Genomic DNA, 144,179 nt, shown 5'->3' with positions numbered 1-144,179 from the left:
CTCTATCCATTATTGCACGGTTGGTTCATGCTAGTTAGGAAGTATTGCTAATTCTTATAATAGTGTTGGTCTGTGCTTCTATTTTTACTATCATATAGCCAATAAGTGGTTTCATTTCCCATACTCACAAACCTAGCACACTATCAGGTTATACATAGTATCATCTTTGTGTAGTAAGGCACTGTAATTTTTCTTTGTTTTTATAAATGTAGCCATGTTTGGCTTGGCTACCAGTCTGCCCTCCCTGACATTCAAGCCCTGGTAAGAGCAGGCAGTGTCAGGACCAATTATGGGTTTCCCCCACACAGGCAGCTCCTTAGAGTGACAAGGGAGGAGGTGGGACTAGGTCTGTGTTCTGCCCAATCCTGGGTTCAGACCTGGTACCTTCCCCTTACTGTACTTAAGGAGTTGCACCACCCAAATTTAGTAGCGTCTCTACCGTTGAGAGAGACAGGTAACACACAGGATTGCTGTGCACTGGCATACCCTGTCCTCTCCCCTTAGGGGGAGAGTTAGTGATTACCTTTCTCCTGGCCCTGCTAGAGGGTCAGGGAAGAGAAGGGACTGCTGTGGGGGACCTTGACCCGTAGTGTATGTCCAGGGACCATCCGGATGTTGGTGAGCTGGGGCAGGGGCCCACGTGTTACTGTGTGAGCAGAAGGACAATAAACCGGCTCCAGTTGAATATACCTCCGGCCTAGAGTGTAATCTTTCTGGGGCGAGAGGTAACCGTTTCTACCATAGGAGGACACCTCCATACATCTGGAACCTGCAGTAGTGTACCCTGAGATAAGCAATTATAATGTGCCCCAGAAACCAGTCCTATTATCCCCAACAACATCGGCGGAGACTCAGATCTACTGTGAGCCAGCAGGTATGCACCAACCTACACCGTGTAATGGCGACATCTCCCAAGGGGTGGGGGAAGCAGCGTTACATATATATCAATGTAGGGCACCCCGGAAGCACAGTGTGGTACTTGGTTACAATTATGGGTGCAGACTGTCTTAATACAATAAATAGTCGTATATGCAACAGAAGAAGCAGGCACTCCATATCCTAATGGTGCAGATTTAGCCAACGTTTCGGATTCCAACTGAGCCTTTTTCAAGAACAAGGAACTAACACTACAATGCAGCTCATATACAAACACCCCCCAGCAGGGGCACAATCAGAATCTCTGCCGTAGCATCGTCGTGATGTCACTGTGTCACATGGCAGCAGATTGACTCGGCAATGTGTCGCTGTAACAGGGGACTTGCCCTGTTCAGAAAACTTGCCTCTAATCCAGCAGTGTGCTGATTAATTGACCAGCACCTGTGGGATTAGATGTGTTAGAAAAAGCCTGCCTTTGAGATAGGAAGTAAGACTCCTTAGCTCACATCTGAGCTGAACTAGGAGACAGAGCAGAGATTCCTGAGTCGCACAATTGGGGAGACTGACCAGAGGAACTGCTGTCTTGAGCTGCAGAAGGACTGGACTGTATGCTGATAGCAAGAGAAGGGGACCAGACCTCAAAACTTGGACAGGCATTGCTATAGCACACAAAGGTGCTTACCCAGGAGAGCAGAGAGGACTTCCCCTACAGCTTCAGGAGAACAGATAAGACTTTCTTTTGGAACTGTAATATATCTGTATATACAGTATGTTTATATTTTGGGGCTGGTAAATAGTTTAGCTAACCAACCCAGTCAGAGAGGGCTGAGCTACATGTGTAGATAGTCTCCAAAGCAATGATAGGTTTTTTTGTTTGGCTTATTTTCATATATTTTTGCTGTGTTTAAACCGACAGGCACAATAAAGCCTTGTTTTAATTTCACCTTAAAACAGTCTCCATTGTGTACCTCTGCACATGTCCTCTTACAGTCGCCATGTGACATAACTGCGTCATGTGATGGCAGGGGTCTCTTTAAGCGCAATCTCACTTCCCCCCCCACCCCCCGCCACTCCCTGGGTGCACTACTGCCTCATACCCTTTTTGAAATGGGTGGGAAGCAGGGGCGTGAGAGGAGGGCGAGTGCCATCGCTTGCAAGGGAAACAAAATAGTTTAAATATCCCGCTTTACGCGGGCGAATAGGAAGCCGCAACTTCATCCATCGCAAAGTCCATTTATTCCGTGTGACTCAGGGAATTTAAATATGCTTAAGTACCAGCCGCACATTTCCTTGTGTGTCTCCAGAACCAGAGGGTCCCCAGGGCTGAAATTAAAGCGGTTCACCTCCAGGGACCGCTTGCTTACCACCCACACAAAGAAAAGGGGGGGCAGGATACAGCCCACTGATTTAAGTCTATGTGAGTGCTGTGAAGAAGAGACCTATGAGGTTTGGAAATCTCTGGACACATAATTGCAGAATATGAAGAGCTCTCATGTTTGTTCAATAAAATGTATCACAACCTACAAGTCTCCCCTTCTCCAGACCTAAACCCAGCCTTAAAACAAATGTTACATATGTTTGTGAGAGAGGATGTTCCACAAGTAATTCACTGTGTATAACACGTACATCTCAGTGATTAAATCATCAGCTATTTCTCGGGTTGTCTGAAAAACCCAATGTCTGAAGAAATTGCTGCTCTTTGTAATTGTCCTATAGACTGTAAATATATTTCGGGACTGCACGCGCTTATTTTAGTGATACGTAACATACAATGCGTGTATGTAGAGGGGGATCCATTTGACTTTACTTGTAACCTCATTGTTAGATGTCTTCGTCAGCCAGCATTGTGTTCGGATTTTGTTCTTCATGCGGCTTTCTGGCTTCTCGAGGTCCGTCTGTCTTTTTCCCCCTCCCCCGGTCCTCTTTGCACTTCTGTTTCCAGCAGCACATTCAAAGACAGCATCAAATATCTGCGGATCACATGCGTCGATGTGTTTGACTTTAATATGTGCGGCGAGCCGTGATGCCCTGACTTGGGCATATGTCATGTCCTTTTACCATCACTGGTTATTGGCCTGATTCATCTGAGCCTTTAAAGAGCTTGCTCTGAAAGAGTCGCTACCTTGTAGCTCTTAAGCTTACAATAAATGAAGCTATTCTTCATCCTTTTCTTTGTTATTGCTAAGTTATTAAACAGTTTTATCACAGCAGTTTAAGGAATTTAGACAGATATTTAAAAAAAAAAAAAATCTCTACTTACAGGTTAGCTTATGTTTGTGGTTACTTTTCACTTCCTATGCAAATACGCACGCACACACAGACATGCACACACAGACACGCACACACAGACACGCACACACTGGCCGGCATACAATATGTTGTATCGAGACAGGCCTGCAGGGGGGCTTGTTGGAGAGTCGGAGACCACAGAAGGGCCTCAAACCATTAGGCCAAGTGTTTTGTAACCTTTTGTGGATAAGGAACTCTATAATTATATTGTGAAATTCTGAGGAACCCCAACCCTCTCTAATAGCGCGTCTGAGATCAGATACATTGTAAGGAACTCAAACCCTCTCTAATAGCGCGTCTCAGATCAGATACATTGTAAGGAACTCCAACCCTCTCTAATAGTTCGTCTGAGATCAGATGCATTGTAAGGAACCCAAACCCTCTCTAATAGCGCGTCTGAGATCAGATACATTGTAAGGAACTCCAACCCTCTCTAATTGCAGGTCTGAGATCAGATGCATTGTAAGGAACCCCAACCCTCTCTAATAGCGCGTCTGAGATCAGATACATTGCAAGGAACATTTGTTTCCCCAGTGAAAAGATTGGCATTACTACGGCTTATATTAAACAAATCTGTATCTTCTGTTCACTAAGCTCTGATCATCTCTGACAATGGAGTTTTATTTATACTTATATTTAAACAAGTGTCTACATGTGACACAGATCCTCCCCCAACACAAGTGACATCTCGTTATAATATGCACATCTGGTGACTTCTCAAACACCGCCACACGTGGAAGGAAAGAGGAAGGAAAGAGGCGAAAATGACATTGACGCTTAGAGACACGTTTGGAAGGCCACGCCTAAAACGTGAGTTTTACTGCAAAAACGTTTCATGGTGCCTCTTTACACATAGCCGTCTACATGAATATTAACTGTTCACAATTTCCAATAATGGTCCAAAATGTTTTCTTGACAAAGGAGTTTAGTGAATAAGCTGAACTGTGATTTGCAAAAGTTTCTTACAGTGTGAGTAAATCATAAGTAAAACGTTATAAATATACTAATAACATTTGTCTGCCGCACACTCCTGGAGCGCTAACCTCGCTGTGACTTATTGAATTAGGCTGCAGAAAAGGCGCTGAGATAGCTCGGAAGAATGACACATAAGTACAGATATTCAGAGGAAAATAATATACCTGCTGCAACTTTTCTTCCAGCTGTGAAAATGTCCTAAATCTCAGAAAATCATGTCAGCCTTTAGAGTGTGTGAATTTGGGTCTAATTTGGTGGCGTTTACAGAATCAAACCAATTCAGAAAAACAACAGCACAGAAGCAGAGGAAACAAGAATAGGGATTAATCTGTGCATCACGGACTCAGCCGAGGAGAGTCATATTTCAATATTTTGCTTTAAATAACATCATGTATATGGACAAGTTGCAGCCTAAAACCTTTTAAGGATAATATTCAAAGAGACCAATTTGGAGACAATGGAGACAATTTTTTTTAAAATAATGATACTTGATGTTTTTTAAATCCTTAAATGATTAAATCTTTGCCCCTCGTTCACCTTGGTGCAAAGAGAGAAAAGTGAATGCGTTTGTCTGTGAAGGGTTGATCACAATTCCCAACCCACTACACAATTACTTTATACGTATTAATGCTGCCATCTTTACGTATAAAGCAGGGTCGGCCTTAGGCTTTGGGGGGCCCAAGGTGGCACGCTGGCAGCGGGGCCCCCACTATAAAAAAGTTAAAGGGATTCACCTTGACAAGCAGCCCTCCTCTCTTTCCTCCTGGTGGCTTCGGGGCCCATCTTCCAACTGGAGGGGGGAGCTGGAGATGGGGGGACCCAGTGCTCCCTCTTCCAGCACCACCCTTCGGTCAGTGACAGTTGGATCTCGTCACCGTGAGGAGAGAGAAGAGGAAGCTTGGGGCCTGAGGCGGCCAACTTGCCCTATGGCCTGCCATGTTTACGTATATATGCAGCCATCCTTGTGTATTAATGCTGCCATCCTTGTGTATTAATGCTGCCATCCTTGTGTATCAATGCTGCCATCCTTGTGTATTAATGCTGCCATCCTTGTGTATCAATGCTGCCATCCTTGTGTATCAATGCTGCCATCCTTGTGTATCAATGCTGCCATCCTTGTGTATTAATGCTGCCATCCTTGTGTATTAATGCTGCCATCCTTGTGTATTAATGCTGCCATCCTTGTGTATTAATGCTGCCATCCTTCTGTATCAATGCTGCCATCCTTGTGTATCAATGCTGCCATCCTTGTGTATTAATGCTGCCATCCTTGTGTATTAATGCTGCCATCCTTGTGTATTAATGCTGCCATCCTTGTGTATTAATGCTGCCATCCTTGTGTATCAATGCTGCCATCCTTGTGTATTAATGCTGCCATCCTTGTGTATTAATGCTGCCATCCTTGTGTATTAATGCTGCCATCCTTAAGACAGCAATGCTATATATTTCCTCCAGGACTAAATAAATTCAAGTCTTAAATATTCTATTATCTAGAGCTATCATAACCTAAACTGTCATAAAGAACTACATAGAAATAGCATAGTACCTAATGCAAGTTAGGAAAATGTAGTCCCTCTCGATGCAATGGGTTAAGTTACAACAAAGATTGATATAATTAGCTAACTAACCTCTGTTTATCTAATTGGGCTTGTGCTTTTACTCATTTTTAAGTGAAAACATAAAAAAAAACAGTATAAAATCTGAATAAAGATACAATATGAGATTGTTGGTAACCAGACACTTAGATAAATGGACAGTGAAAGACAATTGGGCTATAATTCACTTTCTATATTCTAAGAGGATCAGGTGTTTGCCCATAAGATCTGCACTCAAAGCTACTGGTATTATTTGTTTCCAGAATATGCCCGTAAACTGTCTATGTGTCTGTTTAAATAAGCATTACGTTCATAGTCTCCTGCAGCAAAATGAGACAGATGAGTATATGAGTACACTGAGGAATAACTCATCCTTTTCTCCTTCATGACTGGATGGACGAAGTTTTGGATTTAGCCAGAATTTCCAAGGTTAAAGAAAGTTCTGTTTAGGAGACAGCCAGGACTATCCAGAGCCTTAATATACAGTATATGGGTATGAAAAACTAAAATTAAGCAAATAGCGCGTATGCTTTTTTGTTAACAAAACGAAGACTGGCTTGGGTGTCACAAAAAGAGACATTTATAAATGCCCAAACCATAATTTAATGCCATCTTTGTATGGTTTCTAACCTCTCTAAGGGGCCTATTCACTAAACCTCGATAAGTTCAGTGCATTACTGAGCAGGTTTGCATGTTCTTACCGCACTATAAGAAAAGTTGTGTGAAAACGGTATTCACTAAGAAAAATCGCAAGTTTTTTATAGTGCGTTAAAAAAATGCAACATCGCACTGCTTTATGTTTGCTTAAAGAGTGATTTTGCTCCAGCAGCTGGGAAGAGCTGCACGAAGAGAACTACATCTCCCTGTACAGCTCTTACAGGCGATCACGCAGTTTTCATTTAAATTTTAATAACACAGTATTGAATCCGGGGGTCTACGGAGCTGAACAGCATTAATTTCAGGCATATGGACCCCATGCTTTCCGAGTTACACGCCCCGGTATTGGGTGCCGGTACCTCCCTGCATTGATTAAATCTCCAGCGTCACGTGACAGCGACATTTTAACTTTGCGGAGGTACCGGCACCCCATAGTAGGGCCTGTATCTGAGGAAGCAGGGGGTTCCCGGTGCTGAAAATAATGCGGTTCAGCTCGAGACCCCCGGTTTCAATACTGTGTGGTTAAAATCAAATCAAAACAGCTTCATCACCTTAATGGCTAGCCTCTAAGGTAATGAATGGTTATCTCCTACTGTAACCCTCCCAGGAGACCTAAACACCCACATTGGGGCAACTACAACCTTCACCCACCTCCTCTACCAACAACAAAGCAATGCCTGAAATGTAACCCTTTCATTATCTTAGCGGTTAGCCGCTAAGGTAATGAAACTGGCTGGTATTTTCTTTTTACTACCTAGGATTGAATCTGGGAGTCTCCGGAGCTGAAATGAATGCGGGTCAGCACCAGAGACCCCCGGAGACCCCCGGACTCAATCCTATGCAGTGAAAATAAAAGAAACTCCATGATATGCATATCGCGAGTCCGATCTCGCCACCCTTTAGATTACGAGAAAAGAATGCAAGATTTTATAGTACAATATGCATGTAGGAATTTAGTGAATAGCAGCTCCTAGCAAAAACTGCGAGTTTTTCTGTTACCACAGAGTGTTATAGGTCGATAAAAAACCATTTTAGTGTGATAATGCCCTGTTATCGAAGCTTTGTGAATAGCTACACATGCAATATCGCTTTAAAATGGCACTTAACCAGCATTATTGCACTTATCGAAGTTTAGTGAAGTCTCTTAAGAACTTTTATTTGGTTGTCTTAAATTAAAATGACCAACACATGTAGAAGAACATTGTGGTCTTAGATTCCTCTGCGGCTTGTGGGAAGGAATTGAGTGACCAAGACATACACGAAAACTCTACAAGAGTGAACAGATACAATACAGAGTATACAGGTTCCGATACAGAGTATACAGGTACAGGTTCCGATACAGAGTATACAGGTACAGGTTCCGATACAGAGTATACAGGTACAGGTCCGATACAGAGTATACAGGTACAGGTTCCGATACAGAGTATACAGGTACAGGTTCCAATACACAGTATACAGGTACAGATACAAATACAGAGTATACAAGTACAGATTCCGATACAGAGTATACAGGTACAGATACAAATACAGAGTATACAGGTACAGATACAGAGTATACAGGTACAGGTTCTGATACAGAGTATACAGGTACAGATACAAATACAGAGTGTACAGGTTCCGATACAGAGTATACAGGTACAGGTTCCGATACAGAGTATACAGGTACAGGTTCTGATACAGAGTATACAGGTACAGATACAGAGTATACAGGTACAGGTTCTGATACAGAGTATACAGGTACAGATACAAATACAGAGTATACAGGTACAGATACAGAGTATACAGGTACAGATACAAATACAGAGTATACAGGTACAGATACAGCGTATACAGGTACAGGTTCTGATACAGAGTATACAGGTACAGATACAAATACAGAGTGTACAGGTTCCGATATAGAGTATACAGGTACAGGTTCCGATACAGAGTATACAGGTACAGGTTCCGATACAGAGTATACAGGTACAGGTTCCAATACAGAGTATACAGGTACAGATACAAATACAGAGTATACAGGTACAGATACAAATACAGAGTATACAAGTACAGGTTCCGATACAGAGTATACAGGTACAGGTTCCGATACAGAGTATACAGGTACAGGTTCCGATACAGAGTATACAGGTACAGATACAAATACAGAGTATATAGGTACAGGTTCCGATACAGAGTATACAGGTACAAATACAGAGTATACAGGTACAGATACAAATACAGAGTATATAGGTACAGGTTCCGATACAGAGTATACAGGTACAAATACAGAGTATACAGGTACAGATACAAATACAGAGAATACAGGTACAGATACAATACAGAGTATACAGGTACAGGTTCCGATACAGAGTATACAGGTACAGGTTCCGATACAGAGTATACAGGTACAGATACAAATACAGAGTATACAGGTACAGATACAAATACAGAGTATACAGGTACAGATACAAATACAGAGTATACAGGTACAGATACAAATAAAGAGTATACAGGTACAGATACAAATACAAAGTATACAGGTACAGATACAATACAGAGTATACAGGTACAGATACAAATACAGAGTATACAGGTACAGATACAAATAAAGAGTATACAGGTACAGATACAAATACAGAGTACACAGGTACAGATACAATACAGAGTATACAGGTACAGATACAAATACAAAGTATACAAGTACAGGTTCCGATACAGAGTATACAAGTACAGGTTCCGATACAGAGTATACAGGTACAGGTTCCGATACAGAGTATACAGGTACAGATACAAATACATAGTATACAGGTACAGATACAGAGTATACAGGTACAGGTTCTGATACAGAGTATACAGGTACAGGTTCCGATACAGAGTATACAGGTACAGGTTCCGATACAGAGTATACAGGTACAGATACAAATACAGAGTATACAGGTACAGATACAGGGTATACAGGTACAGGTTCTGATACAGAGTATACAGGTACAGATACAAATACAGAGTATACAGGTACAGATACAGAGTATACAGGTACAGGTTCTGATACAGAGTATACAGGTACAGATACAAATACAGAGTATACAGGTACAGATACAGAGTATACAGGTACAGGTTCTGATACAGAGTATACAGGTACAGATACAAATACAGAGTATACAGGTACAGATACAGAGTATACAGGTACAGATACAAATACAGAGTATACAGGTACAGATACAGAGTATACAGGTACAGGTTCTGATACAGAGTATACAGGTACAGATACAAATACAGAGTATACAGGTACAGATACAGAGTATACAGGTACAGGTTCTGATACAGAGTATACAGGTACAGATACAAATACAGAGTATACAGGTACAGATACAAATACAGAGTATACAGGTACAGGTTCCGATACAGAGTATACAGGTACAGGTTCTGATACAGAGTATACAGGTACAGATACAAATACAGAGTATACAGGTACAGATACAGAGTATACAGGTACAGGTTCCGATACAGAGTACACCAGTGGGATTCTGAACATGTTGGATTTTGTGTAGAATAGGTTGTAACATATTCAGGTAAGCGCACAAACTACCCGATTTGAATTCTGAAGAACATACTGTAGGTGAAAGTAAGTAGTTCTGCATTTGATTGAAGTAGACAAAGATTGTTCAGCACCAAGACACAAACCAAGTTACACAAAATACATGGGAAAAATGAGACTGAAGAAGGGGACCTGTCTCACTGATCAAAATAGACTTTCATATAAAAGTGAAACTTCATAGCCGTGGCCAACTCCAGTTCTCAAGAGCCACCAACAGGTCAGGTTTTAAGGATATCCCTGCTTCAGCACAGGTGGTACAGTCAATGACTGAGCCATTGATTGGGCGACGTGTGCTGAAGCGGGGATATCCTTAAAAGCTGACCTATTGGTGGCTCACGAGGACTGGAATTGGCCGCCCCTGATATAGACTTTAGGACACTTGTCCGCCCAACCTTGCGCAGGAGAAAATATCTGCATGTTCCGTACCTGTGCAAGGCTACAATAAAATGTAACAATTTGCTGACTGCGGAACCTAATCAGGAAGCAAAGTTCGAGAGTCACTGAAATGTAACTTATGTGACCATCGCCTAATATTTTCTTTTGTAGGATTTTACTGGTGTGTGACATTTACTTGGGCCCAGTAATTCCTTTTGGCGAGACTCCAGTTGAACGCCTTTTCCAGGGTTTTTCGTCATTCTCTTGACATATTTTTATACACCAAAATCCACATTGAGATGTTGTAACACTAATCCTTTTCTCTATATACACTGGCGACACACTTTATTCGAGCTTGGCTAGTCCCACGAATTCGGGTATACTCGGGTGTATTGAGGTTTGTGACTGTTTTCTGCCCGAGTACATTGAGTTATTTTCCAAGCAGGGATTGAAGCATTTTATTCCCGCTGGCTGCAACACTGCACAGTATATATATATATATACTGCATTACAATTCATGAATTTATGCCATCTGGTAGACACGCGAAGCATTGCAGCCTATTAAATCCTAATCATTATCATTTAACAGATCAGCCGCCCATCAGCCAGGCATGAACTCAGGCTGGGAAGGCAAATGCAACGGGGCTTGTCAGAGGTGAGGAGTGGCGCATTCCAGGTATCTGCCAGGTACATACCGGGTATTTGCTCGAATAAAGTGTGTCGGTGCAGTACTGTACTGTAGTGGAATGACCCCAAAATATTTTAGGGCTGGGCTGGATTCCAGTACTGGAGATGGGAAAAGTGTGGGCATGGAATCAAAGCATTACACATCCGCAGAATCTGAGGAGCAGATATATTCCAAACGTTGGTGAAAACAGCCAAACAACTCCTCTCATTCAGCAGTTTATATAGAAGATCTATCTATTGTTTGAACTTTTCACATTATGCCTGGATCTCCTCTTTGACACATTTGCTTCTTGTGCCAGACGTGCTAGTTCTGGCCTAAATGTTCCTTCCCTTCACTAAGTTTTCTCGTATTTTCTGCTGAGAACGTGTTGATGAGTTGCAATTCCTGGCATTTTATTGAGCGTAGCACACACCTGTTTCTGGTCATTGTTCTCACCGCGACCCACCTGTTATCACCATACAAGGGAAGCTTTCCCAGATAACATAAAGCTTGGGAGCAGAGCCAAATAGATACACTAGCAAGTCCCCACCCATGAACACCCAGTGTTCAGGAACCAAAGCAAGTGACAAGCTGTATTTGCTTTGTTAGAGGCTCCCCTCTTCCATCATCCCATATTACAATGAATGTATTAGTCCCATAACCGTTTCATTGCTAGGGGTGAATGGATTCGACCAATTTTTGGAATGATCATTTGATATATTAAGCCTTGCAGTATGTACCATGAGTGCCTGCAGAACGCCAATGTTGGCATGCCACACGTAGACCTTTGTATATTTCATATGTACTTCAAACTGTCGCCACTGTTGCTAACTGCAGCTACAACATTGTATTCTCTATATCTAGCACAGCAATATATTTCAGCCATTGAGGCTCTATGCAGAACCTCATGTTGTTCTTCATCACAGACGTATTGCCACGTATGTTTTCACTAGTCATATTAACGCGTGGGTTTTATGTTGTGTAATATTTTTATTTATTAGGGATTGAAATCACATTTCAGTTTGATTTTCCCACGTCCTAATGATACAGTCCCACCTAGAAACATATGTAACAGTTGCAGCAAAGCGAAAGCACTATATACTGTATATCGATTTTAACATCTGCTAAGACTATTTCAATGCAGGAAGCCACATCTAGACATTTCAATATGAAAAGATGACGTCCCTCTCATTTCCATTCTCCGCAAAATGTCACCAAATTAGAACAAATTGTGAACCAGTTTTAGAGAAATACATTCGCACATAGATACTAGCAATAAAAATAGTAATATTATTAATAAATCAAGATATCAATCCTATCTTTTAAAGCATGTCATGTCAGATAAGTCTAAATAAGATATTGTATCAGACACCTTATAATAAACATTTAATGCAGACCTATACACTGTACAGTCCAATGCGACTACATTTCTACGGTCTTCAACTCATGCATATTACACTTTGAAGAAGTGATTAATAAGCTATTGTCAAAGGGGATTCACAGATATGGATTTGATTTATGAAAAGGGCCCATGCTTCTAAGTGAACACAAGCACTATGAAATCCAGTGTCAGAATAACACGAGTATATCTTAGTGGTAAATTAAGTAAAATGGTAAAATGATAAGTAACGATGGCGAACTCACATTAGATTTGTTTTTTTTGTCCTTTTTTTTTTTTTTACAGAAAATGTAGTGAAAAATGAAATGAAGAACCCAGCAGGAAAAACATGTTCAGGATTCAAAGTAAAGTGTCCAAAGTACATACAAAGCCCTCAAAATACATATTTGCAAAAACAGCAACATCACACGGAGAACGAAGAGAATGAACACACATATATTTGGTTATGATAGGTGTTCTCGAGCCAGTTTCCAACCCCCCCCAAACAGGATGTCCCTGCTTCAGCACAGGTGGCTCAATCAGAGGCTCAGTCTTCGACTGCACCACCTGTGCTGAAGCAGGGACATCCTGATATCCTGACCTGTGTGACGGGTCTTGAGAACTGGAGTTGAGAACCCCTTGGTTATGGTACCGGTGCTGTGACCTCGACACTCATAAACCATAATAGTCAAAGTTAAACAAGGAAACCACAACAAGGCAATATCGGCTCATGTCAATAGTATACAATCTCTCTGTAGCCCCCTGTGCGTGTGTGTGTGTGTGTGTGTGTGTGTGTGAGAGAGAGAGAGCTCACACACTGTCACACTGCCCCCTGTGTGTGTATGTGCATGTGTGTGTATGTGTGTGTATGTGCATGTGTGTGTATGTGTGTGTGTGTATGTTCAGTATGTGTGTGTGCGCCCGTGCGTGTGTGAGCTCACACACTGTCACACTGCTCCTTGTGTGTGTGTGTGTGTGTGTGTGTGTGTATGTGTGTGTGTGTGTATGTGTGTGTGTGAGCTCACACATTGTCACACTGCCCGTGTGTGTATGTATGTGTGTGTGTGTGTGTGTGTGTGTCTGTTTGTGAGCTCACACACTGTCACTCTGCCCCCTGTGTGTGTGCGTGTGCGCTCATGCGTGTGTATGTGTGTTTGTGTCTGTGTGTGTATGTGTGTCTGTGTGTGTGTGTGTGCATGTGCGCTCATGCGTGTGTATGTGTGTGTGTGTGTGTGTGAGCTCACACACTGTCACACTGCCCCGTGTGTGTGCGTGTGTGTATGTGTGTGTGCGCCCGTGCATGCATGTGAGCTCACATACTGTCAGTCTGCCCCCTGTGTGTGTGCTCATGCGTGCATATGTGTGTGTGTGCGTGTGCGCTCGTGCGTGCGTAAGTGTGTGTGTGTGTGAGCTCACATACTGTCACTTTGCCCCCTGTGTGCGTGTGCGCTCGTGCGTGCGTATGTGTGTGTGTGTGTGTGTGCGTGTGAGCTCACACACTGTCACACTGCTCCGTGTGTGAGACCCACACTGTATCTGTATTATTCCTGCCATCTGGCCGAAGGCCGCGTATTGCCCAGTAAGTGACCAGGGACTCAGGCCCCCGTCTCAGCGATAGTTGTAAGTCTGAGAGCTAAAAGCAGAGGAGTTACGTTTCCTTCTGTGAAGACTTTTCTGTCTCAACTTGAAACTAGTTTTCCTGCCTTATAAGTGCAGCTATTCACTGTAAAGATAGCCAGATAGCTAAATGTATATTAATTAGAAATCTTGAGGCTGGCATCAGCTAGATACAATTATCCCAAACTGATGCCATTACAGGCTTTGATAGCTTCATTTAAATTCCTGAATAAAACATGAAATACCTTTAATGAGAAATGAATGCGGATGCCAGTGGGGAGTAGTTGGGACAGTGATACTAGTTGAGGTATCAGACATGGAGACATTATACGAGACTCACTTCTATTTTATACGAAAATGATGGATTTTAGATAATACAAATCCTCTTCAGAGACTTCATTCAGCGTGTATGTAAAGAGAAACGTAGAATAAGATGGTGTCTACCTGCACAGTGTTCTGGCTGCTCAGAAAACCTTTTATGCTCTCCCTGAAAGAGCTAGCGCAGGACGGCGTGATATTGGTTATTCAGTTGAGAGGCAGATATTCCCGGCTAATAGCCGTTGTGCTGTAGTGTGTGACCGCCAAAATGTAATACAAGTTACAATTAATGTTTAGGGTCCCCACTCGAATATTATAACATTGCAATAAAAAAAAACAACACTGAGTATAACAACTACTTCCAACCTTGTCTTTAATTTAGAGAAACCCATTACTGACGCCTGCCAAAATACAGTATAAGCGTCTGAGCTCCCCCTCCTCAAACACGCCAAATCTGTGTCCTTCAGGTCAGATCTTATTCTTAGCCCCAGAGTAATATTGGTGTTGCTTTAACATCTGATCCTCATTGTTGAGCTGTCTGGCCAAATCTGGTCGTGTAGCTTATAGTGTTTGTAACTTAACAAGGCCACACTCGCCAAGAAAATAATTATTTCAATGACATACTGTATATGTGTATACTGATATTACCTCTCTGGGTGTATATGTGTATACCAGTATTACCTCTCTGGGTGTATATGTGTATACCGATATTACCTCTCTGGGCGTGTATGTGTATACCGGTATTACCTCTCTGGCCGTATATGTGTATACCGATATTACCTCTCTGGGTGTATATGTGTATACCGATATTACCTCTCTGGGTGTGTATGTGTATACCAGTATTACCTCTCTGGGCGTGTATGTGTATACCGGTATTAACTCTCTGGGTGTATATGTGTATACCGATATTACCTCTCTGGGCGTGTATGTGTATACCGGTATTACCTCTCTGGCCGTATATGTGTATACCGATATTACCTCTCTGGGTGTATATATGTATACCGATATTACCTCGCTGGGTGTGTATGTGTATACCAGTATTACCTCTCTGGGCGTGTATGTGTATACCGGTATTACCTCTCTGGGTGTATATGTGTATACTGATATTACCTCTCTGGGCGTGTATGTGTATACCGGTATTACCTCTCTGGGCGTGTATGTATATACCGATATTACCTCTCTGGCTGTATATGTGTAAACCGATATTACCTCTCTGGGTGTATATGTGTATACCGATATTACCTCTCTGGGTGTATATGTGTATACCGATATTACCTCTCTGGGTGTATATGTGTATACCGATATTACCTCTCTGGGTGTATATGTGTATACCGATATTACCTCTCTGGGTGTATATGTGTATACCGATATTACCTCTCTGGGTGTGTATGTGTATACCGATATTACCTCTCTGGGTGTATATGTGTATACAGGTATTACCTCTCTGGGCGTGTATGTGTATACCGGTATTACCTCTCTGGGCGTGTATGTGTATACCGGTATTACCTCTCTGGGCGTGTATGTGTATACCGATATTACCTCTCTGGGTGTATATGTGTATACCGATATTACCTCTCTGGGTGTGTATGTGTATACCGGTATTACCTCTCTGGGTGTATATGTGTATACAGGTATTACCTCTCTGGGCGTGTATGTGTATACCGGTATTACCTCTCTGGGTGTATATGTGTATACCGGTATTACCTCTCTGGGCGTGTATGTGTATACCGGTATTACCTCTCTGGGCGTGTATGTGTATACCGGTATTACCTCTCTGGGCGTGTATGTGTATACTGGTATTACCTCTCTGGGCGTGCATGTGTTCGGTATTACCTCTCTGGGCCTGTATGTGTATAGCGGTGTTACCTCTCTGGGCGTGTATGTGTATACCGGTATTACCTCTCTGGGCGTGTATGTGTATACTGGTATTACCTCTCTGGGCGTGTATGTGTATACCGGTATTACCTCTCTGGACGTGTATGTGTATACCGGTATTACCTCTCTGGGCGTGTATGTGTATACCGGTATTAACTCTCTGGGCGTGTATGTGTATACCGGTATTACCTCTCTGGGCGTGTATGTGTATACCGGTATTACCTCTCTGGGCGTGTATGTGTATACCGGTATTACCTCTCTGGACATAGTGACCAGACCGGCTTGGGGGACAGCGGGATTTTCCCCCACCCCCTGCACGCGCCTTCATTACCTTCCCTCCCAGCCGAAAACACCCTCCGCGCCGGCGCGTCTTGTCCACAAGGTAAGGGAGGAGGAAGAAGGGGGGGAGGAGCCTATGCCTCCATCACTTAACGCTCCATGCTTCTTTTAAGGGACTGGCCCGCAGGTGGGGGTTTGTAAAGGAGACATTTTAGTGGCGTGAGCAGACCTTAAAATCTGATTGCAGAGCGCCTGGAGGTTATCTAAAAGTGGCTGTAAATACTATGCAGCGCAGCTCGGCCTGTAATATAGAGCGCGCTGCTGCACTACGGTGCGTGTCAATTACAATTGACTGTGGGAGGTTGACGTTGCTACAGTAGAGACGCGCACGGTCGTGAGCGGTGGCGCGGCAGACCAGAGAAAGTACTGGAGAATTGTATTTCCGTGCTGTCGCCGCGCCACGTGACGCTATGAATCAATCGCAGCGCGGACCAGCGCTGTGACATTATAGCCATGCCCCCTAGCCACGCACGTCACCGCTTACCCTCTTCAAATGAAACGCCCGCACCACGTGCACGCGCAACGCCATGCGCCCGCCCGCCCACGCACCAGCGCGCACTATATTACGAGCCTAAGACACCTAACAGCAGTCACTTCAAAGGCTAGCACTTTGCCGCTTAATTGATATCTATGTCCAGAACTATTATTTTTATATGCTTTAAAGTACAAATGATAAATATTCCTATTTACCTTTCCACAAATTCCTTACAGAACAGTTGATCTTTTCTCTTCTTTTCCTTTATAATGATAATTAGATTACATTATCTCTCACCCATTATTCAATTACTTCACATCAATCACCATCTCTTTGGCAGCTGCGGTGCCGGCTGCATTGCCTCCTAGAATTGGTTGCTAAGCTATAAACATTTTGTAATTAATACCTTCCCAAACAAAGTGTGATGTTAAAAAATAAATAGTTTCAACACTTCTACATCTTATCTTTATACAATTACATTTAACTGCAACTTGATATCCTCATGAACCAAATAAAAAATATATTTCTAAATGTTACATATCCTGCTTCCATCCTATTTCCACTAGAGTCTAATATATATATATATATATAGAGCTATCAGTACCGTGTTATTTGAGTGCGGTAGCCACCGAACGGTATCATCTATTTATTTTTTGATATGTATATATATATATATACGATATTTGGGGGATGTATTAATGCAGAAATCCCCACGAAAATCAGATATTTGATTTACTGTATATGAACCCCCATCCAACTCCATGCTGTTTCCTCCTCTCCTTGGCCCCACTCCCAGGCAACCTGAACCTCCTCCTGATTGGCTCTATTACCCAGCAACAGCCAATCAGGATGGAGGAAGCCGCCCAAAATCGTAGCAATAGCCTACTCTCTCCCTGCTCGGGGAAATCATGCAGCCCCCCAAGCCGGTCAGCTCACTATGTCTAGAGAGGTAATACCGGTATACACACACACACACACACACACACACACACACACACACACACCAAGAGAGTAATACCGGTATACACATACACGTCAAGAGAGGTAATACCGGTATACACATACACGCCCAGAGAGGTAATACCGGATACATACACGCCCAGAGAGGTAATACCGGTATACACATACACGCCCGGAGAGGTAATACCGGTATATACATACACGCCCAGAGAGGTAATACCGCTATACACATACACGCCCAGAGAGGTAATACCGGTATACACATACACGCCCAGAGAGGTAATACCTGATACATACACGCCCAGAGAGGTAATACCGGTATACACATACACGCCCGGAGAGGTAATACCGGTATACACATACACGCCCAGAGAGGTAATACCGGTATACACATACACGCCCAGAGAGGTAATACCGGTATACACATAGACGCCCACAGAAGTAATACTGGTATACACATATACGCCCACAGAGGTAATACCGGTATACACGCCCACAGAGGTAATACCGGTATACAAATACACGCCCAGAGAGGTAATACCGGTATACACATATACGCCCACAGAGGTAATACCGGTATACACGCCCACAGGGGTAATACCGGTATACACATACACGCCCAGAAAGGTAATACCGGTATACACATACACGCCCAGAGAGGTAATACCGGTATACACATACACGCCCAGAGAGGTAATACTGGTATACACATACACGCCCAGGGAGGTAATACCGGTATACACAAACACGCCCAGAGAGATAATACCGGTATACACTTACACGCCCAGAGAGGTAATACCGGTATACACATACACGTCCAGAGAGGTAATACCGGTATACACTTACACGCCCAGAGAGGTAATACCGGTATACAAATACACGCCCAGAGAGGTAATACCGGTATACACATAAATGCCCAGAGAGGTAATACCGGTATACAAATACACGCCCAGAGAGGTAATACCGGTATACACATACACGCCCAGAGAGGTAATACTGGTATACACATACACGTCCAGAGAGGTAATACCGGTATACACATACACGCCCAGAGAGGTAATACCGGTATACACATACACACCCAGAGAGAGGTAATACCGGTATACACATACACGCCCAGAGAGGTAATACCGGTATACACATACACGCCCCGAGAGGTAATACCGGTATACACATACACGCCCAGAGAGGTAATACCGGTATACAAATACACGCCCAGTATTACCTCTAATTTGTTACTGGACAGAGTGTCCAAATACAGGTCTGTTCGGTTCAATACTGGACACCTGCCACCCTAGCAGTGGCTACATACTTTTATATAAAAAGAAAGAAATAGTCAAATAGAAATTCAAAAAGGAGGACTTTTGTCTTTTCCTGCAACATTGCAACTGGTTTTGCGTGTGTAAATGTAACTTCATTAATTAGTGACGGGCGAATGTGTCAAAGTTCATCCTGTGACCTTTCGGATACACCTTTATATTTGTTCGCGAACCCGAGAAAGTTCGTTCAAACCTTTCGTTCTGCAAGAATTATCACGACAGCGCGCAGTTCCGCTGAAGTCCCGATTTCACTGATTTTTCACATCGGTTTCTTGGTTTTGTTTTTAAGCTCCCTTAACTTTTTAGCAACTTAACTACATTTGTGAAATAATTTATGAAATTAAAAAATAATATACAGAGGCAGCTTTTTTTGGATGAATTCGCTGAAAAAAAGTCAAATTGGCGGAAGAAAAAATCCATTTTCGAAACGGATTTGAACTTTGGCAAAAAGTGTGCCCACCTCTATCAACAACCGAAGCAGAGACCTCGAAGACGTCCCTCAGCTCAGCACAGATGTCGGCACTACTATATTCTGCGGTGGGTTTTCAGGCGCTGTATAACGTTACCTGTCATGTCCTGCAGAACTGAAAGAAGAAATGTTGCAGAGACTGGGTGTCAGCCGTTCAGGACGATGTTGAGTGATACGACCCGGACGCTAATGGTGTCCCAACACCAGCTTCCAAAACAGGGAACAGGAGCCACTCTCCATCAATGTCCCTCCATCCGGAGAAGGGATTTCTGCAAAGAAAAAGCTTCCCTGAAAAAGAACACTTTCACACACACTTCTCAGAAACAGAAATGTGGGGTGGTTTTTAGTGACCTAATTGTTGACACACAAGCAGCCACTTGTCGCAATGCAGCTAACCTGTATACACTACAGTCCTCAAGACCCCCCAACAGGTTTTAAGGATATCCCAGCTTCAGCACAGGAGGCTCAATCAGTGGCTCAGTTGATGACCCCCTGCGTTAACCTTTCCTTAATACTGTGGGGTTTAGAAATAAAAGTCTTAGGCCCAGATACACAGAGATCCGTTATGGACTGAACTTAAGCTGGGGAACCTGGGAGATATGCTAATTTAACTCATTTAAATATACTTTGCATATCCATATTAGCATATCTCCCAGGTATCTCCGGTATGCCCCATGTGCAGTCTAAAGGTGTGTATTGGGGGGATATACATAGCACTTACGACTCTAGTAAAATGCTAATGAGATCCTTAACGACATGTGTTTGTGCATATAACTAGCTTTGTGGGCTTGCATGAACCTCAGGGAACAGAACATCCGGTACTGGTTTTGATAACAATACGCTTTGAGACCTGAGTTATCGAGACTTTGGGGACCGTGTCCTTAGGGGGCTATTTCTTAACTCTTTGAATGATGGAGGGGCCGCAGCATAAGAGCGCCATGGCCCATCCAGCACATCGTGATCCCGTGACTGCTCCTCTCAGGGATCAAATGATCATGGGCCTCTTCCGTTTCCCTGCATGCCAGATCGCGTTCAGCGCAGGACGTGAGAAGGCGCGGCTCAGTGAGTAACGACAGGGGAGCCTGGTTCAATTCCCGGTGTCGGCTCCTTGTGACCTTGGGCAAGTCACTTTATCTCCCTGTGTCTCAGGGCACCAAAAACATAGATTGTAAGCTCCACGGGGCAGGGACCTGTGCCTGCAAAATGTCTCTGTAAAGCGCTACGTACAATTAGCAGCGCTATACAAGAACACGCTATTATTATTATCCCACAGAAAACTCGCTTAAAAAGTCCATGGTTTGGTCACTACATCGTGGGGTCCCTGGAGTGTCTGACCCCGTGTGTTAGTGGCTATGTTATGGGGTCCCTGGAGGGTCAGACCCCGTGTGTTAGTGGCTATGTTACGGGGTCCCTGGAGGTTCAGACCCCGTGTGTTAGTGGCTATGTTATGGGGTCCCTGGAGGGTCAGACCCCGTGTGTTAGTGGCTATGTTATGGGGTCCCTGGAGGTTCAGACCCCGTGTGTTAGTGGCTATGTTATGGGGTCCCTGGAGGGTCAGACCCCGTGTGTTAGTGGCTATGTTACGGGGTCCCTGGAGGGCCAGACCCCGTGTGTTAGTGGCTATGTTATGGGGTCCCTGGAGGGTCAGACCCCGTGTGTTAGTGGCTAAGTTATGGGTCCCTGGAGGTTCAGACCCCGTGTGTTAGTGGCTATGTTATGGGGTCCCTGGAGGGTCAGACCCCGTGTGTTAGTGGCTATGTTATGGGGTCCCTGGAGGGTCAGACCCCGTGTGTTAGTGGCTATGTTATGGGGTCCCTGGAGGGTCAGACCCCGTGTGTTAGTGGCTATGTTATGGGGTCCCTGGAGGTTCAGACCCCGTGTGTTAGTGGCTATGTTATGGGGTCCCTGGAGGATCAGACCCCGTGTGTTAGTGGCTATGTTATGGGGTCCCTGGAGGTTCAGACCCCGTGTGTTAGTGGCTAAGTTACGGGGTCCCTGGAGGATCAGACCCCGTGTGTTAGTGGCTATGTTATGGGGTCCCTGGAGGGTCAGACCCCGTGTGTTAGTGGCTATGTTATGGGGTCCCTGGAGGGTCAGACCCCGTGTGTTAGTGGCTATGTTATGGGGTCCCTGGAGTGTCTGACCCCGTGTGTTAGTGGCTATGTTATGGGGTCCCTGGAGTGTCTGACCCCGTGTGTTAGTGGCTATGTTATGGGGTCCCTGGAGGTTCAGACCCCGTGTGTTAGTGGCTATGTTATGGGGTCCCTGGAGGTTCAGACCCCGTGTGTTAGTGGCTAAGTTACGGGGTCCCTGGAGGTTCAGACCCCGTGTGTTAGTGGCTAAGTTACGGGGTACTCAAAGAGTATAACGGCTATAATGTAGATCTGGGCACTATTCCACAGAAACTCCCATTGAAGTCAGTGGGGGATTGTGCATTGATCGGCACTATTGCCGTTTAATGAATATTGCAAACAACAGTACCAGATTTATCAAAGAGAAAGTCCTACTGCTGTAAACTGAAATTAATTTTTTTTTACAAATCTTTTGCTATCCCCCAAACCCACAGCTTTTTAGTGCACCTTTGGGACTTTGATAAGAAGTCCCCAATAAATGACTAAAATATAATGGTGCAGAAATATAGTTACTTATTCGCAAAGAAAAAAAAAATACCTTAGAAACGATCTTTTTTTTCTTTGATAAATGTTGTGCCGGCTGTGGGAATTCTCCTGGACCCTTTAATACAATGTATCACTTAAACTGGACCCTTTAATACAATGTATCACTTAAACTGGACCCTTTAATACAATGTATCACTTAAACTGGAAGCACCGCCACTTACTGTCTGCAGGTACAGTAAGAGGAGAATTGCATGTAGGTGAATACACTAACAAGGAATTCAATTCTAGTTGCAGCCACTTTGATTCGCTCTGTGATCTTCTCTCCCAAATATGTTCTCAGCTCATAGGAGTATTATTTCCATGTTATGTTCAGTGCTAAGTATAATAATAAAGCATTGTAAGGTATATTACACATCTAGCCCCTGAGAAATGATACGCCTTATTCTTTACACTTTACTTTAAACATAACCTTGTGAATTTTCCCAAGATACCAAGTTCCTGAATTTAGAATACTTTTATTGTAATTTATATGGGAGAGCACGGCTTTTTCTAATAGTTACCGGTGGGAGAAGAAGCAGCACATTAAAAATGAAAGAACTGGATGTGAGATTGGATCACACTCCGAGTTTTATACACAGAAAGTGTTTAATGACAGGTGGTCCTGCCATAGCGATGGCCTCTGAGACACATTCCTCTTTAGTTTATTTTTTAATTAACTTTTTATTTTCAATATTTTAGCTGCTTTTCTGCTGATATGTATTTTTAAACGATGTAGGAACCAGTTTTGATTTTAAAAGAAGAAGTCAGTGTACTTTTCTGTGTCCCAAAGGTATTTCCTCTGCAGCAGAGCAGAAATACGAATGTCTTGTGACTGTGTCATTGTTCCAATGCATTTTCACAGTGATACTGAGCACAGCAACTCAGACTGAACTAAAATGAGCATTGGGTTACGCTTAGCACTGCCAAACTTTGTATAACAGTCACAGCATTTCAAATAAACATGTCTCCAAGTGAATTCCAACTTGTGATTCCAGCGAGAGCTCACCACGGTGTATATAGAATTTACAATACAGAGAAATGCTCTTTGCCATGTAGCATATATTGCATAATATCTTTTAGGTTTCCTGCTTCTTTAATGGATTAAATCGATTTTTACACTGCAGTTTGCAATAATTAGGGGAGAACTACAAGTTAAAATTCCCAGGGGCTGATGTATTATCCCCTGAATGGAGTGGGGAGCTGCCCTGACGTGGAGAAGGGGTTTCACGGCACATTCACTGTACAGTATATATATATATATATATACACCTTGAATATGGAGAACAATTTTGGGCACCAATCCTAAGAAAGGACATTATGGAACTAGAGAGAGTGCAGAGAAGAGCCACCAAATTAATTAAGGGGGTGGACATTCTAACTTATGAGGAGAGGCTAGCTAAATTAGATTTATTTACATTAGAAAAGAGGTGTCTAAGAGGGGATATGATAACTATATACAAGTACAAATATATTCGGGGACAACACAAGGAGCTTTCAAAAGAACTATTCATCCCACGGGCAGTACAAAGGACTCGGGGCCATCCCTTAAGGTTGGAGGAAAGGAAATTTCACCAGCAACAAAGGAAAAGGTTATTTACAGTAAGGGCAGTTACAGTGTGGAATTCATTACCCATGGAGACTGTGATGGCAGATACAATAGATTTGTTCACAAAAAGGTTGGACATCTTTTTAGATGGGAAAGGTATACAGGGATATACCAAATAAGTATACATGGGAAGGATGTTGATCCAGGGATTAATCCGATTGCCAATTCTTGGAGTCAGGAAGGAATTAATTTTTCCCCTTAATGGGGTTTTTTGTTTGCCTTCCTCTGGATCAATAAGTAAGTATAGATATAGGATAAAGTATGTGTTGTCTAAATTTAGCATACTGCACCGACACACTTTATTCGAGCAAATACCCAGTATGTACCTGGCAGATACCTGGAATGCGCCGCTCCTCACCTCTGACAAGCCCCGTTGCGTTTGCCTTCCCAGCCTGGGTTCATGCCTGGCTGACGGGCGGCTGATCTGTTAAATGATAATGATTAGGATTTAATAGGCTGCAATGCTTCGCGTGTCTACCAGATGGCATAAATTCATGAATTGTAATGCAGTATATATATATATACTGTGCAGTATTGCAGCCAGCGGGAATAAAATGCTTCAATCCCTGCCTGGAAAATACCTCAATGCACTCGGGCAGAAAACAGTGACAAACCTCAATACACCCGGGTATACCCGAATTCGTGGGACTAGCCGAGCTCGAATAAAGTGTGTCGCCAGTGTAGGTTGAACTTGATGGACGTACGTCTTTTTTCAACCTCATTTACTATGTAACTATGTAACTATGTAAGTATATGTCAGACACCTTCATGCCGATCTTGCTCTGCACTTAGATGCGTTACAGGAGCGTGCGACCAACCCCGTAAATGTTATCATCCAAATGCGCATTAATTAGAAGAACAACCCTTAAACGCAGAGGAAACACACTTGCGATCTCTGTACTACACAGGACTTGTTTATTAGCTAATTCAGGGGTTCTCAACTCTAGTCCTCAATCCCCCCCCCCCCCATACACAAGAGGTCATATTTAAGGATATCCCTGCTTCAGCACAGCCAAGTGGCTCAATCAGTGGCTCAGTCAAATACTGGGCCAGTGATTGAGCCACGTGCTGAAAAAGCGACTGATTGAGCCACCTGTGCTGAAGCAGGGATATCCTGAAAACATTGATTCGATCACGCCAGGCGCACATCGCTGTACCGTGGCCGCAGCCACCTCGGCGTGGGTCAGACAGGGAGAGAGAAACCTGCAGCGGGGGAGAGCCGGGCACGGCGGCAACTGCTCTGACCGGCCGCCTGTCCCCCCTGCAGTCACCCTGCGGTCAGAGAGAGGTAATACCGGACACATACATGTCCAGTATTACCGTTCACTTTATACCAGACGCAGGGGCAAAATACCGGGGTGTCCGGTTCAAAACCGGACACCTGGCAACCCTAGGGGGGACTGGAGATGAGCACCCCTGCCTAATTCAAACCCAGCACGCGTAACAAAGCAAAAGCCTACTGCAAAATATTGTGCTTCTCGGAGTTGCAATCCAATAGGAAGGAGAGGTTATCAAGCGGAACATGTTGGTACCTCGGTGCTGTCTGCCATTGGGTCGGTCTTGCCAAGAAGAAGAGCACAATCTTTCATTTCCTTCCATGCTGTTGGCTATGTATGAAGCAGACTTACTAATTCCAATACTCCAGTGAATACAGCCTGTATTTATGTATGTATGTATGTATGTATGTATGTATGTATGTATGTATGTATGGATGGATGGATGTATTTATGTGTGTGTGTGTGTGTATGTGTGTGTGTATGTGTGTGTGTATGTGTGTGTGTATGTGTGTGTGTTTGTGTGTGTGTATGTGTGTGTGTATGTGTGTGTGTATGTGTGTGTGTATGTATGGATGGATGTATTTATGTATGTGTGTGTATGTGTATGTGTGTGTGTATGTGTGTGTGTATGTGTGTGTGTGTGTGTGTGTGTGTGTGTGTGTGTGTGTGTGTGTGTGTGTGTGTGTGTGTGTGTGTGTGTGTGTGTGTGTGTGTGTGTGTGTGTGTGTGTGTGTATGTACGGATGTTTGGATGTATGTCTTTATTTATATAGCGCCATTAATGTACATAGCGCTACACAGTAGTACTACACGTGACAATCATATAAATAACAAATAATAGATCATGAGAAGAAGTGCTTCAGATATAAAAGTAACATTTCGGAAGAGGAGTCCCTGCTCCGGGGAGCTTACAATCGAATTGGTGGGGAGAATGTACAGAGACATTTTCAGAACCAGATTTTCATGTCTATTTTGGATGAAACAAATGATAAAAAGGCAGAGAAGCCATCACATCGCTGAGTGCTCTCTGTTATGTTGCGGAGTGGCACTGCCCCTTTAAATGACAATGTATCCTTTTTGCTGGGATGTATTGGGTCTTTGGCTGGCTGACAGATAGCTGGCAGTCTTCCATCCCTCAGTCAGAACTGGGTTACGGGCCTGCACATCCCAGACAGCAGTTTAACCCGAGGGTCACAGGGCAGTCAGGCGTTATCTAGCAACTGGGAACATTTCCTCCGCATCTGTGACTTCCATATTCCCATACACTAGGTGACAGTAGGACAGGAAGAGGTCTGGGAACCCCGGTGCGAGGGAAATACATCACCGCAGCCGTGCTTTAGGGACCTGCTTTATGTGGCCGTCCGAAAATCTTCCGTGGAAACATATCCTCGGATCTGACCCGCGTCACAAAACAACCTGTCGTTTCATTTCTCTCATTATTTACAATCTGTTTATGAGAATTTATTTATTTATTATTTATAAAATATTTTACCAGGAAGTAATACAGTGAGAGTTACCTCTCGTTTTCACGTATGTCCTGGGCACAGAGTAAAACAAATAGTACATGGTTACAAATACAGTTACATAAGGAGAAAATCTTATTATAACTCCCCAATACGTGTTCTGAAATAAGGAGGGTTGTATTTCTTACTGAATAGTAGTAAATTAGCAGTAAAATAAACGTTCCCTGAACCGCGAGTCTGCAGCGTTTCCACGCATCGCGCAGCCGGCCTCTCTCAGATCATCGGGGTAACCTGCGAATGGAAAAGATAACGTAACATATATTTATTGTGTTTGGCGTGATTTAAACCGTACAATCTCAATTCGAGTTTGACTTTATGGGCACTCAAGTTTTGTTTTCTTTAAAGCTTCGTAAAATGTTCTCGTTTCGATTTCCGTTTATAAATAAGCAAAGATTTGGGGTCAGATTCCCCTAGTTTTGTTCCCAGTCGGGATCAGACTTTAAAAGTAAAATGAGAAACAATGAAAGCAAAGTCATGGGAATTCTCACGTTCCTACATATTCAGAGAATAGAGAACTCCGTCACTGTACATATGTACAACTACAAAGGCCAGCAGTCCAACAATACTCTTTTAACTGTTTACGCCACCCTAAATTGTAATCTCTCACACCCTAATTATTTCTGTTTTATAAATGTATTAGTTGCTTTTTTCACTGTGATTTTCTTGTTTCCCAATTTTCCTGGTGAGGTTAAATTGGGAACATTGCCATTTAAGGCCATACTTAGTAAGCAGACCACAATATACCTTTACAGCCCTCTGCCTACAGTATGGCCCTTACTGTTTTGTATACTGAACATGACAGCTGACATACAGCATATAAAAAAGAATGGTTCACACCGTATACAGTACGGTATGTGACACTGCACATGTGCATTACTGTACATATCAAATCTCATCTACCTGACAATTGCAATGTAGATATATCCAGCAGAACTTATTCTTCAATCCAACAAAACATTTCAGTTGTATATAGCCATGGCTGGTCCAGACTATCTTTCTGCCCCTCCTGTCACGCAAGTTCTGATAGCTACAGACAGTGACAGGCTATCCTGTGGGGGTTGCCCCCCCCTCACGCAGCCTCCCTGAGTGGCAGGAGAGGTGGTGACAGTGGGTCTGTGTTGCAGCCAATCACGGTGCAGACCCTGTGCCCTCCACTTTTGCATTAGGGAGGACGCCTTTCAAATTATAGAGTAAGTTTCTTCCCACCTGGGGAATAGAGAGGAGCTCAGCCCCTCCAGGGGTTATGGGAACCAAGATCTGTGCATAGCACAAGACCTCAAATATTATCTGCTGGCCAGCACCATCCAAGGGGCCTGAAACCCATTCTCCACTATATGCAAACGCTGTTATACCATCCTGCAGTGGCTGCATGAAATAAAGACCCCTTATATACTTCTGGCTAAGTTGCAGTCTATTGGATAGAAGTATAGGAGAAAAGACCTGTCATGGAAGGGACTGCCTGCAGCTCTGCTGGAGCCTACTGTGACTGGAGGCGCTGTCACCGATTGAAAAGAACCTGGGGATCACCTAAAGCCTGTCCTGTTCCCCACAGCATCTCAGAAGCTCATTTCTCCTGGACCCTCACAGGTAACCAGCACCACACGTACCTGTAGCCTAGGCAAAATCTCCCAGAGAGGGGGCGGGGTGGGGGGCGGGGTGTGGTGCGGGGCGGTGGGGCGGGGTGGGGCGGGGTGGGGCGGGGTGAGGCGGGGGGTTAGAGGGGAACAGTGCTACATGTATAGAAACATTTTTTTTTTTTTCAACAAAAAGTTTTATTGGGACATGGTACAGGTTAAACATTGTCCAACAACCCATTGTCATACATTAGTGACCACGTTCCCGATAGAAACATTTTTTTGTATTCATGCTGATTATTAAATGCATTATTCATGTCGACCTTTATTAGTGTTGACAAAAAATGCTGGGTCCTTGTGTAAAGATACGTGAATTGGATTCATATACCGTAGGGCCCCGCTTCTCGGCGTTTCACTTCTCTCGGCGATCCGCCAATACAGCGGTACCGAGAAGGGCGCCGCCATGTCTGCATATGCACAGAACAGGGACGGCCGAGTTCACGCATGCGCAAAAGGGGGGACTGCAAGTCTGCACATGCGCAGAAGGGTAGCATACGTTGAAAATCGCTAGTTCCGCTTTTTGCCGATTTTCGCTTTTTGGCGGTGCCATGGAACGGAACGCGGCGTATGAGCGGGGGGCCCTCCTGTAGTGTATCTCTGTCAAAGAACACTTTCACACTTAACAATGGATGCGACTGCAACACAACACCAGCTATCTATGACGCGGACTCTGTTCTGGTTCTTTGTGTCTTGCGAGTACTGCAGGGTGACATGAATCAACTTAAAAAAGCAACTGTATTTTGATTCTGCAGAACAGAGGCATTTCAAAAGAGGCTTTTAAATCTTCATCGCCTTGCCCTAAACCAATCTGTACATTAATATCAACAAACTACTTCAAGGACTTTTTATGAAGCAGAGGTCTCACATTAATGCGTCTCTGTACTTGGTAAATTGAATAAAGAGTGGTTTCTTTCAATGCATAACATAGATAAACATGTATGGTATTTGCACTGCACTGTGTAGGCTGTGCTGTACTGCACTGTACGGCTAAGTGCTGCAAAGTGGAGGCTCAAATTCTGAAAGGAAATGTATGTTTTTGTTCGGTTGATGGGGGAACCTCTTAAAGCAAAAAAAATCATTTTCTGTTCAAGGTCAAAAATCCCTAAGAACGTTCACGAATCATAGAAAAAAATATGCAATAAACAAGCGTAAAGAAAATTTGCATACAAAGGAAAAATGGAAGAACCTTGTAATGTGAATTCTGCTCTGTAACCCTGCTGGGAAATTCTATGCCTCTGATAACAATAACAGTCAGAATGAAATCACAAGTACATGGCTGAGTTTGTTGAACAGAAAACAAAAGTTATTGAAATGCTATAAGCACATAAATCTTAGTCTTAGGACAATAAGACTGATTATCTTCCATTAATAACGCACTGCAGTTAGGACTTCTCCCCCACCTAAAATAAGTTATGGGGAGTAAAAAAGTGTGAAAAACGGGTAAACAGCCAGTTAACCCACCAGGCGCTCAGAAAATGTAGCTGCAGCTGTGAAATGGTGTTTTGACAATAAATCTGGTTGATAAATGCCGCTATCCCCCAGTGTGTTATTGATTACATGTAATTCTCTGCAACTGGCTAGCTATAAGCACAATGAGGTTGGAGAAAAACTTGAAGGAAGATAACTTACCGTTGCACTGGGGGACGTAATGAAGTGGCCCGTCTGTCTTCCTGCATGAACAATGCTGTGTGTCCCTCTGTCTGCGTTGTCTCTTGATGGGATGATCTTCTCACGTTGCCAGCAATCTCTTCTGCCGCCAACCCTGCACCCGCTCGATCGCGGTGGGTGGTCACCTGACCGGCGGCAGTGCCGGTACTTCCGGATACAGCAGGGAGACACAGATACACCATACACAGCCCGGCGTGCAGGCAGCAGGCACCGGAACACTAGAAATCCTCCCCAGGGAGGTCACGTAAAAAAGTGACAAAAACACTCCACCGTCCAGCATAAATGAAAATATCACCTGTGAGCACATTTACATGTCTTGGACAGGTCTGCAACCCCACCTTTCCCCATTATCTCCTAGCATACAGTGCTTCCACTGCAGCTGGGGATTCTGGGAAATGACATGCAAATGAGCACACGCTGTCACCTTTTGCTTCAATTCCATTTTGACATGGACCCATAGGGACTAAAACATAAAGCAATGTTATAGCAAAGGCACTTTAAAAAAACACTGCAAGTAGCATTATTTGCATTGCTTTAATATTCATTTTAAGAATGGGTGGTTCTGAGGTCATTGAATCCAAACCCCACTGCGGGCACTGGACCACTCGGCTCTTTGGGCCCAAATCTGAGGTAGAAATAAATCTCGTGAGGTGATCATTTCCTTTGTTGTTAAGTTGATTAATGTCATGACAGTGTCACCCCTCTCCTAAAGGGTTACTAGCATATGCTGTGTTGCTTTGGGGATTCTGACATCATAGAAGAGTATTTAGGTTAGAGAGATGATTTGAGAAGGTTAAGTTCCTGGAGGACTTGAGGAGACGAGCCTCAGGAGAAGAGATGGAGATAGTCATAAAGTAGTGGAACAGACCTTTATTTATTATGTTGCAGAGAGGGACATTGCCTTTTAAGTTAGGATCCCAGAAGAAGGCTAATGGAGCCCAGCAGGTCCCAGAGATAGGAAAACGGTACCCCACAGAAAAGAGGGCTCCCGGGTGTTAGTGGATCGGCTCTAACCACGGAACCGCAGCAATACGCGTCTCAGTCTGAATGGAAGTGGCAGCTCCCAAACAGGCAAAAGGTACAATTGGCAATTGCAAAGGACCAGCCAGCGTCCTACACTACATCTAGTGTAACCGGGGTAATACAGATAATTATTCCAAAGCATACTAGTCAAGCAACTAAGATGTCATACCTCCCCCTGAGTGTTAAGTAAGGGCACTCACGGCAGCACAGTATTGCTAAATAACCATATAAAACAGCACAACGTTGTTATGTGAGTGTGAGCAGTCCCCGTGCCTGGGACAAGAATAAGACACAGTTGTACTACAAACGTTCCTGGCGCCCATCATTTTCCATCCTTGCTGCCTCATCGCCCAGCCGCCTGAATCCAGCACCCCGAGTCAAGGTAACCCAAACACGATACAAGATGACGTAATCTCTTTATAATCCGGGCACGGAGGGTTACAGTAGAATTCTTAAACGTCATGGTCTGTGTGACTTGATTTTGGGGCATACACAGGTAATTTGAAGCCTATATCTCCGTGTCAACTGAATGACGATTCTGGCTGCTCTTTCAGACGATCTTTCATATTCCACTATGTTGTTTCTCCATCTCTTGTTAACGATGAAGCCTTCTCCACCGATTCTTCTGCACCCCTGCAATACAATAGGTGTCCAATTTTAAACTTGATGAGGCCCTCATCCTTTCTTCCTACGTCACTAAGGTGCTCAACAACCCAGTCACATAACTAAGGATGGGCATAAAAGTTTGAATTTCAAACAAAAATACATTTTCTTTCCATAATATTTTTAAAATCGAGTTTTGGCAAAGACAAAACACAATAAAACAGTTTTAGCACCAAAACATGAAAATATTTTTGAACCAAAACACCAGCAAAAGTGCCCAGAATTCATTTATTTTATGGTGTACTCCAGGAGTAAATGTGCCTTTTCTTTTGAGGTTATTCATTAACGCACAGGAAAAAGGTGCTATTTTTAATACTTTATTTTAATGGAGTTCATAAGTTTCCCTGACATGGAGAAGTTGCTTCGCAGAATGTTTAATGGGGGTCATATTATCTCATTATCCACTGGATGTTCTGTACACACAGTCTAAAGGTGTCATTCCTTTAGAAAAGCTCAACATTTTTAATATTTGCATTACTTTTCTCTATAAAACCAGCAGTTTTCCCCAAATGAATATATATCTTTTCAACAAAAACAGAAAGGCCCAGCGCAGTATACAAAATGACACAACATATAGTACAATACCTCAGTGCTTATCTGCTCATGAGAAAATGTCATTTAGTTAAACCCTTTGGCCAAAAGGTTATAAGCCTGCAGCCACTTCCTGGCATGACCAATCTGCAGGTCCTAACACTACCTGGCACAATTCTCATGTACCTCTCTTTTCTGCTGGAGGGAGAAAGACCATACTGGGTCTGTGATACACAGGAACGTGATAAAAACTACTAATTTTTAAAGTACTGTGTGCTTTTATTAATTTAGCATTTTTGAACATTAATAAAAATGCGTCACCCGCTTGTAAGGTTCTAAGGAATCGACTTGGCTTTTTCTTGTACCCAAGACTACGGGGCTTATGTGTCAGAGTCTCTCAGATTGGGCACAATTAGAACAAAACCATCACACCAAATTGATCAAAGAAAAGGGTGCGTAGGATACAGTGGAATATTATGCTTTTGTAAATAGGAAGCCGTTTTTTTGCCCCAGTTTCGCAGCCGGGAGACTGACACAGACCACCCTATGTTGAGTTTCGCAGTGTTCTTTCACCCTCTATCTCCCTCTGTCCATACACTTCTCCATCAAACTTGTATTATTCAGTTTTTAGACCTTTACAAAATGAGCTTGAAATAAGTTCAGCCACATGCTGGTTCCAAATCTTATTACAAGTGAGAATTTCTATACCCCCAGTCATAATTTAGGGGACTTTAATATGATAATGATGTATTTTATTCACCAACCTGACAATCAGATGCTTGTACACAGCGCACACTAGGATGGGAATGACTAAGTCTTTTATTTCACAAGTTTCGGTGATAACAACAGGACCTTTTTTCCCCCAAATCAGTGACTTTGGTTTCCAGTTTTCTCTCATTAACCTTTCGCCCCCACAGAAATAAAAATTGATCAGAATGAATTTCTCTCTCTCCGTTTATGAATATTTTTTTTTTTTTAAATGCATACATTCCCCCCAAACCCCCATTTATCTGAAGAATGTAGGATCTGTAACTGAGCTTCCCCTTTCAAACTTACAAGATATTTCTGCCACTTTGTTTTTCATTCACACAAGGGAAATAACAAAGGTTCTTGTGATGAATCTGACGCATCGCCATGGTAACGATTCAGAGATACGGTAAAAAGCAATTATGGTGAAACAGAGGAGGAAATGTGCCTCTTTGTCAGAATTTCATAACAGCTGTAATAACAGAACAGCAGCAGAACTAATGTAAAATAACTCAAATATTGTGGCATGCTAAATGCCACCATGATAAAAATGGGCTTTCACTGTCACTTTATAGGAAATGACAGGAAACATTAATTCCAGATGCTCCGAGAAGCTCATTAAGGGGACAGAAGAAAACAAACTATTGTCTGTAATTCAGTGACTTTAACATGAGGTTAGGAATAAAGAACTGTCCTGGGAGAGCTTCCCCGTCGCTCCGACTGGGTTCCTCGCGCTTTTTACTGTGGAGATAACATGAGCAGAACGGCGTGTGCCTATAAATCTGCCGAATATATCTATCTCCCCAGGCGACGATAAGGAGTCTATGGGGGTGCTTCGTTAGACTGTGATAATGGTGATCAGCGCACTATCGCACGGTAACGCTCATGGAGTTCAATGTGAGTTTCCCAGCGATAAGGCCCTAGTCGGCACTATCAGAGTTTAATGAATATCCCATGGGAATCCCATGTCCCATCGTGGTGTTGCCGCTTGAAATTGAAATTGATGGCTATTAGTTTCTCCATCTCCTTTGGTAAATGTATGTTTAGGGGTTTTGCAATTTGTTTTAAATTGCAGAGGATTGGAGGTACTTTTCAAAATGGTGACTTTCACTATATATGTGTATATATATATATATATATATATATATATATATATATACAGTGTTCGACAAACCTATACATTTGCTCGCCCCGGGCGAGTGGATTTAACATCGTGGCGAGCTCCTATTGGCCCAAGCAGCACACGTTTGGTACTAGGTGGCGAGTAGATTTTTTTGTGTGGCAAGTAGATTTTTTAGTGATTTGTCAACCACTGTGTGTGTATGTGTATATATATATATATATATATGCCTTGGCTTTTTCCGTTAGAGATTCCCACAAACTTACTCAACTACTTACTGTATATTAGGTGTCCCCAACCTTTTTCTGCCCAAGGGCACCCTTCAGCGTTTAGGAGAGATTGGCGAGTACCAACCAATGCGTGCACTCACGCAAGCACTTACCTTGAGGGGGAGGGGTCCTTCAGTGCAGCGTGTTCCCGCTCACGGACGTGGAAGTTGTGCCTGACTTCCGGTCGGGCCGCCGGCACATAGCAGCTGTCGGCGGTCGCCGGCAACCACAAAAGGCTTGGCGGGTTCTATGGTGCCCGCATGCACCGTGTTGGGGACCCCAGACTTATGTTATTAAGAGTACAAGACGTGAGCTTACATCCTGTCAGTGAATGAGTCGAGGAGACACCTACATTAACCGCTTTTTTTACAAAAAAAAGAAGCAAAACCCCTGACTGATCACTGCCACAGGGTCTCACTTTGCTAACCTGGAGCACACAGAGGACTTTACTGTAACCAAATGCTCTTACCCTCTCCCCTGTGCACTGAAACTCCTAATGCGAATACAGTACATTTCCCCCAGCTGCCTCTGTATTTCTCCCAACATTCGTATGCAAGCTCTCCAGGACAGAGGTGTATTTCTCATTATTATTATTATTATTATTATTAAACTGCATGCATGGCGCTATTTAATACCTGTATACCACACTGTAAATGTGCTTATTGCGTGACGCATTGCCTACATGGCCAGAGAGAAAAACAAATATATCAGCTCTTATAGCCATTATCCTTGAAAAAAACAAAAAAAAACCTGCGTTCCACGAGAACAAACCGTGCCTGTCCCGTTTCGTGCCTGTCCCGTTTCCCAAGCTCGGAGGACATCATGTGAATCTGACAATCTGGCGACTGAGGACACTTCTTCTCTATTATAATGTATCTTCCTAACACAACAGGCAGCAGGTGAGAAGGGAGGCTGGGCAGACAAGCCCAGCGAGCATGTGAGACATCGAATACTTTTAGAAATGTTACAGCTTTATGGATCCAAAGCAATACCAGGGACAGATAAAAGGAAGGGGAACAGATGGTTTGCAGAGCTTTCATGGAGCCTGTTCCATTTATGTTTGTTGCATGGACATGTCAGATAAGTGGACTTGCAAGACATCCTTAATTAGAAATGAGGATTGAGGAGGGATAATGAGAACATTGTGCAGTACCATTCCTTTCCAAGTGAGGAACCCAAAAGTAATGTGTGAAGATGGAAATGTTTCAATATACATCTGAACTTTTTTACCCAACACCGAGCTGTTATTTTAACACCACAGCCACGGTTGCTGCATTTGCCAACATGTTACAGTAGCCACATTCTGACAGCCCTGGGTCACATATAAATAAAGGCTTGTTGTGGTTAAGATCGGCACTTTCCAACGCCTTGCAAGCATCCCGGTCAGCAAAAGCGGTTACGTGATTAAATTGGACCATTGTTTGGTGAAATTCGAAGCTGGTGTTCAGGAAGAACAAAAGTATTCTGACAGTAAGAAAATCAAATGCTACTGTGAAGCTTTTAAAAGTCCAAGTACTCACTGGTTTGAAAACGTTCTACCTGCGTGATATGGAGCTGTTCAGTGACAGACACAATTAAACTGCAGAAAGAACAGCGTGAGAATGGATTTAACCTTCACATGACATCAATCTCTCCCGTGTTCTTGCTTACGGTTTTATAATAGGCTTTACTTGTTTTCCTGTTGTCACTTCGACTTCCTCAGAGGAGGGTATTATTCCTGGATGTTCCTAACATGTGTGACCGGGCAGTTTCTCCGAGCCTGCAACTCTGGGAACCATTATCAGTAGTGACCGGATGGTGAGGCAAGAGTAGAAATGGACAAAAAAAAAAGTCCTTCTGTGCAGAGGATTCTGTGGTGACATTATCTGACCCTTTAATAAATACAATTATTGCATTGTTTAAAAAAAAAATGTTTTAAATACCCCTACAGAAAAGACATCAGGGAGAACCAACCGTGAGACCTGCTTGGGTTGGCTCTAGTACCCTGGTGAAAAGGAACAAACCAGTGGCTTAAACCATTGAGCCCTTTGACTGCAAAGGCAACATGCACACAATACAAGGGTTTACCTACCAAGGCAAAAGAAATTGCTCCAGATGCATCAAAGAAAAAAATCCTACAGCGCTCTTTTTTCCTTTATAAAAGGTGCAGGGTTTGTGCCCCAGTAGAAGATACCTGTAATTAGCAGTAATAATACTGATTATTATTAGTAAAGGCGTTATATTTAGCAGGGGCTCAGAACAGAAGGTGAGGATCTGGAAAATGTGCGTGTTTAGCATCGGGGATAGAGAATGAATCAAAGCGGGAGGGATACCTCTAACTTGTGATAGGGGTTCCAGGTGTCCAGTATTGAACTGGACAGTCCTGTATTTGGACACTGTCCAGTAAATAAAAAAAAGAGGTAATACTGTACATGTATGTGTATACCGGTATTACCTCTCTGGGCGTGTATGTGTATAGCGGTATTACCTCTCTGGGCGTGTATGTGTATACCGGTATTACCTCTCTGGGCGTGTATGTGTATACCGGTATTATCTCTCTGGGGGTGTATGTGTATACCGGTATTACCTCTCTGGGCGTATGTGTATACCGGTATTACCTCTCTGGGCGGGTATGTGTATACCGGTATTACCTCTCTGGATATGTATGTGTATACCGGTATTACCTCTCTGGGCGTGTATGTGAATACCGGTATTACCTCTCTGGATATGTATGTGTATACTGGTATTACCTCTCTGGGCGTGTATGTGAATACCGGTATTACCTCTCTGGATATGTATGTGTATACTGGTATTACCTCTCTGGGCGTGTATGTGTATACTGGTATTACCTCTCTGGGCGTGTATAGCAGTATTACCTGTCTGGGCGTGTATGTGTATACCGGTATTACCTCTCTGGACATAGTGACCTGACTGGCTTGGGGGGGCGCGGTATTTCCCTGAGCAGGGCTAGGTGGCTGGGCAGTTTCCTCCATCATGATTGGCTGCATTACCCAGCATCAGCCAACCAGGGGGAGGTGTCAGGAGCCTGGGGGTAGGGGGTAGGGCCAAGGAGAGGCGGAAACAGCATGGAGCATGTCGCACCTTTCACGGTTGTGACCAATATTTTTGGAGACGCCACCTGGCAACCCTACTTGTGGACAGAGCGCAGTTTTACACGTTGCGATATTGTGCAAATAGATATTACTACTATCACGCCTGGCACTATCTGAAATCCGGTGTTACTATTAGATCTACAGTATAATGATAGTGGACATAGCGAGCAAACAAAATTGGACAGCAATTTCCCGTTTTCTAAGCTCAGGAAAGTCAAACGTCTTCATTTTGTTAAGAGTACTGCTGAAGTATGAACACAATGATAAACGTAGGTTTGAAAGCCTGCGCTCTTAACATATGTAACATGCTAAACAAATCCAGCAATTCCTTAATAGTAGTAACTCTCACATTGTTTTCTGCGCTCCGGCATATCGCTGCGTCTCAGCAAACCTATAGGAAGGCCCATGTCATATCCTTCTGTCTGGGAAGGGGCTTTGTGATTCTAGAACAGGGATGGCCAACTTCCACCCTCAAGGGCCACCAACAGGTCCAGTTTTCACAATATCCCTGCTTCAGAGCAGGTGGCTCAGTCGAGGACTGGCATTGGGCCCCCCTATTCCGGGATGATATTTAGGTTTTCCCCCGCGTGCTGTAATGTGGCGATCACTTTAGTTGATGCTTTACGTGCATGTTCTAAGAAAACTCTCCGTTAACCCCTTCAGTGCCAGAGTGCTCACTGGCACTTATGGGATTAACACTCAGCAGGTTCTTTACTTCCCTTTAGGTTTTGTACTAAAAATGACTATTAAAAACCATCACTTTTTTTCTTAGGTAAAAGAGTCTAATCTGACAGATAAACAATTAAAAATGTACTGAAAGTAAAAGGGAAAAAAAAACCCATTCCTAATTAATTCTGGTGCCCTCAGCAACCCCAGACTCTTTGTAATCCTACAGGGAACATAGTTATTGATTTGGGGGGGAGGAGGGGTGCAGGAGCAGACTTCAGATGCTTATCTCAGCAAAAAACAGGCACTTGTGATGAGCAGTGATTTAATTAGATGACAATCACCGCTAACAACGCATGAGGAATACCAAAAATATGCAGAGCAAGACCGACAGTGATGAATGTACAAGTCTGGCATTGACTTCCAGTGAAGTTGCCTGGGCTTCTCCTCGTGTTTCTGTTTCTTACGGAGGGACTATTTTTTTGTTAATAAATTATCTGCGGATTGTGAGCAGGCAGCTAAACATGTAACGTGGCCTTCGGAAATGTCATGCATTCTAGATGGGATTTTCAGTGGTATGTATGTATGCATATTTATTTATGCAATTCCCCACAGAGTAACACAATATAGTTACATAGTAGATGAATTTGAACTTTATGGGTGGATGTCTTTTTTTTTTCCAACCTATGGTAAATTTAGTGAAAAGAAAAAACAAGCGCAAATAATATCACAACAAATCAAAGGTAGCACAGATGATATACTATCCTTAATGAGTGCAGCTCCTGACGTAGAATTCAAACCAAATTCAATCAGCAAACGAAGGAGAAACAGGTGCGCAAATCACATCAGGACATGGAAAAGAAAGTAGAAACACAAAATAGTGCAATATTGTCTACTCCAACAAAATAGCTTCAATGCTGGAAGTTCTACAGAATTTGCACTCACGTATTTAATGTAAAATGAGAGCGTTGTGGTTGTTCAAAGTTACCAACTTATGTCTCCAGACAGGTACTCCAGATCCACATAGCGGGGAGGAAATTCCATATACAAAATATCAGTGACTACTGAGGAGCCCTTGTTGATGACATCTAGAGTGGAGAACAACTTTAACCAGCCCAGTACCTGCTGTGACGGCCGCGGAGCGGATGCTGTTGCTGTGAATACCTTGTCTGACCCTATGACCCAGGGTGGTCTGAATGCTCATAAACAAAGGCACTTATGCAAGTGGAATACTTTGTGTTTTTAATATTAAAAACAGTACTATACTATTTTGCTTTCCCTTTTTTTTGTATATGGAATTTCCCCCCCTCTATGTGGATCTGGAGTACCTGTCTGGAGACATAAGTTGGTAACTTTGAACAACCACAACGCTCTCATTTTACGTTAAATACGTGAGTGCAAATTGTATGGTAAATTTAGACAGATACTTTATCCTATATCCGTACTTACATTATAGTGATCCAGAGGAAGGCAAAAAAGAAAAACCCAATGTCATATCATCCAATAATATCTCATAAGGGGAAAAATAAATTCCTTCCGGAAGCTAAATATTGGCAATCAGATTACTCCCTGGATCAATATCCTTCCCATGTTTACTTATTAGGAATATCCCTGTATACCTTTCCTTTCTAAAAAGATGTCCAGCCTTTATTTGAACAAATCTATTCTATCTGCCATCACAGTCTCCATGGGTAATGAATCCCACACTGTAACTGCCCTTACTGTAAAGAACCCTTTCCTTTGTTGCTGGTGAAATCTCCTTTCCTCCAACCTAAAGGGATGACCCCGAGTCCTTTGTACTGCCCTTGGGATGAATAGTTCTTGTACTGTTCCCGAATATATTTGTATATAGTTATCCTATTCCCTTAGATGCCTCTTTTCTAATGTAAACAAACCAAATTTAGCTAGCCTCTCCAAATAAAATCAGATTATCCATCCCATTTATTAATTTGGTGGCTCATCTCTGCACACAAGGCGTTAATGGTGAGCAGTGGATGCTAAGCTCCACCCGGTGCTGACAGAGGCGCTGTCACAGGAGGTATAAAAAAAAGGCGAGAGCTGAGGGGCGCTAGCGAGCCGTCATGGGGAATGGTTATTTTCATTAACGTTGGTTATCATATCTTACACATCAAAAATGATCTTCAGGTATTACTGAAGATACCGGATTGCAGGATAATACCAGATGGATTGTCCCATTCACGTCGTCCTGATACCTTCATTATTGTTTTACCCTTCGTTGTCATCCCAAACCTCAAGGAAGAAAAAAACACCACCAAGCCTTTTACACAACTACCGATCGAGAAGATGAGCCGCTTCTAAAAGAAATGAGACTCTCTCCCAGGAGCTTCCTTATAATATCGTTTTTATTGAGCCACACTCGGCCGCATAAAAATTTTCATTTACAGCAAAAATATTCTTTATTTAGTACAAAAAAAAAAAAAACAGGTCGAGCTAGAGACAAAATATACATTTAAAATGAACAGCATACTTACAGTTATTAACAGAAAGTATCCACTTTTATCTTTAAATAAAATTCATGGATACATCACTGGCACTGATATTTCAAACCTCTCACCGGGTCAGAACATGCCCGCACCTACAGTGCAGCAAAGTGGTTTTCACGCTTCATTATCAAACAGAAGAATTTAATAGTTTATTTTTATTTCCAAGAGTACCACATACACATTATACTTTGTATCATTCTATTCTGGCTTTACACGCAAACCCCGCTGTGCTCATATTAAGCACTTCAGGAGTGGTCCGCAGACCTGCAGCTTTGACGCCTACAGCATCTGGGTTTAACTCCTCAAAATCAAATACAATTGTGAGACACCATTAAAAGAATTTCAAATGAAACCCCCACATACATAAAACAAACCAGCATGGCCCATTGCAAACTATTTTTGGCATAAACATAAAAACAAGACTTTACATATATATTTAAAAAAAAAAAAAAAAAAAAAAAAAAAGTATCTTTGGCACATTCATTAAAATTGTATATGGCCAAATGCATTACAATGCACGTGTACAAAAACTTGCATGACTTTTTTTTTTTATGAATGATATTTATTAACAAATATAATTCAACAGAAATGGCGCTGTCCGAAGCCGGCTCTCGGAGCGCCGAGTGACCCTAATAACAAGTCCTGTACTTCTTTCGCTGAATAAATTAAAGGGAAATCTGTAGTGTCTCTGTGCTGAATGAAAGTGCTAGGAAACCAGGACATAAATATACATTCTTATCTTACATATGTACAGTTTGGCGGTGTATAAGGTGCAAACGCCAGGTTACTTTTCAACAAACACCAAACAGATTTTCGGGTACTTTCAGTTTTAGCGACAAAACGTTTCAGCTTCGGCAGGAATGCGCAAACTGGGGGGCCCGAGATTTTTTTGGGGGGGGAGGGCAGGCGAGGCGGTTGCAGAGGCCCCGCGCTCTTCCCCAAAGCATGACGTCACATGGCCCCACAGCATCATTTGGCGCCGGTTCCTAGGTAAGGGGGGGGGCACGAGCACTGGGGCAGAGTAGGCAAGGGGGCGCAGCGCAGAAAGTTTGCGAACCCCTGAGCTACGGGACCATATTGCAAATCGGCGTGTGGACAATGGCAAGTGTGAAAATAGTAGCACACGCTAGAGCAGGGGTCCTCAAACTGAAGACTGAGCCACCTGTGCTGAAGCAGGGATAGCCTGAAAACCCGACATGTTCGGGGCGGGAGGTTCTTGAGGACTGAAGTTGAGAACCCTGCTCTAGGTAACCACACAGAACGCAATATATAGTCAGCATTATACTAGCCTTGCTTACCTGAAGCGTGTGGAGGCGCGCACTGCGCACCCCACTGACACACCAGGAGTTAATGCTGCCGTAGCACTGAAGATACCATTAAAACCATTCAGTGATGTGGGGATCTGTAGCCCGTTCCCAGAGCAATACGTTTTGTAGGAGTAAAGGTGTTAAGGCAGTTATCAGACATGACTATACTCCACAAGAATACAGAGACTTTAAAAAAATGCACCAAAAACAGGACAGGAATAAAACAGACACCACATCTTTCACTTTGCCATCATCTTGCCCGTCGCAGCAGAGGGAGAGTAGCAGAAATGTGGCGAGTCCAGGGACGGGTTTAACGGACGCGTCAGTGTCCAACCAGTCAGCAGAATTAGTGAGATTAACACAATTGTTTGGGAGGCTAGGTCCTGGGGGTGACCTGTCCTGTTTCTTCGCAGGGTCTTGCTTTCGCCTATGAATAAGGCCTGGGCTTGTGACATTAGTGTTGATTTTATGAAAGTAAAAGAAATATGGATTTTTTTTTTTGTTGCAAGTCTGATTTCTTCCTTACAAGATGCTCCGCTTCTTCCTAAGGGCACCTTGGCTGTTGCACGCTTTTAATTCAACATACTGCACCTGTAAAAATAAACAGACATGACGTTTGCTATTAAGTAACTCCAGCTTACTATAGTGTGAGCTAATGGCTCCCCGAGGAGACACCCAGGGAAACTAAGGAAGATTCAAAGTAATGAATCATTTTCTAAACACAAGAACATAGGGAATTAATTGCAAGGATTTGAGAAGTCTCGCATTATTACTCGATGTGCAAATATTAAACGCCGACCTTGTTTTTAATGAGATTCAGGGTTTCTACCGGATTGCAGCAATGTGGCGTTAGGTGTCTTTTTACCGACTTGAGGCAATTACAAAATACTACACAGGTGAATTAAAAAGCCCCGTGGGACTACAGAAAAAAACGCACATTAGTGAAATGTAACAATACTTGCAGAAGCATATACATAACAATGCTGTCACACGCGGAGACATGCAGATAGAAAGCAGGGCAACTTCGGGAGTTATATACAAACGTATTTAACCTCTTCTGGGCTGGATGAGGTTACAAGGGATTACTCACTGGTCAGAGCCTCTCCAGAAATCCAACATGCTGCAGTATAACGCAATATAGCACAGGACTATAAAAGTTGCATCTTACAACTCCCTAAAGCGGCTTCCACTTTGTAGAGTGTTTTATGGAAGTACTATTGTCGGAGTAATACTGGCAGCTCCTATCTTGCTAACCCGTGAGGAAGGGCTCTCCTGTTGGTTATTACTGGGCCGTGAAAACTACAGAAGAAGATCAGCATGTCCGTCCTGGCCAGAGTCTGTCAGGGATACTTCTCTAAAGAGTCTTGGTGGGGTGGTATCATGCAGATACACTGTATTTATCAGAATACATCAGGTTCTAGCTACGAAAAGTTGGGATTCCACTTATTTGGCCCTTTTTGTAAACATTTAGAACATAGATTTGTTCTTGAAACACGAGTGTTTGTGGATATCCAGTAAATATGCCACATTGCAGGGATGCTCAGCACAGGTTTTCTACAATACCCTACAATAGCATCAGAGGCAAGATCCCTATAGAAAACGTAATGGACATGGCGGGATATCTTTAAGAATATACTGTTTTTGTGCACGTGTAAATAAAATCAATCAGGTGGGCACAAACCATCATTACAATTCAAATTTACCAATCTAACCCAAATTAGAAAAGCTTTAGAAAAAAATACTTTGTATGCAATAAGAAACAAGTTTATGCCATTTATTCGAATTTTATAATACCCCAACATGCTTTTTAAAATGGGACCGGCCTTTTACAGGTAAAAGATTCCAGTTTGCTCACATAAAATAAAAACTATTTACAAAAAAGAAGGATAGATCTGATCAGTGAAAGCATTATCATGTCAATTCTGTCTTTACATTTCCATTCTGATGGAAGAGACTGAACCTTTTAATGTAAAAAGGACACATTCAAACAGCATCTATAATCCTTCCACCAAAGGAGGGAAATAATGTCACATTAATGTTTGGGAAATGGTCCTGGTTGAAGCTGGGAACATTCCCTGGTTCACACTTATTTTAAAATGATCATAAAAAGATGTATCTTTGATATACCATGCTACATGGAATTTAATATAGTGCTTTAATACATTTACTGAGGTGCTTACAGTAACGATGCAATGAAACTGGTCACATGTTTATACTGCGGATCCTATTCAAGCACATGCTGTCCTCGCATCCGATTGCTTACATAATGACACGATATATATGCTGCTATTACACTTATTAATCCCAGAGTTGTGATACCATCTATCAGACCTGCATAATGTTACATAGTTGTACAGATGCTGTAGCGATCACACTGGCCTCTTATCCAGATGTCTCGGTTTCTTAGGTGGAAGTTCAGCCACAAACTGGTAATCGCCACAATAAAGGGGCACATACAATCAGGGGCACATTCTAGAAACGCTGTTTGGATATATCACTCGTGCACCTTAAAAAGCAGCAATCCTGAACTGAGGGGTCCCCCCAGAGCAGAGTCGTGGTGCCCCGATATTCAGGGACCCCCTGGCTCCTGAGAGACTAAGGGTTTTGTCCCCCAGGCAAGAATACTGTACAACAGGCAATAGAAAGTTGCAATATCACCGGGAGATGACATCACGGCTTTCCATTGGCGACTGCAGCATTGTGGTGGTATTTATAAGAAACAAAAAAACTTTAACGTTCATTTTTACTGGGAACCTGGGGGGTCCTGGTGGTCGAGGGGGCCACAGGTTAGGTAGCGAGGACACCCTAGTTGAGCCACTGTAAATATGAGCAGGAATCGCACGCAGTGTGCACCTGCAGCAACCACACGCAGCGTTCACCTGCAGGAACCTTTCAGTAATACAGACACGAAATCTCCAGCACACAAGGTGCAATAGAGCGATATACATACTAGGTATATATGCATTTTGTGCATTAAAAGCATATGTAAGGGGGTCACCCCCGGTTCCCCTGATCTTCCTTTGCCCCCTGCCTTACCCCTGTGGCAGTGGGGGAAGGGGACGGCGACTTCTCCCGGCGGGCACCGCCATCTTGGTTGCGGCGCGAGGTTCGCGCAATGCGCAGAGGTTGGCCAGGGTAGCGGTGGCCATCGCCAGTGTGCCGGAGCTCTGGGAGGTTGCGCAGGCACAGTTAAGCGTAGCGGCGGCCATTACAGCATCGCACATGCGCAGTAAAGATCGCGCACACGGTCCCCATAGGAAAGAGCTGTGCCAAGGACTACAATTCCCAGCAGCCTCTGGGGACTGCACTTTCACCCTGGTCACAGGCAGCATTGAAGCCAATAGAGCTGGCAGATTCTCATGCTGCAGAGTTGCAACAGTGTTGTGTGCAGACAGGGATTTTCTCAGTTGGATCCAGGAAGAGATTGGGGAAGGTAGTGTACACAGAGCAGGGCTCTGCTGTACTAGGCCAGAGAAACCCCAAGCCCAGGTAGGCCCCACTCCCCACTAGGTTAGTGGGTAATTAATAAGGGACGGCCCCAGGTTACGGACCCTGCCCTTAGTGTGTGTGTGCTGTCTTGTCAGTGTCACGGCTGTCAGTGCTGTGAGGGCTGATAAGAAGGCATCGTGTGTGTGTGCAGCACGTTTGCTGCAGGTACCAAGTAGGTTGCAGTGCGTTGTTGCAGTGCGTTGCTGCAGGTGCTGTGAGTATTAGTTAGCAGTCCGGACCGGGAAGAGATAGGGGAACGGATTAGGCCAGTAACCCCCTAGGCCCCAGATAGGTCTTCACTCCCCAGCTTGTGGTGCTACAGGGACAGGCCCTAGGTTAGGGACCCTGTCACAGTAGTATTAGTGTTAGATAGGGACACAGCGGACGCTGCGCTCCCCGAGAAGAGACTTGGACTCAAGTCTGTGCCAAAAGAGACAGTGACTATCTCCAGGGTGGGATCGCCCCTGGCGGGCCCCGTGTGAGGCAACACCGGATCAGACGGGATCACCAAGCGGCAGATCCTTTTTGAAGTTACTTGCAGAACCGAGTGCAGGAGCGCTCGGCAGGTATCTTCCTATGTGCACCATCGTATCCTAACATATCACAACTACACATAGTGACTGCGCAGTCATACATATCCTCTCTCTGTAAGAGTGCGGGACATTGTGTGGGGATTATTGGACACGGGTGGGATCACCCGGTGTAGGGGGGGAGCGTCCTGTGAGACGCCGTAGTCAGTGTCTCCTCTAGAGAGGGACACCTGTTGTTCTGGTGATGTTATATGTTTCCTATGCACAAGTAAAGGTATTGGTTATAATACACACGGTGTGCTGAGTATTTGTATGTGTCCTGCGAGGAACAATTCCCGCTCTGTCGGGAACCATCGCAGGTGGAGGCGCTGCACCGAGTACAGAGTTACTCATAATCTACTTGCCCCAGGTTCCCCGTGGCGGAAGCTCAGCCCTCCTGTGAGCCTAACAGGTAAAGCACCACACCTGGTAACTGTAGGTTCTCCGCACTCACACTATATCTGCGATTGGGTGGCGGTATACCCGTTACACATATTTTCCCACATCAAACATTGAACATTCTAAGAATTCTTGACCAATATGTATAACGGTTTGTGAATGTTCTGCCTTATTTTGCTGAAGGGCAGGGTACAGCGCCAGAGAAGTCACCTTCAGGCTGCGCGAAAGGTCAAACTTCCCGTATAGCGTGCGACTTGTATAAGGGCACACCTTGCACACCTATGACCCTCTTACTGGCTTTGGCGGCCCATCACCAATCACCATTGCGTTTGATCATTTACTACTTGCCTTTTGAACATCGGACGGTACCCTGGAGAGGAAATCTAGAAACTCGTTATTGTCGATGGCGTACGGCACTCTGAGCTTCTTTGTAAATTTATTGACGCCTGCAGAAAAAAAAGAAAGAAAAATAATTAATTGCAGCTTGTACCGATTTGGGAAAGAATGGATCTCCACAAACTGGCCATGGCGAGCAAATAAACAATTTAGGACAAACCGGAAAACCCGCTGCTCTGGCGTCTATTTCAACAGGTCGCTCATACATTTCCCCAGAGGGAAAAGGAGAAGGAACCAGCTTTGTACGTACTGCTCCAACGCAGCTCTTTTATACGCAACGTTGCTTTCAGAATCCTCATTAAGTTCATCAAATGTGAAGTCACCCAGATTGCACTGCGTATTACGCGGTCTGCGCTGGGTATATTCACGCTTGCCATCCTGGCAAGAGTCCTTTTATACCCGTGCCCTCATCCCTGCATTGTTGTGAAGGCAGCACTTACCTTGCTATGGTTATCACAAGGCATGTTTGATCATTTTTGTTATTTGGCATTTGTTATAAATTAGGAAAGCTTTTAAAAATATATAAGTTTTATTGAATAAACATTTAGAGCAGCAGGGGGGTGAGTAAAGATGGCGATTTCTCAGTTCCCATATACCGGGTTTAGCAAATCTATTTAATGCCGAAAGAAACCCGTCTCAAGGGAGTCAGAGCAGGGTGTCATTACAGGGATATTTCCTGGAAACAGCGACTTCGTCTTCAGCAGATTCCCTTGAAAATGAATATTTTACAATATAAAACAATATTAACCACCGCTCCTGAAAGATGCTAATTTGTATAGAAGAGTTTACCCAAAAATATTTGCGCTCTTTAAATTCCCAACCTGCACCAATGCGTGATCTTCGCCAGCAGGTGTAGCAAACCCGAGCTCTCCGCGTGGGGAGAGAAACTCGCAAGGTGGATCCTGCGGACCAGGCAAGGACCACGAGACAGGGACTCATCGGATAAGAACTTACCCCAAATTAGGATGATGTACCTCAAAGGTATGAAATAAAGAAGGACTGTGGCTACCAGGAGCACAGAGCAGGCGAGGAGAGACAAGAAGGGGACGCTCCAGTTAAATGTGCTGAAACAGGAAGTGGAATTGCAAATATTAGAAGTGATTACATGTTACAGAGAGATGCACATACATCTACAAAGCCCAGTGAGCTCACAATCTATTTTTGATCTGTTTCGTCTAAGAGCTTGTACTGGGTCACAACAAATGGAAAGCCCAATAATCCTTTTAGAATTCTGGAATACACAACATTCTGGTATATTTTTGTCTTTAAAGTATATTATTTTCAGTGTTAAAATATATTTTTCAAATGACCAATTGTTTATTCAGTTAAATCCACTGTAGGCTGTGGAATCTTCCATTGACTTAACATGACAATTATCAGAAATACTTCTGTACATGATGTTTAAATAACATGTAGCTTAATTATACACAATGGGACCCTTGCATTCAGCTCTAGACAATGTGTTTTGGCTTTAAAATCTTAGTTGTTTTAAAAAATGTGTCTCGTATAGGGGATGCATGAAGTTATTACACATTCACATCGTACATGCGTATTATGTTGCTTATGAAACGTACTGTATACATTTTTGTAGGTATGGAAAGAATTTCTCAATGTTTTTACATCATATAATCCACCAGGTCTGAGCTAGTTGGCCTCATCGAAGATATTTGTTTAAAAGTATCAACTTTGAAGTTTTAATGCATCAACATCAAACCTTAGTTTCAAAGGGTGGCACTGTAACCAAGGGATGAGTTACCGGCCGAGCCTTGTGCTTTAAGCTGCAGAGCCCATGCATGAAGCCTTAACGCACAATAAGTACATCGACAGCAGGTGCACACAGTCTCATGTGGCTGTTAGTTGATGGTCCACCTCCCACAACCATTTAAGTGTTCTGTACGGTTCTTGCTGTCTCGCAGTGGAATTCTAATTTTAAGCCCGATGGTGCAACGCTTTGCTTAAAGTAGCTGCCTGCGGACGCAGCAGAGTGCAGTAAGGAGGGAGGGGAGTCGAGCTCCTGGGGAGTTTAAAAAGGTTGCATCATATTTTTTCCTTGAATGACTTCAAAAGCCTCTCGCAGGAAAATGGGTCGACAATTACAACACGTACATCTAGGGGAGCAACAAGTCGGACAAAGGAGAACAGGCAAACATTAAAAAGATCATATTTTGCCCAAATGTTTTATTCATCAGTCAGTAAATGAAATGCAACAAGGAAACAGAATGACATTTAAAATGAATGTGCTAATTTTAAGTATTGATGATAATATAAACAGTCTAAAAAAAACAAAATCCTTTTGGTTGGTAACCGTGTATTATAGGTTTGTGGGCGCAGCAGTAAACATTTTACACATGGTAAGGTTCCCCTGGATGTGTATACTTTAAGCGGTCGGGTTGTTTGGAGATGTGCAGTATCATTACACCATGCATAAGATTGGCTGTAAAGTATGGTTTAAAAAGTTATCTATTCTAATTCAGTTCAAGTCAACCCCCAATTTCAAACCAAAACGCAGTTTAGCAGAATAATTAGAAATAGCCACGTTTACATGAACAAGTTAACAATGCACAATTTGTATTTTTACATTAACCTTGCATTTAAGTGTTGGGGCTTAAAAAGTTGATTAAAAGGCACATTTTTGTGTGGTGAGCATTTGTGATGGAGAAACTTACGAGCATGAAACAGGACATGTTTTCTACATTTCAGGGGACATGAGAACCATGGAGAGAATATACCTAAGATTTCCTAGAGACCCGTTGCAGACCTGGATGGTTACGTGGTTGAAGGTCATGGGCAGACTTTACATGGCAAGTTTAAGGGCGATGGTTTGTAGTCAGGACTTTGTGAGAAATTGTATAATAGTACAAAGTAATTGTTATTTTATTGTTTCACCTCCCCCTTGTTTTTATGATCTGCCTCCCTTTACATCCACTTGTGAAAAATAAGATTATAAAACCCCCCCCAAAAACTCACTTTTTTATTCGTTCGCCAAAGGATGCAATTTCTTCTAAAATATTCTGAACAGTCACGATAATATCTTGCACCATGTGAATTCTCTCTCGTATGGTCTTCCTTTCAGACTCCTAGGAAATAAAACATTTAGAAATGTAACGGTAAAAATACAAACACACCAGAACAGAATCACTAAGATTTTTTTTGGCTAAGGTGATGCAAGCTCATTAGCAACCTTTAGTTATATCCCGTTTTAACTATATAAACAGACTAAGTTGCTAGGCAGACTAAATCATAACATCCAAATACCATATCCCAAATATACACAGATTTATTCCAGAGGCATTATTGTGTCTCTACACTACTTGCATTTATTTTCCTGATCTCTCCCGTACGTGTATTATATAACATACAATGCATTCCTACTCAGATTATATCTGCACGGAAGACTGCAGGATGATGGTAAGGCTGGGTAGATATGGGAGCGAACGGTCAGAATTCGTTCCGCGGAATTGCCAGAACTTTACATTCAAAACCCGTTCCGCGGTGTAAAATCCATAGACGATTGTTCCAGCTTCGATCGTGCGGATTCATCCAAAATCGCCATTGGATACAATCCGCTGGTGGATTTCAACAAACCAATCCGCGGATTGCAGAATCCACGGATTGTCGGGACTAAAAGAAATCCGGAAAAGACAAATTGCCCTTTTTGAGACCGATTCGCGGAAATGCGCGGACCAAAACGGAACTGGCCAATCCGAGGCATATCCAAATTCTCACGAAAAAATGCAACCCTCTCTACAGTAGGTTTGTGTGTGTGTTATAGATTAGTGTTCCTTCTGTACTGAGCAGGGAATCAATCTGTGCGACTTTCCGATAACAAAAGAAATATCTGTAAATAACTTGAAAGCCTGAACTTCCAGGACAAGCCTGCTCCTGCAAGCGGAAATAGGCATCAGCTGGCAGAATCAGAGACATCATGCTGACTTTATTTACACATTTCAGATTGAACTAAGAAATGTGGTGATAACACAGTTTAACAACCACAACATTACTCTGGCTGTAACGACCAAGCTGCCTGGGAAAAGTAACGCCGACTCAAATCTGAACAACGGAAAAGCAATAATGGGTTTTTTCGATTTTATACACAGAGAACATACATTTGTGTTCAAGATGCAGCCACTTCTGCGTGAGCGTTTAATATACATTCTGGCAAAGTCGGGAAGCAGATAAGTCTTGTAAATAAATGATATTGTGATAAATTAAGTGGGCATGTGCACGGTTTGCAGCGGCCCTGATCAGAATACCTTATATGCAGAAATGTTTTATTAACTACTAATATATGAACAGCAAAATGAATATCTTCATAAATTATAATATGTTTAGTTATTTTTTTACACTATATTTAATACAAGGGACAAAAACTTCGCTGATATAACATGTTTGGGTCTATGCATCAATCTCTTTATCAAAGCCAATGGAAGCAGAGATAAGACCTATATATACTCGTCTGCAAAACCCATATAAAGCAATTGTTTGATTCGGGGTTTAACGTGGACCCGCAATCCGACGGTGGATAAGAGATTGATATATCTATATATCTCTATATCCATCTTGCTTACCTGCCGGAATTCCACGGAAAGCAGACTCTCTGATACAGAGGACAGTGTGAATATGTGAGTGTGTGAATGTGTGTGATTGTGAGCGAGTATATATGTGTGTGATAGTTTGTGAGTGTGATAGTTTGTGAGTGTGATAGTTTGTGAGTGTGATAGTTTGTGAGTGTGATAGTTTGTGAGTGTGATAGTTTGAGAGTGTGATAGTTTGAGAGTGTGATAGTTTGAGAGTGTGATAGTTTGAGAGTGTGATAGTTTGAGAGTGTGATAGTTTGAGAGTGTGATAGTTTGTGAGTGTGATAGTTTGTGAGTGTGATAGTTTGTGAGTGTGATAGTTTGTGAGTGTGATAGTTTGTGAGTGTGATAGTTTGTGAGTGTGATAGTGTGTGCGAGTGTGCGTGCGAGTGTGTGTGCGAGTGTGCGTGCGAGTGTGTGTGCGAGTGTGCGTGCGAGTGTGCGTGCGAGTGTGCGTGCGAGTGTGCGTGCGAGTGTGCGTGCGAGTGTGTGTATGTGTGCGAGTGTGTGTATGTGTGCGAGTGTGTGTATGTGTGCGAGTGTGTGTATGTGTGCGAGTGTGTGTATGTGTGCGAGTGTGTGTATGTGTGCGAGTGTGTGTATGTGTGCGAGTGTGTGTATGTGTGCGAGTGTGTGTATGTGTGCGAGTGTGTGTATGTGTGCGAGTGTGTGTATGTGTGCGAGTGTGTGTATGTGTGCGAGTGTGTGTATGTGTGCGAGTGTGTGTATGTGTGCGAGTGTGTGTATGTGTGCGAGTGTGTGTATGTGTGCGAGTGTGTGCGTGTGATAGTTTGTGAGTATACAGTATATGTGTGTGATAGTTTGTGAGTGTGTAAGCTTCAGAAATCAACAACGTTTCCATCTCAAAGTTACACGCTGCATATTGTTTCTGCATCCAGATGTCCAACAGAGATGTTACTCTCTGTTACACTTCCTCCTTCGGCTGCCCCCTCTGCAGGAAATGGCTCGGTGATGTCACCGCCCCATCACATTTCAGACCCGTACACAGAGAGCTTGGTTTTGACATGATACAGTCTGGACTCTCCATGTAGGAGAGCACATAATCAGGGTAACAGACAATGGGTCTCACCTGGGAATAGTGTGCCACATACTGTACATAATAAGGGTATTTTATCTTCCCCAGGCTCCGTGTGGCTCTTTGTATAGTGTGCAAAGGAGTGAAAGCATGAAATGAAGGCAGTGTGATTTTCAAGATTGATCACTTACATGCTAGGAAATGTTGATCTTCTGCTCTTAATATAAACATTGGGACACTTACAATTTGTAAAAGGTTTTATCTTTGAGGGGATGTTAGAATTCCCAAGAGCATTTTATGCCAAGTTGTACATGCAATTAAAAAATATATACTGTATGTATTTATCTATCTACACTAAACTCCATTCCTCCTGTTAATATCACTAAGGGGAGATTCTATATGTGGGGGAGCAGCTCGATTAAACACCCACCTCTTGAATTGTAAAACATTATACTAGCCCACACATTTAAAAAAAACACATTTATTTATGGCTACTCCATCTCCTGCTCCTACCACGATACCCGCCCACACGAGAAAACCCCATAACGTTCGGTCACCACAGATCTAGCTCACACATGGCAGCCTTCCTTACACTAGACTGGTATGTATTCCCTCTCTCGTTTACACTGTGCCCTTCTTACCTAATGAGCCAACACGTGTTCGCAGATTAATATTTGGGTTTATTATTGGAGATGTATTCAGTGCACAGATGGATCAGAGCGTGGGGGATGGGTGTGCATTGGTAATTGTAGCGTGATCCCACCATTGTTTCTCAGCTCTTGTTACTCACAGTAAACTTCAGGATTGTGTATTTGTTTGCGAATGCACTTACTACATACGGTCGGGCGACTTCTTTTTATATAATAATATGCCTTGTGCTTGTTCATGGATCGGCTCGCTTATTCGGACTATTTTTATCAATCCATCAATGGTGTTTGACATGGGGCTGGGTGTCTGAGCACATACTGGGGGAAGCACTCCTGACGAGAACAAGCAACATACCTCTGGGAACTCCTAAGTGATTTTAGATTTTCCTACAGTGAAACGACTAAACGTGTGCGCACACAACAGCTCCGAGAAGAAAGTCTATTTTGATCTTAAAGCCGTTTTAACATGAACATTTAAAAGTACTCCACAATATGAAAAGGCCTTAAAATACTGTATGTGCTTTATATAAAATGGTAGAAGAATAAAGTCGGAAACCTTTACTTCACATATTACCAATAATTATTGCAGTAAACGGGGTGCCCATTCTAACTGTAAAACTATGAATGCCATAGTTAAAAGAATAATCCAAATTATATATGACATATTCAGTAATTCTGTGGAAAAATATGTTATATTTCTGGCGCCCTGCACATGCAATTATGCAACAAAAAGGATATATACAACCAGGACTGGTGACTGTGTCAGATCCAGGGATGTATCCAATCGATGAATGCGTCATACATGAAATGAAAACAGATAAAAACACATAGCATAATACTGTATGGTGAATATAAAGTAATCTATAACATAGACTTATCAAGATTTATTATAGATTACTTTATATTCACCATACAGTATTATGCTATGTGTTTTTATCTGTTTTCATTTCATGTATGACGCATTCATCGATTGTGTCAGATCCAGGGAGTACTCCAGTCACCAGTCCTGGTGGAATATACCCTTTATTGCATGTGCAGGGCGCCAGAGATATAACATATTTTTGCACATGTTATAACTCTGACCCCCAGGTCATAGGAACACCACAGGCAGCTGCCTATATTCTTGTCTTATTGTAGAGTACAGGTCCTTTACATCACATTGGTGATTATTATTTTAGTCACACACTTTATTGAGATGTTTTGTTTTCCTGATATGCAGTAATTCTACCACTGTTACTAACGTGAAAGTAGATGACCATGTTGCAAACAATTATTTGGTATTCTCAAAACGAAAACTTAATTGAGTCACAATCTTAACTCCGGAAGAAAGGTTTTGGTTCTCCTCTCAGTGGTCAGCAATAACTTATGAGACCCCCTGGAGTTACACCTTGCGCTACGCTTGCAGTGCCGGCGACGTCAGGTTGCGGTCGCTGGAAAAATCTAATTGAGATGACTTCCGTCACGCCGCGCTTACTATAAGCACAGGCGACGGTGGCAATGCATTTGTTTTGACGTGCTGTCGCAAGCACTATAAGCGCAGCCTTAAGGAGGGGGTTCATCAAGCTGTTACAGGTTAACGCACCTCAACAGCATGAGCTCCCATTTAAGTCAATAAAGAATTCTCTTAATGCCTGCTCGGGGGGAGGGCTGCCCTGTAACAGCTTGATTAATTTAGAGGTACAGTAAAAAGCAACTGTTACCAATGTTTAAGTGCTTTTAAAGACCGCTGCCTCCATTAAGTGAATGCATCACATGTATTGGGTGGGGTGGCAGCATATTCTGGAACAAAACTAATGGAGAAAGGCAGATTTACCTTGCACCTATCGGAGCCAATGTGCCAAGCTAATAGCGCCAATTTTTCGCGGTGTGCGCCTTTATTGTAGCAGTGTCGGGATATAATGAGATTCATCAAATTGTTTCCGTTACCATGATTTTCAAATGTTGTAATAACGAGGTCGTTTTAACGCGACATATCGCACCAACGAGACTCATTACACCTGTTACATTCATACATCTCCTCGTACAGATTTAAGTTCAGTCTCCGTACAACTAAAATAATGTCATTCTTGCTAGGCTGCAAACCCCGAGCCAACTCGGGCTAAAAAAAACCCGAAGAACTGTCCCATTTGTTTCTAAACTGCTTCGCTATTAAACGCTCGTTTGCGTGATGCAGCTTTTAGGATCTCTTGGTTACTTTTTGTTGATTATCTTACTTTGTCGTCATCTTCATCATCCTCTCCAATATCCATCCCCTCCTGGAAGAGAACAATATTTCTAATCAATGAAGTATCAAAAACGTTATTATTGCCATTTCAATGCTGGATTGGAAGAATAATATAAATATTGTTTATTTACTTATAAAATGTTTTACCAGGAAATACATTTAGAGTTACCTCTCGTTTTCAAGCATGTCCTGCGCATAGTTATGATGACAGATAATACATGGTTACAATTACAAATACATACTTACATAAGTGAGCAGGGTATACATAATATACAAGACATTGCCTGCACAGTTAAAGATAATATATATTATAGGCATATGTAACAGTTACAGATCAGATTAAAATGTGAGACAGCTTTAGTTATGAAAGAACTTAGGGGCTTATGCAGAGGGGTACTTACAGGAAAGGCTTAAATCCGCCACAGGATTGGCAATTAATTTTTTCCTATGCAGGGTACTCCGGTAGCGCGGTGTGCATTAAATTGTTAATTAGGCGAGTTTCACTTGGTGTGAAACTCGCCATTCTGAGGCTCGCGTTACCTGGCCACAATACAGCCAACTTTAGTTGGCGAGCAAAATTTCACCCGAACGCGCCATATAGTAGCTCCGATTGGCGCGTACATGCGCATCGGAGTTACTGGAATCGTGCGTGTTTTTACAATGGCAAAATCACGTTCTCGCCACCCGTCTGGCGAATTTGACTTGGCCCGCCAAGTTCTCGCCACTAGCTCTTTAAATGCGGACATTTTTGCCACAAACCTGGCGAGATTATCCTTACCGTTCCTCTCTGCATAAGCCCCTTAGACTGGTGGCGGCTGTGAGAATCTCCGGTAGATTGTTCCAGTTTTGGGGTGCACGGTAAGGCTGCGGCCAGGCAGGGAGCTGGCGCTCGTGCGCTGCGCCCTGCTCGGCGATTTGTGGCCAGCTAGGGGCGCGCTCACGCTGGCCACACACATTGCCGCAATGTGTTTCATCGTGGCCAGTGTGAGCGCGCCCACCCGCTCAGCGCCACCCTGGACAAGGCCTTAGAGAAGGAGCGGCCGGATACTTTGTTGGACCGTGGGACCATGAACAGTCTTTTGGAGTCAGATCTCAGGTGATAAGTGCTGCGTGTGGTAGGGGTGAGGAGCTTGTTCAGGTAGCTGGGTAGCTTGCCCAGAAAGTATTTGAAGGCCAGACAGGAGAGATGAATTGCGCCTAGACTCGAGTGATGGCCAATCTAGTTCTTTAAGCATTTTTTTTTTTTTTATAACTTTTTTTATTAGGAAACAGGCAAATTTACAGGCATGTATCACGTCACACTTTCCTAATACAATCTGGTTTTCTGGTTTTCCGTGTTGGGAAGGGGGGGGTGTGTACCGCCAAGGGTGGCGCGACCTCTGGGTCACCGGGTGACCAGGGGAGCGAGAGGTCTGAAAAAGAGAGGGGGGGAGAGGGTATGGGGGGGAGGGGGTTTGGGGGTGGGGGATGAGAGGGTGTGCCTTCCCCGCCCCGCTGACCCTAACATCCTTCAGGCTGTGGTCTGGGTGTTCATGGAGTCTCCTATCGGGTTCACTTAGATGTCAGTGAACCTCCCAGGGTTCCCATATTTTATAATGACTTGCAGTCTTGCGTTTGAGAAACGCCGTCAGACGCTCCATGAGCATTACTTCATCTATTCTTCTCTTAACCGCCTGAATGGAGGGGGGAGAGATCTTTTTCCAGGAGAATGCCACAGCACACCTAGCCGCGGTAAGAATGGAGGAGATTAATTTTCCTACCGGGCGGTCAATTTCCTCTATTGGCCTGCCCAGGAGGAAGGTCAGTGGATCTGGATCTAGTGTGAGGCTAGTTACCTCTCGGATTAACGTTTGAATAGAAAACCAAAATTTTTGGATTTTTGGGCATGACCACCAAATGTGGGCCATGTCTCCTCTCTGTCCACAGCCTCTCCAACATAGATCTGAGGCCAGGGGGTAGATTTGCTTCAATCTAACTGGGGTAAGATACCAGTGGAACAAGATTTTGTAGATATTCTCTTTTGTCGTGGTACAGATGGAAGTTCCTGAAGCAGCGTCCCATATATCCTCCCAGTCTTCTCTATCTATATCTATACTTAATTCTGCCGCCCACTTGGACATGTAGTCGTGAGTGGAGGGGCCTGCTGATCTCTCCATACCAGCGTATATGTTTGAAATCAAGGCTGTTTGATGTGTGCCAGTTTGGCAGAGCCTCTCAAAATTGGTGAGGGGAGGATACTCAAATTTTGGGGACATTTTTTGGAGATAATGTCTAATTTGGAGATACTTAAATGGGCTCAGTTCTGGGGCCTCGTATTTTGCTCGTAGTTCTTGAAAGTTCAGCAGCCTTCCATCGCTCAGCAGGTCGGCGACCACCCTAACCCCCTTCAGACGGATATAGTCGAACTGCTTTGGTTCACATCCCGGGGGGAAGTGGGGGTTGTTGTAGAGCGGAGTAAGCAGCGAGCTTGGCGCAGTTAGTTTAAACTTTGATCTGCATTTCCGCCAAACTTCCCAGGTGTGTCTGATGGCACCTAGGTCGAACCTGCGGGGTGGTCTATCCCCCTTGTCTATGCACCAAAGGTGGGCCTGCAGAGAAGGCGTTTGTACGTAGTGGGATTCAATGTCTAGCCAACAATAGAGACCCGGATCTGCGTTCCACACTACGGCTTGCCTCAACTGGGCCGCTAAGTAATACTTTGTGATATCTGGGACACCCAAACCCCCCCTTCCTCTTGACGCTAGGAGGACAGACCTGGCAACCCTGGGTCTTTTGCCCTTCCAAATGAATTTAAACATTCTGTTTTGGATGTTTTTAAGTTCGGAACCGGGGACATGGATCGGGAGTGTCTGGAAATAGTATAGCAATCTGGGGAGTATATTCATTTTTACCGAAATCATCCTCCCGATCCAAGAGATCTGGTAATCTTCCCATTTGTCCAGATCTTTTTTGATTTTTCTGAACAAAGCCGGGTAATTGTATTTGTATAATGATTGGTAGTTGCCTGATACATTTACTCCCAGGTATTTAATGTATGAGGAACTCCATCTATAATTAAAGTTCAGTTTCATTAAATTAACTTCCGGTTCCGGTACGTTTAAGTGTAGGGCTTCTGATTTGTCGCTATTAGTTTTGTAATCCGAAATTGTGCCGAACTCCACCAATTCTTTATGAAGATTGGGGAGCGATGTATGGGGGTGAGTTAGGGACAATATTATGTCGTCGGCGAAGAGCGAGATTTTATAATTTGTATCGCCAATTGGTACGCCCTGAATGTTTGCATTTTCGCGTATTCTGGCCGCCAGTGGTTCGATCGTCAGGGCGAAGAGGAGAGGGGACAAGGGGCAACCCTGCCTCGTACCATTTGTTATTGAGAATCTTTGTGCTGTGCCTCCCGGGAGTTTAATTGCTGCAGATGGGTTTTGGTACAGAGCACGGACACCCTCTAGGAATGAGTCCTTAAAGCCGAATTTTTGCAATGTTTTGTCTAGAAATAGCCAATTTATTCTGTCAAACGCCTTCTCTGCATCTAAGCTCAAGAGAACTGCCTTGGTATTTGTAAGGTTAATGTGGTCTATTATATTTATAATTTTACGGGTGTTGTCCGAGGCCTGACGGCCTGAGACAAATCCCACCTGGTCGTTATGGATAAGTCTGGGAAGGATAGGGTTTAATCTGTTAGCTAGTATTTTACTGTATAACTTTAGGTCGTTGTTCAACAGCGATATGGGGCGGTAGCTCCCACACTGCATTGGGTCTCTCCCCTCTTTGTGGATTATTGCTAGGTTAGCCAATGACATTGATGCTGGTATGGGGTCACCGTCCATAAAGGAGTTGAACAAGTCTAGCAAGTGAGGGGATAGAGATGGGAGAAACCTCTTGTAATAGGCGTTTGTGAATCCATCAGGGCCGGGGGCTTTGGATATTTTTAGTGCTGATACCGCCTCTGCCAATTCCTCTTTCGTGATCTTCCCATTGAGCGTCTCATTCTCCTTCTCTGTCAGAGACGAGAGTTTGCAACTATCTAGATAGTTCGAGACTGCCAAGAGCCTTGATGCTCTATTATTTTCCTCTTGGGATCTGAGGTTGTACAATTTGGTATAAAATTTGGTGAATTCCTCCGCAATATGTTTGTCATTATATAATATGGTACCTGACCTATTCTTAATCGCAGTTATTTGGGACCTCTTTTGTACCCCTCTTAATTTGCTGGCCAATAGTCTGTCAGCTTTATTACCCTTATCATAGTATCTCTGGTTAGTCCATCGAAGGGCTTTTTCGACATCCTCGAGCTGGTTCTTTTTCAGCTCGTTTCTAGCGGTAGTTAGGGTTTTGTACACTTTCCCTGAGGGATTAGATTTGTGTTGTTGTTCTAGTTTGATTATTTTCTCTGTCAAGTCTTTGAGTAATTTTGCTTTTACTTTCTTTCTATGGGATGCTATGGAGATTAGAGTACCTCTAATAGTTGCCTTATGGGCTTCCCATAGTACCGCTGAGGATGGGACTGAACCTGAGTTGTTCCTGAAGTACTCTGATAGGGCTGACTTGATTTCTCTCTCTATTTCCGGGTGATTCAGTAACGAATCGTTTAGTTTCCAGTTAAATGTGCTCGACTTTGTGAATGGAACTGAGAGAGTTAGTGAAATAGGGGCATGATCCGACCAAGTGATCGGGCCTATATCGGTTTTTTGGGAGGCCTCCAAGACATTCTTGGTTGTAAAGAGGTAGTCAATGCGAGAATAGGTCTGGTGGGGTGCGGAGTAGAAGGTGTAGTCCCTTTGGCCCTGATGTTGGGATCTCCATACGTCCACTAGGGAGAATTCTTTAATAATTGCTTTGAATGCCGTTCCCATCTTTAGGGATAGTACCGTGTGGGGACGGTTCGAGTGGAGTGTTCTATCCTCCAATGGGTTTAAGGTCATGTTTACGTCGCCTCCCACTATCAGTGAGGATAGGTAGGTAGGGTCAATAGTGCTTAGAACTGTTTTCAGGAACTCTGGTTGGTTCTCGTTTGGTGCATAGAGGTTGATCAGGGCGATCGCCGTGCCTGCCAGTGAGCCATATACCACAAGAAATCTACCCCCTGGGTCTGAAACTTTTTTGACAAAATTGAATGGAGTTCCCTGACGGATTAAGATGGCTACCCCTCGTTTCTTGCTACTGAATGAGGAGTAGTAGCCCATCGGGAATGTATTATTAAATATTTTGGGTGGCTCGTGGTCTGTGAAGTGTGTCTCCTGGAGAAAGATGATATCTCCTTGGGATCTTTTCATCTCCTGTAAAGCTAGTTTTCTCTTTCGATGACTCTGGAGTCCTTTAACATTAAGGGAGATAACTTTGATTGGGGCTTGATTAGCCATTTTTATTATCTATGAAGGGGGTTTTGCGGGTCACCCCTTTCCCAACCGGGGGACCTTGATTGATTACTGTGTCTATGGGGTTGGGAGTTACATCTCTGGCGGGAGAAGGTGGCCTGTTGTCTGAATCTGGGTCAGCGGGCTTGGGGGGGCGGAGGGGGTCGGGGAAGGTGGAAGGGGTATATGACTGCTGGGACAGTACCAGCAGGTAAAGAAAAAGAGGATGGGGGCCTGAGGGCGCCCTCAATAAGGTGTAGCCGGAATCGTATACCGGCATTCGGACTCAGGGTCCTTGGAGGGGTAAATCCGGGAGTACGGACCGGCTCGTCCAGGAGAGTGTGGACCCCTAGATAGTTTTTTTCGAGATCGTTTTCCCTATGTATATATAGAAACCATGGAGGAGGAGAGAGAGGATAAAGAGGGGGGGAGGGTAAAGGGGGGGAGGATGGAGGGGGGAGGGTAGAGGGGAGGAGAGGGAGGGAGGACAGGGGAAGGAGGGGGGAATAGATAGATACCCCATAGTAGGGAAGTGGTGGACTGCGGTGATCAAGTGGTACAGGTGAACTTTTGCACAAACATACATTCACATATTCTGGACAGTGGTTTCCCAGCATGGGGGGTCAGCTATTTCAAAGAGTCCCTCTGAATAAGCGTTTTCAGGGGTCATACTTATAACAATAATAACGTAAACAACCTTAACTTTAACGATCCCAGACCGTGGGGGGGGAGGGTGGGGGGGAGGGAGAGAGAAGGGAGGGGGGGAAGGGGGAGGGAGGGGGGTGAAAGGAGGGTGGGAGGCAGGAGGGGGGGTGGGGGGAGAAAGAGGGGGGGGAGGGGGAGGTAGGTATCCCACAGTAGGTTAGTGGTGGACTGCGGTAATCAGGTGGTACAGGTGAGCTTTTGCACCAACATACATTGACGTAATATAGTCAGTGGTTTCCCAGCCTGGGAGATCAGATATTTCAAAGAGACCCTCTAAGTAAACGTTTTCAGGGGCCATACTTATAGCATTAACAGCATATACAACCGTAACTTTAACAATCCTTGACCGTGTTATACAGTGCTCCTACATTGCCGATGCTGTGCAGCTAGTTTGCTGTCAAAGGAGGGCTATTTGTGAGTCTCTTAGCCAGCCTCACGTCAATGGTGCCCGTCTTCACAGTGTTGTTTCTGAGAGTGCCTTTTTTGCGGGGTGAGACGGCCTTTGTATGTGAGCTCATATTTTTGAGCCTGGTGGTGGGGGGTGCTGTGCTATTGTTGCATGTCTCTAGGTCTGAGGGAGGCGCACGGGGAGCGGGGGCTCAGCGGCAGCTTAGTGTGTTCTACTGCTACGGTAACCGTGTGGGTGCCGATTTAACCCATTATCTACAAGTAAGATGGGAGGGCCCTGTTATGCTTTATGGTCAGGGTGGGCGCGGAGTGTCTGTGTGGGGGTGGGGGGAGGGGGGATGGGGGGGGCAGGGAGGGCGAAGAGGGTTGGGGCGTGGGGGGGGGAGTGCGCAGGAGGGGGGTGCAAGGTGTTGGGGGGGGCAGGAGTGTCAGGGGTGGGCGGAGGGGGGTATGGCTGGGCGGGGGAGCTGCCAGACCGGAGGTAGGGGGGGGCACAGATCCAGCTGGTTCAAATGGGTCGTTTGGGGGAATTTCACTCTATAGTCATTTGGGTAGTCATGCTTGACCCGCCGCCCGCCCAACCCCCCCACCCCACTCCCCCCCCACAGACCGTCTTCAGGAACGGGTATGGCCCTCTGTAACTGGCGCTGTGGCTTCATCTCGTCGGGGGAGACCGCCGTAGGCTCCGAAACAGCTCTTCTCGCGGGACCGACGGTCCTCTCCCCTCCCCCCCCACCCCCCAAATCAAGGCCGCAGCTGGAATCTCCTTCCCGGTTCTTCTTCTAGATCTGCTTGCGTAGATCTTACATTATTCCGCATGTGGGACTCCAATGTGGCCCGGGTTCTGGGTGCGTCATCTAGGTGCACTCAACGGGTTGATCCTCAGGTATGGGTTCAGCGTCGACTTCGTCTCTCGCAGCGCTTCGGGGGTGTGCTGTCTTTCGTGTGTTCCCTCTCCATGGTGTAGGTATGCCAGCTGGACTTGCGGGGGTTTTATCATGCTGTTCAGGTATCCTTAACGGGGTGATCGGCCACCGGTAAATGCCTCAGGGTCTCCTCTTCAATAGGCTCTGTAGTCGGTGGTATCTGCTTAACACTGGGGTAGGTCTGCGGCCACGGCCAACTGGGGATAAACAAGGGTCAGTTTGGCTTTCTCTTTACTTTCTTTTTCCCTGCGTCTGGGTCTGGGCAGCGGTTCTACGGGAGGAGCGGTTGGACTCTTCTCCTTCTTCTGTCTCTCGGCTCGGGCGTTCTTCTGGTCCCCACGAGGATGGGGGAGTGAGGCCTAATGCTCTTGCAAATGCCGCCATTTCCTCCGGGCGTCTCAGGGTTAGGAATTTCCCGTTTCTACTGGCCGTCAGTCTAAACGGGAATCCCCATCTGTAGCGAACGCCACTTTCCCTCAGGAGCAGTGTTAGGGGCTTGATTTCTTTTCGCCTGTTAACGGTGGTTCTGGACAAATCACTGTAGACTTGTATTCTTTCCTCTTGGAAAGTAATATCGCCTTTTTCTCGACAGGCTGTCAGGATTCGTTCCTTGGTGGTGTAGCTATGAAATTTGACAATCAGGTCCCTTCTTCTATTCGGATCCTCCGACCTGGGGCCAAGGGCCCGGTGGGCCCGGTCTATCTCTATGTCTCTGGGTTCTAAATCGTTACATAGGGAAGAGAAAAGTTCCGAGAGGTATGGTCGGATGAGATCAGGGAGAACAGCCTCCGGGACGTTACGGATCCGCAGGTTCTGTCTCCTGTCCCTGTTCTCCTGGTCTTCTATCGCGTCCTTTAGGCTCGTCACTTCTTCCCCCAGCCGAAATACTTCGTCTTCGGCCTCCATTAGCCTCTGGAGAGTCTCTCCCTGTTTTATCTCGAGCTCGGTGGTTCTCTCGTTGAGGCTTGAGATCTCCTCCTTGAGCTCTGTGATGGCTAGCTTGAGATCATGTTGCAGTGAGGAATGGAGTTTGTTGTGGAGGGATGTCATGAAATCCTCAAGGTATGCTTTTGTTATTACCTCTCCCCGGTCGTGGCGGTCGCTTGCAGTAGTGGGGGAGCCGCGTGCGTTGGTGCCGCCTTGGCTTTCAGGCGCCGCGCCTGGGCTTCTCTGCGTCGGCGGAAAGAACTTAGTTACCGCCGGGGTTGAGGCTTTTTTCTGTCGCGACTGCATTGCCGCGGTATTCTTCCTTCTGGGAATGTTTGCCTGGGGCCTTAAGCGTTGGGGGATAGGCGGTGATCTAGGGGGGGGGGGGGTGAGACGCAAGGACGTTGTGGGGGAATGAGGCAGAGTTATTTATTTATTCTGTAGTGTCTGGGCCGCTGTAGTGATGTGGTACTCAGTGCCTCTAACGGTATTAGGGATACTCTGCTGTTAGCACTCCTTGTGTGATGCTGGTGACTCCGTGTGGGGCCCCCTCAGAATGGCCGCTGTTCTCTCTCTGCCACACCACCAGGGCCTACCCCCCTCGGCTCTCCCCCCCTCCCACACCTCCGGTTCGGTGTTTATTTATTTATTTATGTTGCCGGGGACCCGCGGCACAGACGCTCCGCTCGCGCTCTCTCCCTCACCTCCGGTTCGGTGTTTATTTATTTATTTATGCTGCCGGGGACCCGCAGCACAGACGCTCCGCTCGCGCTCTCTCCCTCACCTCCGGTTCGGTGTTTATTTATTTATTTATGCTGCCGGGGACCCGCAGCACAGACGCTCCGCTCGCGCTCTCTCCCTCACCTCCGGTTCGGTTTTTATTTATTTATTTCTGTTGCCGGGGACCCGCAGCACAGACGTTCCGCTTGTGCCTCTCCTCGCGGCCGCGGGAGGTTGCAGCGGGTGTTCCTCCCGTTCCGAAGGCAGGGGGAGCTCCGTCCCTGTCCACCGCCGACTCTCCGGCTTCCTATCCCACGGGACACACGGTGCCTCGCTGCTCCTTCGCTCCGGTGGGCCCGCGCCTCGCAGGGGGGTCTCCCAAAGTTGATCTTCGGCTCGCCGAGATCAGTCTCTCCGGGGCTCTAAGAGGTACCGGGGCTGGTAGCTTGATAGTTTGGGGAAAGGTGCTTATTTATAAGGTTATACTTAGGGGTCCACAGAGCTTCCCTAGGACGCAGCCATGTCTGGTGACGTCACCGGAAGCCCTCCGTTCTTTAAGCATTTTGCAGTGATGTTTGTTGTAGTTGCATTGGAGAACAAAGCGGCATATTGAATTGTAGAGGATATCTAGTTTGCTAATGTGGATTTGGGGTGCCAAGCCGTATACTATGTCCCCATAGTCGATAATTGCCATTAGCATCTGCTGTGCGATATGCTTTCTGACCAGCAGACTAGTAGAAAAAAGAACAAAGGGATAGGCACACAATACAATACATCTTATTGCCCGAATGCTTCAGCTACCCTCTTGATAAAGGGTCTAGAGGAAGGGTGACCGACGTTGCCTGTTTTTAAGGGACTGTCTCTGCAGTTGTTTTTTTTTTTTTTTTTTAAATGTCCCGATTTTGGGGAGAGGAGCAGAGGCTGCAGCGTGCAATGTCTCCCCCAGCCGTTGGGTGGCGCTGTGCAGCTCTCTGCTCTCAGCTGCAGTGTGCTCTCACTGAGAAGGGGAGGGAGTGGAGAGAGGGAGAGGGAGTGGAGAGAGGGAGAGGGAGTGGAGAGAGGGAGAGGGAGCGGAGAGAGGGAGCGGAGAGAGGGAGCGGAGAGAGGGAGCGGAGAGAGGGAGAGGTGAGTGAGTGAGTGAGTGAGTGAGTGAGAGAGGGCATAAATGGGGATGCTATTAGAAAAATATAATTATAATATTGATTTAGGTGATGTCATTTGTTTTCAAAAATGTTTTATTGTGCCCTGGTTTTTCTTTTTTTTAAGATCTGGCTGCCCCATTTTAAGGGTAGTCGAAACATTGGGCAAATTAAAAAAAACCTTTTTCTGCATATATACAGTGCGCCTGTCTAATATTAATATATATACAAGAATGAGATCCGTTACAACGCGATGTAAGCGTGGCTCCCAATTTTCGTATTTATGAATACTTTACAACACGATTATTGGTATCTTAAAAACTTTATTGTACGATGCATACAACTGTACATTATTTCTAACGCGATCCGCTTATAACGCGATGTGATTCTTTGGACCCCAAGCGCAGCGTTATGAGGGGGTTGAACTGTATGTACTAGAGATCTACTGTACTTACAAAAATTGCAAAAATTGTATTAATGAATTCAGGAACAATGACGACATCAGATGACCGGACGCAAGATCCACATACGACCTGAAACAAACCGCTGTTCCCCATTGTTCAGGAATAAATTAATACCATTTTTTCAAGACTTTTTGAAGCTCCACTTTGGTTTGAGGAATACAGTTCCTCTATTTGTATTGGGCTCGCTGTTGTGGCTACACAGGTTTCTTTACCCACTTGAACTTTTTTACCCCCCCATTTTTACATGAAGTATATATATATATATATATATATATATATTTATTTTTTTTAAAGAATTGCTTTGCCATCATATTTTCACATCCAAGGACATCAATCACACAGTATATCCTAAACAATGTATACAAAGAAGCCATAGAATTTGAAATATAGGAGAAAGGATTGCAGCGCTGCAGTGTTAGTGGGACCGGCGGTTACATCCTTCACACTCAAACATCTTTGTTCTTATTTCAACTAATGGATCCCTGGTGTTTCTAGGCTAACTTTTATATAATAGGCTGCTTATATGCTCGGAGTTACAATGTAACAGAAAGTACATTTCTAGTTTGGTATTACAAAGTAGATGTTTAACCCAGATTTATACTACACATTCATTTTGATATAGGTTACATTATTTTCTTCTAGTCTTTTGTACGTCAAGCTTCATTTATAGTCACGCCAACTGTGTACTCCGCACTTTACAAAGAAGACAATACAGTACATGCAATTATAATATTCCTATAGCTGCCACAAGCATTACATGAACAAATATACCTTTGTCAAATGAAACCGTTTACAAAATGGTGACATGCACAGGATAGGTACGCATCTGAATAAATATGAAAATGTTGCAAAACAAATATATTCATATATTGGAAAAACTAAAAAACAGTGCAGCGCAGTGAATTACAGGGAAGTGAATTTGCTTCAATAGCCCCGGCCTTAATGTGCCAGTGTATGAAATATTTAATTTACCTGCGGGTTTGTAACCTGTTCCCACCCAGTTTCATGGAAGAGTCAATGAGGGCTGGACTGTAAATTCGATTTGTATGTAAAACCCAAACAAATAATAGGAGGCAAAAAAAAACAAAGTGCGGCCTAGATCTAAATGAATGTGTCCAAACATCAAATGCTTGTAGTTATATACTTTGAGGTGGTGGGTTTAGGGGACCAGCAAAAAACGCAATGGCCCCTAAAGCACTGGAGGGATTAGAGGTAATCATTCCTTCCACGGGGAGGCCCGGTGTCCAGGGACGTTTTCTAAGATAATTAGAGTATTGCCTTGGGATAAAAACAAATCAAGACTCCATCTCCTGAAGGAAAAACATATGTATCTTCCTGTTACAGCGGTGGGCGCAGAGGCGCAAAATCAATACTGCGCTTTACTCACCAGGTTGTCCTGAGTGCTGACCTTCCCGATTCTAATCATGGTCAAATTGTACGCAAAGAGCAGTAACAGAAACAGAGGGATCATGTAAAGCTCAAGGATCCAAAGTGTGACAACGAACACCTGCAGAGAAAGAAGAAACGCGTGAGACCTAGTACAATTAAACGTCGTCTTGGGATGTATTCATTGTATAAACATTATTGATATGAAGAACTTCAGGACCAGAATGCAGAACAAGAGTATCCAACTAAATTAAAAATATATATATTTTTGAAGGACTAAAGTGTTAATTCAACCGTGTTTTAAATCAATCAAAACAATGTTTGGTTAAAACTAAAGCGAGAAGGTTGATTTTAATAAAGATATTACATGCCCCAGTGCTTTGCAATGAAGGTTTGAGAAGTAGATTGAGAAGACCATAACTGTATTTAGTATTTTGTACCTCCCCACATACAGAGTCCCATCCAACACACTCAAACACAGATCTGGGAGGAATTCTCCTGCCTCCAGACTAGGACCGTCCAAGGAGGACAGCCCAGCAGTTGGGAATATTACAAGTGACCCTCTCCGGTTTATAGTGTCTGTGAGCAGTGATGAGTTATTCTGGCGCTGTGACATGTTTTACATGTGATAACAGGTTCTGAGAAAGCCTGTGAAAATCTTTATATTCTCTCACTATTGCCATGAAGCGGACATGGCCCCTGGTGGTATAAACACAAGGTAATGGCAACACTCCGCTAATTAGGCACAAAGAAAAAAAAAAGAAGGATGTAGTCATTGTATTTTTATGCATCTTAACCATTTGGTTATTTGCCCTAAATTCTTTCCCGAGGAACATTTGCTTTTTATGGGAGATCGGCAAATCTTTGTATGCAAACCTGTTCAACATATTCTGTGCTAAGAAACAGTTCCAACTTTGCAAGTTGAAAGCAAGGGCAACCGAGAAGATATCCCAAGTGTTTCAGTAATTAAACGGATATGCCTAATGAACCATATGCCCAAAGGTCTTGTTCTTCACGTGGGCCAGATTTTTGTTTGAATTTTTAATTTTTATATACAGATGAAAACATTGAGCGAAACACAGAAACAGGACGGCAGCTTTAATATTTGTTTTCATTTCACAATGAGTACCCGGCTCATGTAATATACAATGGCTTTAGTTCGGCGACCTGGAGCTTCCCAGGTAATAATAATAGTATTTTCCAGCAACACTATTTCAAATGATGCAATTGTGAATATGAGCAACAGACTTGAAAGCCAACGACGCGGGCGCTTTCTGTTCGAAGAATAAATTACTATTTTGCCATTGGCCTTTAAAATGGAAAACCATAATTCAAGAACCAGCTAGCACCAGTGTGCGATGTGGCAAGGTTATTGCCCTCTGTGCATTAGGTAGTCAAAAGCAGCAAGTGTCAATTCTTCATAAATGGATTAAGTGGACCTGTATATTATACTATGTGCTGTACACAGGCAATGCTAAAGGCATGCATTCTATTATTTTTTACTATTAAATGGTTTCAAAGGGAATACAGCCAAATATTTCAAATCTAACCTTATTAACTCCTTTATTGCCAGACACACAACAATCCGCTTAAGGACACTGGCAGAGAACATGTTAATGTGGCCGCCCAACATTGATGAAGAAATACTATACTGATTGCGAGCTGAAACAATGAATCCTGACCTTATAAATGAATGTTGCGTATGTTAAATGTCAGGTAATGCCACTGCATCGGATTTTGCTTTTAATTTTGTTCCCTGGCAAATGTTGGCTGAAAATAGAATAGCAGCAGATTTATCCGCCGATCAGCACAAGTGGGGAGAAGACAAAACGCTTAATATCATTTCTCGTCTTGTTTCCCCTGCTTTAATTACATACAATTTCTACAACTGTGCGCATCTATTTCTGCAAGTATGCAGGTCACTTTCCCGGAAAATCCGGCGGCATCTTTATACAAAAACCACTGGCATGAGCGTTCATGTAAATGGTTGGTAAAAGTTTTCAATTGAAGCTTTGACATAACTGGGCTGGGCTTAAGGGGGGGAAAAAGAAAGTTTTTTTCTTCTGCGCTCGGGCATTGTGGCACGGAGAATAATTCCGATTTTACAAGCTTTGCAGGTATTTCCCAAGACATCTTCCAAATTGTAATGTGCAGCGCTTCCCCACAACGTCACTTTAATATCATTATTATATGAAACCCTTCCCGCCCGGCTTCTAGGCAGATTACAGTGGGGTGTTATGTATGGCTACTCCGCATGGGTTAGGCCGTGGTCCCGCTGCAACCGATGGCGCGCGCGGCCACGTGCGCGCCACACACCTGCTCATGGCTTCCTCGCGAGTCGGCCCCAGCCCCTCCGTACTGCAAGGCTCACTACGCGCTGTGACGCGTCAGCCAGCAGGGGATGCAACCGGGTTGTGTTCCCGTGCGGCGACGTGTCACATTGCGGAAGGGAGCCAATCACAGACTGCAAACCATCAGCCAATGATAAGCCAGCTAGTGTCGTGCCCCCCGCCCCCCCCGCGTCTGAAAATCTTCCCTACGGACCGCAGATAGCGGTGAAGCACCATACACGTGCCGCCTGGACGCCATCCGGCAGCATCGGCGCACGCAGCGGGGCCTCTGCCTTACCCTAACACAGGGGCAGGATTCAGGCGGCCGGGCGGTGAGGTAGTAAAGGTTGAAGCATAATGGGCACCAGGAACTTTGGTCATACAACGGTCTTTAATTCAGGTCCCCAGGCATGGGGACCCACACCACACTTTATACAACGTTGTAATGTCGCTTAATTTCCTTATGGATATACAATTCTCTATGCCAGGGGAGCGCAAACTTAGAGCCCCCTGTCTCTCTCCCCCCCGACAGGAAAAGGGATCAATGGGTTTGAAAGCAAAACAATAAACGTCTCTGACATCACAAGGGTGAAGAAATGGAAATGGCAGTGGGCCTGACATATCGCAAGAAGAAATGACCATCGTTGGACAAAGATGATATTCAACTGGATTCCAAGAGATTGAAAGAACAAGACGACAAAAAGTAAGATGTTTTGAGGAAATAAGAACATGTGTTGGAGCAACGTGGAGAAGAGGCTGTAACCGCAGTACCTGGAAGATCATTGGGGAGGCTTCATCCAGCAGTGGGGAGATAAAGGGCTGAAGATACACACACTAACATAATATTTCTGTTATGCAGCATTGTATTTACTACATAGAACATTTCAGCTGTATGTCATCACCCTGTAACAGTCACAAGGTAATTGTCAGAGCCTCAGGGACAGAGATGCACTATAAACCTATTGGCCCAATGTTAACAGGAGCCAGTCACTGTCCCCAAAAAGAATCAACCCAGAGAGAGCAGGCTGCAGCCTCTGACATTGAAAGGGTTTAACGTACAGAGGGGGTTGTGTCTGTTTCAGGAATAAGGAGACAGGTAACTTGACTATAATTAACATCACAATGCTGTGTATGCATGCGCAAGGTTTGTGACGGACACTTGCGGTGTCACTTGATCTAGGTGTTCTCTGTGGGAAGACAGAAACTTCAACTGGTTGTTGGGCAAAAACTGACAAAGTGCCATCTTTGCTGGCTGTTCAAATCCTTTAAGTAAGTGTTGGAGCAATTAGAAAGGGAGTCTCATCTTTGCTGAGTGCATTAACACTGTTCCACCTTCCAGGCAATAGATTAGGCCTTAGACCTATAATACTTCCCTAAGGCTTTCTAGCAAGCGTTTGATCTCATTGCAATGTGTTACTATAGGTGTCTCAAAAAGACATTTGTCAAATGTAACTTTGCCAAATTGTCCATGAGAAGCATGAGAAGAACTGCTGCAGATTGTTTAATTTTGTATTATTAAAACATATGCATTTTATTTGCTTATAATTATAAAAGGTAATTTAAACGCACAATAAAAAAAACTTATTTGCTAAAACAATATTAAAACATATATATATATATATACATATATATATATATATATATATAAACATTCCTTCAGCCATATTGTCTTACCTACAAGTCTGCTCTTTAACTCACAAGTGAACTGAGAAACGAATCTAGTGACACACCCGTGACAGTTCCATGGGCGAAGGCCTCTGCCAAAAGTTACTAGGTCATGTACAGAAAATCATTTTTAGTTGCGAACGCGCGAACACACATGCACCACCCCCCCCCCCAATATATGTAGCATCAAAAGAAAGTAATTACATATTTTTAAATGTCAATAATTATTTTTAGTTAAGCTTTTTTAAGTACAAATATGAAGGGAATAACATCTCCACAGTTGCTTGGAACACCCAAAATGCAATAAAAAAAAAAGAAAAAAAGGACAGTTTCTCCACTAGAAATCTAGTGTTTCATGCGTCAATGATTCAGTTTATACATTTTAATTAGTCAGATGAAAAAACAAATAGTGACAGAATGTCAGAAAGCTGCGTAAATATGTCAGAATCTCGTTTATTTCCAAATACAGGTAATTAGAACATTCACGGGGAGCGCACTTTAGAATTTGTACTAAGAAAATTACATTTAGCATTTTAAGAGCTGGCCAACAGCAAATTGCTCTACAGTGAAGTACAAAAAGAAGTACTATTAAAATTAAGACATGTAAAGTTTTATAGGAAGAAGAGCAGGCGACTGGTTTAAAGATGCAGCATGCCACGGATAGTGTGCATTATAAAATCGTACGCTCTCAACTTACAGGCACACTTTATTCCCTGTCCCTTACAGCGCAGCATTCACTAGAAGTAGTGAGTAAAATGTATATTATTAACACCCTGCTTTCTGATCAAATACCAAAAGGATTGTAGCCACTGGCAACAATTAAGTTGCCCAAGTTCCACCCACTATTAAAGACTTTACTTTCAGCTTGCTCTCCCCATTCCTATCTGCGCCCCAAAAGTTACATGAACTAAGGAATTTGCAAAAATTGATGCGCCTCCACATTAAACTTTGTGTGAATCCAGAATATCTCTCTCTGTGGATGGTTCACTCCTGAGGAAGGGGGGGGGGGGGGGGGGAGAGCTTGATCTCATGAACTTGGCATGACAAAGAGATCCTTGTGGACCCTGGAGGGTCATTCAGAGAGTTTCCTATCATAGGAGAAATTACTGTATCCACCGCAACCAGAAAGTAGAAGCGCGCCATTATAATTAAAAAAAAAAAAACAGAGTATGAGGACATACAGTATGGGGTGCAAGGGAGAGTTCCTTAAAAAATTTGATAGACTGCAAAGACTGAGCCATCAGGTAAATAACCCAGCCCAGTCACCCAATGCCCAACACTGCTATGCTAATGCCTTGCTTGTTCTCTTGCTTGGCAGACATTTGGCAAAGTGTATTGTGCAATATTCAGTCTAGAACAATGGGTTCAACCTCCCTTGCAGAATGACGCCCGTATCCACTGTAAATTCATATACAGGTTTCCAATTTTTTCTTAAAAATTTTTTTTTTAATTTTAATTAAAGATACATTGTCAATCCTACGTTTTGCACTCTGCATTCTTGGGATGCACCACTACACCCCATGCTTGGGAATCAATGTTCTAGAACATATCATTTTATCTAAAATAGTTTCTACAAGACGAAACTGATCCGATAGTCAATAAAACTTCTGGCCAATCATGAGAACATTAGAAGAACTGGAACATTGTAAAAAAAAAAAAAAACACGACAGTTTCTTTAATGGGTGTTAGATTGGAAACCAGAGAACATTCCATGAAACAAAAGTACAATCAAATTAGAAAACAGAATGCAGGACCAGAGCCCAATAACAGAGCAAGTCATTCGTGAGATTGTGCTGCCACCTGCAGGAATCTTTAAAGCATGATCAGATAAAGAGGTGTCATTATGCATATCCAATTATTACTAGTACATGAGCCTGCAACACACGTATGCATAATCATTGCATACATCTTACAAGTAATCTGGGAGTTTTAACATACTGGGTCCTAGGTGTTAACGGCCTCGGAAACCACAAATAGTCTACATATCCTTGCACGGCCATTTATCCCACCACTTAATAACCAATAAGGGAACAGCCTGATCTCCCATCAGCTCAGGGGGGGATTTAAAGCCTGGTGGGCAAAACCTGATGAGGATTCGGGAAAAAGATACAGTATGTACGTGTATCCTTAATTACAAGGTTTAAATGGGCTAGCGATATTCACAGGCAGTGTGAAACAGCAGCAGACTCCTATTGTATAATGGCCACAACGGCAGCTGTGTGGCGTTTGTTTCTCCATTTGTAAAATGATACATTATGGACCATATATCCAGGACCATATATCCAGGAGAGGTGGAGAATTGCCCGATTCCATCCCGCGGCTCCTCTGGAACTGAAAGTGTTAAAGCGGTAGTCCCCGCCAATGGTCTTTTTTTTTATTTTATTTTTTTTTAACTTTAGATCTTTTTCCAAAGCCGTTTTATTTTTAAATCTGATGCTTCATTCAGGAGGAAAGAAGTGTTTTAAATATGAAAATGTGTGGGAGGTTAAAATAAAACTCTACCGTGGTAACCTCAAAACGCGCAAGGTTCACAATCACGGGTGTTGAACACTAGACAAGTATTAAAAAATATAAAAAGAGAGAAAAAACAAAAAGAAAAGCAGGATGTGCTCAAGGGGGAAAGATATCAAAAGTGCACGAGTTGATTTCATACACAGCAGGCTTCAGAGGGTGGCGGGGAGTTTCTGCTTTAACCCAACAAAAATGGTACAAGTGAGAGTCTAGTAGCACGTGCCTAAGGAAAGTACCCCATCAGTCCAGACAGACAGACAGACAGACAGACAGACACTGAAAAGGCCTCCATCCAGCACTGGCACAACAAGGGCTGAAGAGGACACTTTTTTTGTACTTTGCTTTTAAAGCCTTTGTAGCACCCTACGAATTATGAGGTTCCATTTTCCCCCCGCTCCTGTGGAAGGGAAAGGGGGTGACATGAAAACAACATCCCCTTACAGCTTCTTTTGTCTGTATTTAAAAATCACAGTTTCAAGAAAGGAGGTTAAACATTTATTTTTGTGAGGAGGCAACAAAACCCCCCAATAAAATTCCGATCGGACCATCCAAATCATCCAAAACATACCGAGTGGCATCAAATGAAAAGAAAGGCAGATAACTGACAAAATGCTCACGTCAGTTACAAGCTGAAGGAGCCCCCCAAAAAAACAAGGGTTTCCCTTCATGGAGCATCAGATCAGGCAGCTAAAATTATTACCAAGGCACACTTGTAACGGTCACCTGGGGTGGGTATAATTACAGGCTTCTGCTTCATGAACGCCCACATCATATGGCAATAAAAAGGGACCCGCGGCTTGCCAAGTTCAGGCAGACAATGGAGAATGCACACCCCCTGAAGAGAGCGCCCACGGACCAGCCAGGGAGACTAATACAAATGACAGCTTAGGCTGCGCCCCCGCTAGCGCAGAGCAGGCGGCGCTTGGCGAGGTGACATATATATATATATATATATTTATATATATATATACACACACACACACACACACACACACACATATACACACACACACACACACACATATATACACACACACACACATATATATATATATACATACATACATATACACATATATACATATACACACACACAAGTCCTCGCTCACGCGATGCGCGCCCATGCGGGCACACACACAATGCACTTAAGTAAATAAACCGTTTAAACTTTCCCACTCGCTCAACTATTCGGCAATGCCTCCCCCCCTCCACTTCCCTCCCCTCCCCCCTCCCCCCCCCCCGCAAGCGCGCGAGCAGACGCAGGACACCCGCCAAGCATGCTTTGAGCGCCAGAGCACTCAGCGCTAGCGGAGACTCAGCCTTAGAAACTAATGACAACAAAGCTCGGGACAGCACAGAAAAAGGCTGCATTCAATTAGCCGGAAAAGGAAGTGCGGAGAAACGCTTTAACCACACTGGCCAACAGGAGGAAACCCTTCCGCTGATACATTAGGGAAGCTAGGACTGTTACATTTGGTTGCACTGATTTGCACTCGGATAAGGGGATGTCCGGGAGAAAGTGGACACAAAACAGTAACGGTGTCAAAGGCAAAAAGTAGACGCAGTGTCAATTTGTTGCAACTCGCGCTGAAATATACCAGCGCCAGGCAATGTATGTAATAATCTCAGGTGCAACATTTCTGGGTATGACTGCAATGAGATACGGGATTTATGGAGCAAGTGGGAGGAGTTAGGGCGGAGTTACATTGGCGCAGATGTGGTTTAGAAATGCGCGGCTTTTGTTACTTTTCATCATCTTAAATATGGTGCAAGTCTTTGTTAGCGCAGAATACTAGTGAAGTCTGCGCTCAATTCTACACGAATAGAAATACGGGTTCAGACACAAAAGAACGCTAGTTTGTTTCACGCAAATGCGTCCGCACCTACGGTTTCCTTGATACGCAGACCCCTTCTTATTAATGAAGGCAGATTCCATAACATATTGGGATGTCCGGTAGGGTATTAAACCTTCAATAAAGTTATAGGGCCAGAGGGTAGGAGAAAAAATAAATAAAAAACCTGCCATGGTGATTTTTATTCAATTTCACAATATTCCTGTTTTTTGCACTTAAAATATTAGCAAAGTGAGAGCCATGTTTTACGGAATGATTAGCAGTAAAATAATGTTAGAAGTGGAGTAGCTGGCTTTGCCAAGTGAAACGTTGCAGTATATGTTGATGTCATGTATTAATTGCATCACTGCGCTGGCAGGAACACGCCTGTATATAAGAGACTTTTACCGCGATTATAGGATTCCGGCATTTAAAGAAAGGGAAGGAAACTGTATGAAAGAATATAAAAACCCTGCGGTTTGATCACAATGCGTATAATAAAGTTTCAGCTGTTCATTTAATGGCTACAAAAAGAAATACAATATGGCCCCAGAATCGTCCTCAGCCCATTAACCCAATCCTGCAGACACAGGATTATGGCGGGGTTCTCAACTCCAGTCCTCAAGCCCCCCTCCCCTCACAACAGGTCAGGTTTTCAGGATATCCCAGCTTCAGCACAGGTGGCTCAGAGGCTCAGGCGAAGACTAAGCCACCTATGCGGAAGCAGAGATATCCTGAAAACCTGAGCTGTTGGTGGCCCATGAGGACAGAAGTTGGCCGCTCCTGCACCAAAGGAAGGTCCTAAGCTTTAGCCTCAATGCCCCTTCATGTGATCCCACAAGGAAGCCAGTCTGGCAAATCTCAGAGACATGTGGGAGCTGTGTCTGGAGTCATTAACCCCTTGGGTGCACCATGATGTAGCCACGATGTGGGGTCCGGCAGGCGAGGGGCCCCTAGACATAGCTGCTACATCAAGGGCTTTCTGCTCGCATACTATGGAAGATCCTGTGGCGTGCGGAGATCTGGCTGGAAGAGTGGCGTCACGCGTCACCCCCCACCTGCTGGAGGGCGACTTGGCTCTCTGGTGCCACAACCCCTCAGGCACACAAATGGTTAAAGGTCGGGAGGACGGCGAGTGACAACCGCGAGGTTTGGAAGGCATGGTATGTTCATATTTTATCCAATTTCATTTAGTATCCTACGATAATGTATCATTGTGGATTTTATGTTAAACCAGAATTGGCTGCAACATTACGAGCCGAGGAGCCCGGAACTAAATACAGCTAATCTAGTCCAGGGCGGCCAACTCCAGTCCTCAAGGGCCACCAACAGGTCAGGTTTTCAGGATATCCCTGCCTCTGCACAGGTGGCTTAATCAGTGGCTCAGTCGAAGACTGAAGCTGGGACTGATTGATCCACCTGTGCTGAAGCAGGGATATCCTTAAAGCCTGTCCTGCTTGGGGGGGGGGGGGGCGGAGGTCTTGACTGGAGTTGGCCTACCCCTGGTCCAGTGCAAGAGTCTCAGACTGTTAAAGCAGCAGTACTGCGCTGCTTGCCATATTTATGGGGGTTCTTTTAACTTTTAAAACATTTCCTCTTGCCCTTTTTCATGGGACGTTTCTATTGTGAAAATCTGATGCTTTGTTCACGACATAAGCATTTGAAATAAACGTGCGGGGGGACAAAATGGAGCTCTCCCCAGCGCAGTCTGACGTTACCAAGGCAACCTCAGATGCTAAAGATAACTATTTTTGTTAATTGTTGTTTTAAATACAAAGATATATACATTTTCTTTTAAAAAAAAAAACCAGGAAATGCTTTGGGGGCAGGATACCGGCATTGTAGGAGTTAACCTCACCGGCTTCTGGGAGGGATTGTCGCATTAAAGAACTGTACAACCCAGGAAATGCAGTCCCGTGTGTTTAGAAACACTACATTTATACAGCGTTACAAATGTAACATTTTGCAGCCAGAGATCATTTTATACTGTAACCCTCACACCCCCCCCCCCCCCCCCCCCATGGGACACAAGACTTATTTTTTTAAAGGACACCGATGTTACAGTCATACATTTAACCCCCTGGCTGCTGAGTGGGGGGGGGGGGGGTAACAATTCTGCATTTCCAGCCTCTCTACCAGTGCAGCTGTTGATTAATCTTGCATTACAAAAGTATCACTTACCAAAAACGCTATTAAACTTCTTTTTGTAGACTCCCACTGAAAGCAGCTCTTAATGAAGCGCATTGTATTCCAGATTGCCATGGTGATGGTTTTGACGCGGTAAACATTCCTCGATAAGATCTAGCAAACGAGAAGTGGATGAGACAAAGTCACAATACTTGTCTCCATCGTCGGATACATTTTTGTCATGCTGCCAATCTGAAGACGACTTCCTTCCAGGCCCCCCTAAGACTTTTATATTTAGTTCAGTATTTCACGTCCCCTCCCTTTCTTGTTCACTAGTCAATGAGCCGATGAGAATCACCGCCGATCCGCGAGGATAAAGCTTCCTCATTTACCTCTGCTTCCCCGGAGGAAGTTGGCAGCCGCGTCAGAGCTTAAACCCCATGAAACCCGCAAGACCAAAATCAAGCGTTTTTAAAAATCGGACGCTTCCTCACCTCCCACCTGTCTTATTTTAATAAACTCCTTTGTGTTAAAAAACAAACAAAAAAAACCACTGGATTTGTAAAAGTGGAGAAAAAAATAATTTAACTTTTTCGGAAATCGGGAGACCCCCAAGAGATGAACCACATGGTGTTCAGCATGAGATATCCCACTGTCCACAAAATTTATTTTGTCACAGGTTAGGGTAAACAATATGGCTGCCAGCCTCACCCGAATGGGCTGATTAAAAAGCAATATTAATCACACCATGATGTGGCTGCTTTCTAATGGATAAAGTCATTCTGAGAAACTGGAGTCAGATTCGTTAAAACAAAATATAAAAGGGTTTTCTATGAGGGATTGCTGCTGTAAGGTCATCTTTCAACAGACCTTATAACCCGTTATCTGAAGCAATGCATTGTGGGCACTGAAGGTGTGAGGTTCTGCGCATGGAACGTGGCCTTTATTATGATCACTGTACAGGTTTGTAACTTAACACCCATACCACCCGTTTTCTCATGCCAAACCTTTTTTGAAAACTTTGGGTTATCTTCTATAAAGCATTTTTCTTGCGGTTGAAAAGTCCTGGCACTTGCTCTGATCTAATAAACAAAACACAAAAAAACACACAAATAAATATTTGCAAACTGTTAAATAGTTTACATATAAAACCTTATGCGGACAAATCAACTGTTGCAGGCTGCACCGGCGTTAAAAGAAACTAGAAAACCAGGTTACTCAACTCACCGGGTTAAAAATGACATCAATTTCTAAATAAATCGCTCCCTTTGATGTGCTGCTCAAGTCTTTATTCTTTAATAAAGGAGCCACTTGCTGTCCATTCTTAATCTAGAACAAAGAGAAGGTGTTAAGAGACAAAAAAAGGTCATCAAAATGTTGCAAAAGTTCTTGTACATATTAATGGACGGAGCGGTGTGCGTACATAAAACCGCTTTCAAAATCTCCGGTTTCTTCCAGCGCACGGTCAGCTCTTTACAACAAGAATTCACACGTTGGTCCATTAACAAGATATTACTATCTACTGTACATCAAATCTACCTTTCTCCAGGACTTGTCTGGCTACTAGAACTTTGTATTTGCCATATAAGCAACTTACAACAACAAAAAAAAAAAAGCCTAAAAATCACATTTCTGAAGGCTGTAGATGTATTTACAAAACCAAAGAAAGAGGGGTCATCATGGGAGGGCTTGTTAAATTGGAACCTCAAAAACATGTTTTTTTTATTTTTATGAAGTGGATCTTACAGGATGTGCATTAATAAAACAGGCCCAATTTCTGCACAAAGAAACCCGAAGAGGTGCTTCAGAAGCAGATAATATTACTTTAACACTCGCTGTCCTGACAGGTTCATAAATGAGACCTGAAGCTGGTAACAATGAAGAGAATTTGGCTTCTAGCCAAATGTTTCTTCTAATGGTCTGTCCGTCCCTTTACACAGGTGCAGCTAAAGGACAATTCACAAGCCCGTAAAAAAACCCGTGAAAGTCCAGCAGCTCCTAAAGAGGAGCCCACACAGTCTGCTAGCTGATCCCACAGAACATTTGGCACAAACTGGCGCTGCAGAGGAGCATCTGCTCAGACCTCTCTCTCTCTCCCTTCCAATAACATCAGGGATATGAGGACTTGGGGAGACATTAACGGAGATCAGAGCACAGTGAGAAAGCAGCATCTCTGTAAACATCAGTGCGGCTTTGATGGAAGCCAACTTCAAATGACATGAACACAGCAACATCCCGAGCCTAAATCAACACTGTACTGAAAGTACTGGACCAGGAACAGATGAAGGATTATGGCGTCCTTCGTTGCAAGAGAGCTGTTCAGATGTCTTGTGCTAGTGAAAGAGACTGTAGAAGAGTTGACATTCTGGGGTCAAGTAAAAATAGCCTTTGAAGTTTGCGTGGAAGACCTAGGTCGGTGAAACAGCGAGCTGGACTGGTGTGCACTTCTAACCCTGCAAAAGCAGGTCTGCCGTGTTGTGGAAGTCGCATGCTAGGGTTTAGCAACCAATATTAACCCCCAGACACCAAAAGAGAAATGCTGCAACAAACTTCTACGTTAAATGTTGAAAACATCAAAATGAAGAGCTTCAGGATTGTATACGTCAGGGGGGCGCGGCAGTTATAGAGGAACCGCGCTCTCCAAGGCATTTAAATTAAAGGGGAAAAAAGTCAGTCCATCCCAACTCCAATAATGGCAATCAGATGTCTTCCCATGTTACAGTATGGACATCATTTTTGCATAAAATATATTTTATGAGCACGCCATAAAAGTCCATAAATAGTCCATATTTCAGTACTGTCACGATATTCGTCTCCATGTTACATAGTTAGGGGTTCTGGGCTTTAGAGCCAAAAACACCAGTTAAAGGGCTCCTTGAGAAAGTGGGCAAATTCACTTTGAGACCCAATTTGCCTCATATCTGTGTGCATCTGGCACCATTAATTAGAATTTTGGAGCACAGCGTCAGTGAAGCAAATCTACAACACGGTCAGTCTTCTAAAAAAAAAAAAGTGAAAAATAAATAAAATGAAGTCTAAAAATTAGTTATGTTCCCTGTTAAAAAAAATATATATATATTTATTATTTAGACGACAATAGATGGTTTTATTTTTAAACACATGGTGTGTGTTACAAGAAACCCGTTCCATGAGAGTTCTGAACACATGGGGCCCAAAGCACAGGTTGTAATCGGCTTGTTCTCTGAACTTACACACAGCAAAGGGATGGCAACTTTCCCAAGAAAATCCGGTGGCTTATCTCCATCTTCATCAAACACCGTTACTTCCAGAACATCGTGGATATCTTTAATAGGACTAAAAGGGAAGAACAAAGTCTTATACAAAACAGCAGCAGTTTTGGGGAGAAAACAAAAACGTTTCTATAGTAAAATCAGTAACAAATACCAAACCCCAACAGTGCGATTCCTTACACCTAATGAACTGGTGCAGGGAGGGCATCAATGGTCATTTCATTATTTTAGGCTATTAAGTGCCCAGGTATACTCTGCATTTCCCTGTAATGCGGCGGGTATGTTGTGAGATCAGTAAGGGGAAACCCCAACGTACCAGACCGCTGCCTGGCCGTGCATTATTATTATTTGTCATTTTTAAACCTTGCTTTTTATTCCAGCTTAACAAAAGCACAACGGCTGCACCTCTCAGAAACGTGTACGCTTTACAACGCAGACCACACATCGCTGCGCAAACAGAATTTACACTAACGTGACTCGGGCGATTCCCTTCCCACCAGGTGCAAGAGAGGGGGGCGGCTGCCGAAATATTCCGCTGGAACTCCGGAGCGGTTTCACATGTGCAATTTGCTCTTTGGCCAGAATGCCCCCTTTACATTTGAATTCGCCTTGGCAATTTAGACTTTTTGGTTAATCTTTAATCCCTCGGCAGCCAAAAGGAGCCGTGAAAACCAAAAGGGTTAACCCTCTCAGTGCTGAAGCTGCACACAACACCTGTCTTAATGGACACTGCTACAAAGACACTATTTTATGGTCTTCGATTCCTTGCAAAGTAACCGAGAAGAAAAGTTCCCCCTGAGCTGAAACACTAGTGATACAGGTGCGGTTCTAGGACACATTCTTTTGCCTTTATATACAGCTCAACCCCACTATAACGCGATCCGTTACAACGTGAATCCGCTTAACGCGATGTAAGCGTGGCTCCCAATTTTTGTATTGATGGATACTTTGCAACACGATTATTGGTATCTTAAATACTTAATTGTATAATGCATACAATTGTACATTATTTCTAACGCCATCCGCTTATAACGCAATGTGATTCTTTGGACCCCAAGCGCAGCGTTATGAGGGGGTCGAGCTGTACGTTGATGTGCCTGTTTCTATATTCATTCTTTGAAAACATTATTTTGTGCTATTATGCTACTTTACCGGTGGCTAATGTACCAGATGCATTTGTTAGTAGTTTGGTGAATCTGATCATCATTTAAAAAAAATAAATAAACCTTTCAAACAAGGATCATGAAAAAAAAACGAAAAAAAACAAAACAAAAAAAAAACAAGGATGGCGGCTTCAGTTCCTTCACTGACCAGAAATTAGGCAGCAGAGCAGAGTAAAGCAGCGGTCAGTACAGAACAATGCATCCTTATATATTCCTGCAGAGATGCACAGGCTGCTTGGCAGGAAAAGTGTTAGGGGAACGGCCCCGGTGTTGGGGTACGGCCCCGGTGTTGGCTGCGGCACGCGCGCCTGGCGTCCTGAATAAATGTTTACTTTTTGCTTGTCAGAGGAATATAAATAAAAAAAATTACCACTTTGTCTATTAAATGTTTCCTTAATGTAAACGGACCATACAGAATTGCATCTTTAACCTGCGCGAAAAGGACTTAGAAAGTCAGATGTCTAAATCCCTGGCTTCATTCTCCTCCTTAAACTGCTATTGGCTCCCAGCACACCACGTGACCGCGTCGCCGCACGGGAAGACACATTTCTTGTCTCCACTGCTGGCTGACGCGCCATGTGGGTCAACACGAGAGAACTGGGGCCTGCCTGATTGAGGTTAGTGTCTGGCGTGCGCCGCCACCACCGGGGACTTGGGGGAATACAGGACGCAGCTAGTGGAAGTTGGGACAAAAGACTTAACACAGTCTAGGTGATAAAGGGCAGGTCTCTGACACAACTATTGTACAACCATTTTTTGTGCAACGATTTTTTGTGCAACGATTGAGGCCTTCCTACCACTTCATGGATTTTGCTGCAAACCATTGTATGTTTGCACAAAGTTACAGACATACAAATCTCAATGTATCTTTGCTGGTAATTATATATACATACATATAAAAGCAATTATGGAGATTAAAAGGCAAATACATTAGTTTAAAGTAAAAGAAACAAAAGCAAAACAACTAAAAAAAGTCATGGGAAGCACATTTGGAAGAAACCATTCATGACATGTTATACAACCTTTTTTATGTCTTTTATAAAAAGACGATCACTGCCCACGGTTGTACACACACACAGACACACACACACACACACACACACACACACACACACTTTACTTACAAAGTAAAAACTTTGTTCCATTCCGGGTTGAGGTTTTTGTACACGGTGTGTGTCTGCAGCCGATCGTTCCCCACTTGCAGGACACAGAAGGGATCACTTTTGCCTGCCGAAAAAAAAAAAATGTATGCGTCACGTTTCACTCAACAGTAAGCGCGGTAACGCATTGCAACCAATGGTATTGAAGGAGGCAACACAGGTAAAACCACCAACATGCGTTCATATGGTAGATTACGTGTGATCAGCTTCAGGATTGAACATGCTGAAAAAAAAGCAAGCATTGCTGCCTCCTGCCAATAAATACAGATTGGGTTTCTATTCTCTCCACCTATCCCGAACCTTATTGCAATCCAAGTTGCTGGTTTTATCTTGTTTTTTTTACATTACCTGAAAATCGGTTGTCCAGAGCTAAACCCCTCTCTTCCCTCCACACCCCCAGTTCCCGAGATATCCACATTTCGGTTCCCCAGGGAGGAATACTTGATAGTGGACACAAATGTCCCTCTCCGGCCGCAACATCAAGACAGGATGTCACAGTTCTACAGTTCTCTATGTGTGACCCAAGGTGTCAAATTGTTTTTTTATTTTTGATACACCATCAAGTGCCAACATAGATCTCCGACAATTGGGGTCATCCCATGAGTTTGGAGTAACTGTTTATCTCCAGGGGCTTCCCCATTCAGATAATACAAGGGAAACACATTGGGGGAGGGTGGGAATTGATTTAATCTCCCACCCACATCAACAGATAAGTTTATTGCTATCAATGGGCAAAACCAGTCATAATTTGTAAGTATTGTATGGTAAACTTTGGATTTTCACTTTTGCATACTTTAACAGCTTGCAAGTCTCCAAAAGTTAATTTTCCATAGCAAAAAAAAAAAAGGGGTAGGATTTCACCAAATTCAGTGATTTTAACTACAAGCTTAAGAGTTTTGCAATACTCCGAGTCAATCATTGAAACATCTGAACAACACAAAGTACATGTTTCTTTTGATGGGACCCTACCTCTCATTACAACTGTGGCTCAACAGACCGAGGGAGCGCTCACCATACCAATTCCACATGGCACGGTTGCCATTGATTTTGCAGTTCTCATAATTTTCTCTATGTAGGAAACAATTCACAGAAATACAATACATAATATTTCATTTCGCAACATGAATGTGAATCTGGAGATTTACTTTTACTGCTACAAATCCCTTTAAGCAACTTCCTCGTGGGCACGCCAACCAGACCATTCTGTGTGAATAACCAAATCACCCACACACTTGCATATGAGAGAACGGCATGTAGCCCCTCTTTATTTTACCTCAGATTAAATGGCCAGCACTGAGATGGGAGCCTGAGTCCTATGGGTTACTGTTTCATTCTTACAGTATGTGGTACATGTTGTGTGGGACTGTAGTGACTAGTCAACACAGTGGTAATGAACTATAACAAGCTTTATATACTCAGATATAATTTGTGGTGTTGCATATCTCATATGAGTCAGTACGGTGACTCAATCTCAGAATCACTCCATACACATATATACTTAAACTATACCAACAGTGTGAACGCTGCACAAACACAACTTTTATCTCTGTCCGGCCTCCCAATCATGGGGTACTGGCCTGTAGATCCTGGTGTGCTAGCACAAATCGTTGGAGCTCATAAACTGAGTGTGTTGCAGGCCTGGTGCTTCACAAAGATCACACTGTGATGACAATATAACTGCAGTTTATATCCTTTGTGGGTTAGCTCACCCACTCCAACCTGGTGTAATTCCTGCACAGCTGGGCTCCCTAATCTCTCTGTAGTAGCCACTGTCTGCCTGCTTCCCTCTACACTGTCAGGTCCTGGTCTCTGCTGGGCCCTGCTGCTGCACTGGTCCAGTGGGGCAACTCTCTCTCTCTGCAGTTCCCCCTCTCTTAGGGGTCCTGCATGGACTCTGAGCAGGATGGGCCTGTACACCCTCACTCCCTCAGCTCCCTTTCCAACTGTCACCAACTGTCACACCACTGGCTACGCCCAGTCACATGGTCCAGTGGAATGCAATTCTTAAAGGGTCCATGTCCTGTGCTGATAGGAGACACAGGGGGTTACAGGCATATGGGTGAATTTTGCAAATTCATTAGTTACTCTTAAAATCGAATCTGACATTGGTCCCCAGAAGAGTGGGCAGAGAAAATGTGTCTGTAACCCAGTCTGTGCCAGAACGGCATTGTGTAGTCAATCTCTGACACTGAAACAGTTAAATGAGAAAGTCACCTTGGCCAAAACACAGTTTGTTTTTAATTGATATGTATTAGTGGTGTAATTTTCTCAGTGAAACTTACACTGGGTATCCATAAACGTTACCAGCCATCACACACAAAAGACCATCGCAATAGACCATTATCTGGACAGAATAAGTGTTTTAGGTGTATGACTTCAGCACTTGTACATTGATTTGTTTGGTGTAAGGTAAGCGATCGTTTGGCCATTCGATTTTAGGTTAAGAATCTGTTACGGTCATTTGCTTTACAGGCCGAATTCAAAGGCACTGGCTGCACTTAATTGATCCCATCAGCTCCCCCTTCCTGACCGGTCCCAAGGTAATATTGTTTTTTTTTTTTTTTTTAAATACAGAAGTGTCTAATAAATATAGTCTCTCACACCCGTGACCACACCTTCGCCTCATACTGACATACGGAGGGCAACCTAAAATGGACTTAAATAGCCAGGTACTAGATTTGGGTGTAAGACTAAAGCAGGACCCTTCCACTGGTGCCCTGTTATCCTGATGTGGACAGTGGACCCTCTGTACTAGTATAACATGATCAATGTTTGATACTAACGCACATGTAAGGTAACGTGACACTGTAACGCACATGTAAGGTAATGTGACACCGTAACGCACATGTAAGGTAATGTGACACTAACGCACATGTAAGGTAATGTGACACTAACACACATGTATGGTAATGTGACACTAACGCACATGTATGGTAATGTGACACCAACACACATGTATGGTAATGTGACACCAACACACATGTATGGTAATGTAACACTAAGTCATATGTTCTAAATTATAGGAAAAAAATGTAAATAATTATTTTCATGTCTTTAAATGTAGGTACGGTTACATTACAATAAGCTTGTTGCCCTTCTACTCCAAATGTTTTCTGATCCAACCCCTTGCGGAGAACTCCGCTATAAAGTTTACATGTAAAAGTTAGAACATGTTCCAAAACATTAACTCTTAAGAGACTAAAAGGTATCGCAAACATTGCCCAGCAATATATTGCTGCCCCTGCGGCTCTGAAAGCGTTAATGACGGCAAATAAACTACTTAAAATGCAAAGTGGTATATGACAAAAACAAAAACACGATTGCACCCTGTAATTTCGTGTTCTGAACATGGTTCTTGGTCAGTGAGCAAACGCAATCTGTGCAAATAACATGCACATGTATAAAAACTAGTCAATGAGGCAGAAAAGTCATTTCACATTGACAAAACAATTATTTACAGCATCAAAATCTCTATACAGCGGTTCAAATGGAACTGGCTCTCGTTGTGGGCGGCGAGAGCAAGATTCGTATTCAACAAATAAACTGGGCTGTGCATGCTGCTTCCCACCAACCACCCTACACAATCCCCGAAGGAGCACAGGAACAGAACTGGCAGAATCATTAACCCAGTGTTACCACAGACCTGCAGAGCATTGCTCCGTAAACCCCTGCAGAGCAATCATAACATTGTAGAAGTAGTATACGAAATATGCTATGTGAGAAATGATACCGGTGCAGTCCGTATTCCTGCAGCTGAAGCTGCACACACAGGAATCTTGTACGTGCCATAGGTTTTAACACATTGAAACGTTCTCAGGATAAACACAGGAGTTGGGCGGTTGGCATAACAGAATGCCAAGATGTAAATTCATAACCAAGAGCCAGCAAAGGTTTAATGTGGAAGGGGGAGTGGAGAGAAAAAGAAAAGCTTAAATGCAGACGCACCGCTGCGGCGAGAACGCCGCAAACACATGGCCGTACCACAATAAGGACGGCCGTAGAGCTCGCGTGCACGATTTTTTGTGCGATAAAATATTTGATTGTCGCGGGACGGCCAGGTCACGGGAGCGGTTCAGCCAATGATGGCGAACCGCTCATGTGATCTCACAAGCCCCGCCTCCCCGTCACCTCCATCAGATGCCACAAGCAGGGATCGCCCCAGCGACAGGCGCGCCTACCATGGCCTCTGCCTGAGGTGTTCGTCTTCAATCCACAAAGACACGATTTGAGTTCTTGCCTTGACCAGCAACACTGGTCTTGGATATATTTAGTTACATTAAAGGCGTTTCTCCATGTATAATTGAGGGCTAAAAAAAAGTAACAGGTCTCCTACCTGCTGGCCTTTGATCTGGAAATATGCCTCCATGAGTGGCTGCATGATTCATATGAAGTATAATTGTACAAAGCTATAAAATGTAAAGTTCACATGGACATCTCGCTATCTCACGTTCACCTTCAGCCTTCATCGATCCCCTGCTGGATGAAGGCTGTGCCAATGTTCTTCCAGATATTCCGGTTGCAAGCCGCTCTTCTCCACTGAGCTGCAACAAATTCACATTTCATCCTCCCATCTTACTTTTGGTCATTGCCCAAGTCTTTTAATTAACCTTGGAATCCACTAGAGTGTCATCTTTGTCCAACAAGGGTAATTTCTTCTTGCAATCTGCTTGGTCCACTGCCATTTGAATTTCTTCATCCTCGTGATGGTCAAACTTTTGTTTGGTTTTGAACCCATTCATACTTTTCCCTGTATCTTTGGGTAACGCCCAGCATGCATCTCTTTTCCCTGTATCTTTGGGTAACGCCCAGCATGCATCTCTCCATACCAAGTCAAAAGGTCTGAAGCTTCTGGATTATCGTCGTATTTAGGGTTTAGGTTTCACAGTAATACATGAGTACAGGCAGAATACCCAGGTTATGCCTCTCGAGGCCCAGTACAAGGTTCCCTTCAAAGATTGTTTCTTCCAAATTTGATACATTGATACAAAGTTGATACATTGATCACTTTGGTCTTGTGGACGTTCATATGGAGGCCCACTACCTTACTTGCGTCGGCAAGTTCTCATGTGTTGGAGGGTCTTCTACACTTCTGGCAAAAATCATGTCATCTGCAAGTTGTAGGTGACTAAAGTATTCAATGTTTTGAATTGCTTTTTCTTCTGAATTCAGCATCCTTGAATAATTTTTCCGTGTGTTGCTATGAAAAGCATTGCCGACACGGCGCCTCCTTGCCATTCCTCCATCTGATCCTTATCTTGCTTCAATGTTCATGTAATCTAATGGTTTATAATATCAATTTACACTTCAACACGGTCACTTCCCAATGCATTTAAAGCCGCCGAGGTGTAGACCGAAACAAATCCTTTTTCATGATCTACAAATCCAAAACTGAATGGTAGATTGTATTAATTATTTCTGGAAATCTCTTCTTCTATGACTTGGATGTGGCCCACTGTGTTGTATCCACTGCGAAATCCCACTTGTTCTCTAGGCTGGGCAAAGTTCAGGGTCTGTGGCGGCCTATTAGCGAGTATGGTTGTAAAAATCTTGAAAGTTATTGGTCTGTAGTTCTTGAGGGTGAGTGGGTGGGTGGGTGGGTGGGTGAGTGGGTGGGTGGGTGGGTATGTATATATGTATGTATGTATGTATGTATGTATGTATGTATGTATGTATATATGTATGTATATGTATGTGTATGTACTCAGCGCTTTACAAAGACAATAGAGTAAAGGGAATTATAATAAAAGAAGCACAACAAAGTCAGCCAATAGGAAAGGAAATCCCTGTCCCGGAGGGCTTACAATCTAAGTGGTATGTTTGGAAATTTACAGACAGTAGGTGAGGGGATAAGTGCAGTAGATGGCAGAGTGACTGTGGAACAATAGACATGAGTCCAGGCTATTGGATGACAGACACACACACACACACACACACACACACACACACACACACACACACACACACACACACCATTAATTACAGCTCCGGGGACCCCCTGCTTCCAGAGATACTTGCCTCCGAAGTATGTGCCAGTAGCAGCTCCGGCAGAGCAGAGCGGCTACCGGCACCTAATTTGGTGATAAGTATCTACAGAAACAGGGGGTTCCCGGAGCTGAAATGAATGGGGTTCAGATTAGGAGACTCCCCGCTTAAATATTATATAGATATAGCTACAAAAACAATTCACAAAAAATCCGCCGGCTTGGATTGTCGCTTTAAGAGGTGAGTTTTCAGGTTTGGTCTTGAATGTGGGGAGAGCCGGTCCTTGGTGTATACAGCGTGCAATGGAGTCCCACAGGTAAGGTGCGGTGAGGGAAAAGGGTTTAAGGCGAGAGAGCTGTAGAGGTGAGACGGTGGAAAGGAGACAGTTTTGGGTAGAGCGCAGGAGACGAGCAGGGGCAAAGCGACTGATCAGAGCGGATATGTAGGGAGGAGCAGGTGAGTGGAGATCCTTAAAAAGGAAGGAGAACTTTGTGGGTGATTCCAAATGTGATGGAAATGGTCTGTTAATAAGAACTATGGCATTACTCCATTGCTCTGGAATTTTTCTGTTCAAGCAACATGCAAAAGACTGTCGCAAGAACTTTCTCTACTTCTTCTCCAGCATCTTCCCAGATTTCAGTTGACACGCGCACTTTGTGCAGCGGTGCCCTCTTACATACAAGTATTGCACGTGATTAAAGCAGCATCATCATCGTCGTTCAGCACGGAACAGGTGCATTATAACATGAGATCATCAATATGGCGTGTGGCTACAAACAGGCCACTTTATCAACTAAGATTATATTACAAACAAGATGCTGAAAATAAGGACAGTACCTGAGAAGTCTGCCGCCAACAGGTCTTCCGCTTTCAACACTTTAACTTGCAAAAAGCCGATATCCCGCAAATTCTGCAAGGAGTTCCTCACGCACTAAAAAACGCAAAAAATCAACACAGCAGGAGGTTAAAATCATACATTTGACAACCAGAAGTTTACTACATTGTTTCATTCTCTCATCTGAAGTGTATGTTTGCAAAGAAAAACACAAACAAAATGGACCAGGAAATATTTTAATTTCTATAAGGTATAATTATCTGGATTAAAAAAAAAAAAAAAAATAACCCAGCAATTTTCTGCACTCATGCCACTTAACCCGTTCACTGCCGGAGAGGCTGGCATTGTGACAGTGGAGTTTTATTTATTTTAAATGTATTGCTTCCAGGAAACTTTGCTCAATACTTTACATTTAGAAATACATAGGCCTCGCTTCTTCTCAGATGGAATCACGTGCAATGGTCTCTAAATGCATGAATAAGTAAAATTGCAATGTGTTGTGTAATAAATTCACCCGAAAATGTGGTCTTTAGCCCACCAAGCTCTTTTCAAACAAACCCTGCAGTAGGTTGTATTAATATCATGTAACCCTGCAATGAATTCCCTCTCTGAAAATGTTATTATCCCATCACTGATCAACTGCATTATCTGTAACTTCTTCCCAAGTGTCATACATTTTACTCGGGTTGATTTGGTCGAGACTGGTATTTGCTCATAGAACCTCATCTTACTCCATAACTTATAACCTGCTCCATTGGTGGATGCAAAACATATCCGATTAGCAGATAGTAAGAGCATATTCAAAATTCCAGTATTACTGACGAAGGGTACATGCACCATTCCACTTAGATTGTAAGCTCAACGGGGCAGTGATTTCTTTTTGTCCAATTTTGTTTGTTGCACATCTTGTATTCTAACTCCTTGTGTTGTAGCTTTTGTAAAGCGATGCTAGCACTATTGGAATTAGATAAATAACAAATATAAATACAGCTCTTACCCCAGATACACTACAGGATGCAAAACGTCATCACACCTTAATTCCCCTTCAAATGGGAGGCAATGAATCTGTGCCACTGCATCCTGCGATGTATGTAGATCTCTATCTCAATCTCTAATCTCTATCTATACAGCCCACACATTACAAGAGAATACAGTACAGGGAGTTAGAATACAATAAGTGCAACAAAGTCACACAACAGGAAAGGAAATCCCTGCCCCGGAGAGCTTACAATCTAAGTTGACATTTGGATTTTGCAAGTGTTCTAATGAGTTCTTGTATTAGTAATGCGCATGGATTGAGCTGCTACATCAAATTGCCTTATTTAATGGAATATTAGTGTGAAAAACTAGGGGGGGGGGAAGAAAATGATGAATGACAAAGCTACGAAAGGTAAAGCAGAATAAGGCGCTCACATATCTCTGCTTTATCTGCTCTCTTTCGCTCGGATCAGCCAGGGGGCAGACACACAGATCAGAAATAGAGACGCCAGTGCAAGGTGTAAGAGCGATCAACATGTGTATTGTCCCGCGGTTATTCTCCAAGGGCAGCTCCAAGCAATTGATGTGCTCACTGGTCAACCCAGCAATATCCACTTTACACCTAAAAAAGGAACACATTGAAATGTTAAACATTGTATCAATAAATCATTCCGCCCAATACATATATTCCAGCAATGAAATACGCCTAATCTCTATTCCGCTCTATTGAATGGATGAGGGATGGGCACATTTATGTTATGTTACAATGCGACTTCTGCTTTTTCGGCACCTTAAATTTTATTACATGAACCTTCACCGCCATGAGTCACATATGTGCGAGACTTAACATGACACATTGGTCTATTGTGACGGACGTTGAGGGCCCCTAAGGATGCTACCGCGTGCCGGAAGCAAGGCCGGAGGAATGCGCTCATTAAAAACACTTCCATTTGGCCCATGTGAGCTTCAAAGCCGCCATTTTGTTTTACCCTGGAGCATAGAAAAAAAAAAAAAAAATCGGCAGCACCTTTCCCAGTTTTTAAGTTACAGAGACAAAGAAAGCCGGTTGGTTATCATTGGATCTGTATCAGGATGAAGGTTCCAACGTGGACCAAAATGTCGAGAACAGGAATAACGTTTTGCAAGAGGACAATGCTGGTTCTGGACACGGACGCACACACTTATTTAACCTTTAAATGGATAAACATGCTGGGATGAATTGAAAGAGTCAGACCAGAGACACAACACACACACAAAACACACACACACAAAACACACACAAAACACACACAAAACACACACAAAACACAAACTTACGTCCCCAATAGTTCCTCATGTTTCCGGTTATCTTTTCCCCATACTTCAATGTCCAAAATGCCCATCCTGTCAGAGAAGTAGTGAAAATCAAAGCGTTCCCTCCACTGAGGACTTGCACTCTTACACAGTGTCTAGAAAACATGCAGTTATGACATGTACTTTAATATGGTTATTCACATTACAACGGAAACATCACATTAAGCAGTTTAAAACAGCCCCATCTGGCAGGGGTACATTTCACATCAGAATTGCAATACAGTGAAAACGCCACAAAATATCTTCTCTGGCACCGTAATGTTACAATTTAACTTCAGTGCCAAAGGGCGAGCTCGGTGCTGTAGGGCGTAATCCACGTGGATCCGGTAATTCTGTCTAGTCTGAAGTGGCCATATAGTCCATTTTGGGCCGAGCAATAAATAAATAGCCCAGCCGACTGTAACGGACTATATATAATGAGGTCACGACTATATATAATTATGTCACGGGCTATATATAATTATGTCACGGACGAAATACAATTATGTCACGGACGAAATACAATTATGTCACGGGCTATATATAATGATGTCACCGACTATATATAATTATGTCACAGACTATATATAATTATGTCACAGACTATATATAATTATGTCACAGGCTATATATAATTATGTCACAGACTATATATAATTATGTCACAGGCTATATATAATTATGTCACAGACTATATATAATTATGTCACAGACTATATATAATTATGTCACAGGCTATATATAATTATGTCACAGACTATATATAATTATGTCACGGGCTATATATAATTATGTCACAGACTATATATAATTATGTCACGGGCTATATATAATTATGTCACAGACTATATATAATTATGTAGATTAAGGCCCTAAAAAGGTTTTTAAACAGGATTTAAATGTTTTGTTTTTCAAAAGTCAGACTTGACAACACAATTTTGCAGCACAACGAATTGGCTCACACAATGCCCATGGCGTTTCCGAGCGGCAGCCAGGCCTAACCGAGGAGAATATCCTGGAACAATTGCAAAGCCGCGCAAATGTAACGCAGTTACTAATAAAACAACGTATTAACGACGTGTCAGGCAGAACAGGACAGAGCGTATCGGTTTAAAAACTCATGAGACACGTTCTGATAATGATGTTGTATTCTGGAACACACACACACACCTCAATACTATATAAAAGGCGCAAACAGAAGGGCTTCAGTTGGGGAAACATCTTGGCAATATAACACAATTGGCCATGTAAGCAGTGGATCATGTAATGAAAAAAAAAAAAAAAATCAGGGGATTTACGCAGAAAGATGAAACATTCCTTTTGAGGGAAAAACCATTGAAGCGAATGTAGCAATGTACGTCAGCATACCGGCCCGGGACCTGCAGGAAAACCTACCTTGCTTCTATACTTCTGATCTCCCAGCTTGAACCTCACAAAAGAATCAAACGGGACGCCTTCGGAAAGGTTTTTCCCATCCAGCAGCGTGATGCCGACGGTTCCATTCCAGAGCTGACTCTTCCGCAGGGACTCGGACAGCCCGAGGTTCGGCGTGGACGTTGCCTGATATAAATAAATGACACATTACAACACACTTTCTCCTTTTTTTTTTTTTTAATTACTACCAGAGGTAATAGCAATGCGTCCGGTAAGAAAAGCCAGAAAGAAAATGTTAGAACATTTACTTGAGAAACACAGTCTGTACATTTTATCAGTACGCAAAGCAATTACACCGGCAAACCCCCCCACCCCCAAAAAAAAAAAAACCTTGGCGCATGAGTGGCATCAGCTCTCCAGCCACAGCACCGTTAAAATGGTATTAGAATGACATCAATTTTATAATGCACAAAGTATATCTAAAATATCCAAAGAATGTAAGGTTCAAATAAACTTCTAGGCTTTAAAGAGGTGAAATCCGAAGTAATAAAAGCTGAAACATACGCTTACGGAAAGCACGTTTAAACCCATGAACTTCTAGGGAAAAAAAAGAACCGAAATAGACTGATCTCGAATGAACTTTGACTTTTCAAGACACAGAACCCAATAACTCCGCCGTGCCAATAAAAGCAAGATACAATTCGATTCATAAATTCGAAGGTCTGTTTTAAACTGCGGGCACAAGAGCTGAAGCCAGTCTCTCTCTTTCTGGCCTGTAAGATTTAGAATAAGGGGGTGGGGGGAGAATAATTATTCCCATGAACATACTTCAAAGTCACAGCACATCCCCCTTCTCTAAACTTTCCAATTTTTTTTGTAAATCCTTTTAAATACGATTGGGAGTAATGTGTACCAGGGATCAAAAGAGCATCCTGCAGTCTGGCAGCTGCCGAAGAAAAATGGCAGCGCTTCCATGAAATATGCCCTAAAATAATTTTGTGGCCTGGTATGTCCTAATTTCAAATTGAATGTTTATCTTGGAAGTGCTTCTATCCGAGTTGTCCATAAAAACAGCTCCACTTAGCCGTACGAGCCTTGTGAAAATGGAATCCAAAGCTGGCTATTAAAGGGGACATGAGATTACTTCCATATGGCCGAGCAGCATGGGAGTGGAGAGGCACGGCCTACAGCAGGCTCCGCTTGGCTGATCTCTGCATCTATCCGTGGACACTCGCTGCATTACACCATAACATCTGGATTATTGCTTGTAAGGGTCCCTGGGAAATATCCACTTCCCATCAAAGGCTTGATCTATCTCTGTCATACTTTGAACATCGCCGTGTTTAATGCAGTCATGTTTGAAGTGATGCTCTTCAATTCGTTTTTTTCCCCTCTTCGGTTGTTTTTGTCCACTTTCCTAAAAACACATCAGATACAGTATTTTTGACCCTTTGTGTCGCAGGAATATTTAACCCAGTTGCTGCCAGAGGGCCCTGCAAAGCAATGGGTTAACAAAAAGCGTTAACCCCATGGTAATGTGGGAGGGAGGATTGAGGTCACGTTGCACTAAACAGCAACACTCGGCTGAAACGGTGTTTCAGTATCACCATGAAGGTCCCTTCAAACCTCCTCATTGTTACAGCTTTGTTCATTCCCTGAAGCACATCGTGGGATGTTGGCGCTTCCGTAAATGTGATCTTAACACGTTCAAAGATATCCGTTTATTCCTTCCCCTGACAGCGTAGATATTAAATGCAAGAAGGCCCTAAATCCAGGAGTGATGAAAGCATGATGCCGTATATTGCGTCCAATCTGGTGGTGACGGCCACGGACTGGATTTCCAGTTAATGTCAGATTGGGGATATTATCCGGCGTCAATAATGATATAGGTATAGCGCATTCAATCTCAGGTCATTTTGCCAAAGTGGTAAATAAATACAGGACAGGTGGTGACCACACAACTGAAATACCACCAAATAAGAGGTTTGTTTTTGACAGCCGTGATTCCCAACTGAGGGTTCGGGAACCCCTAGGGATTTGTGAAGGGTCATCTAGGGGTTCACCCCAAAAAGGAGTAATAGCAGATCCACAGCTGTATAGCAGGTTCCTGAACCCGTGTGGGGACTGCACACTTTGTAAGATCCCAAACTGCAACTTAGCGTGGGTATTGTCACTTACAGCAGGAGCGTCCAAAGTGGCTTTGCATTCACAGCAGCAATGCATTGTGACTTTGGAAGACACCCGCAGTGATTGACAACTGTACCACCCATGCGGTCTGCACACACGGAGGGGCAGTTTGGGCATTTCCCCATATACTGTCTGGGATCGGTCACACAGTTTTCTTAGCGATAGTCTGAGTAGGCGGAAATAAGACCGATTAAATAGGGCATCGCAGAACAAATATTATTCAGCAGGGGCTGCACAACGTAGAAAAGGTCAGGAACGCTGCTCTAGAGGTAGCGTTACCACTCATATTAACAACAGGCTTGTTAAAAGAAATATATTCTTGTGTATACATGGGAAACATGAAACCAACAATACCTGGAAAGAGCGTTTGTCTTCTTTAAAGACACTTTTTCCAAGCAGACCTGTTCAGCCCCTGATCACATTCCTGTTACTTTCATACTAGACCCGTACACTCGGAACACTGATCGCCAAACCCTCGCTAGCACCCCAAGGCGCACACACTACTCCGAGTCTCCCCTCTTGGGGCAGGAACCTCTTTCCCAAGGTCTCTTGTTGTCTTCACATACAGTATATGTACTCAGCACACAAGGTTTTTTCCTCCCTTCCACATTGTACTGCATTGCAGAATATGTCGGCGCCATACAAATAAAATTAAAAAATAGATAACATTGCGGTCCTGAAAGAAAGCGTCTGAGAAATCCATTATAAAATGTTGATAATTCCCATCTCCTATCTTTATATTTCACATTTAAACAGTAATATGTGGTGCCCGCTCTCAATGAGGTTTTAAATTCAGTTTATTTTCCATTCCCCCACTGATACAGGAGAGTTCTCTACATTATACCCCACTATGCTTCGCACTGGCTGGATTTCCACCGCCTCGCCGTGAAACCAGAATTCCCCCTGCTCACATTTTAGCGCTCTCATCTTAATGCCGTTTTCAGCACTGCTCTACAGACCAGCGTTTTCTAACTAAAGACGGTTATTGATGTACTGCTGTTTTAGTGCAGCAGCAGAATCAATAAACTACAACATACAACTGTTTGTCAGGTTTTTTTCCCCCCTTTAAACATTATGGGAAATTCCTTCCTGCGTTAAATTGCAGTATATATTCACACACTAAACCCTGCAGGAAAAATAAGCGTATAACAGACTGGTAGAACTAATGTTTTGCTCCCCTCTACTGGCCATAAGGCAGTAATGCAACCCTTGGGGGTAAAAATAAAGAAATAAAACTCATGCATCCAGTGCTGCAGAAATCAGGTCCGAGTTTTAAAGGTGTACAAACATTATTTACGATGATTGACATCCCCAATTGTCTGACGTCAATTTTTTTTAATGGATAACCGGAGGAAGCCGTAATGAGAGTTGGCGGTCATGTTTGGAAATGGTGCGGTTACTGCACGCATATCCATTCCAGTAAGAGCGATGACCCCCGCAGTGGGTATAAATCTCCCTCCTAGCATTGACAGAGTAAGAACATACCCAGGTTCCTTTTACTAATCTATTATCATTCCTTGGCATCCCTTGCATTTTATTAGTGGGATGTTAAGATGTTAGCCAGAGCCTTGGGAACTAAATGACCTGCCAACATAATGCACACAGTCTTATCGTGGTTATTAACAGCATTCAAAATGCAAAGACACAAGACAAGCAATGACAGGAGGAGACAGTATTTGGGCTAATTTGGACTCCAGAGAGCTCTGCGGGAACAGTGGCACAGACTCGTCTCATTTTATAATGTACAGACAGTCACACTTTTCACATAATTGTAAGGGATGATATCAAAGGTGGCAAATAAGCACTTTTATACGAATAAGCACTGCTCTATACAGTCAAAATACTAGCAATGCATTTATTTGTGACACGGTTTGGGGACTTTAAAAAAGCACAATAAATTTACTAAGGAAAATAATGTATTTAAAAAAACAAAAACAAAAAAACACATGTAACACACACACACACACACACACACACACACACACACACACACACACACACACACACACCTTCAAAAAGCCAACATTTAAACTGTGTATGTTTATATTATTATATACACATTTACACTTAATCCAGGTGTTCTCAACTCCAGTCGAAGACCGAGCCACCTGTGCTGAAGCAGGGATATGCTGAAAACGTGACCTGATGAAGGGTGTGGGGGTAAGCTCTTGAGGACTGGAGTACCTCGGTTTTAACCATAAACTTTTTCCAAGACAAACTCCTGTTCTAAAATACGCATTCATACAGAAATGTGTTAAAAAAATAAATAAATAATTGAAGGAATATTTTACCTTGGAAACACCAAGTATCCTCCGCGAGGACCATCTCTGCACGAAGATCATGCAATAGAGGGAAAAGATCAAATATTTTGAAGCAAAATAAGCAAATACCAAAAATACACAAAGCTTTAAAGCAGCATCATTCTGTTCAGTGGGCGGTCAGTGGGCCTCAGCGCCCGGTCAGTGGGCGGTCAGTGGGCCTCAGCGCCCGGTCAGTGGGCGGTCAGTGGGCCTCAGCGCCCGGTCAGTGGGCGGTCAGTGGGCCTCAGCGGGCGGTCAGTGGGCCTCAGCGCCCGGTCAGTGGGCCTCAGCGGGCGGTCAGTGGGCCTCAGCGCCCGGTCAGTGGGCCTCAGCGCCCGGTCAGTGGGCCTCAGCGCCCGGTCAGTGGGCCTCAGCGCCCGGTCAGTGGGCCTCAGCGCCCGGTCAGTGGGCCTCAGCGCCCGGTCAGTGGGCCTCAGCGCCCGGTCAGTGGGCCTCAGCGCCCGGTCAGTGGGCCTCAGCGCCCGGTCAGTGGGCCTCAGCGCCCGGTCAGTGGGCCTCAGCGCCCGGTCAGTGGGCCTCAGCGCCCGGTCAGTGGGCCTCAGCGCCCGGTCAGTGGGCCTCAGCGCCCGGTCAGTGGGCCTCAGCGCCCGGTCAGTGAGCGGAGTATTCTGTATAAAACATTTGCACAATATCAGACAGAGGCTGGAACAGAACCCATAGAAGCTTCTGTTTTCTAGGTCAACCCCGTAACTACTGGGCTGATGTCCCCCAACTCAGATAGTTCCATTTCTTCACTGCTACTATTTCATGGAAGGTGAAACCACAGAAGTACAGGCTGGTGGGATACAGAACCAAATCTCACACCTTGTACTGTGCACACACTGCAGCAAATCAGCTCCATGTCCTAAATAAAACACTTACATTTGTTTTGGGGTCTCTCTGACGGATGGACAGACTAATGTCTGTCACAATCACTCCCATATCCTGCTCCAAGCTGTTCGGATCTTGCAGCCTAAACACTCTTTCTGCAGTCCTATAAAAGGGAGAACAAAAAAAAAAACTCGAGTATCCACATTTCACAAAGGCCAGAATCTGCCAAATTCAGGCTGATGCATTGCAGCACTATACACAAGTTGTACGTACAATGAATTGTGTAATGTGAACTTGCTTGGACTATGAAAATGACGCGTTATAAAAAAGGTGAATGTAAACTGTAACACACACTTATGTCTGATAAGCCATTAACCCCCAAGAGAAGTCGGTATTAAACATGGCAGAAAAATCGTATTATATCAGAAGAACCTACTTATTGAGTTCCAGATCTTGAAGTACTAAAACAGCGGAGCCCATGAAGTCATCGGTTGTCAAGTCTCGATCATACACCTGAGAGAGTAAAAATAAAATACATGAGTAAATAAATACATATCACGCATTAAAGCTGCAGTTGAGGTGCCTTTTAATTGTTTTTTTTAAATATATTCAATATGTGCATCAATACAATCTGCACACTGACAAGTGATTAGAGCTAAGTTGCCGATCGATCAGCAAAGATTTGGCTCAGGGGTTTACTAAAACCACTGTCAGTGCCGCAGAAGAGAACCCAAAGATGCAAAGTTCTGTGGGGAAGATCATGTGACCAGGCAGTCACTAGATACAATTGGTGCACTGGTATAGAGAAGGCAAAATGGGTGTACCAGAGACCGTTTCAGAAGAGAAAGGGGATGCGACTTTGTAAATGGTTGCTATAGAAATGCTTGTTACATTATAATACATTAAAAAGGCCTTTAAAAAAAAAAAGTGTTACAAGTATTTTATCAGCACAGAACGGATTAAAAAAAATATATATATCACATATAGGATATTGTTTGAACTGCAGCTTTAAAGACTAAAATGTGCTAAAATACTGTATGTTTAAAAAAAAAAAAAAAACACAACCTGCCACGCAGAAATTGCGCTTTTAATGATAATGTCTGACCCGCTGTTGATGAACAGTGAAGATATACACGGAGGAGATGATCACGGCCTCTGTCTTTGTTTTCTTTCCAAATACCCAACATGTCTTGTGGTTAAACTGCCAACTACAAAATCACCGGGACCACTTCTGTATAATAAATTACCTTGATGTGCAATTTTTGATCGAGACTCTGGATCGGTAACACGAGGGTCTCATCCCATACTGGGTTTAGGTTCTTGTATATGACTTTACTTTTGTACAAGGTCTTCTTGCCGAGTTTGAACTTGACATAGGGGTCACTGGTACCTGAGGAAGGATTGCAAATATTTTAACAAATGTACCAAACACTCATATCACTGTCTCAAAAGTGGCAGGAAGGTGGCATTGGGTGCTCAGTAAGATGTATATTGGTGCTTGTGCTGGTAGGTTTATCCGTACTAGGAAAGCTTCCACAATATACCCGGCTAAGTGTACATGCCGACATGCAAATGAAGCCGGCATACTGTAGCAAGCAAGACTTCAACCTCAAATATACAGTAGGACACCGAAAAGCAATGGCTTGACCCTGGGTTTGACGGCATTCAGGAAGAGGGTGGTAAGAATCACCGTTGGGTTTAACAAGAGAGATTATTCAAACCTCAAATCTGGCTGCGTACAACTGCTGGACTCTCCAGTGAAGCAGCACCGCAAGAACTGGAACACGGGCGTGAAAAGATTAAACGGGATATTGTTGGCCTTCGTGAAGTAAGAAGAAGAAAAAAAAAGAAAAAATGAAAAATGAAGGCCTGATTGAGCTCAAAAGCAGACACCTATTATATTACAGAGGTATAGACAATGGAAGAATCAGTGGAGACGGCTTCATCGTTAAGAGCTGGAGAAACAACATCCGGGAGTATGGAAGTTCATCAGAAAGAGCAGCAAGAACCATCATTCACTTGGCTGTATGATTTCAATGCAGATTGGCGCCCAGTAAAAGGATGGGGGCTTCAGTTGGCAAGTATGGCTACAGTAACAGTAATTAATGTGGGGACAGATTGATAGAATCTACAGAATTATACATCATTAATTCCTGCTTTAAGAAGAATCAAAATAGAAAGTGGACTCAATGGAATAAAGAATTAAATGGACTACTGTATCCAAGCATACAAGATTGGAGACTGTAGTCCTTAACAGTTTTGACACAAAATAGTGAACACCGACTTTTGTGCTGCAAAATAAAAATAAAAAACCTGGAAAGTAGAAGACGGATTGAGAAGACCAAAAACAAACATCAAGAAAAAAATGCAGAGAATTGCCACACGAGCTGCAATCACTTCAGTGTGCTCTAAATGCAAGGACACTCAAAATAAGATTAAAAAAACAAAAAAAAAAACAGGAAAAGAAAATATCGGATAAAGGAGTTACTGAGGAAACAAAAAGAAATTAACCAATCCCAAAATGCAAGAATTGAATATGCAGGGCTGGGTAAGACAAGCCGCAAAATGTAAAACCGAATAAATACGTAAGAACATTTTACTGGGATATGGTGAAGAAGACAACTGAAGAGAACAAAAGATTAAAAAAACGAAGCAGCGACTCATGATTCAGAAGAGCAAATCGTCCAACTCAAACAACACAATGGATTACAGAGAGTGGAGGACTTCTACATGGAATTATATGAGAACACTGGGCATAATCCAGCAGAGGAGTGAAAAGAACCCAGCAATGCATCCTCCCAGAAGTGGCAAAGGCAAGAAAAGCCATAAAATGGGAAGGCCTTTGGAAAAGATAGAATTACAACTGATATCTTGATAGAAGCTGGGGAAGGAGGAGAGCAAATTCTTGCAAAACTCTTTACACGCTGCTTGAAGAACAGGAAAATGTCAGAACAAGGAAGCAAGTCTATAGTAATCCTCGTCCACAAGAATTGGGACAAAAAACTTGAACTACAGACCAGTCTGTCGACTCCCAATTATTTACAAAATGTTAATGAAGATACTCACTAATTGGCAGCAACAGACCCTGGATTTTGCTCAGACTAGAGGACGTGTGCTCTCGCAGTGGATAACACACAAATGGACCACATCCAAATTTGTACGAGTAGTAATTTAACTTTAGTAATGAATAAGATTTACCATTCGCCATTCCGGTGGGATTCTTAGATTACAAAAAGCATTCAATACCATCTACACCTCAGTGGTTTTAAATGTATTACGAAGACCGCGTTGAAGAAGGAACATTTACAAGAATCAACCATTATATTACATGCAAGATAAGGATAAGCAAAGGCGTACGACAGAGACACAGCGTCACCAAAGCATTGCCAGCAACGCTTGGAGAATCATTTAATTTTAAGATATTGAATTGGGATGGTTTGCAAATGCAAAAGTGGAGCTATAAAACACACACACGAAATGCCATAGGACCTCACTATTGCACTTAAAATAAATCACCTTGAAAATAAGCCATAAGGAAATAATACATTTGGTTTTTGCTGAGAAAGATAACGCCTTTTTGGCATTCTTTATACACACAGAAAACTTTTCTATGTACCAGTAATGCAAAAGACAAGCTTTCAAGTTGCAGAAGAATAGAAGACCCCCTTCACTGTGCAACCTTTTATTTTTCATGAGAGCTAGATTTTAACCATCATTCCGATAGAAAAACAGTGGGGAAAAACTATAATAAAAAAAAGAGGCCTTTAATTAAATGAGATTGCCACTCTGGGATCAGGACGTCATGCCTGTCAGCTTACTCTCCAAATAAACATCTCAGAAGTAGGCCTTCTGTGGTGTCATTTTCTCACAGGCAGTGGATGCTGGGTAATCCCTAGGCATCTCGACAGCTACATAAATGTTCACACTGTTTGACGGGTGAATGGCGGCAGTTGCGTGAAAGAAAATATTAATGTCTGGAATTAATGAAGAAAAAAAAAGAAGAAAAAAAAAGGGGGGGGTGGGGAGAGACGGTTTACAAAGCAAAAAAACGGGGAAAAGTGTCAGGTTAGCGCAGCATTAATTGTTGGAGAAAATAATTGAATACACGGAGGCTTTGTATCTGAGCATATTGTCTTACTGTCAGCGATTGTAACATCTCAACTAGTCTGGCTCAGTAAAGAGTCAGCTGGGTAAGGCTGCAGCGGCCGCTTGGAGATCATACAATTGACAGGACAGCTTAAAGCCCCAGTAACACCTACGTGTTCAAAAATACGTACAAGCATGTCTGCACGTTAATATACACGCACAGCCGAGCCGATTGAGCATTTCTGGAAGAGTGATCTTCAGGTTCCCAACTTTTGTTTACGGAAATAGAACGTCGCTTTGTGGAGGCGCCCAACCCCATCTTTAATAAAAATGAGAGCGGTACATTTTGTACTTAACTATCCACTGAATGAAAAGTGCATTTTTTTCCACCCCAAAATGTGGGATTTTTGCTTCCATATACAACAAACTTACAACACACTTACAACACACTTACAACACACTTACAACACACTTACAACACACTTACAACACACTTACAACACACTTACAACACACTTACAACAAACTTACAACAAACTTGCTAGTCCTCCAGTCAGAGAAAAAATAAATTTACAAACCTCTGCAGTCCTATCGGCCAGCGTGACGCGGGAGCTTTAAACTGCTGCAAACCGAGATACCGGTACCCCCTTCGGAGGCAACTATTTTTGGAACTAGGGGTCCCCGGAGCTGAAAGTAACGGGGTTCATTTACAGAAACCTCCTGCCTCAATCTTGTATTTTAAATTTTAAAAAAATGGATTTCTCCTTTCGAGGGAACATGGCAGGCCTCTCTTAAATGGTCTGGGTCTCAAACCCGGTCACCCCAACGGTTTAGTATCACTCCCCAATCCCACACACTTACCAGAAATCCCCTCAGATCTACAAGTCTAAAAAAAAAATGAAATCCGCATAACATCCCAAATGGCTCCTCCATCGGACATCTTGTGATATTATTTGGGATTAATGGTACGACCCGCACTGGTGGCTGAGGGGACCTCTGTAAACCATTGTCCGTCACATTCAAAATCCAACATTAAGAGAACACCAAGGAAGAGGTTTTCCCAACAAAAAAACCACAATACTTTACATATTTTTACCATTACGCGTTTCCTCCTGTATTAGATGAAGGATCATTTTTATGTTTGCGCCGTTTGCTGAAACAGACCAAGCATTATTATTCCCATGTGCCAATAATACAAGGTGTACTTTTGAAGTGGTACTAATTGCAGAGGTGGGTTATTCTATATGTAGTAAGGTAAGTGGCCACGGTGATTCCTTTGTTGCATGGGATTATTATAAAAGCAGGTCAGGAATATGGGCCGTGGCAAACAGCGAGAAAACACCGGGCTGAGCTTTTTACTCTGATACCCCAGTAATGGATCAGCATTAAGGCGCTGAATAGCAAAGTCCTCATGCAGAGATCAACGCAATTAATTTAGTTCCACTATGAAATGAATGCTTCATTTCTTCAGCACTTCACCACCCGCTGCAGTGGCCACGGTCACAGGGAAGTGACGCAGACCGGCGGGTAAGGACAAATTAATGTAGATGGCGCTTTATTTGATCTGGGGGAAGTAAACCGGAGTCAGTACCAAGAAAAGCAGATTTGCTGGGGAATTAGCAACTGTAATAAGCCATTTGTTTGATTCTTACCTACAAAAGTAAACATTAAGATTTGTTTCGTAGTTGTGTGCGGTACAGTATTTATGCAAAATTAACCAGGCAAGCCAATGTAAACAGGTATCGTTGAAGGAAGAAAAAAAATAAATGCATGTTTAATTAAAAACCTTCCTAATGACCCAAAAGAGGAATATGTAATTGCACAGTTTGTCAAACTCGTAGATCTCCAAGTTTATTCCTTGTGCGCAACCAACTAACCAGGAATTCAAGATCTCTCTAATTAGCACTTAGTGAAAATGAGAGCTCCGTTAACTGGTTAATTAAGACAACTTGCTCAGGTATGGGCTGCCCTGAAAACCTGTGTGTTGCTCCGAGTGAGAAATTGTTCAAAGTCAGGCACAATAAATACATTGGATAAAAATAAAGAGACCGTAACAGTAGGAAAATAGTACAGTATAATACTGCCACCTAGAATCAGAATGCAGCATTCGTCAAAATATTGAAACATTGGATAGAGAGGAGAATATTGATCGAATCGATTATATCTTAAACTAGAACTTGAATTGCTCATAACCTTTCCCTTATAACACAATTCCTCTGCCTTTATTCCACACAGTATATACCTTGGGTCAGGAAATGTTTAAAAAGGAAGTTTATATTGGCACGCAGCAGCCCTCACAAGACGATTTCATTTAGCCAGCCCCAAAAAATAAAATGCCCGGTTTTCTTTCCCAAGCTGTAAATAGCACCATGTGCGATGTCCGAGAGGAATACAGCTTGGGATCCAAAATAAATGCAGTCCGACATTACCCAAATGGCTAAAAGAACAAAATCTGATATACTGCAAGTAACACAAATGCTCGATTCGTCAGCTAGTAACTAGGCAATAATGGCATATTATAGGCTAAATTTAGACTTTTTTCATAAATAATAGACACTTTTGTATAGTTAAATAGATTTTTTTAATTAAAATAAAATGGTAAATACATGAAACCACCTCCATATACGCTTACACTGCAGATATCTATATCACACAATGCCACCCCTCTGTGTACACACACACACACACACACACACACACGAGCTCTAGACACAACAGCAGCTCTACACACACACACACACACACACAAAGCAGCTCTACACACACACAAACTGCTGCTACACACACGCTACACCCATAAACACTGCTGCTGACACTGACACACACACACTGGAGCTCTATACACACACACACACACACACACACAAGCTCTATACACACACAAACTCCTGCTACACATACAACAGCACAACACACACACACAATGCAGCCACAATAAAAAATGCAGCCACTTACTAAACTTTGCACTCCCCCCCCCACCTCTACACACAACACAGCACAACACAGCACCTCTACACACCACACACACACACAGCACCGCTACACACACATGCTACACCCATAAACACTGCTGCTGACACACACACACACACACAGCACCTCTACACAGATATACAACAGCACAGCACACACAAACTGCAGCCACAAAGAAACTGCAGACAGCCACTTACTTCTTTGCAGACTCCCCCACCCTTCCCCTCCCTCCCCCACCCTTCCCCTCCCTTCCCCACCCTTCCCCACCCTCCCCCCCCCTTCCCCTCCCTCCCCCTCCCCCTCCCTCCCTCCCCCCTCCCCCTCCCTCCCTCCCCCCTCCCCCTCCTCCCCCCCCCTTCCCCCTCCCTCCCTCCCCCTCCCTCCCCCCCCCTTCCCCCTCCCTCCCCCCCCCTTCCCTCCCCCCCCTCTCCCCCTCCCTCCCCCCCCCTTCCCCTCCCTCCCCCCCCCTTCCCCTCCCTCCCCCCCCCTTCCCCTCCCTCCCCCTCCCTCCCCCCCCCTTCCCCTCCCTCCCCCCCCCTTCCCCTCCCTCCCCCCCCCTTCCCCTCCCTCCCCCTCCCTCCCCCCCCCTTCCCCTCCCTCCCCCCCCTCCCCCTCCCTCCCCCTCCCTCCCCCCCTCCCCCCCCCTTCCCCCCCAAATTCTACTGAATCTGCTCAGAAAATCTCAGTCAGCTCGGGAGGGGGAGGAGTCAAACCGTGCGTGGCTGATACGTCCTGACCAATCCCCTGCCCTGTCTCAGAGCTGTTACTTCAATCAGACGAATCCCCTGCCCTGTCTCAGCTGTTCTGAAAGCTGATTGGCTGGAAATAAACACATTGAAAACTACACATTCTGCTGCTTAAATTCCGGGCATTACTGATTGGATAATGCCCGGAATTTTAACCAACCAGAGAGCAGGGTTTTCAATAATACCCTGAATTTTACTGCTTTAACCTATAATAGTAATAATCCCCTCAGAACAGGGCATTACTGCCAGTAATGCCCTGTTCTTTGGGGATTATTACTTAATTAATAGGTATTTCACAGCATATGCAGCTTGGGAGTGGGGTACGGCGAGAACGCCCTGGGAGCGGGGTATGCTGAGAGCGCCTGGGAGCGGGGTACGGTGAGATTTGGAAGCCATCTTGGGCACTCTACCAGCGAGTTCTTTGTTATATCACTTATTTATCTATTCTTCATTTGGTAAACCTCATTAACCATCTGATTTTTTTGTTCTATCCTTTTACTGTTCTTTTGTTATCACACAAAGTGATCATATACATATAATCTGCACACTAACAAGTGATTAGCTAAGCTGCAGATCGATCCGGTCTCCTGTAATCAATCACTTGCACAGGGCTATTTTATTCAGTTCTTGCACAGCATTGTGGGCAATGTAGTCCTGGAATATGATTGACTGGGCAGTTACTAGATACAATTGGTGCACCACTAGAGAGAGGGCGGGGCTCAAGAGCCAGAGCCTATCAGAAGGGGAAGGGGGCTGTCACTTTGGAAATGCTTCCTACATTAGAAACATTAAAAGGGTCTTTAAAACATATTTTTTTAAATGCTACAAGTATTTTCTCACAGTACAGAACTGATTAATTAAAAAAAAAAAACACATAGGATATTGCTTGAACTGCTGCTTTAAAAACATGCATCTACTGATTTAGGGAAAGAACACACACGCACACACACACACGCACACACACGCACACACACACACACACAGCTGTGTGTAAATTGTCTGACAAGTGACTTACCTGTAGTGCAGAAAAAGCAAATATAATAAAACCTGCTATATACACATTTCTGTTCCCCAAGGAAGGCCCCGTTAGGCACAGACAGGTGTGTACAGGTCTTTGCAGAACTTTAGATTCCCACAAGATGGTGCTATTTCCTCCATTAATTCGATGTATGCATCGAATGGTTACATGGTGTTTGATGTCAACATTTTGTAATTTAGCCACGTTATCCAAAACATCATCAAAGACAAGGAAAAATTGTGTGATTTAATTTGTACCGAAGCACTTTAATGCATCAAAACTAAAAGCTTCCCAATTTGTTCATAATCTCAACTCCAGTGCACTTGTCACTTTGTGGCGTGCGTGTACTCAAATTATTCTTAAATGTGTCCTGACCACTCTTAGTTTTTTTTTCTACATTAGCAGTGCCCATAGACATCAGTAGGGAACGCTGATTCAAGTCAGCACTTTGCCATTAAAATGCAAGGTTGACCCAGAACCCCCAAACCTCGCCTCTCCGAGGCCCTCCAGGTGACATCTGTCGGAGTTACAAGAACCCAATGTATATCTTGTGTCTAGTTTTGTTACATTGGCATTCTTTCATCTTTTAAATCAATTCGGCTACACTAAAAGCCAAAATTGAGATGAAAGAATGGATATAGTAGTGGCTTCAAATAGGAATATACAAATGTTAGTGTCCACTCCTTGTGATCTCCGATAAGTCCCTACCTACGGCACCTGCATACCTGCGGCACCTGCATACCTGCGGCACCTGCATACCTGCGGCACCTGCATACCTGCGGCACCTGCATACCTGCGGCACCTGCATACCTGCGGCACCTGCATACCTGCGGCACCTGCATACCTGCGGCACCTGCAAACCTGCAAACCTGCGGCACCTGCAAACCTGCGGCACCTGCAAACCTGCGCCACCTGCATACCTGCGCCACCTGCATACCTGCGCCACCTGCATACCTGCGCCACCTGCATACCTGCGCCACCTGCATACCTGCGCCACCTGCATACCTGCGCCACCTGCATACCTGCGCCACCTGCATACCTGCGCCACCTGCATACCTGCGCCACCTGCATACCTGCGCCACCTGGATTAGAATGAAACCTATCCAGGGCAAATACTCTTGGTTCCAGAACATGGTCTGTGCATTGCAGTGTCACGTAAAGAAAAAAACAAACATTATGGCTCCACCATATGTTGCTGGCTCCTACAAAGGGTTAAAAAGGCACCTCTTCATTAATTCACCGCAGAGTATACAGTGTACGTCCTTCAAGGCTTCAATTTCTTGTAACTTATTACATACAGCGCCCTCTTGTGGAATGAACAGAAAATGCAAGCTTGGAACGCAGCTAAACTGCATAGAGAATATAACCTGAGGGGTTCATTTTTTTTTTTTTAACCTTTTTTTGTTAAGGAACCTTATAATTAAATTATGAAATTCTGCTGAACCCCAACGCTCTCGCGTCGGAGATCAGATACACTGTAAATTCTTCTGTATTTGGTACAATTGTCACATGACGTACAATATCTTTGCATCGTGCAATTCACGCCATGCAGAGTGTCCTTCGGAGGCATCACTTGCTCAGAAGTGCCTCGGTATACAAAGGTGTATGTTTAATAACAAGCACAGAATGCCGCACACAAAACAGGACAAATAAGAAAAAAAAAGAATGAACGTGCATCGCCTGCCAAAAACAGAACTGGAAGTTTGTGCAAACCTTTGATATATTGAATACAGGACTGAATTGGGGGGAAAGAATTTATATCTCATTATGCAATATAAATATAGTATGCCTTTGTAATTAGGTATAACTATACTGTGCACAGACACCCTGCTCTCTACACTCACACCTCCACTCCAATTCCTGACTGATTAACCCTTTTTGCATTGCGATACTACACGAACCATCTGTCAAAACATCAATTTACATGTCCTTGTTACTTTGTGCATCACTCATTTACACCTGTACTGTATACATGCACACGGAATTGAATAATGACATGCTATTTGTATCAAACCTGCCTGAAGGAATATTTGTGGCCCTGAGAGCTTGAATTCTCTTCTAAACCACGCGCTAGCTATTAAAAGAGGTATCACTTCAACCTTTCTTGAGAATAAATAAAGGACATCAGCTATTTTCATTGACTCAGGTAAAACAATTTGTAAATAATTATATACTTTATGCAAAGAAGCTACAATTGGGTCTAGAGAATTTTTGCAGAATTCGACTGACAAGACACCTGGTAAATCCCCAGAACCAGAAGACAGATTTTTAACGGAGTCGACTATTGTTTTTTTCTAGCTTTATTTTTTTTTTTTAAAGGTTAATTGACGGAACATGAATGCTAAGAAAATGTTGAATTTCTAGGTTGGTGCATTATAACTCAGGCAGGTCAAGTTTGGAATAGAAAACTCCATAGACTTGATTAATTCCATTATGATCTGTATGTAATATGCCGCCAGTAAGATCTTTGCGCTTGTGAGCGTTTCCCCCATTCAAATACAACAAAAAGAAAAAGGACTGATACAAAAGTTTGCAGCAAGAACGCATAGGAGCTAAAAAAGTCGATGGGTATTACACATTCGATTCATATATTTGTTTTTTTTAAATTAAATCAAACTTTAAAAAAAAAATGTCAGCGCAGCGGGGCACGAATTTGCCACTTTACAAGAGAGCCATTCTGAGCAATTTAAGTAATGTCGCTAGAACTTTTGGCGCCCAAAAGTTCGAACTAAACATCAGCGTGAATCTGGGCTGGTTCACACATACCGCGCAGGCCCGTCAGAGAGAACACGGACTACTGTACATGGTAATCTCCAAATCAAAAAGGGGGAGATAATATCCAACCATCATTTTGTGATTGGTGGCGCTTTGATTTTGTGTTTCCTTCCCCCCTCCCCCCACTGAAACCTGTTGGGGATATTGAATCTTGCAGAAGGCAGCTGGGCGTCACTACCTGAGCGGTCTCGGATGACCAGGTTCCGGCCTTCTTTTAAGTGGATGGTCAGGAGATAAGACAGGAGGCTGGGAAGATTGCTCACGCTGTCGCAGCTGAGCAGGTCCGAGAGACCCTGCAAGGAGGACAAAGGGGAGGAAACAGGTAACGCATCACACAAAGCGCATCCATTCTCCAATAGTTCTTTTTCTTCGGTTGGCATGTGATGAGCGCAATTGGGAATTATACTCAGAGGGGGAACAGGATTACAGCAAGGAACCCCTCAAAACAAGCTAAAGTCATTGCTTCTATTATATGTGTACATTGTTTTATCAAAAGGTCCTCTAGGCTGGATATGCATAAAGGTTCTGAAGGACCATTTAATCCATCTCGTGTGAAACGTTCCTGATCGATAACCCCGGTGTGTACACCAATCCCATCCTCGGGAGGTGAGAAAGTACTCACAGTATCTATCCATGTATTACTTATAGGGTGCAAGATATTTTGATTCATACAGTAGTCCTTCTCTACGCGAGCATCTCTATTCTACACGGCAGAAACAGGCAAGAGTCCTCGGGAGTATGTCTGGGTATGTATGAAATGCGTCGGACAGGGATACAATGAAACAGTGCAAGCTACTTACAGACTGCTGGGAGGATATTGACGAGTTCAAGTCAATGCTGCCTGGAAGATCCTGTCACAGAGGAGTTCAAGAAAAAAAAATTAGTTTCCGACATTTTAAGAAAGAGAAAATGCACTAAAAGCAGACATTTTATTAGGCTTCATTGAAGGTTTATAGCTTTTAGATTTTGCATTTATATAAAGTCACACAGGATTAATAACAATACATATGTGGTGTACGAGTCCTTTCCAAACCGCATAAACCGGCTCCTCAAAAGTCCCAACTTTAAGCATCATTGTAACGCTTCTTAAAAAATAGAAGATTATGTACATAGCGATATTTTGCCGCCCCTTCAGCAGGTTCAGGACCTAGCGTTGGCGTGAAACTTTGTATCTGTCACATATATTTGTTGCTGCAAACAAGCAAGGTCATTTCCCAATGAGTGCACGCGGCCTGAGTCTCCCTCTGACAGGGGTCCTAGCTGCAGTCCTCAAGTACCCCCAGCAGGTTAGGTTTTAAGGATATCGCTGCTTCAGCATAGGTGGCTCAGCCCACGACCTGTGCCAGTCCCAACCCACCTGTGCTGAAGCAAAGATCTTGAAAACCTGACCTGTTGGGACACACTGCTCTAAGTGGCCGACCACTCGGGTAACATGGCAGAGGGCATGGCAACACGGCGTCAAATGATGCCGCGGGGTCACGTGGTGTCACATGACCCCGCGGCGTCATTTGATGCTGGCACAAAGGTAATGGGGGGGGCGCAAGCACTGGGGGAGAGCAGGCAGAGGGGCGCAGCACCAAATGTTTGCGCACCTCTGCTTTACAGGATCCTCTAGCAGCAAAAAAAGGGGCAACATTTTCTACTGAACCCCCTCACCAACAAGAAACGAGGTGGAATGGCAGGTACAAAGTCATCCTCACCTACTGTAACAGCAAGGGGAAAACTGCAGCGCAACAGGACAGGAGACGGGTGACTTGCACAGACCAATTTCCATCTCCAGGCTGGTTTAAACAAATCATAAAGTGACAGTTTGGCACCCGCGATTCCAGCAAACACCCTGCGAGTCTGCAGAATAAGCAGCAAACCACTCGCACTCCAAGCAAGTCGCGAATCTATCACCACAAGTCACACGGAAACGCCACGCAAATGAAATAATAATAATAATAAATCATCATCAACAACATTTATGTAGCACTTTCCTCCCAAATGGGACTCAAAGCGCATCACCATTACAAAAAGGGAAAGCAGAAGAACACATTAAGGTTATAAGAGAGACCAAACACAAGGAAAGATACAATATGCGATGGGACTGGAGCATTAAATGCTGGACACGTTTGAGGTTGAATAATTAGATGCTTGGGTAAAACAGATAGGCCACGAGTCTGTGTTTAATAGAATCCCAGAGAGGGGGCATCTTCAACTGTACGAGGCAGATAATTCCAGAGAGTGGGAGCAGCGTGGCTAAAAGCTCGGCCCCAAAAGGAAGTCCGGGAGATTCTGGGAACTGTTAGGAGTCCTTCACCTACTCCTCATCATGGCAACGTCAAATATTGTCGCCTTGCCATGGCAATATGACACCTCTGGCGCCACGTTTTCATGGTAACAGGACACCATAATGACAGGACGCCGAGGAGATGCCACAGGTAAGAGGCCCCGCGCATGTGCCTGCACAGAGCCCTGCGAACATCCCAGCCATCCCTGGGTGTGGTGGTGTGAGGCGAGGGGTTGTATTCGAACATGAGCAATAGTATCCATTGCGGTCCCCACATTTTTATTGTAGTAATGATCAAGAGCACTGGGACCCACACAGGCACGCTATGTCAGAGAAATCCAGGTTTGCCATCAGGTCCTGGGGTGTCAGACCCCTCAATGGCCGATAACCTGGTCACCTCCATGGGAGACGACGGGCTGTGATCGAGAACAAAATGGAGTGGTGGTCTCATCAGACAACTGGTTCTATTGTTAGGTCGGAGATGTCTAAACTGGTCATGAAAACAAGATCAAGTGTGTGTCCACTTCTCAGGGTAGCAGAGCAAACAAGTTGTGTGAAGCCCAGAGCATCATTGTGTGAAGGAAGTGGGCAATACAGCGTTTCTGTGAATTAATTCAGAGAAAAGCAGGAATTTGTATCCTAAATGCATTTACTGGCACATAGTTTTGTGTTTGTGAAGTTATTGCCAATGTTCCATCCACGTTTCATGTCCGATTCCGCAAGTCGGAGCAGCGGAAACAATTTCCTGAAACCGGAGCGCTGGGCACATTACAGCCGCCAATCCTATGTAGACAACAAAAGGATCCCAGCAGCGAGCCTGGCAACTGAATTTGGGAGCAGTCAGAGCACGTTAATGATTTCTCACGGAAGGCGTCTGCCAACAGCTGCCTTCGATTAACCCTTTCATTTATTAAAATTGGAGTTACCTGCAGTGTTCGGGAATAAATCCCACGGTTGACGCTGAATAATCCTTCTGTTATGTTTAGGACATTTCTACCCCGTGTCACTTATACAGTATTGGGTCAGAAAGTTCTGGGCTGTTCTTTCCTTGAAAACGTTAGTCACAGGAATGGAACTAAAAAAGGCAAAAATTTAAATGAAGAACACACACACACACACACACAAATTGCTCTGAGGTGGAGTCCATCACCCAGGGTCTGAGCCACAGGGCTCTTGCCGATACAGAAAGCGCCCCTGATTGAGGCTAATTTCACCGCATCTAGTGATGCTTCGGCCATATAGCCGTTGCCAGCTCGCTCTCTAAGGCCTGGGACATAGTGGTTGTATCCGGGCGGAGGCCGTCCATGGGCAGGTCTGGGGGTGGGCCAGTGACATCATGGAGCTGGTTCGCCCTCATTGGGAGAACCGCTCACGTGACCGTCCCTGCGCTCCGGTGAGCGCCATAATCTGAAGACTCGGTGAGACACACGCTTCCGCAAGCGTGCGCGAGCCCCTGCTAAAGCCGCTCTCATTGCGGCTGCAGGGGCTCAGTGCCGAGCAGCAGCGCACCTCAGCACGGGTCAGCACATAAGCGCTGACCATGCCCGAGGCCTAATACTGCTCTCAGAATTGAAGCTCACTGGGCTCCTTTTTCCAATGCTCCCTCAATATTAGAGATCCATATGCACACTGCTCGGCAGACGTTGTTGATACCGCATGTTGGTACGCTGCTCAATAAAATTCTTTTAAAAAAAATAAAAAATAAAAAACACATTTCAATTCATCTTCCTATCCATTGTGCCTTTGCAGGATACTGCGTTATCAGCCTGTAGCGCGGTTTTGCTTGCAATGCGAGAGATTGCTGCAACAACTTTCAGTGATACTTCCCAGAATCTCCCCTCCTGTGAGGGATACATTCTGCTGAACTTCCGGGGAAAGAAACTGTCATTTTCTATCCGGCTGGGACCGTTCTGATTCCACCATATCTTTGATCACTTATCGGATCGGAAAGTACCTAGTTCCTGTTTGAAGCCATCTTCAATGTCCACTGATTCTAATTGGTTTGAGATCTTGATTTTTTTGTGTTGGTTTAATCACTTGTTGTACTGCCGACTCTTTAGAAGCTCTCTTTTTTGGATGCAGACCCTCGACTGTCACTTTAGAAGTTCCCTCTTCTGGCTCTGTCCCAAATTTACTGTGGTGACAAAAAATATATTTAGTTTTGCATAAATCAACCCTCTTTCCATCACTCCTTTAATGAAGGACCCTTTGTTTGCGGCAAGCATAGGGTTGCTGCCCAAGACTCCATGCGGCCCTCCGATATTCTCCCAGCGGTGTTGCTCAAGTCTCTGTACGGAGCACTATGTTGCAGAGCAGCTTTTTAAATTTGAGGCCGTCGTTCTGTCGCGCCTCTCGTGTTTTCAACCCCATTGTTGGAAGCCCGCTGTACACAGGCGCACTATCAGACCAGGTGGGATGCCAGTAGAAGCAATGTCGAGCGCTCTTGCCGCTGTGCTCTGAGATGCCTCTGCGGTCTGCCCACTCGCACAGCCTTCAACTGCTGCCACCCACGGAGATGAACGTTGGAGCTGCAGGAAAGTGGCCAAGAACCTCCTGGATTCAACTGCAAATAGCTGCAGTCCTTTATATAAGATTAAAAAAGAAATTAACTCAAAAACTACTCATAGCTGTAGGAAAGGAAAAAGATGACCTGCTGGCAGGAGGGTCCTTTGAAGGGACTACCCGCAGAAATCAATTCCCTGCCTTACTCAGGCTAAGGATAGAGTTAACCCTACAGTGACCACTGCCACGGTGAACAGGAATAATAGTGTTTTTATTATGATTAAGACTAAAATGTACATCTTCAATACACATGCCCTTGTCATTGCCTACCAGAGACTCTCACATCCACCACCAGTTTAAGTTCTTTCAAATCTAAGGCTGTCTCACATTTTATTCTGGTCTGTATCTGTTTCATACGCCCATAATATATATTTTCTTTAACTGTGCACGCAATGTCTTGTATATAATGTATACCTTGTTCATTTATGTAACTGTACTTGTAACCATGTATTATTTTGTTTTACTCTGTGCCCAGGACATACTTGAAAACGAGAGGTAACTCTCAATGTATTACTTCCTGGTAAAATATTTTATAAATAAACATGAGACTCCAGTGCCCATCTGCATTCAGCGATACAGAATTTTCCAGCTCAACACCAAGGTCCTTGTGTTTGAAGTTAAGGACGTAACAGTGGAGACTGCAAATCAATAGTTATACTGTATATTTGCTAGGGGAGGGCTCTGGCTTTAAAGCTTCGTTTCCATTGAGTATAGAGAGTGAAAAGGTATAGCAATATCAGTAATGCTTTAACAAGCAGCTTCTTCATTTCTCAGAGAGTGGGTCCTGGGCATAACCTGCTGTTATACCCAACTGTGGCTATACAGCTGTATAACCATACATACAGAGCTCTACAACCTACACAGGAACAGCGACTGCTACCCAGGCACCAACCAATCCCTGCTTTTGGAAATGTTCTGTTGAACCAAATTATATTTGTAATGGGTTTCTTGTTAAAACTTATCCTCAACCAAAACACCAGCCAAACCCAACAGACCTAATGTGTGTGACTTAAGCAATCCACATAACCGGATGTGCATTGTTCGGGACAAACAGCTCGTTCCGCTCCTTTGGCGCGCACACACACACACACACACACACACACACACACACACACACAGACCTAAGGGATTTTTTTTCTGAGGGTGGTTGAGATATTTTTATTTCTACTCACTAGGATATCCTAGCACAATCCGTTCCCATAGGGAAAAACAGCTATATGTACAGGTAGTCCTCGTTATCCAACGTTTGACTTTACAACGAATGGCATATCCAACGCTTTACAATGCAACCCTATGGGCCATTTTTCGACGCCGGAACGCGTTATCCGACGCCTGAACGCGCTATCCAACGCTCACCGCCACGGATTAACATGGGACTCAATATCCAACGCTACTTCCAGAACGGATTCCGTTGGATAACCAGGAGGATATTGCAGAGACACAGTTGGAGACACGGGACGGGACAGGACATGAGAGATAGATTTTGGTGTCATCAGCATAAAGATGGATACTGAAAGCCAAATGATTACACCTTCTTCTCTTGGTGAACTAGTGCAGAGTGAGAGGAGCAGAGAACCAGGGACAGAGCCTTGTGGGACGCCAACAGAAAGAGAGTGAAGAGGAGGAGACACAAGAGAAGGAAACACTGAAGGAGCGGTTGGTAGGACATGAGCCAGGAGAAGGCTGTGTCACGGAAGCCAATGGAGTGGAGAATATTTAGGAGAAGCGGGTGATCAACAGTGTCGAAGACAGCAGATAGATACAGGAGAATCAGTAGGGAGAAATAACCCTTAGCTTTAGCTGCGAGTAGGTCATAGGTCACTTTTGTTAGTGCAGTCTCGTGGAGTGTAGAGGACAGAAACAGATTGTAAAGAGTCACGCAGGGAGTTGGAGGAGAGCAAGTGAGTCAGGAGGTTGTATACAAGTCACTCAAGTAGCTTGGAGGCAAAGGGGAGAAGAGATATAGGGTGGTAGTTAGAGGGGGAGGGGGAGTCAAGTGAGGGTTTTTTGAGAATGGGTGTGATGAGTGCATGTTTGAAAGAAGATGTGAATGTGCCAGAGGTGAGAGAGAGGTGAGAGAGGTGAGATAGGTTAAAGAGGTGCGTTAGGGTGGGGCTTCATGTGCCAGAGAGCGTAAGGAGGAGATGTGAGGGAATAGGATCAAGGAGGCAGGATGTAGGGCGAGATGAGAACATGGAGACCTCATCCTTTGTCACAGGGGAAAATAAGCGGAGTGGGTTTAGTTCTATTCTTTCTGCGCTACAATGTGCATTCCATTCTGTTTACAAACGGCTTCCCCATCCCCCGCAAACTCTGCGCAGCACGGAGGAGACCAGCGCCACACGCAACTTTATCTCAAATGCAATGCACCTTTTCCTAGCAGTTTATCAGCCTGCTAATGTAGGAGCGCTACACAAAGCTGCTGGGGGTCACAGTTTAAATGTCCAATCACCCCAGATTTATGCTGCATTTTGCAGCTTGAGGAAAATAAAAATAAATCTGCAATAATTATGGTTTCTTTGCTGGTTGGCGAGCTGAAATATATACATGAATGGGGAGGGGGGGAAGAAAGATTTGGGAGTAGGAATCCTTGGCTCAAGACTTTTGGCAAGGACATATTTCCCTACACCAAAATGAGGGGGCAGAATGTCTGTGCCGATCGTCTGTGTGGCATTGACCAGTCTGGTGCTATAGATCAGGGGTGCTCAAGCCCCCCCAGCAGGTCAGGTTTCAGGATATCCCAGCTTTAGCACAGGCGGCTCAATCACTGGCTCAGTCAAACGTTACATGTGCTGAAGCAGGGACTGATTGAGCCACCTGGACTGAGCCAATGATCAGTCCCTGTTTCAGCACAGACTTTGACCAAGCCACCTGTGCTGAAGCAAGGATATCCTGAAAATCTGACCTGTTGAGGGGGAGACTTGAGGACTGGAATGGAGCACCCCTGCTATAGATCCCAATATACTTTGCTAGAATCTACGCTGGATCCTATATAAAATCACATCTGTGATATACGTTCCACAAGCCATTAATACTGGGATCATGCCAATGGCACAAAATACAGCTGTATGCACCCAGATCAATTAGTGCGAAGTGAGCAACGTGTTTGCATAACTAATTATGTACTTTATGTACTGTACCTCCAGCTGATCAGGCAAGTCTTCACTCAAGCCCTCTTTCTGAAGCAATTGCAGAATATTATCCTCCTCGCAGGCCTCATCTTTGGTTTCAGAGGAGTCCAGGACCTCCGTCTCAGTCACTGTAATTTCCATATGTACATTGTCCTCGTCTACCCAGGTGCTGCTTTCTCTCGACTGCTTAACATATTCCCTATGTCGGCTGTGGGACATCAGTGGAGATGCGTGGCTGTTGGAGATGGAGGTAACAGAGACCTGGGACTCCGTGTAGTCACTCTCCTCCTGGATGGAGCTTCCAATGTCCATCATATCAGGCACGGACACGCTCATCCTTTGACCCAAAAGGTTCCTTTTCCGTATGTCTAATACTTTGCGTGAGCTCCTCTTTGTTTTGATGGTGAAGTTCTGAAGTAGAGGACGGGTCTTCTCTTTCAGAGATCCCCAAACAGTTGCCTTGTTGTACTCCATGACTGCAGAACGTTCACACCGCCCCTTGTATTTTATATCAGCGTAACCTGGAGGGAAAGAAAGAAATATCGGTATGAAACGAAGACGCTAACCAACGTTTACTGTTATTTTCCAGTTATTCTTAGAAATATATTTAAAACATGTACTAAGGCTATACTCCACCTGAGGAAACTTTAAAAAAAAGTGTAAATATAGAGATTTCCGTATGTATGTAGCACTTCATAGCAGTAATACTATACAGGACAAATATATATATATATATATATATATATATATATATATATATATATATATATATAAAATTCAAATTATAGGCTAAAGCTGGTAAATTCCGGGCATTATTGAAATACCTGCTCTCCAATTGGATAATGCCCGAAATTTTAACCAATCAGTAATGGCCCGGAATTTTTGGCAGCTTGCCAAGTTTTTAAGCCAATCAGCTTTCATTCACAAAGAGTGAAATTTGCACTTAGACAGGGGAGGTGATTGGACAGAAGGCACCAGCAAGGCACTGACTCCTCCCCCCCCTGCCGACAGCCAGGCACTGACTCCTCCCCCACCTTGCCTGCAGCCAGGCACTGACTCCTCCCCCACCCTGCCTGCAGCCAGGCACTGACTCCTCCCCCACCCTGCCTGCATCCAGGCACTGACTCCTCCCCCACCCTGCCTGCAGCCAGGCACTGACTCCTCCCCCACCCTGCCTGCAGCCAGGCACTGACTCCTCCCCCACCCTACCTGCAGCCAGGCACTGACTCCTCCCCCACCCTGCCTGCAGCCAGGCACTGACTCCTCCCCCACCCTGCCTGCAGCCAGGCACTGACTCCTCCCCCACCCTGCCTGCAGCCAGGCACTGACTCCTCCCCCACCCTGCAGCCAGGCACTGACTCCTCCCCCTGCCTGCCTACAGAGAACTCTGCTCAGGAGAGTGAAGGGAAAAGTGTGTGTGTCTGCTGAGTGTGTTTTGTGGGTGTAAAGGGGGCAGCAGAGTCTTGTTGGTGTGTTTCTACTGTGTGTTTTGTTCTTGTAGAGGGGGAGCTGCAGTGTGTGTGGCTACAGTGTGTGTTTTGTGGGTGGAGGACGGGTGCAGAGCGTTTTATTGGAGTGTGTCGGCAGTGTGTGTTTTTACAGGGGGCTGCAGTAGGTGAAGATGGGAAGCTGCTAGTGTGTGTTTTGTGGATGTAGAGGTAGCAGAGTCTGTTTTGTTGATTTGTGTGTCTCTGCAGTGTGTGTTTTGTAGGTGCAGAGGGGTGGCTTCAGTGTGTGTTTTGTGGGTGGAGGAGGGGTGCAGAGTGTTGTGTGTGTGGGTTTACATGGGGGCTGCAGTGGGTGTAGAGGTGGGCTGCTGGTGTGTTTTATGGATGTAGAGGGGGCAGCAGTCTGTTAGTGTGTGTGTGTCTGCAGTGTGTTTTGTGGGTGTAGAGGTGGGGCTGGTGTGTCTGCAGTGTGTTTTGTGGGTGTAGAGGTGGGGCTGGTGTGTGTCTGCAGTGTGTTTTGTGAGTGTAGAGGGTGGAGGAGGGCTGCAGTGTGTTTTGTGGGTGTAGAGGAGGGGGGTTGCAGAGTGTGTAGGGGGACTGCAGAGTGTGTGTTTGTGTATATAGGGGGGTTGCAGAGTGTGTATGTGTGGGGGGGGGGGTTGCAGAGTGTGTGTGTGTGTGTGTGTGTGTGTGTGTGTGTGTGTGTGTGTGTGTGTGTGTATGTATATAGAGGGGTCTGTGTATATGTACAATTTACTTTTAATAAACTTGCAGTAAAAGTATAAGAATGTAGACAATCATGCTGATAAAAATCAAAATGACTACAAAAATGTATCTTTTTTATGAAACATTAAAAAAAATTTTTAAATAAGCCTACACTTAGCCTATAATAGTAATAATCCCCTTAGAACAGGGCATTACTGGCCAATAATGCCCTGGCTGGGTTACCTCGGCTTCGCCTCGGGCCTTCAACTCTTCCAGCCAGGGCATTATTGGCCAGTAATGCCCTGTTCTCCAGGGATTATTACTTAAATAACAAATGGGAATAAGTGCTTCAGACATAAAAAGTAACATTTAGGAAAAGGAGTCCCTGCTCCGAAGAGCTTACAATCCAATTGGTAGGAAGAACGTACAGAGACTGTAGGAGGGAATTCTGGTAAGTGCGTCTGCAGGGGGCCAAGGTTTAGGCTACGGCCCCAGGTGTACACTGCTGCACGCACACGTGAAAGCCGCGATCTGCGGTCTCTGGTTGAGCTTTCAGTGACGGCGGGGCGGTGGGGGGGGGGGAGGGGGGAGGGGGGAGGGGGGTTGCTACACGCGCGCGCGGGCTGCTATTGGGACCGGCCCCATTGAGAGGCGGATCTTGTTCCTGCAGTGCACGCCGTAGCGAGCGCAGCATTAGACACTTGAACATAGGCCTTATGTATGAGGTGTAAAGCAGGGGTGCGCAAACTTACTCAGCTGCGCCCACCCTTACCTTGAATGTGGTGTCAATTGACGTAGCGGCGTCATGGAGATGCGAGGCCTGGTAAGTGAATTTACAGAGGCCTTGCGCTGAATAGCGCGGGGCCTCTGCAACCGCCGCAATCCCCAGTTTGCTCACCCCTGATGTAAAGTATCAGCCATGGAGCTACTCATATGCTTCCTTAAGCAGGTGTGTTTTAAGGTGGGTCTTAAAAAAAAAAAAAAAAAAAAAAAAGAAGGTGGATAGAGAGGGTGCTAGTCGGGTACTGAGGGGGAAGGGCATTCCAGAGCTGTGGGGCAGTCAGTGAGAAAGGTTTAAGGCGGGAGAGGGCTTTAGACACAAAAAATGGGTAGAGAGAAAACATCCTCGAGCGGAAAGCAAGAGTCGGGATGGTGCGTAGCGAGAAATTAGGGCTGAGATTTAAGGAGGAGCAGAGGAGTGTAAAGCCCAAATTTGTAATTTAAAATAACAAAATGGCAAGAAACAGAACAACTCAATAGTAAGGTCTTCAAGTATATCATTATTATTAGAAACAAAGAAGCCCAGGGCAACATTCAATGTGACGAAAATACACTGTGAAATACACATACATATACATTTCTGGAAAAAAGGGTAATTTAGTTAATATCATTATTATTGTTGTTTGCTTTTAATATACAAGGCGTTAATAAGTCTAAACCGGAGTTATTTTGTTGCCCACAGGAAATGTGCATTTAAGTGTTAAAGAAGTTTCTAAGACAAATAATCCTAGGTTTGAAGCAAACACTACTTTTTCTTGTTATCTTTAACTCCATCAGTGCCAGGGAGGCCACACAGGACACATAATTGCCTGTAAATACATACACTGCATGTTTTACCAACAGTCTGAACATGGCATTTGGTCTCCATCTACCAAAGCTAAACGTTCAGGAAATGCCATGTAATCTACCACGAGGGATGCTGCAGAAACGGAATAAAACCCCCACAGCCACAGGTCCCAGGACAGTTGCCCCAGCTACATAATCCTTGGACTCAGGGGGAATTTATTTTCCCCCTTATGATATATCATTGGATGATATTTCACTGAGGTTTTTTTCTTTGTCTTCCTCTACCCAATATCTGTACTTACAGTATATTGATCCAAAGTATCTGTCGTCCAAAATGAGCATAGGTTGAACTTGATGGACACATGTCTTTTTTCAACCTCATCTACTATGTAACTATGATAGCATCTGCCGTAACCAACCTCTTTCCATGGAATCTGTGGTTACCGCCTGCAGAACTCCAGGATTCTATGGAACTCATGTTACAAATCCACTGAAAACACATTGCAGTGGCTGTTCCAACTCTGCTGGAATAAACCGAATTGCCAGAACGGCATTTAACCCCTTCAGTCCTGGAGGAACGGGTTAGTTGGACGAGGTCAGAGGCCACAATCACCAATATAAAGAAGAGCAGAAGACCAACGACCAACTTACTTTTCAGCAAGAAATATCACGGGACTTAACACACACACACACACACACACACACACACACACACACACACAGGTTGAAGGCCTCTCCAATGATCTTCCAGATATTGCGGTTGCAACCCGCTTTACTCTACATTGGGACATTTGTTGGAGAAATTTCTTCCTCCCATCTTATTTTTGGTCGTTGTCTTAATCTTTTGATATCCCTTGGAATCCATTCATGCACCATCTTTGTCCAACGATGGTAAATTTCCTCTTGTGATAGGTCTGCCCAACTGCTTCCCCCCTCCCTTCCCCCCCCCCCCATTTCTTAACCCTTGTGATGGAGGTCAGACACTTGTTTGCTTCCGAACCCATTTTTCCATGTCTTTCAGCAATTCCCGGCATACATCTTTCAGTTGTCCGACTGTTCTGAATAATCTTCATATTTAGGATCCAAGTTTCACATCAATTTATGTGCACTGCTCACAAACTTTCCTCTTGGGGCACAGGGCAAGGTTACCTTGTTTCTGCAAATGCCACCCCATCCCACCTTCATTCTCCTTCTGATTCTGTTCAAAAAATTTCCATCAGTTGATACTTGCTAGCAAAAGGGAGACACTTCGACTTCCTGCTCTATTCCAATCTTTGTCAAGTGGAAACATTTGTTGATCACTTTGGTCTTGCTCAGATTTATATGGCGGCTTTCTTACTTGCTGGCTTTAAGTTCTCAGATTTATTGCTGGAGATCTTCTGGACTTGTGGCAAAAACAACAAAGAAGGTCATTGGCGAAAACCAAGTATCCACCATTCGTTTTGGTATGTGTATACCCAATTTTTGTTCCTGGAATTGCTTTATTTCTGTCCATTTTCTCATTGCATATTTTTTTTTTATCCTGTTAGTTAGCGATTCCTCCAATTAATTTGTGCTTTCATTTAAAATCTTTGCAAGTTCTTTATAATTGTTAAAATACCTACAGTACATGCATCTTAAGAGAAAGTGATTTTTTAGCTCTAGTGGAAATTCTCTGCTGTTGTCGTTGAGGATGTGGATTTGTATTGCAGCCGCAGTACCTGAAAGATCATCGGGAAGAACTTCATCCAGCAGTGGGGAGACAAGGGCTGATATAAATAAATCTATATGGTTTCTCTCTCCCCCCCCCCCCGCCATTCCAAATAAGCAAACAGTACAACCTTAAACTTTTCTGCCACCACCCCAATTAACTTGAACATTACCGAAATATAAAACAAAGATCATGTTAGGAGAGAAAAAAAAAAAAAAAAAAAAAAAGTGTTTCAATGTTTTACAGTGACTTCTTACTGGATCACTATACCTTCAGCATGGGTTAAACAAAATCATAACGTACCTATATTTAAACTGCTCCAGATAGTAGCACGGATGAAAAGCCAAATTAACAAAAATCCTTCCAAAAGTCAAAATCCTCCCCGTAAGAATGGAAACATGGAGAGACTAGGAGGGAGACGGCAGTGTTCAGTAAACATGCCACAGACCCACCAGTGCTGGGATATGACGTCAGCTTTGTTTAGAAACCTTGGCGCAGGTCAAATGGAACAAGACGAACAACTTGCTGATTAGTGGAACAGTTGTTCCCCACTCTGTGCCCAGCTCTGTGCCAGGGCTAACACAACAGTTCTAAAAGCAGTCGTGCCGGTCAACTTTCTTTACACTTGGCACAGCTTTGAAAGTCCACAGGCCCAGGTGGGCAAGATCTGGGATTCTGAAGCAGAATAAATAATAAAAATAAAAAAGTGTGACACAGTCTAGCAATACAGGGGTCATTAGCCTTGCATACTCTGGAGGGGTAGTAATATGTAATGGAGAACACAAAGGTCACTCACAGTAATAGTGCAAAGAGAGATTTATTCAATAGATCAATGTATGCATGGAATAAACATTGTTTGCCCTAACACACACACACACACACACACACACAGTGTGTAGCGCACGCCTGTTGATCATTTCACGGCTAGCAAATTTTAACCCATTTTACTGAACGGGTGTTAATGGCACAAATTGGAGACTCATATGTACAGTAAGTGGTATTAAATGGGAACTCAGCAGCATGGGTACTGAAATCAGTGAATAATAATAATAATAATAAGGTTCGAGCTGGCCAGGCTTGCAGCATTCAGAGCCGCTCAGATCGGTAACCACATCACTGCAATTTGAGCCATTAAACATTCGTCGCTGAATAAGTAATCTCCTCATTTTTGTACATTTCGTTGTATTTGATGATGGCCAAGTGAGTTTTCCAAAGCAATAAAATCTATTACAAGAATACCTTCTGTTGATAAACAGATGCAAAAAAGCATGGAAGAAAGGTTACAGTATTCAAAGTAAATGACATCCACTTTTATGCAAACCCAGTATGTGGTGCTGGCTCAGGGACGCGGTGCCTTTAAGGCAAGGAAAGACTTCCAATGTTAAAAGGATGTTCCATATCACATGTTCCAGTAACACACCTGGTATCCTTGCAACATATATTACAATGGCGGCAAAATGTCAAACATTACTCAGAGAGATCACCAGGGCACAAGCGCTAATCTGATTCCCGCTAGCAAAGCACACGATTTAGGCTGCATGGAAACAAAGAGGAAAGAGGACTTCCAAACAAAGACTATGGGGCCAATGCAGAAAGCGGCGAGAAGACCTATCTCGCCAGTTCTTTGCCAAATATGCCTACAGCAATTCAGTAAATGGCGAAAAACTGGCGAGATGAGGAAAATCCGGCGGTTTTTTTTTGGCGTGAAAAAAATCTCGCCGCGCGGGTGGTGAGATGCAATATCTCGCCAATTTAAAACCCCGCTGTATTCTAGTAGCCCCGATCAGCATCTTGGCGCTGATCGCGGCTATAAAATGGAGAGATTTTCTCAAAATCGCTCCGCCAATAAGAAAGTGGTGCTGAGCGGCGAAAAGGGACATAGAAAAAAAATCTGTCCCTTTTCCTGGCTCGGATTGATGCATGGGGGCTCTTACACACTGCACCCATCCCAATAAATAAATAAATAAATAAATAAATAAATAATACACCAGTATAATACATCAGTTTCATATATTTATTGGCATGCACAGCAATGACACTATAGGGCTCGCCATCTCTCTGCCGGATTCCTCTCCCAGATATGCGCACTCTCCTGCATACTGCGAGGGGAATCCGCCAAAAAGATGGAGAGCTTAAAGTATGGCGAATGGCCATTCTCGCAGTTCTCTGCATTGGCCCCAAAGTATTGAAGAAGAGCAGATATAATGGATAAATCAGGTTTAACCCATTGAAATGCCCCCCACTCCCAAAGATATGTCTTGTAACTGAATTAGTGAAGACAATAAAACCAATGTACTGTACCACCTGTTGTGGTCCCGCAGTGCTCCCTCAAACCATTGCAAAAAACAATACAAATCAATACATACATAGCAAAAGGTGACAGTGTGCTCATTTGCATGTCATTTCCCAGAATCCCTGGCTGCAGTGGAAGCACTGTATGCCAAGAGAATGGTGAAGGGCCGGGAGGCGGGCCTGTCAGAGGCGTGCAAATGTGCTCACATGTGATAGTTTATTCAGTGGAGATGTGTGAAAAGATATGGGATTAAGGGGGCATTTGTTCTTGCCCATTTTGTGTTTCTTTTAATAAATGCAGCAGGTCCTCGCCTTCACAGCAACGCAATTATCTAAGCTGCCGACCGATCAACGTAGACACCGCTTCCAGGGCACGCAATATGGCCGCCAATAGACGCATATACATACACACACGCATATACATACACACACGCATATACATACACACACATACAGTTTTGAATGAAATGCTGCTTTAACTCACTTACATATCCATCGCTCTCCTCAGTCGCTCAAGCAAGAGGTCACTCCAAGCCAAGACCATTATGACATCACTCATGAGACTGTTTCAGGTGCCAATAACTGGATTGTAAAAGTGTACAAGACTGGGACCAGATTCCTGTATCCCGTGGATGTTGTTTAGAACAGCAGACACAGGCCGTACTTGGCAAACATCATAGAATTGTGCTTTTCCCAGAGGGACTAATGCGTTTCTTTTTTCTTAAAAGCTATTGCAACTAAATATGAAACAAGCTACACAAGGAGAAGTTTCGGGTATGATTATTTTGGTGATGGGCGCTTCAGATATAGATATACCTAAAGAACCATATTACTGCGCCATTTCATTCAAAATCCTATGTGTGCGTGTTTTTTTTATGATTATTATTATTATTATTATATAAATTAGGTGTGTAGTATTAGATAGTACAGTACTTAGCATGTTTCTCCCCCCCCCCCCCAAAAAAAAAAAACTATGCCCTTTATAAATGATTTTAAATATATTAAGCTTCCTTGGATTGCTATAGCAGCCATTTAGGAAGCTACACCCTGTCTGCTTTTGATATAAGCGGCCATATTGTGTGACTTGGGAAGCGGGATCTTCACCGATTGCTCACTTAGATAATTACATTGCCGTAAAAGGTACGAGGAAACGCCCCTGCATAACTACATATCAGGGATATTTCAGACTGCGAGCGAGGAAGAGAGATCTTTGCCTTATATTTTTCAGCTAAATATCACAGGTCCGGACCCGCAAAAGCGGAGAATCTTTAGCATGCCGTTACCCCGATTCATATGAATGGGAAGCGGAAAACACCCTTTCGTGGATCCGGCCATAGCGTTTTCCTGATACTGTAACTCAGAATCATACCAATGGTGCCCTTGAAGGACACACGACACACACACACACCCACCACACACCCACCACACACCCACCACACACCCACCACCTCTCTCTCTTGCATCACTGGAATAGAAGCAATCACAACCTGCAAGGAATTCAACTTATTAGAATGAGTCAGTAAACATTCCCAGTAAATGCATTAGCGATGACTAAAGATAATGTCTGTGTAACAAAGTGGACGTGGTTACTAAACTATGCCGCGTGCCTCCTTTTCTAGAATTAACCAATTTTATCATTTATATAGTCTCATTTTTAGGGCTGAGGTATCAAATGACTCACCCAAAAGTCACAAGCATCATACATATAAAAACAGCTGTGTGTATATCTAAGCATGTGCACTAATGTAAGTGTGAGACATACATACATACATACATACATACATACATACATACGCAGGAATCAGAGCACAACTAAATAGTATTATCCTTAGGCCTTGTCCAGGGTGGCGAGAGGAGCGCTGGCGCTCCAGCGCTGCTCGGTCGTGCTTTTCCTGGCCGGCTAGGTGAGTGCGCGTCTGGGGGCACGGGATCTACGTCATGGAGCTGGTTCGCCCTCATTGGGTGAACCGCTCTCGTGACGCGCTTGCGAGCGGCAAATTCAAATTTGCTTGCTCGGCAAGCGGCTGAGCGCCGCGCAGACGCACCCGCCCACGCAGGACACGTGCATTGTCGCACCCTGGACAAGCCCTTAGACTTGTAGTGACAAACTATGGGAAAGGCTTTTTCTCTAAACAGCAATACCTCAGGCCAATAGGAAGCTGCAACATCACCTGCCGTTCCGATTGGACAGCCATTTAAAGCCCCCTTTAGAGCATGAAGAAATTCAGGTAACTTTACTAGCAACTATCCGGAGCACTGTAATAGGGAGGGGGGAGATAGGGGGAGGTAGGACAGTTTCAACTTTCACCTTTCATGTTTCCCAGGGTCTAGAGGAAGTAAATCAGGCAGCATGGAATGATTAAATGCCTAAAATCACAAAGGCCATAAAAAAAACTCGAACACAACAAGTTAGCCCTTCAGTTAAGGCAACAGGGAGGGAGTAACATTGCTTGGACCGAAGGCCACAAGCTTATCCTTCTACCGTTATTGATTTATGTCTAACACGGCCCTGTACGTTTCATAGCATACCACACATTACAGCCTGTGCGGGTTTCGGTGCAGAACAAGTCTTGGGATATTATTCTTGGACACGTACAGTAATCTTCAGTAAACAAAGCTCTGGGAAATGCCCATACTGGCAAAGCAAACCAGTGGGAACGGTTTGTGTTCTGGTGCCTACTCTTCTATCCCTGGTTAGTAAACACGTGTAATAATAGTAATCTCAGGTAGGAGTTTGCACCTTCCCAGGATGGGGGAGATGGGCGTGTAGCCCTGGTCTCCACATTGCTAGTTCCTCAGGAGATCTCTTCTCAGTCTAATCATAATGCACAAGATGTACAGTACTATGAAAATATCCGAGAACGGCTACGCTCCTGGATTAGTCCAATTCAAAACATTCTGTTAGACTTCAGAATCAATACCTTGCATTTACTCTCAGACAATGTCATGCTATACAGTTTGATTACCTGCAGCACGAGGCAGAAGCAGCAACCAGGATCACTGACCTTTGATGTGGGAGTCTCAGTAGCTCAGTAATATAGTGCATTCCATTGTGTAGGAATTTGGTGCTTGTGTGTAGCAGGTTATTCTTGCTAGTAAAAATGTATAAAGCAGTCATCGGTAACCTTTCAGAACGGCAGAACTCTTTAAAATGGTATGTGACTCAGAGCCCCAGCACACATCATATAAATGCCATTGTTCTGAAAGGGCTAACAATTTGTTTTTAAACAAAATTTGCAGATATAGATAGATATACAGATATATTTTATTACCGCATCACTTGAATTCTAACATTTTAAAAAAGGACAGTGAAAGCATATTGTACAGTAAAACTGATCTCTCTGCTACCTCCTGCAGAAACCATTGCAGCGAATGTCCCAACGCTCAAGAAATAAACTGAATTTGCCTGTGCACCAGTTAACCCCTTGAGCCCTGGAGGAGGAACGGGTGGCAGGCAGCTTTAGCTCCGTAGGGCGTTTGAGGTCTCGGCGTTTGCACCCGTCATTAACCACTAATTTCAATATTCAGAAAAGGCAGAGACCAAACTTCCTCTTCAGCAGGAAATGACACCGGAGTAATTCAGCTTTGTCGTCTGTATGCCCCCGGGAAGTGTACGTGGCTACAAAACGATGCTATTGCAACAGCAGAAGTAACAGCAACTGCAATCAAATAAGAATTTGGCTGCCATTCAACCCCTTTGGAAGGTGCATCGTGCGTTTCAACAGTCAGGGCTGGAAACAGGCAGCGGGCAACATACCCAGTTAAAATAAGTACTCATACTTTCTCCTGTATTATCTCCTCCACGCCCAGCAGAAAGTGCAAGTCTGCATCCTCATGTATTGAAAAAAAAGACAGAAAGCCTCAGTGCTACATCCAGCATGACATATTATACAGTTAAATACTTATCTGTTCATCTTCTCCTAAGTAAGGGTCATTTAGTGCAATTCTTTGGCCAAAGTATTTTAAGCCTGTAACCACATCACAGTATGTCCCATCTGTAGCCCTAACCCTGCTGTACCTGCAAAATGCTCTCATAGCCGCTCTAATGGAGGGAGAGAGGTCTTTAATAGGCTGCTCATTCACAGGTGCTTAGCAAGAACTGCCATTAAAAAGGTGGGATGGGCGAGCTTGGAAACAGGGAGGAGGGGTCACTAACCTCCAAACTGATTTATCTACTGAAATTAACACACACACACACACACACACACACACACACACACACACGTAACCTCAGAACACAAATCCTTCCCACAGTAGACCCTTAAAGATGCCGTGGTTACAACTGCAGCTGACAAATTCAGTTAAATTGGTGGCGTTTGAAGGACACGCACTTCTCATAAAAAAGGTTAGAATATATATAAAACTATAATAAATGTAATGGGCACCAAGATAGGAATATGCAAAGGCAGCAACTTCCTAAATAATAACACACACACACACACACACACACACACAAACACACGTCAGGGAACCCTACAAAAAAAAATGCACAAGACCCAAGTAAAATAATAATAAATAATAATAATAAATAATAAGTGACAGAAAAGCTTCATTACAATATTTCTATCTTGCATTGGTACACGAGACATTACATCGTCGCACAGATCACGCTCATGGTATTCAACCAGGTTTTGCTACAAGGCTGCGCCTCCGGTTCAAAATGAGAAGATTAATTGGTTGCACTTTAAATAAACACAAATTTCAGCTTCAAAGTCACAAAACTCAGAGCTAGTACAAACACCGGGAACTTCAATGTAATTGTCAGTTGGCAACAAAAGAATTGCCTTTCGGTGCTTTTTATTTCACAACTGCCGATGCTTCGAAGCTTATTGTGGAAAGTTTTACATCATATTCAGACTTTTATTCATTGGTCTAGAAACCATTAAAAATGTTGCCAACCAATGACTGAACTGTGATCAAAATCGCAGAGACCTCGGCGTAAAAAACACAAAAGCTATTCCATGTACAGTCACATCATTTTATAAAACTAAAAAAGAGAGTCCCAAATGGGTAAGAGTTTCCTAATAACTCTTACATTAGTTCCCCAATACTGTAACTCTTACATTAGTTTCCTAATAACTCTCTTACATAACTGGAATCACAAGTGAAACTGATGTGATGAAAACAAGCCCTAGAACAACCGAGCATGGAGACATAAACCAAGAACCGTATGCGGTTTAAGAAGAGGAACGAACACGCAATTGAGGAACTATGATACCTTTATTAGCCAAGTGGTGGTTATCAGAGGAAGGTTCCCAAGTGTTAGTCTCTAAGAAAATAAAGCCGCATTAACACCACTATTCCTCTTGATTTGTTTTTATGTTACTGATGTTCTGATGCTGCTGACAATGGGAGGTGCATAACCCCGTTACAGTAACCACACCACACATACCTCGTACACAGTTCCTAGAGCAACGATTTACATTCCCCATATTTAAAGATGTCGTCAAACTTTGCCGATCAATAGACGGAGAACGAATTGACCGGCAGCTATGCAGTTTTTTAGGTAAGTAGAGATTGCCCACATGAAACTATTGAAGTTAAAAAAAAAAAAAAAAAAAAAGAGGAGACTGAACTGCAGCTTTAAGGACCACGATTAAGAATACCTCAACAATTAGTGGCTAATAAAATGTAATCGCTACCGTAGCAGCAAGATTCCTGGAAGCCAGGAGCCCCCCTAGTAATGCAGTGTAACCCCTCTTTACTTTCCCTCAGACTATAGAACCTGGCACTGAGGTGGGGGCCTGCGTCCTGTAACTCTTATAGTGGGGGGTACACAGAGTGGGAAGCAGGTGTTTATTAGACACAACACAACTGTAAGGAATAACAAACTTTATATTAATTTATCTATGATTGTGAGCAGGGATACACACACAGGGCTACCACATAACCACACAGTATTTCTGCAATCCTACTAAAACAAATCACCAACGCTGCACTTCTGTCTTTAGATATGTTACAGTCATTGCATATTAGACCCATGCCTTTGATCAGACAGGGTGTTTGTACAATAACCTTTCGTTGGAGCTCTGGATTCAAACAGATGCAGCTGCTGCTTCTTACAGTTACTGTGAAAACATAACCTGTGTTACAATGCAGGGGGGTCGCTTTCTTTCTCCTGGCTGTTACAATGCAGGGGGATCTCTTTCTTTCTCCTGGCTGTTACAATGCAGGGGGATCTCTTTCTTTCCTCTGGCTGTTACAATGCAGGGGGATCTCTTTCTTTCTCCTGGCTGTTACAATGCAGGGGGATCTCTTTCTTTCTCCTGGCTGTTACAATGCAGGGGGATCTCTTTCTTTCCTCTGGCTGTTACAATGCAGGGGGGGGGGGGATTTCCTTTCCTCTGGCTGTTACAATTACAATGCAGGGGGATCTATTTCTTTCCTCCGGCTGTTAAATCCTGATATTTCTCCCCTTAGCTGTTGCAGGGCTCCCCGATGTGTCACTGTACTTTGTACTGGCCAGCAAAATCCACCAGTCTCCTCACTCCATGGATCAGCCAGGCCTTTGCAGAGTGTTCTGCAGCAGCCTCACCAAATCAAAACAAAAACTGCCACCCCAGTCCCCTCAGCAATCCCTTTCCAAGTGACATCAACTGCCATTCCACTGGCTAAGCACGGGCACGTGGTCCAGTGTAATGTAATTCTTAAAGAAGGGGCCGTGCCCTGTGTCGATAGAGGGGTTACACAGTATGCCAGGTGCCCACTTATTGCATTACAGGTATGAGCAGGTAACCCTCCAGACCAGGGAGTGGCCAACTCCTGTCCTCAAGGGCCACCAACAGGTCAGGGATATCCTTTCTCCAGCACAGGTGGTTCAATCAATGAGTCACCTGTGCTGAAGCAGGGATATCCTTAAAACCTGACCTGTTGGTGGCCCTTCAGGACTGGAGTTGGCCACACCTGTTATAGACAGAATAGAATTTTCTTGCAGTGCCTCCTACTTGTTTAACCCCCATCTTTTATATATGTGTTTAGTGTGGGAACTGGGGAATCCCCAAGACAAAAAACGCCACTGTGTTCAGATCCAGGGACCCCCACCGCTGAAGTCACCAGGTTTAAATCTCCCACGGGGAAAACAAAATGTCTGTCAAGTTTCAGGCCAATAGGAAGCTGCAACCTTACACGCTGTGACTTTCTATTGGCTGGCCATTTAAAACCAGGAGGTTTACCAGTAAGTGTCTTGGGAACCTCAGATTAATACTGGGGTACCCTTCTGCGAGCCACAGTTTTAGCAGCGGCATTTTCTGATAATGCGCTAGCCCCTTTAACAGACAAGATCTTCCCCGCGCTGATTTCGTGCAGTGATATCTTGCAAATCCGGCACAATACAATGCAGTCACAAGCAATAAAACGACCAACAATTCTCCCATCATCAAAAATAAAAAAATAATCTAAATGGGAGTTTAAATCCCAAAATCGCCCTTATAAATGGCATTCGCGGAAGGAAAACCCTGCCTAGAAAAAAAAAAACAATTATCTCCTTTGGATTATACTAGATTAGAAAACAATTTCAGGAAAGTCTCAACCGGACAACGTGGCATAGAAGCTTTGCCGGCTGGTGGTTCTCTTACGTGGCATAGTAGCTTTGCCGGCTGGTGGTTCTCTTACGTGGCATAGAAGCTTGCCGGCTGGTGGTTCTCTACGTGGACAGGTTTATTCTCTCCATGTTACGTCTTGTCCATTTACACAACACTGTTTAGAGACAACAATAACCCCATCTCCAATCTCATTTCGGTACCCAAGGCAATATAGTGCTCCTAAGATTGCAAGCTCCTGCGGGTAGGGGCCCCTTTACCATTGCCTCAGTTCATCGTTACATCGTCAGAGAAGGAGTAGCTCAGTGAGTAAAGACACTGACTGGCACTGAGATTGCTGCAGGGGAGCCTGGTTCAATTCCCGGCAGCTCCTTGTGACTTTGGGTAAGTCACTTTATCTCCCTGTGCCTCAGGCACAAAAAACATAGATTGTAAGCTCCACGGGGCAGGGACTGTGGGCCTTATGCAGAGAGGAACGTTATTTAATGTGAAAACGGCAAGAAAATAGCCACAGAATTGGAGCAAGTTATGGGCGTATGCAGAAAGCTGCGTTACCTAATTTTTCTGATGAGATTCAAAATTGCCAAGTTTTTCTGGCTAGATTGAACTCACTATAATATAGGGCAGAATGGCGAGTTGCAGTGCATCTATGCTACCTGCATACCACCCTATTTTAACATGGCGAATTTACCAATCTCTCCACGTGTTTGGCAATTTTTAAAGTAAAGAAACCTGCTGTGGAGAATTTTATGAATCTCTCCATGTTCTCTGCAGGAGAAGCTTCTCTGGGAAGTATTTTCTCCAAAATATGGTGCTATTTCCCTTCTCTATCCTCTCTGCATAAGCCCCTGTGTCTGCAAAATGTCTCTGTAAAGCACTGCGTACAATTAGCAGCGCTATACAAGAACATGTTATAATAATAATAATAATAATAATAATAAGTAACTAGTCACACAATGTTATTGTCCTCACCTCTCACATTGTGCTGCGGGAGGGGACGCTGCAACACACCTGTTCTAAATCTTATATTTATTCACAAAGACAAATAGGACAAACCATATATTTGCCTATTCATACAGAGTTCAGATTTGAAAAGCAGGGTGTGAATATACAGTGTAAAAACAATTAGAACTGGCTGAGAGTAAGGTTTAATCTAAAACCAAATCAGTCCGTATTTAGTGACAAAGAGAACGCTTTGTAAGAAACCCCCATAATGTATCACGACCCATGTTCTTTTGCTCCTATAAATTGTAACCGATCAGTGCTAGAAGGAAGAAGCACACAGATAGGACACGGCTCACAATGGTGGGGTAACATGGATCTCTGCTCCCCTGTATGTGCAGCTGTAACATACTGCAGGCGTGTGCAGTTTTATAAGTAAACGCGAGACGTGTAATGCAGAGTGTTTATGGGGTGGGAAGTGGAAATTACACATGTATGTTTGTATCGACTTTATGGTGAAGCATTTAACACCTTAGCTGCCAGGGAGGGCCTGCAACGTATTCATTTCCGGGGCGCTGAGGACCAGTTTGGCAGCAAGAGAATTAGAGGGTGATAGGGGCCAGACACTTCCCTGAAAGATACTAATCACCACAAATAGGTCTTATACTGGTTTAGCATAGTTAAACCAGTGTGACAGCTGCAGTGCCGATAAGGTCTGCGTGCCAGGTGGGATACCCTAAATGCCCTCCAATAGTGGGGTTCATACACTTTTTTTTTTTTTTTTTTTTAAATACGAGTTTACAATTTCTATGTTCCAAAATTAGACCGTTTCAAAGGGAAAAAAAAGTTGAGGAATAAAAACGCGCCTCTTTGCGTCCTGTGAAGCTGCTGAGTGTGCCGACGATGATGGAGCCATTTCGAATAAGATCAATATTACCCACTAATTAAACCACTGAAACAGAAGTGTACTTTCAAAGTTAAACGTTGTCAGCAGATTAAAAATAAAATCAAAGGTCTTCCCTTCCATACCCAGATAGCAGGGGTACATACTGGGGTAACCTGTAACGCTTCACAGCGCAATCTGCGAGGATGGATAATCCGGGGCCCAGACTAAACCGCCGAACCTCATAAAACCCCCTGTGGTTTCCGAAGACGGGTTATATGGTGGCTTCCAATACAGAAGGTGTCTTGCCACTTGGTATTAGGGATAGGAGATTGTTTTTTGGGGGGGCGGAGGGGGGTTGTTGGAGATTGGGATCCGCCTTGGATTGGCCAGTTCCTTTTTACTTTTTACGGATTGCTAGAAATCGGTACACGGATTAATCCGTGTAGCGGATCTTTCTCCGCTGATTACACAGTGTGTGGATTTTTAACAAGCCCCAGATCTGATTCTTAAAAATCCGTCCAGATTGTGTCCAATGGCGGATCTGGATTAATCTGCACAGATTTTTTAGTGCCCAATATCTGCAGATAGATTGGGGGCGGGGGGTAGATTTGGACTGGTACCACCTCTCTACTGAATACTGCTTACTACACAAGGCTCTTGGTGTTACAATTGCTTCAAGTAGTACTCCATACCCAACGTAAGGGTTTCGCATGGAGCACGCTTGCGCTTTCAAGTCGCAGCAAGCAAACTGGCAGGCATTAGATTTGCCCAAATCTGCACCAGATGTCAAGCAGAATTCTTTAGGAAATTTAATCCAGTGACAGAAAAAAAAAAAAAAAAGAAGAAGGGGAACAGAAATGGGAGTATAACTATCACAGCCGCAATCCTCTCTGCACACCCCCACCCTTTCCCTAGAAACAAAACCAGTAAGTGAGGAGGGGGGTGGGGGGGACCTCATGAGTTAAACAGCGCTACCCTAATCCCAGCCCCCATGAAATAGAATAAAGTGTATTTTTTTAAGACCCAGCAGGTTCCAGAGCACAGATCTGCCCTGAAGGTCCCTCTGGTTCTGGATCTTATATAAACCCTGAAAGTTTATGTTGCTTAAGCACCTTATATTGCTTTATAAAATTCAGCCCTGATCACAGAATCTTTGCAATTGCCGCTGCATTCTTGGTCCATTCAGGAATGGACACCGAGATACACCGCGTATTTGCGGCTGCGCTTCAGGCAAGGCCCCATTCTGAACGACAATATGAATCCAAAAAACACACGTGAAAGAAAAACGATGATAGCAAGGTGTTGTGGACGGACGGATCCCGCAGCTGAGGTGTTAACAACGTCCTTTGCTGAACCCAGAATGTTACACTGTCACCCACCACTGAATATTCACAGAGAGCATCCGTCTAACGGGTTACAAAAAGAGCACAATATTCAAAGATTTAAAAACACAGACAAAGTCTAGAACACGGCTCTGCTTACATGAGTCCTCCCACACATGTACAGAAGGGACACACACACACACACACACACACACACACACACACACACACTGTACCAGGCGTCGGTTTATCAGTGTGAATGTGCTGATACTGTACATGTTGCAGCTCCTCCCACCGCGTGCATGGGACGCTCACAGACTATTGTGCAAAGTGATCCAATTCTTGAGAAATCCTCTACTTGAAACTTTACTAAACAGCCACGGCTCGATTCCTGAGCTCACCAACGTATTTATTTTAGCTTGAAATCAGCAAGAAATCGTACATAGGAATTATAAAATATTTATGGCTAGTTCAGGGGGAATTGTACTCTGTACGTTAGAACAAACATTTTGACCTCTGCAAATATGCATATACTACATACATGACACACACACACACACACACACACACACACACACTTTACCCCCCGTTCACAAAGCACAGACCTTTGCCAGATCTGCCATGTTGATTCTGTGTAATCACTGGATTTTGGATGGATGGAGTTGAGCTTCTGTGACGTTATTGTGGAGTGAGTGTGAGCAGGAAGTGTCACCTCAACCATGCTAGTACTGCATCAAGCTCATGATCAGTTACACACGAAGGCACACGCGTACACACACACACACACACACACACACTTTCCTGAGCAATGTGCTACAGCACATTTAGCAGAAGAGGGGGGAGTTCCACACGTCTGTGCAGCACACGCACTAACTTCCCTTTGTATGCACGCCCAATTTCACAATGTATACAAATAATCTCCCAAGCACATAGCACATTACCCTGTAGTGTCCCGCAGTGGCTTGTACATGCACGAAGACGAAGTGTTTGCCCCTTCGTACAGTGGCCCAGAATTAGTGGACACTTTGGCAACAAAGGTGTTAGTTTCTTAATCCCTTTCATATCAGTTCATGTCTAAAGTACCTTTTAAAAGTTGCAACTGAGGGCATGAGTATGTATGTAGGTAGGAAGAATGCAGCCCCACGCAGGAAAATAACTCCAGTGTATTGGTGAACCCATACAGAGCACCTACATTTCGGTCTTCACAGGGACCTACTCAAGAGGTGGGGGGGGGGGAGGTGGTGTGTGTGTGCGTGTGTGTGTGTGTGTGTGTGTCAATGGCCCATCTGATAATCTTTGATTTGGCGTAGACTATTTCCGCAGCACAGTATAAACTGGCGATAAGGAGAACAATAAAACAGAAGATATGCACAACTTAAAATATGATTAAGCAACAGGTAATGAGGTCCTTCCCCTAGAAGCATGCAATCTAAAAGGAAAACGGAGAGCAACATCATCTACATCACACAATGATACCGTAACTCCTGTGGTGCTCTGCTGATTCCCCCACCCCCAATTTCTTAATAATCATTAACTTACTATCATTTTCAGATCCACATGCCCTGTTCCTTACCTCCTCTATTTGAGGAAGGTCCACAGAACATCTAAACTATAAAAACAAATCCACTTAACCCTTTTGCTGCCATAGGAGCCAGCACTGGACTAAAAGAGGCTTCTCATTATAAAAAGCCCTCTCCCCCACAAATAATGCCAAATTCTCACTTTCACGGCCTGCAACGCGACTTCAGCTCGTGTAATCTGCTTTATCGCTGCTCTGTTATAGAACATTTCAATAAAGAATAATCAGGCAAGAGAAACATGAACCTTTTCTGTGAAATGTGTTAAAGTTAATGTGCCCCCGGACCATTCTGTGGCAGTAAGGGGTTAACATGCCCTCCCTCTAAGAACTCCTCTCCCCTCCCCTCCCCCCCAGCACTCCTGCCCCCCCCAGCACGCCTGCCCCCACAGCACTCCTCTCCCCTGTCCCCCCCCCCCCCCAGCACTACTCTCCCCTGTCCCACGCAGGACTCCTCTCCCCTGGGTACTGTCACTTAGTAGAAGTCTCATGGCAGTTGCAGTGTCCCGTCCCCCCCTCGGGCACACCTGTGCCCCCCCTGTCTCCTCACCTGTGCAGGTGTAGGTTCATGTCACAGCTCCCTCGCTCCTCTCAGCAGTCACAATGTATCCCTAATCTGGCACTCACAGTTCTCTGACTTCCTCTCCAACAAAACCAGCCCCTTAAAGGGGAGGCGGCCAGCCAGTGCTGACCCGGAGCCATGCGGGGGCGGGGCGCTCACACTGCCCAGGTGTTCTCTGTGCTGCTCCCTGTGAGCCAGTCCTGCTCACACTGCCCAGGTGTTCTCTGTGCTGCTCCCTGTGGGCCAGTCCTGCTCACGCTGCCCAGGTGTTACCTGTGCTGCTCCATGTGAGCCAGTCCTGCTCACACTGCCCAGGTGTTACCTGTGCTGCTCCCTGTGAGCCAGTCCTGCTCACACTGCCCAGGTGTTACCTGTGCTGCTCCGTGTGGGCCAGTCCTGCTCACACTGCCCAGGTGTTACCTGTGCTGCTCCGTGTGAGCCAGTCCTGCTCACACTGCCCAGGTGTTACATGTGCTGCTCCATGTGAGCCAGTCCTGCTCACACTGCCCAGGTGTTACCTGTGCTGCTCCATGTGAGCCAGTCCTGGTCACACTGCCAAGGTGTTACCTGTGCTGCTCCATGTGACCCAGTCCTGCTCACACTGCCCAGGTGTTACATGTGCTGCTCCCTGTGAGCCAGTCCTGCCCAGGTGTTCTCTGTGCTACTCCATGTGAGCCAGTCCTTTTCTTACTGCCAAGGTGTTCTCTGTGCTGCTCCCTGTGAGCCAGTCCTGCCCAGGTGTTCTCAGTACTCAGTGCTCCATGTGAGCCAGTCCTGCTCTTACGCCCACTGTACAGATCACCGCACTGTCCCACAGGAATGGCAGAGATTGTGTGTGTGTATATTTATACACACACAACAACAACAACGGGACATGTGAGCGCCTATTATCAGGAGGAGGGGGCAGTGCAGCCAGTCCTGTTTTTGTAGCTGTTATTCAGAATAAAGGTCAGGTTTTTATAGATCTTATTTCCCTCAGTGATGTCCATGTGGATGAAGGACACAGCGATGCCCCAAGGTATGTGTGGTAACATGGGGTCTGGCTGTACACACTATTTTGTATTTGTAGGGGAAAAGTCCCAAGCAAAGAGAAATTAATATAGATATCCTCGAATACTACAATTCACAGTTTTATATCCAGTCGCATTTAGTATACCAGAACGACTACTAAATACTTCATTAAAAACTTCATTAATTCCTCCCCCACCCCCCCACCCCAAAAAAATCCCAAAATGCAGTTCCCCAGACTAGTGCCCCAGTAAAAATAGCCCTGGCCATACCCGTTTACTCTTTGTGTGTCAGAGAGACCATTAGAAAGCAGGCTTTTCTGGCACACAAAGGGTTAATCGGAGGCAGATGGCCTGGATGATGGCTCAGACTCCAGGTTGGGCAGACTTGGTTCATTAAAGAACTCAAGTTTCTGACAGGATTGATTTGATATGGCAAAAATAAAACCCTGACCGCCTGGGCCCGTCCCTTCTAATCTGCAGTAATCTCTCCTAATCTGAAATCATCACGAGTGCAAAGAGTTAACCCTTTCCAAGAGGGCCCTGCAAAGCATTACTCTGACTAATTATAACGTGGCCTCAGAGAGACTTTATAGAACATTATACCTGCAATATACTGCTCATTGTATAGTGGGAGAAACTGCTTGGAAAATAGGATTCATCTTCTACAAATACTGTTAGAAAAAACATCAAACAAATCAGAATAATGTTATAAATGAGCACAAAAGCAATATTGAAACTGGAGGTGTGTTAACCGGACAGAGAAAGAGAGCAAAGACTTAGAAAAGAATAGAAGAAATTTGTACAAACTAAATCAACAGTAAAACAAACACACCTAAGGCATGACATTAAATAAAGTATAATCACACATTTATTATTTACCTCTATAAAGCTTCGCCATGTGTGCGAATTCACGCAACACACCAGACGGAATTGCAGTGCACAATCATTTGCAACCTAATCTTGCTATGTGCAACATATTTTAGTAGGGAGGTAATCAAAAGTGCTTGAATTAATTGGCTCAGTACTGTCTATGTATGGTTTATATTCTCAAGGATGTAAAAATATAATGATTATAGTGACATTACTTGTGTAGCAGTGCTGGCCTATAGATTGTATCACAATCCATCATAAAGCAGCACAGATCTGGAAATGCCAAGAATCATTGCTGTGGATTATCCAATCATGCCATTAATTAGCGAGAAGAAACTGCCATGGCATCCCCCCCGAAAGCACCGAGGATAAACAGGTCCGGTGGATATATACTGCTTTAGTTATTGGCTGGTTTGAGGGATTTATAACCCCACCGAGCAAAGATTATAAAGTTTCCGTTTCAGAGATGATCTGTGCTTTATTTACACCCATAATTCTGCAAAACTAAGCTCTATGGGAGGAATTGAAATACATCAGAATGAACAAGAAGATTAATTAAAAAGCTTTTTTCCAGGTTAAATGATATTCCATGTTATTGCACGTGTGTATAAAATGCCTTATTGTATAGCCTGGAAGCAACGTCCTTTTCATGTGATGACTTGCTCATTACTTGACTCATTTCATAGGAAATTAAATCCAGTCACCTACTGTTTATTGAGATTTTAAGTGAATAATCCAAGTATTTGCACAGGGGAAATGAAAAAGAGCGGAGGTGATTACATGAAATGAAGTGTGAACATATTCATGGAAGTAAAGAAATTGTTGCTTGCATGGTGATTTGTTGCAAACTATTGAAAATAAACATCATATAGATTTGTGTTGCGTGCTCATACTGCATGTTATAAAGCCTTTATATTGCATAACTAGCCATGCACAGTTCTGCACCGCCTCTGTGCAGCACTGATTCCTATCCCTCTATAACACAAGACATAACATGCATATCCAGATACCCATTGGGAGGGTAGTGATTCCCAACAGTGGGTGCATGAGGTGTTTCCAAGGGGGTTGTCCCAAAAAAGGTCAGATCCCAGGCAGTACAGCGGGTTCCTGAGCCCGTGTGGGGATTGCGGACTCAGTAAGACCCCACACTGCACCTTAGTGTGTGTGTGGGGGGGAGGGGGGGGGAAAGCTGTATCAATTACAGTTGGAGCTTCAAAAGTCGCTGCCCACAATGCTTTGCATCCATAGCAGCAAGGCATTGTGGGACGTGACTTTGGAAGCTCCTTCAGTGAGTGGCACATATACCCCCCATGCTGCCTGCACATGCTAAGGTGCAGTTTGGGGTTTATTAAGCGGTTGTTTCTCTATGAGCTCAGGACCCTATACTGCCTGGGATCTGTCACACGGTTTTCTTACTGATAGTTTGATGTGTCGGAGCAAATCTTTTCTCGCAGGTATTACGGTATTACGTGCTGTAATAAACGGCACAGGACATTGGGTATGCAGCTGTCCATGCAGATCCAAGTTTAGAGACTATCCATAGAGACGAACAGACCCTGAAGATGACTTGGACCCGGTCGGTGACTGAGGCTCAGGTCCACAAACGGTGCTACGCGTTTGCAAGCCTCAGTTCCCACTTACAGGAATGGGTGGTAACGCGTAGCACCCTTTACTGGATCTTGGTCTGAGTGAATAAGATTGATTTGGGTCAAAGGAAAGTGCTTTATTTTATTAGTTATTTCTTTTATTTCCTCAATCCACCGTCGCTAATAAAGTTACAATAGCAGCCATCAGTAAAACACCTGAACTGATAGTGGAAACATATTTTGGCCTCAACAAGAACATTGTTTTTCTGATATGTATGTATCTTTATTTATATAGCGCCATTAATGTACATAGCGCGTCACAGCAGTAATACACGTAACAATCATATAAATAACAAATAATACAAATAACACATAGTGGGAAGAAGCGCTTCAGACATAAAAGTAACATTTAGGAAAAGGAGTCCCTGCTCCGAAGAGCTTACAATCTAATTGGTAAGTAGGAAGAAAGTACAAAGATAATAGGAAGGTGTTGTGGAAAGTGCGTCTGCAAGGGTTCAAGGTCGATGTATGAGGTGTAAAGTATCAGCCACGGAGATACCACGGTAACTAAACTCCTAAAAGTTTACAGTGTGGAATGGAACTGGGGCAATTTACAGGTGCAATATTCCTAGATTTTGCAAAGGCTTTTGATACAGTTGATCATATTATCTTGCTAAACAAACTCCAGTGCTCTGGAATAGGGAAGCATGCTTTAAACTGGTTTCATGCTACATATCAGGTAGATCCCAACAAGTGTCTATCTCAGACTCTAACTCCAACCCCTTGGTCCCAAGGTTGAGCAAAGTATCTGGCCGCTCCTCCTTCTCTTACCGTGCACCCCAAAACTGGAGCACTCTACCGCAGACTCTCACAGCCGCCACCAGTCTAAGTTCTTTCAAAACTAAGGCTGTCTCACATTTTAATCTGGTCTGTAACTGTTTCATACGCCCATAATATATATTATCTCTTACTGTGCATGCAATGTATGTACAGTATATATAATGTATCACCCTGCTCACTTAATGTACCCATGTATTTGTAACCATGTATCTGTCATCATAATTCTGTGCCCAGGACATACTTGAAAACGAGAGGAAACTTTCACTGTATTACTTCCTGGTAAAGATATATGGATGTGTAGCACTCCAAAAAATTGCAAATAAATGCAAATAAATGCGATACTTGCGCACAATGCCGGAGCGCCTGGCTCAGGGAGGGCAATCTGCAGCAATCCAGGTATACAGCAACAAGAGAGGCGATCCAGGGCACCCCGGGTTCTTTAGGAAAGAATTTATTCAAGATACAATAAATTCTTTCCTATAGAAACCCGTGGGGCACTGGGTCATCTTTCTTGTTGC

The 144,179-nt window shown here is 43.9% G+C and overlaps 1 protein-coding gene across 5 annotated transcripts; it reads right to left on the bottom strand.

Moving 5' to 3' along the window:
- Nucleotides 1-41,238: 41,238 nt before the first annotated feature.
- On the bottom strand, nucleotides 41,239-139,455 carry MCTP2 (multiple C2 and transmembrane domain containing 2). Of its 5 annotated transcripts, none has more exons than XM_075575245.1 (23): nucleotides 139,344-139,455; nucleotides 118,838-119,349; nucleotides 111,664-111,714; nucleotides 111,042-111,156; nucleotides 100,513-100,655; nucleotides 99,702-99,778; nucleotides 99,317-99,428; nucleotides 98,426-98,461; nucleotides 93,969-94,133; nucleotides 92,559-92,689; nucleotides 91,677-91,863; nucleotides 90,266-90,359; nucleotides 83,411-83,513; nucleotides 81,085-81,187; nucleotides 79,100-79,201; nucleotides 78,880-78,954; nucleotides 77,927-78,046; nucleotides 67,409-67,528; nucleotides 55,368-55,409; nucleotides 49,862-49,971; nucleotides 47,849-47,958; nucleotides 46,847-46,944; nucleotides 41,239-42,632 (listed from the first exon to the last, which is right to left on the bottom strand). In XM_075575245.1, exons 2-23 carry the CDS (start codon nucleotides 119,300-119,302, stop codon nucleotides 42,564-42,566), a joined length of 2,628 nt encoding a protein of 875 aa, XP_075431360.1. In that variant the 5' UTR covers nucleotides 119,303-119,349; nucleotides 139,344-139,455; the 3' UTR covers nucleotides 41,239-42,563. The 5 variants fall into 5 exon arrangements, with proteins under 5 accessions (XP_075431360.1, XP_075431362.1, XP_075431361.1 ...); XM_075575247.1 differs by having other exon boundaries at nucleotides 139,421-139,439; XM_075575246.1 differs by lacking the exon at nucleotides 139,344-139,455 and adding an exon at nucleotides 124,541-124,676.
- Nucleotides 139,456-144,179: the final 4,724 nt, after the last annotated feature.

The sequence above is a fragment of the Ascaphus truei genome, chromosome 18, assembly GCF_040206685.1.
Source record: "Ascaphus truei isolate aAscTru1 chromosome 18, aAscTru1.hap1, whole genome shotgun sequence".
NCBI classification, from domain to species: Eukaryota; Metazoa; Chordata; class Amphibia; order Anura; family Ascaphidae; genus Ascaphus; species Ascaphus truei.
Note: the sequence above shows the minus strand (reverse complement) of the source record. Positions and strands in the feature narration are given on the sequence as shown.

Coding starts and splice junctions, on each gene's coding strand:
- MCTP2 (XM_075575245.1), bottom strand. CDS start 119,302: ATGGAGTACAACAAGGCAACTGTTTGGGGATCTCTGAAAGAGAAGACC. Junction 100,656..111,041: donor GGTCATCCGAGACCGCTCAG/GTAGTGACGCCC, acceptor ATCCTTCCTCAG/GTACCAGTGACCCCTATGTC. Junction 99,429..99,701: donor CAAGATCTGGAACTCAATAA/GTAGGTTCTTCT, acceptor TCCCTTTTATAG/GACTGCAGAAAGAGTGTTTA.